At 36.6% G+C, this 115,393-nt stretch overlaps 16 protein-coding genes across 17 annotated transcripts; 7 read left to right on the top strand and 9 right to left on the bottom strand.

Annotated features, from left to right (window-relative positions):
- Positions 1-408: 408 nt before the first annotated feature.
- On the bottom strand, positions 409-5,307 carry LOC6649597 (probable multidrug resistance-associated protein lethal(2)03659). The gene is made up of 6 exons (XM_002072071.4): positions 5,151-5,307; positions 4,369-4,599; positions 2,346-4,310; positions 1,821-2,287; positions 807-1,761; positions 409-746 (listed from the first exon to the last, which is right to left on the bottom strand). Exons 1-6 carry the CDS (start codon positions 5,222-5,224, stop codon positions 425-427), a joined length of 4,014 nt encoding a protein of 1,337 aa, XP_002072107.1. The 5' UTR covers positions 5,225-5,307; the 3' UTR covers positions 409-424.
- A 1,217-nt stretch (positions 5,308-6,524) lies between these two features.
- On the bottom strand, positions 6,525-13,207 carry LOC6649596 (ATP-binding cassette sub-family C member 4). The gene is made up of 6 exons (XM_002072070.4): positions 12,681-13,207; positions 11,048-11,278; positions 8,618-10,985; positions 8,405-8,555; positions 7,390-8,338; positions 6,525-7,326 (listed from the first exon to the last, which is right to left on the bottom strand). The coding sequence occupies exons 1-6, from the start codon at positions 12,758-12,760 to the stop codon at positions 7,002-7,004; spliced, it is 4,104 nt and encodes a 1,367-aa protein (XP_002072106.1). The 5' UTR covers positions 12,761-13,207; the 3' UTR covers positions 6,525-7,001.
- An 817-nt stretch (positions 13,208-14,024) lies between these two features.
- On the bottom strand, positions 14,025-17,607 carry LOC6649595 (26S proteasome non-ATPase regulatory subunit 1). Its single transcript, XM_047009234.1, has 3 exons — positions 17,528-17,607; positions 16,443-17,431; positions 14,025-16,368 (listed from the first exon to the last, which is right to left on the bottom strand). The coding sequence occupies exons 2-3, from the start codon at positions 17,386-17,388 to the stop codon at positions 14,204-14,206; spliced, it is 3,111 nt and encodes a 1,036-aa protein (XP_046865190.1). The 5' UTR covers positions 17,389-17,431; positions 17,528-17,607; the 3' UTR covers positions 14,025-14,203.
- A 2,505-nt stretch (positions 17,608-20,112) lies between these two features.
- LOC6649521 (histone RNA hairpin-binding protein) lies at positions 20,113-21,333 on the top strand. The gene is made up of 2 exons (XM_002072066.4): positions 20,113-20,403; positions 20,460-21,333. The coding sequence occupies exons 1-2, from the start codon at positions 20,245-20,247 to the stop codon at positions 21,123-21,125; spliced, it is 825 nt and encodes a 274-aa protein (XP_002072102.1). The 5' UTR covers positions 20,113-20,244; the 3' UTR covers positions 21,126-21,333.
- A 398-nt stretch (positions 21,334-21,731) lies between these two features.
- Positions 21,732-23,070, top strand: LOC6649520 (WD repeat-containing protein 61). The gene is made up of 5 exons (XM_002072065.4): positions 21,732-21,814; positions 21,870-22,164; positions 22,222-22,460; positions 22,517-22,704; positions 22,762-23,070. The coding sequence occupies exons 1-5, from the start codon at positions 21,812-21,814 to the stop codon at positions 23,033-23,035; spliced, it is 999 nt and encodes a 332-aa protein (XP_002072101.2). The 5' UTR covers positions 21,732-21,811; the 3' UTR covers positions 23,036-23,070.
- Positions 23,067-24,020, bottom strand: LOC6649519 (protein NDUFAF4 homolog). The gene is made up of 4 exons (XM_002072064.4): positions 23,782-24,020; positions 23,599-23,690; positions 23,285-23,522; positions 23,067-23,208 (listed from the first exon to the last, which is right to left on the bottom strand). Exons 1-4 carry the CDS (start codon positions 23,924-23,926, stop codon positions 23,090-23,092), a joined length of 594 nt encoding a protein of 197 aa, XP_002072100.1. The 5' UTR covers positions 23,927-24,020; the 3' UTR covers positions 23,067-23,089.
- Positions 24,021-24,074: 54 nt separating this feature from the next.
- Positions 24,075-25,642, top strand: LOC6649518 (dimethyladenosine transferase 2, mitochondrial). The gene is made up of 4 exons (XM_002072063.3): positions 24,075-24,609; positions 24,672-24,811; positions 24,870-25,186; positions 25,246-25,642. Exons 1-4 carry the CDS (start codon positions 24,144-24,146, stop codon positions 25,640-25,642), a joined length of 1,320 nt encoding a protein of 439 aa, XP_002072099.1. The 5' UTR covers positions 24,075-24,143.
- LOC6649517 lies at positions 25,640-26,681 on the bottom strand. Its single transcript, XM_002072062.4, has 3 exons — positions 26,420-26,681; positions 26,188-26,290; positions 25,640-26,113 (listed from the first exon to the last, which is right to left on the bottom strand). Exons 1-3 carry the CDS (start codon positions 26,549-26,551, stop codon positions 25,719-25,721), a joined length of 630 nt encoding a protein of 209 aa, XP_002072098.2. The 5' UTR covers positions 26,552-26,681; the 3' UTR covers positions 25,640-25,718.
- Positions 26,682-26,920: 239 nt separating this feature from the next.
- LOC6649516 (inhibitor of growth protein 1) lies at positions 26,921-29,452 on the top strand. Its single transcript, XM_002072061.4, has 3 exons — positions 26,921-27,155; positions 27,221-28,173; positions 28,237-29,452. Exons 1-3 carry the CDS (start codon positions 27,014-27,016, stop codon positions 28,441-28,443), a joined length of 1,302 nt encoding a protein of 433 aa, XP_002072097.1. The 5' UTR covers positions 26,921-27,013; the 3' UTR covers positions 28,444-29,452.
- A 178-nt stretch (positions 29,453-29,630) lies between these two features.
- Positions 29,631-30,762, bottom strand: LOC6653623. The gene is made up of 6 exons (XM_002075921.4): positions 30,580-30,762; positions 30,310-30,428; positions 30,090-30,250; positions 29,936-30,035; positions 29,826-29,876; positions 29,631-29,763 (listed from the first exon to the last, which is right to left on the bottom strand). The coding sequence occupies exons 2-6, from the start codon at positions 30,421-30,423 to the stop codon at positions 29,680-29,682; spliced, it is 510 nt and encodes a 169-aa protein (XP_002075957.2). The 5' UTR covers positions 30,424-30,428; positions 30,580-30,762; the 3' UTR covers positions 29,631-29,679.
- Positions 30,763-41,660: 10,898 nt separating this feature from the next.
- LOC6649421 (protein ABHD11) lies at positions 41,661-42,784 on the top strand. Its single transcript, XM_002072059.3, has one exon. It carries the CDS (start codon positions 41,775-41,777, stop codon positions 42,699-42,701), a length of 927 nt encoding a protein of 308 aa, XP_002072095.1. The 5' UTR covers positions 41,661-41,774; the 3' UTR covers positions 42,702-42,784.
- A 2,323-nt stretch (positions 42,785-45,107) lies between these two features.
- On the top strand, positions 45,108-62,004 carry LOC6649419 (rho guanine nucleotide exchange factor 17). Of its 2 annotated transcripts, XM_047009232.1 has the most exons (16): positions 45,108-45,161; positions 45,228-47,062; positions 48,238-50,510; positions 50,584-51,214; positions 56,843-57,103; positions 57,163-57,353; positions 57,414-57,859; positions 57,926-58,148; positions 58,207-58,298; positions 58,367-59,028; positions 59,086-59,237; positions 59,303-59,370; positions 59,435-59,577; positions 59,840-59,961; positions 60,029-60,415; positions 60,484-62,004. In XM_047009232.1, the coding sequence occupies exons 1-16, from the start codon at positions 45,152-45,154 to the stop codon at positions 60,641-60,643; spliced, it is 7,656 nt and encodes a 2,551-aa protein (XP_046865188.1). In that variant the 5' UTR covers positions 45,108-45,151; the 3' UTR covers positions 60,644-62,004. The 2 variants fall into 2 exon arrangements, with proteins under 2 accessions (XP_046865188.1, XP_046865189.1); XM_047009233.1 differs by lacking the exons at positions 45,108-45,161; positions 45,228-47,062; positions 48,238-50,510; positions 50,584-51,214 and adding an exon at positions 56,327-56,734.
- An 11,473-nt stretch (positions 62,005-73,477) lies between these two features.
- Positions 73,478-85,171, top strand: LOC6649418 (dopamine receptor 2). The gene is made up of 6 exons (XM_023179739.2): positions 73,478-73,534; positions 79,255-80,123; positions 81,269-81,371; positions 81,557-81,682; positions 81,775-81,958; positions 83,340-85,171. Exons 2-6 carry the CDS (start codon positions 79,523-79,525, stop codon positions 84,279-84,281), a joined length of 1,956 nt encoding a protein of 651 aa, XP_023035507.2. The 5' UTR covers positions 73,478-73,534; positions 79,255-79,522; the 3' UTR covers positions 84,282-85,171.
- Positions 85,172-92,570: 7,399 nt separating this feature from the next.
- On the bottom strand, positions 92,571-99,175 carry LOC6649417 (dopamine receptor 2). The gene is made up of 5 exons (XM_047009422.1): positions 98,661-99,175; positions 96,629-96,731; positions 95,810-95,935; positions 93,889-94,066; positions 92,571-93,760 (listed from the first exon to the last, which is right to left on the bottom strand). Exons 1-5 carry the CDS (start codon positions 99,172-99,174, stop codon positions 92,681-92,683), a joined length of 2,001 nt encoding a protein of 666 aa, XP_046865378.1. The 5' UTR covers position 99,175; the 3' UTR covers positions 92,571-92,680.
- Positions 99,176-106,529: 7,354 nt separating this feature from the next.
- On the bottom strand, positions 106,530-107,348 carry LOC6649416. Its single transcript, XM_002072054.4, has 3 exons — positions 107,095-107,348; positions 106,878-107,021; positions 106,530-106,792 (listed from the first exon to the last, which is right to left on the bottom strand). The coding sequence occupies exons 1-3, from the start codon at positions 107,248-107,250 to the stop codon at positions 106,727-106,729; spliced, it is 366 nt and encodes a 121-aa protein (XP_002072090.2). The 5' UTR covers positions 107,251-107,348; the 3' UTR covers positions 106,530-106,726.
- A 1,347-nt stretch (positions 107,349-108,695) lies between these two features.
- On the bottom strand, positions 108,696-114,163 carry LOC6649415 (follicle-stimulating hormone receptor). The gene is made up of 16 exons (XM_023179729.2): positions 113,711-114,163; positions 113,355-113,506; positions 113,192-113,266; positions 112,634-112,711; positions 112,009-112,083; positions 111,883-111,948; positions 111,256-111,324; positions 111,118-111,192; positions 110,938-111,055; positions 110,655-110,872; positions 110,263-110,601; positions 110,049-110,194; positions 109,732-109,960; positions 109,469-109,664; positions 109,211-109,407; positions 108,696-109,146 (listed from the first exon to the last, which is right to left on the bottom strand). The coding sequence occupies exons 1-16, from the start codon at positions 114,035-114,037 to the stop codon at positions 108,972-108,974; spliced, it is 2,535 nt and encodes an 844-aa protein (XP_023035497.1). The 5' UTR covers positions 114,038-114,163; the 3' UTR covers positions 108,696-108,971.
- Positions 114,164-115,393: the final 1,230 nt, after the last annotated feature.

Below are 115,393 nucleotides of genomic sequence, written 5' to 3'. Positions count from 1 at the left end.
TTGCATACAATACATATATATATATATGTGTATATATATGTATCTGTAGTGTAGTAAAACGATTCCGATTTCTCATGTGACTAACACAAAGACCAGGAGTTGATTGTAGCGAATAGCAAAACAAAACAAAAATCTTTTAGCAAATATATAATACAATACAAAAAATGCTTTTTCCAATCTTTAAGAAGCAGAAGGGCAACCGAACAGATGAAACAACTCTCGTATATTATATAAAGTACATATACATATATATATATATATATTAAAATATATATATATAAATTTAAAAATCAAAAATCAGTTTCAGTTCAAGTTCACTATAATAAAAACTAAAACAAAAAACAAATTACTTAATATATTATTATTTAAAAAAAAAAACAAAACAAAGGATAAAACCAAAAAAACACTCAAAATTCACAGTCTTTTATAGAGTCGTTCCCTTGTAGGTAACAATCTTTATTTCAGAGGGAGGTGACCTCTTGGCCAGGACACGTTTACGATAGCTCTGCTCGGCCACATGGCGCAAATGTTTGGCCGTGCCCACCCCCGTCTTCTCCACAAAACGATACAAATGGCCGTGACGCTGCTGGAGCAACTCATGGGGATGACCCAACTCCACAACACGTCCCACATCCATAACCATAACCCGATCATTGTCCATTACGGTATGCAGACGATGGGCAATGGTCAGCACGGTGCAATGCTTGAATTTCGTATGGATGGCCTCCTGGATAAGCTGATCCGTTCTGCAAAGTGGTTTAGTCAATTACAAATACGAATGGGGTGACTATGGGGGTGCTACTTACTCTGGATCCACATTGGCTGTGGCCTCGTCCATAATGAGTATTTGATTGTGCCGCAATATGGCACGGGCCAGACAGACCAATTGCCTCTGACCCATGCTAAAGTTGGAGCCACCATCGTGTAGCCGACAACTGAGTCCACCCTTGAGTTCACTTACAAATTGCTTCAGTTTCACCGCCTCGAGGGCCTGCCACAATTTCTCATCCGTTTGATGTTCAAACGGATCCAAATTATAGCGCAAAGTCCCGGAGAATAGAACAGGATCTTGGGGAATAATTGAGATGCGGCTGCGTATGTCATGTAGGCCCAGTTTGCCAATCTCATAGCCATCAATCTCAATGGTCCCCTCGGTGCGGGCCAAACGAAAGAGAGCGTTCACAATGGACGATTTGCCAGCTCCAGTGCGTCCCACAATCCCAATTTTCTCCTTCGGGTGTATGGTGAAATTGAGACCCTTCAGAGCATAGGGACCATGCTCAGTGTAACGTAGATGCAGATCCTGGAAATGCAATTGCCCCGAACTCGGCCAATTGGTTGGCAAATTGATCTCTTTCTCTGTTTCATATGGCGGTTCCGCTGGTATATTCACATACTCCATCACCCTTTCCACACTAGTCATTTGATTCTCCAGTTCAACCGTTTGCCTCATGCCCCACTGACACATGAGTATCAATTTCATCGATTGGGTTATGGCCAGACCAACATCTCCGCTATAATAGCCACGTTCCTTGTCGAAAAGCAGAAAACTAAATGTCACAGCCAGTATATAGAGTACACAGATCAGATCGGTCCAGAAGGCAAAGGCACGATTGCAGCTCACATAGAGATATAAAGCAGATGTGTTATCATTCTGATAACGATGAAACTCGTTCTCCAATCGTTTGGTGGCATTCAGAGCCCGAATGGTGGTCAGTCCCCGGAAAGTGGCATTTGTATGTGAGTAGATCGGACTGCGGGCTAAAGTAAGATTTAAGTACGAGTGGCTAAATATTAGTAGGTATACTAATCATACTCACAGATCGTTTCAATGCGTTTCAAACTTCGACTGGCACCGATATATAAAATGCGACAGAAATAAAGCAAAGCCATGACTATAACCGCTGGTATCAATAGCCAAATGTTGGCCGTACATACAACAGCCAGCACAGCCAAGGCATCGACCACAAATTCCAGGGAATCCATCATGGACTGCGGCACACTAACATCAATGGCCAAAATATCGCTGGAAAAGCGATTCAAAATGCGTCCCGAGGTGGCCAGGGTAAAGAACTGCATGCTGGCACGGATTATGCCGCGAAAGAGATAGTTATGGATGCGAAACGATATGCGTAGACACATCACAAAGAAGCCAAAGGTACGCAATATATAAAAGAACAGGGTGCTAATGATCAGGATGGCATATAGGGTGACCAGACGGGTACGTATGCGACGATATTCAGGCATGGGTTCATGCTGATTGGGCTCTGTTTCCTCCCATGTGGCCCTAAAACAAAAAGATTAAGTTGAAGATTTTCAGGAACTTCCTCCTTGGTGTTACTTACCATTTGGAGAGAAATATATCCATGGCTGCCTCACATGCTCGGGCTAGTATGAAGAGCAGAAAGATTACCACAACCACCGAAGGAATGCCCACAATGGCCAGGTAAGCTTTGTAGGTGGAGAATTTCACTGATCCTTGCAACTGTTGCTCCTTGTATAGCTGCTCACTGCGGTCCAGATCAAGTTGTTGTTGTTGCTGTTGTTGGTTTAAGGTCTCCCTCTCACGATCCTCACCATCCTCATAGATGCTATCAGAGCGTCCAGCACGTAATTTGACCACTTCACTGTCATTGGCCACCGACATGCGAAACCTTATGAGTTTTTTAAGTGATTCATATTGTCCCTGAACCGAGGCACGTCCCGATTCCATCAGAACCAAATGATCCACATGCTTCAGTAGCTGGACTCGATGTGTGACCAAGATGCGTATCTTATCTCTTAGAAATTCATTGACACACCGATCCAAGAGTATTTTACCCACATGGGTGTCCACAGCGGAGAAGGGATCATCCAGCAAATAGATATCCGCTTTGCGGTAAATAGCCCGAGCCAAGCTAACTCGAGCCTTTTGTCCGCCACTAAGACTGGAGCCACCCTCACCCACTATGGTGGCATCCCCAGCTGGCAATTGCTCAATGTCCTTCTCCAAGAGGCAAACGCGAAGCACTTCCTTATAGCGCTGCTCATCGTAGGCCTCCATGAAGAGTATATTCTCGCGGAGACTGCAGCGATTGAGCCAGGGCTTCTGGTCGGCATAGCTTATGATGCCATTCAACTCCACAGAACCGCTTATGATGTCCAGTTCTCCCAGCAGGGCGTGCAGGAGAGTGCTCTTGCCTGCACCCACTGTGCCAACAATGCCAATGAATTCCTCTTCTTGCGCCTGGAAACTAATGTTCTCGATGTGTAGGTGACGTTTCTCCTGACTGGAAGGATCCCAACTTGCAGTCAGCTGATGCAGAGTCACGCTTTTGCGAAGAGCACGCGGATTATGCATACGTCCATAGAAATTGCCATGCTCGACATCTTCATCCACATCCTTGAAGTTATCGACGCCACCATCGGCGGGATCCTCGTTTTGCAGCAGAAAGTCCAAGACACGTCGGGCCACCACAAATGTCTCTGCCCACGAGTTAATGGCCAATGGCCAGAGATGGAGCAGCGATTCATTGAGATTATCATAGTAACTGGACACAATGAAAACCTTCTTGGCCGTCACAATGTCTCCGGTAAAGACGTAAGTGATCAGACAAAGAAACAGCGACAACTTTGAGATCATTCTGGTGCACTGAATGGCCGCATAGATGTACATGGAACCCTTAATGGCGCCCATTTCTTTCTTTCGAACCCGCGAAATAAGCTTGGCAAATGATTTCTCCCACGCATACATTTTGATCAGCTGCATTCCCTGAATAATCTCATTCATTAGCTTCACTCGCTCATCTCCGTATTCGGCCGAGAGCCGCTTGAAACGTGCCGTGGCTTTGGCCGCCCACGCCTGGAGCGGAATGAAGAGTATTATGGTAAACATTCCCACTAAAGCTGGCCAACCGATCACTTGGTAGATAATATAACCAAATACCACACCCTCCAGCGGACCCTTCCACAGCTCATGAAAGAAATAGAAGGTCTCATTGAACTGAGGCAAGTCTGTGGCCATTATGGCAATGGCATAACCACTTATTCCGCTATTATCGGCAGCCACCGATACTCTCAGGCACTTTCTATAGACGAGACCAGCACAGGCTAGCCGAACTCGAGCCCCCACTGCGAATAGGTGGACCATAAACGGATGATAGCAGAGGGCAGCCACCAGAGAGCATAGAACTACTCCCATGGCGCACATATATGCTGCATGCTTGGATATATCCTCATCTCCATCTTCCCGATCACCATCATGGTCATCATCTATTGGACTCTCTGAGAAAAATGAGACCAATACTCCCAGAAATAAAGGCTGGACAGTGCTGAAATAGGGTTAGATTAGACTCCCCTAAAATACTCTTACTTTTCCTTACTACTCACTGCACGGAAACTTCCAGCAAGGAATAGAGTATACAGATGGGTATAAAACTCCAACCATAAGCTTTGAATATCATATGAAGGACACTTGGTTTCTTTCGCTTCAGCTCCTGCTCCCAATGGCCAAGCAGTGCATTGGACACATCGGTACTGTCCAGGCTGGGTATGTGGGCATACAGATCCGTCGGCTCTACACATTTTCGCATGCCCTTGCGTAGAATTTCGCGTGTCCAGCTGAAAGACAGGTCGGACTTAACAATGAACAGGAAAAAAAATAGCCAAGCGAAAACAAATTGTAAATTCCATTTGACGGCCAAGGTTAATCAAGACCATAAATCTGGAGAACGAAGTGTATCTTATCAGCCGGAGCAGCAGAAGTCATTTCAAAATGTTCTAAGGGCGATTAACAGAAGACGACTGCAGCATACCCTTCACCGCTTATTTTTAAACACTTTAGTCCTTTTTTTTAACAAAAGACGACTGCAGCATACCCTTCACCACTTATTTTTAAGCACTTTAGTCCTTTTTTTTTAAAGATATTTTAAAATTATTATTCACTTATGCCAAATTTTCGAATGAGCAGGCTCCACTTTTGGCTATTCTCTTAGGTTTTCTTTGAAACTCATTTACTTTTTATAATATTCCAAAATAAAAAAGATGCTTATATTTTCTGTATTTAGTTTTAAATTAAAGCACTTTTACATTCACTTGAATTGTAGTCACAAAATTTAAATTTTTATATTTTATATTTCTTTTTTTTGATTAGAATTTAGCTCTTGGCTTACATAAAGAACCATTTGGATAAAAAATTCGCCTTAAGCACCGGATTCGGTTTACGTTGCTCATTGGCAGCACTCATATGTAATGGACATATGTTTGGCCGCAGGGATCCTTGACACAATTATTCACGGAATTCCAATTCAAAATTTGCCACAACGCCAACATATAATAAGCCACCTCCTGCTCCGTTTAACTCGCAACGCGCAACTGATTTGACGAACAGCCATGGCGATTGATTTTTAACTAGAAACTACCATTTTTTTGTTTTTGTTTTTGGGTTGGGATATCATTGTTATAAATCAGTGATCCGCTTTGCTTTTTGCCACCTATCAGGGAAACATGGTTTTATCTTAATGCCCCTTGACAGCTAGACATCAGAGCAGAGGAAAGTTGATGTCAAACTTGGTGGAGTTGCAACTATATTTTGCCATTGTTTTTGTTCTTTTTGTGCAAAGTGTATTTTGATGTTGTTTTTCGCTACAGGCGAGACAGTTGGCTAAAACAGAAAAATATGTTTTGACGGATGCAGTGGGCACTAACCTCTCGCCAGCCGTATCTCTGTTGCTCTCTCGTATCCTATCTTATCGCAGTCGATAGTTAACCAGCACTGCATGAATGATTTGTACATTTTTTCTATTTTTTTGTCAGCAATTGACAAATTTAATTGACTCAACGATCAGAGTGGTTCTCCATTATCTCTGTTAGGTACTGCCCATATGAATCACATTTAGCTACTATAGTAGGTAGTTAATCATAACCATGGTTATTCCAGGTCGTTTAATGAACAGGCCATCGCTTGTTACAGATGAACGATATGCGGACGACGTTCATATATTGTCAATTCATAAGAGATAATATATGGTCTTTAAAAGAGAGATTAGCAATTGAAATGGTCACCTTAATGAAATACTTTGCTAATTAATAATAGATAGACCAATAGATATTTTTCAATACTCACTTAAGCATTTGAAAACGTTTGGAGCCATAAAGCAACCACTGAATACTATTGAAATGTGTAGAAAAATTGAGTGATGTGTTTAATATTTATGCTAATCTAAATTATTTATCGATTGGCTTAAGAGACAAAGCAAATGGCAATTCAATTAACATTAATTACAATAATCAGATCAAGTAAGATTGATTAGATCATAAAAGGTGATGGAAATATGTAAACATCAACTCAAAATGTTTCGAATAAATAAAACGCTTGAAAGTTCAATGAGAGAAGCTAACTAGTTAGTCGATAGATAACAATGAACAATCTTTAAAAAAAAATTACAAATGGAAAGCAAAGATTTTTTTAAGAAAAGTTATCATAGATTTCTTGTAGGACAGTTTAATTTGTAGGATTATAGCAAGTAATTATGATTTATATGGTGTAATGTAATAATTTTCAGGCACTTTATTAAATTTGTACATACTGAATGTATGTACAGAATTTACAATAATAATAATTATAGTCCTACATATGTATATATATATATTTACTAAACAATATAAAGGTACATATATGAAAGTAAATACTATTATTCTTTAATAGTTTCTGTCTTTGTTTTGGTTAGAGTTTCCCTATTCTTTGTGCACATAATTGGATGATTGGATGCTTTTTGAACACATTGTATATACTAATGGAACTATAACTTACATATATATAAGTACATATTTTAAGAACAAATGCAAACAAAAAATTCGCCGATAAACTTGATTTACGAGATCTATGGATAAACTAAATCTCGTAAGTACAAGGCCATAATTGGTTAATTAATTATAAGTACAATATTTCTATGTACATAATACTTTCAGTTCTAATGTCTTGACATTAAGTAGATTTTGTGCGTATTAAGTAATTGTTAGTGCTAATCCTTGTGCTCGTGTAGGGCCATTGTTAGGTTTATATCCTCGAGTTCGGTGTCATCGGGTAGATATCGTTTTCTATAGCTCTGCTCGGCAGCCTGTTGTAGGGCATATGCGGTCGCTCCACCTGTATTATCGACCAATTGTCGTAGGTAGCCACCTGGGCGCTGTAATAATTCATATGGGTGATCCAATTCTCGTGCTTCGCCTGCATCCATAACCAAAACACGATCGCTATCCATAACTGTATGCAAACGATGGGCAATTGTCAGTACAGTGCAGTGGGCAAATTTCGAACGTATCGTACGCTGAATAAGTTTATCCGTTCTGGAGAGAGATAGGTGAAAAGATTTATAAACAAAATGCAATGGAACATCTATTGTTACTTACTCTGGATCCACATTGGCAGTGGCCTCGTCCATAATTAGTATTTTATTGTGCCTCAGTATGGCTCGCGCCAAGCACACCAATTGCCTCTGACCCACACTAAAGTTTGAACCACCATCGTACATGCGGCAGTTGAGGCCTCCAATAAGAGTGGACACATAAGAGCGCAGCTCTACATCGCCCAAGGCCTTCCACATTTCGTCGTCCGAACGCTCGTCCATAGGATCGAGATTATAGCGCAATGTGCCCGAGAATAATACCGGATCCTGTGGTATAATCGATATGCGGCTACGCAAATCATGCAATCCCATTTGTTCAATATCGATGTCATCGATCCGAATCATTCCCTCGTTGCAGGCAAGGCGGAATATCGACTGTATGATCGAAGATTTACCCGCTCCAGTGCGTCCTACGATGCCAATTTTCTCCTTCGATTCGATGGTGAAGTTAAGATCTCTCAGAACGCTTTCTTCTTTGGGAGAATAGCGCAGTTTAAAGTTTATAAACTCAATCCTTCCTTTGCTTGGCCATTCCTTCTTTGGTTTGAATTTCTCAGCTGTTTCCAGAGGCGGCTCCGAAGGCTGTTCGGTATACTCCAACACACGTTCGACACTGGTCATTTGATTCTCCAATTCGGCCGTTTGCCGCATTCCCCACTGGCACATGCCAGTCATTGTGGTTGAATGCAAAATGGCCAATCCAACATCTCCACTATCGAATTCATTCTTAAGCAGCAGAAAACTGAAAGTCACAGCCGTCATGTAAACAATGCACAAAAGATCTGACCACAGCGCAAAGGCACGGGTGCATGATAGAAACAGAAACCAGGCAGAGGTATTTGCATTCTGATACTCATGAAACTCCAGTTCCAAGGCATTCTGAGCCTCCAAAGCCCGTATAGTGGTTAGACCCTGAAACGTTTGATTCGTCAACGAGAAGACAGGACTTCGTGCTGGAAATATGCATAATGAATGGTTTAATAGCATTGTCAAATGGATTTTTATTTATCTCAACTTACAAATGGACTCCAGACGCTTTACACTACGACTCGTGTTGACGTAAAGATAACGAATCAATCCCAAGAGTAGACATATAATGGCAGCCGGCACTAGTAACCAATAGTTGGCTATGGCCACAATAATGAGAACTCCAGAAACATCAATAACAAACTGCAGAAAAGAAAAAAGCATCATTAGAATCAGTAGATTTACAATGGGGCAATTAAATTTACCGCCAAACAATCCAATAGGGTGTGGGGCAAGTCAGTGTCCACAGTTCGTATATCTTTGGAGAAACGATTCAAGATTCGACCCGACGAGTTCGTATTGAAGAAATACATGGTGGCCCTTGTTATGCCACGGAAAAGTCGATCGTGTAGGCGAAGTGAGATCCTTAGACACATTTTAAAGAATCCAAAAGTGCGTATCAGGTAGACGCATAATGTGGTGCATAGCATAATGGCATAGAAGATGACCAGCTCCTGACGTATGCTCCCCTCGACGCTGTCCTGGCCAACCAGAGGCAGTGTGCCATTGTTGGTCGCTTGATTGGTCTCGGTGTCATTTGACACAGCTTTGAGAGTGCCATTGGCCGCAATCTGCTCCTCCCAGATGACCCAGCGGGAGAGGAAGTAGTCCACACCCGTTAACATTACACGAGCGCAAACAAACAGCGAAACTATCAGGCCCAAAATGAAGGTGCTTTCCAGTGCCTTGAAATATGATGCATAGACATCAAATTTAACAGAACCCATCGTTTGTTGTTCCTGGTTGACTTCTTCAACTTGCTCACCAGGACGCAGTAGAGGCTTATGATGATGTTCCATGCTCTTTTCGGAATCACTACGAGACAGATAGCTGGTTACACTGTGCGTATCGATGCCGCTCTCATCGTGTGTCTGTTCGAGAAACTGGAACTGTCGCGAACTCTGTAGTTGTTGATAGCTACCCTGGGCAACAACCTTGCCACCGCCCATCAGCAATAAGTGCTCCACATCTGATAGATATTGTACCTGATGGGTGACCAAAATGCGAATTTTTGTGCACAAAAAGTCACGAATACAGCGATCGAATATATGCTTGCCCACATGTGTATCCACCGCGGAGAGTGGATCGTCGAGAAGATATATATCTGCTTTACGGTAGACAGCACGAGCCAAACTAACTCTAGCCTTCTGGCCACCACTGAGACTGACGCCTCGTTCACCCACCATGGTGAGATCACCACGTGGCAGCAATTCCAAATCACGTTCAAGGCCGCACACTTTCACCACCTTTTGGTAGCGCTTCTCATTGTAGTCCTCCACAAAGACAATATTATCTCTAATGGTTCCCTCGAAGACCCAAGGCTCTTGGGAAGCATACGAGATCTTGCCATGCACCAGAGCTTCGCCTTGATCAATACCAACCTCACCGAGCAGAACATTGAGGAAACTTGATTTTCCTGCTCCAACTGGACCCACAACTGCTGTCAACGTATGATCGGGAATATCTGTACTGAAATTCTCAATGGCACAATTGGTATGGCCATCACTTGTATCCCACGATGCCGTCACATTTTTGAGCACCACACATTTAGTAGCTGCCTCTGGACTATAATCCCTTAGACGACTGTGTTGAGTTTGTCCATTTACTAAGAGGGTGCCGTTTAGTTCAGCATTCTTCAGTTTATCCTCCTTGCTGAGGTGGCGCCTGTTCTTAGAATGATGTTGATGTGCCTCCAGATTAATGGGTACCTCAGCTCTATCTCCGTCCAAAAGGAACTCTTTGCAACGGCGAGCCGAGACCATAGCTTCGGCTATAAATGTTAACGACATTGGCCAAAAAGTAACCATCGAATCGTTGAGCATGTTAAAGTATGAAGACACTGTATAGACTTTTTGGGCAGTCAAAGGATCACCCATATACACATAGGAACAGAGGGCCAGAAAAACTGAGAGTGGTGATATCATGGCTGTGCAACCGAGAGCGGCATGAATGAAAGCTGTACCTCGTATGGCCTTCACTTCCTTCAAACGTACATCGGCAATGATGCGGGCGAAACTCTTCTCCCACGCATACATTTTGATCACCTGTATGCCTTGAATAATCTCATTCATCAATTTCACTCGAAGATCTGTCCGTTCTGCCGTCATCTGGCGGTAATAGGCCGCCTTTTTGGCTGCCCATGCTTGCAGGGGGATAAAACTGAGCATAAACGACACTCCAATTACCGCAGATAGTCCAATTTCACGATACATTAGAAAGCCAATGAGCAGTGATTCCATTGGACCCTTCCAGGTATCATGAAGAAAGCAAAGTGCCACATCAAAACGACCCAAGTCATTGGCCAATATATTAATCGCTCTGCCACGCAATCCGTCATTGCTACTGCTTTTCGATACCTGAAGACACTTGCGATAAATGAGGCCGGAGAGCGCCAGTCGCAGCTTAGTGCCCACTTGGAAGATATAGAATATAAATGGATGGAATGATATCACTGGGATCAGCATGCAGATCACAATGCCGAGGGCATACAGATAAGCTTCCTGTTTTCCAATTGTCTCTTGATTTTTGGCAAAATAACCAACCAAACCGCCAAGAAACAAAGGCATCAAAGATCTGCAAACAAAACAGGTTTGTTGATAAGATTAATGCACAAATTTTATAAACATTACACTTACTTGCATATGGTTTCGCTTATTGAGAAAGCCAGACCCAAAGGCACAAAGACACAACCATAGGCACGTAGAATCATGCGAACCACACTGGGATTACTACGCTTCTTCTCATCCTCCCACAATTCGTTGAACTTATTCGTCACCCGCTCACTATCCAAAGTCTTTCGGTGCTGATAGAGTTCTTCGTCTGTAAGTGGACCCTTCAAGCCCCGTTTGAACAAATCTCGCATCCACCTAAAAGACAAATAAAGTATTTGCAAATGAATTAGCTGAAGGGTTTAATCACCTCTTTTTCCAAGGATTTTGGTGACCTATCTGAATAGGAAACTAATTATTTAAATTGCGAAAGTAAAAATTAATACTAAGGTCCATAACCTAATCATAATTGTAATACAAAGTAATGCCCTCGAAGTTTGTTAGTTTTTTTAACTAAACACAGATAGGGAGAATAATGTACATACAAACGAAGTGATTTATAAATGTATATGTATATATAGATAGATAGATAGATAGATGAATAGACCGATAGACGTACACATACAATATAAATGTGCATAGTAACGCAAAAACGTGTGATAAAAATAAGCAAAATTAAAAGTAAATCTTGTTGGCAGACAAAGAACAAAAGTGTAATGTAAATTTTCAATTATTGTTAATTCAAGCCACTTGGATTTTGCTTACAAAGAATCAAGGAAAAAATAATTGCTGCTTCATACTGGAATATACATATGTATGTATGTATATACATATGTTTGTAATTCAATGGGTTTTATTTGTTCAAAGCGTAATTCTAATCAAAAATAGTGTACTTTTGTTATTACTACAGTAAAAGTTTGGTAAAACAAATATCAATTTATATTACTTTAAAGTTTTAATTCCAATTAAATTTTCTTTCTTTTTTAGTTCAAGTAGATCAGTTTTCATTCTTTGGCAAATTATTCACTATTTCGCATTGGAAAATGAAATCATATAACTTTTACTATAATCAAGTATGAGAACTATGAGCACTACATATTTAGCCACTTAATCCCATTCAAAAGGAAAAAAACCTATGTTACAATTAAAAGATTCACTATCGTTTAAAACAGTCTGCCCGAAAACTAACAATGTCCGCTGTACACCAAAGAGAATTATTACTGTACATATTAATTCATATGTTTTCTTTAGCCAGCATTCACTTTGTATGATTTATATGTATGTATAACCATCAAATGTATAATAAAACTATGCCCAGATAATAACAATGTAGCCTTGCACGATTTCAGAATGTCGCATCTAATAAATTGGTTGAAGCCAATTTAATTGTTGTGTTCAATCGTCAGTCTCATCAAGCCGACACCCCCTTTCTATAGAGATCAGGGCGAAGGCAGAGAATGATGGAACCGAAAAACCTTATCATGGCCATTATTGGATGAACCATAGTAAAAAAAACATACATATTTCTAAACACTATAGGTGACAAATATGTTCATAAAGTATAGATTATCGTAAAACTTAACAATATGGTCAGCAGAACACGTGCTGCTGAGAAATTTTTCATTTAATTTACCGTAAATAATATGTGAGTTTGTCTACGTATGACTAATGCTAAACTTGTAGCGGGTGTGGGGGGATTTTTTGTTGTTTTCTTGCTTACCAGAAAGTCCAATGTGAGAAGGCATTTGCTTCTGTGTAAGGATTCTTTGGGCGTACAATCTTCCTTCTGGTACGATTCATAATATATACACTCAAGTAGTGGAGGGACCCGAACTTTGATTACCGTTACGCCACTGATTATATGAGGGCGAGATGGTAGCAAAATGTCGAAGGGGAAATCGACCCAATTCGTCGTCTGCTATGTACTATGTACTTGATTAATTTTCAATCAATGCCGGCAACACAAATGAACAACACAAAATTACTACAAATTATATACAAGTTCTTTTACGAGCGCAGAGATTGTCTAGGTCGAGGTCAACGGCAATTTTTTTTTTCTTCTTCCACCTTCCAATTGTATGGAGGAATTTACCGTTTGTTGCTTGGCCAGTCAACGACACTACCAAGAACAACAACAACAGCAATTTGTCGAAATTACCATCGGGTTATATGCTAATATATAAGTTTAGCATTTGCCGTAGCAACAATTCTATTTATGTATATTGAGATTTTTAAGTACACTTATTAATTATTATTTTACACAAAACATTACGCGAAAAATAAAACGAAAAAAATGCAACAACAACAGCGATGGGACCAGCGAACCGCCCACACAAAGAAAATGAAAAAATCTACTGAGAGAGAAAAATTCGCTCTGCGTTGCCTTTTATACTGCTAGGCGACTGGCGTTGCCACTTGGCTGCATTATAAATATGATAATATGTTTATTGACTGTTTGTTTAAGCATTTGCTTTTAAAGCCGGTTTTATTTTCAGAAACTCAGTTAGTTGATGCAATTAAATTTATTTATTAACTATCCAAGCTACACGTCAGTGGAGTACCAGAGAGAGATGCAGATGCAAAGAGCACAAAAGAGACATTGAAAGACACTGTGAGAGAGAGGGAGAGAGAAAGAGTGCAATAATTTTAAATGTTGAGCGCTCATTGCCGCGCATTGTGAAATTGTTTATTTATATTTCACAAGCACTAAACTTAAGGCTACCCGGCATCTTGCACGGCTAAAAAAGCTTCATCTTTTGTTGATAATTTTCCATAAAACATAAAAGCTTGGCGGGAATCTGGCCTATACGAGGGGAGTTTCAACAAATAGTTTAAGGGGATTTGACGATATTTATGCATTTATAACTTTAAAAAGTATTCCTTTAATTTAAAAATTTTGTTAAGTTCGTGAATTTGTTTTGAAGATGAAGCCGTTCTCAATCTTTTAAAAATAATTTGTTGAATATTTTAGGAGTTCTTGGACTAATTTTTTTAAAACCCCTTTATACCAGATTATATCCAACTGACAATAATTCTCTTTTAGATTTCACAAGTTTGGACAATATTTTATGAAGTTTATGAACTTTATTATATTTACGGATTAGCAATAATTCGGCGTAATTGTTTGTTTTTGTTTTTTTAGTACACTTTAGTGAAAAATGAGCTTAACTAAAAAGGCTTGAAGGGGGAGGACAAATTAGAAAGAAAAACTTTTGCTTAGATAATGACAAACAACATGCCCATTTAGTCTTCAATATATTCAAATGGCTCTGGTGGCTCGGGCTCCTTCTCGTCATCATTCATGGGACCGAAAGCGGCAACTGGTTCGACAAGTTCCTGCTCCTCGGCCTTGCCGGTATGCTGGAATACAATAATGCCACCAATTGTGACATCTTTAAGTGGCTCATATGACTGGCCATCGATGACGCTGAGGACCTTGAGTTGCTGACGCAGGACACGAGCGGGATTCTGTAGGATTTCGAAATTCGGTTCTGGTTCCTTTTTATCTTTCTTTTCCTCCTTCTTGTCTTTCTCTTTGTCAGCACTTGCACTGGTGCTGGCTGTTGCCTCTTTTTCTTTTTCCTTATCCTTGTCGTCGTCTTTCTTTTTGTCCTCCTTCTTTTTGGGCTTTTCTTCTGCGGCGGCTGATGGTTTCTCTTCTGTTTTGACCTCGGACTTATCGTCCTCTTTCTTAACAGCAGCTCCTCCTTCTTTGCTATCTTCATCCACATCCATTTTCTCATCCTCCTTCTTGTCGGCATTTTCACGACGCTTTTGACGTGCAGCAATGGATAGGACAGCAGTGGCTACCTTTTCCCGCTCCTCGCTCTTCTTTTCCTCTAGTGGTGCGGGATAGGCATAGAGCGATGGCTTCGCAGCCGACTTGTACTCCATTTTGGGCATCTTCAAGTCGGAATTAAGACCAATCACACATGTGGGCGTAAAGGCCAGCGACAGGGTATGAGCCAGAGGGAACCAATACCAATATTGAGTGAAAGCCAACATGCCCACCACTGCCTGCAGATTGGTGTGACCAGTGCGGGACTGAAGCGACAAGGTGGCATTGCGTCCGCCAGCATCAATGATGCCTTGAGCGAGAATGGCTCCGTATTTGGCCATAACATCTTCATGCTTGTTGCTGATAACCTCTGCATACAATTGCCGGAAGAAAGTTGTTTTGGGGCAGCTCTGATCGGTGTGCTGGATCAAGATCATGGCCGAGGCCATTAGAGCTCCCTGGCGCACAAAGTTAACAGGATCGAACTTCACCATTGGCTCCAAAAGAGCAATAGCCTCACGCAATCCGGTGCCGGCACAAGCAATACCCAAAGCCATCGCAGCACCATAGCGCACATGTGGATTATACGATTCGGCCAGCAGACTGACCACTGAAGGACACTGTTCCGGTGTGCGGAAGAGAATGAAACCAATGGCGGTAACAGCGGCCCGACGCACATCATCATTTACATCGGAAACGGCCACATGCAAGAGCTTACGAATGGCCTTGTTACTACCCGTTCCATTGTAAGCCATCGCCAGAGTGTACATGCCGGAACGGCGTAGGACAGGATCTTTGTCGCTGGAGAGGCTAGTCACCAAAGGATCAGCTTCTTCCAGGCGTGAGAACATCGTCAGTGATATACCGACGGCCAAGCCACGCAGAATCTTTTCGTGCTGAGTGTCTTGGGCATATGACACCATATCCTCAATAGCTTGGGCGTTCTTGGAGCCCAACATGACCATTCCCATGGCAATGCCTGCCGCCTCGCCAGTGACCGCATCATCCTGGTACAAATTGAATTTCAATTGTTCGTACAGATCCTGACGATGAGTGCCCATGCCAGCTAGACCCAATCCCAGGCATCCGCCGTGGCGTACATTCTCATTTTGTGCATCCTTTAGTTGTTGCAAAAGATAATCAATGATATTGGCTCCATGATTGGCATGGATCAGACCCAAAGCGTAAAGAGCTCCACCCTCTGAGTAACCCGAACTGGGACCCGCTTCCTTCGGTAAGTAGCTCTGCATCAGAGCCAAGGAATCTTTTTCATGGCCTCGGTGGATGACACCCAGCGATGCAGTGGCCGTCAATTTAGCCCAATTCGTAGCTCTGGCCAGCCAGTCGAGATTATCACGCAGGAACTGATCCGATGTTGTGCCACTATGCATAAAAGCGTTAGCAATGACAGTCGCCGTGTGGCAAATGGATACTCGAACGGCCTCCTTGGTGCCACGTAGCACCTGGAGATCGGCATGATTACTGCGAATGAGAAACTGCAACTGCAGATCAATTGACACTTCGCCCGACAATATGGAAATTAGTTTCTCAATATTTTTCTGATGGAGTTTCTCCACATCGTTCAAAGAATCAATGGTGCGCTCCACCTTGGCGGGATCTGGGGTGGCAGCTAAAACAAAGATACAAAAGGGTTGTTCAATAAAACATTCATTAGGATATTTTTATATTCCGGTTTGAACTTACTTTCCATCTTCTCCTCGCTGCTTTCCTCTTCCGTTGCCTTGTCCTTCTCCTCTTCCGTTTTGCCGTCACCGGAGTTAGTGCCTTGCGGTTTAAATGTGCTGGGAAGTGCAGTGGGAATAGGAGCAGTGTCTTTTAGTGCCTGCAGCACATTGCCCAAGAACTCTTGCGTGGCAGACTCATACAAATCGAAGGCTATTTGATAGGCCATTAGATTATTTGTCTCCACCGAGGAGCGTGTAAGTGTGTCAAGCATCTCTGCCACAGCCAGAGGATCCTCAAGGAATATCAGACATTGACACATATTTACATAGTCGGGCACACCCAAATCTCTGTACAAACTGACCAGACATCGCAACACCTGGTTGCGGAAACCACGATTCGGTATCAGGGACATTGTCACATTATAGGCATATGCCAGCATTCCACGCACATCGTCTGAATTCATAATGGCCTGCTGAAAGATATCCATCCGTCTGGTCTCCAGTGCAATGCCCAGAGCCTGTCGGAATTGATTGTCATCCAAGCAGCGCTGAATCATGCGATTTACGATTCCCTCTAGACGCTCATCCACTGGCTTGGCGTCCTTGGGATTCTCAATGGACTCAATCCGCTGGGCAATATAGAAATCAATGCACTTGGCAATTATCGTCTCGGTGTACTCGTTGCGAGCATTCACATCGAAAAGATCGCCAGCGCCCAGCGCATATGTCAAGGCATCTTCGAACGAGCCCAAGTGATAGAACACCTTTGAGGCAACCATTCCAGCCAATTTGTTCTCCGGGAATCCACGGTCTTCATGCAACATCTCAATTTTCTCAATCGACTCGGAAATCTCCGGCCAAAATTCATCCACAATGTTGTCCAGCTTCTTCAGGGCGAACACCTTCAGATCGGACATCGGCTCATCCAGTAGGGATATAATCCCTGCAGCTGATGTGAGACTCATTCCAAAGTTTTTTTTCTTAACTTTTCTCGAGTTGAATTATTTTCTGGAAATGTGTGTGTAAGTTGACATATATTTAATTTAGATTATGCCCGGACTTTTGTTTAAAATTACAAATAGTGAGTACTTGCTACGTACTTACCAATTAATTGCAACTTTTTATTTTTTTATGCCGAAAAATGCTAAATCACTCGAGAGATATCGATCAGTGTGACCAGGCCCAGGAGCCGTTAGTGATGCAAAGTTATCGACACATCTATCGAATGTAAACAATCGACTAGTAAGAATTTACGGCGAGAGGCGGTCAAATATTTACGGCGAGAGGGCAAGAATTTACGGCGAGAGGCGGTCAAAAATTTACGGCGAGAGCGAAAGTTCGATACATCGCCATCGAAAAATTTCATCGATCTATCGCACTTTATAAATTCCATCGATAATATTGATGGAGCCATCGATAGATTTCCCAGCTCTATCGGGCATCACACAATAGAGCTGGGAATCCATCGATAGTCTCCCCCCTCGGTGGATTTTGCAGCGATGGAAAAAAAAGTCGATAGTATCGATGGCTTGGACTTTTTCCATCGATGGATGAAACCATCGATATTATCGATGGTTCCATCGGATATTTAAAAGGGTTATTCGAATTATTATTCAAATAAAATACAAAATTGTTATTTATGTTTTTAAACTTATTTAATTAACATTTGAGACAAAAAAACAAAAACTTCAACTTCAAACAAAAACTTCATATTCAAACAAAAACAAAATTCATTAAGATCTTTAGTCTCAACTAGATTACTTAAAACTATACAAGTCTTTTACAGATACTTATTGTAAAGGATCCACGTCTTCTGGTGCATTGCTTTGCTCCAAGTATTGCCGAATAGTAATGATTGCGACCGCCCGTGAAGATTTGTGTTTTTCGTCGATTTTTTTCCGACACATTTTAATAAAAATGAAGTCTTAGCATTCTTTGGCGCTTCTGTTATGACAGGATCTGCAATATCCTTCAATAATGCGTTAACCTCGGACTCCAAAGCCAACGCAGCCTGTTGGGCATTAGATGGGTTCTGAAAACCATCTTTTTGTAACCGTGGATCCAGAAGTGTTCCTGGGCGTGGTCCAGATCTTCCTTCATATACAAAAAGCCTCTTTTTCACATTGTTTATCAAAAATTCGCATGTTTGGCTGCCCACATCCGTTAACATTTTTTCAGTAAGCTCTTCCAAGCTTTGAGTTAGGGCAAAAGTCGCTGGAATAATCAGGGAAATGGAAACGGACTTGGCAGCCGATACATGTTTTGTTGCTTTGTCGAATGGCTCTAAAAGCAGGCACAAATCCTGGATAATGCGAAAGTTATTCTCTGCACCCTTTGCAGCATGTAATAAGCACTGTTCCACCGCGTTGAGACCTCTTGCAGCAAGGAGTGCGGTTTTTCTGTCCCTTGTGCAATTTTAAACTTAGCATAGACTGTAGCGCTGCTCTTAAAAAACGAAACAATTCGTATAGTGGATTTTAATATACCTTGCACATTTTCTAGGGCTAACGCATCTTGCACAACTAGGTTAAGAGTGTGAGCGAAGCAAGGTAAGTGCTTTTTTTCAGAAGTTCGCAAGTCTTTATCATTGACGCCGCGTTGTCGGTCACAATAGTGTGAACTTTATCAAAAATATTCCATTCATCGCATATTTCGCGAAATGTCGTTGCGATATTTGCGCTTGAATGGTTTGTTTGATCAGTGAGTGGCTTCGTAGCCAACACTACTGACTTGAACTCGAAGTTTATAATAAAATGGCAAGTTCTAGTGAGGTAGCTTATATTGCCATGAGACGTCCACGCATCTGTCGTCACCGAACATTAACTAATTGTAGTAAGCATACCTTTTAGTTGCGATACCATTCCATCGTACATGTTCTGTACATGAATGTCCCGTAAGGTTTTTCGGCAAGGCATGGCATATCTGGGGTCTACCACTTGCATCAAATTAATAAACCCTGCGTTCTCGACAACGCTAAACGGTTGCATGTCCGTTGCAACTATTTGCGCAATGGCTTCGTCAATCTTCTTTTTTTTTTTCTCCGATGTTGAGCTATAAACATTTGTCTTTTCAAAATATTTATGTAATCCAATTGTGTTTCGTCCTTTTCTGCCTACAAGTTTTGTTATTCGGTGTATGTTGACTTTGTTTCTTGACTGTATATACACCATTTATATTATTTCTGAAGACTTTGAATCAAAATCTGGATAATAAACTATCAGGGTAAAATACTTACATACGTGACCACGCACAAATCAAGTTCGATACATCGCCATCGAAAAATTTACATCGATCTATCGCACTTTATAAATTCCATCGATACTATCGATGGAGCCATCGATGGATTTCCCAGCTCTAGCGAGAGACGTTTGTGCTCTTTCTATCTCTTGTCGTTCTCTTTTGGTTGACGGACGTACTCTTTTGTTGCATGTTCGACTCGATGGTCGGAGTCTGACTCTTTTGCTCGACTGAATGGTCGGAGTCTGACTCCTTTGCTCGAGTTCGACTCTTTTGCTCGACTCCATGGTCGGAGTTTGACTCCTTTACCTGATGTTGGTACTATTTTTCACGAATTTTACTCTTTTGTTCGAAATTTGGGACTCTTTTGCATGAACTGCGCTCTTTTGTTGCATGTTGGATGCTTCCATCGAGTTGCGAGTCCCCTTGCAACCAGTTGCCCGAACCTGTTTTGTTTGATCGACAACTAATAAAAACGCGCGAAGGTTGCGCACTCTGTTTTCGGCTTCGGAATAAATCAAAATAAGCATAACTTGTAGAGTGAATTGCAATCGTGATTGCATTTATAAAATATTGTGCCTAACATGCTCTGCGAAGATCAACTAATGTCTGTGGATAACACACCAATAAAATGCTCTGGCAGTCCGAACTCATCTGCCTCATCGACAATTTCGATGGACACAAAGCCCCTGACACGAACCTGGGCACAAGAGGTGCGAGCAGAGCTGGGCCATAGCGATGAGGTAGGTTCAGAATTCGTATTTTCTAACTATAAATTCTAACTCCAAGTCTCTTGTAGACCTCCACTTCCCTGAATAGCAGCTGTGCCAGCAATCCAGAGCAGAAGTTCATCACAGATATAAAGCAGGAGATAAAAGTAGAGCGCAAGATTAACTTTGAGTTCCTGGACGACGCGAATGAAGTGAAATTCGATCGCCTAGTCAAGGATGAGAAAATTAAGACACCTATCAAGCGTCGTCACTCGCAGACGCCACCCAGTCATGATGAGGATAACAGCCGCTCGAATAGCCCCAACAGCAGCTGCTCGAGTTCTAATCAAGCCGATGAACAGACAAATGGCCCGGCAGACGCCCGCCCACGGCGTCATCATAATCATTTCAAGGCCCACAAAGAGGAGAAACGTTTGCGTCACAACAGCTACACCTCATCCACCTCGTCGTCATCCTCGTATGTTGAAAGCGATCCTGCTATCTTGAGCCGGCGTCAGAAGCAGATCGACTATGGCAAAAATACTGCCGCCTACGAGAGATATCTGGAAATGGTACCAAGACCCCAACGGACACGCGATCATCCGCGCACTCCCAATAAACATGGCAAGTACAGCCGTCGAGCCTTCGATGGGTTGGTTAAAATCTGGCGCAAGAGTTTGCATTACTATGATCCGCCAACTGCCACTGGAAAACGAGGTGAAGACAATGATAATTCCGACTCGGACTCAGACTAGGATTCTGAATTCCGTGTTGTTTCTGGCAATGAAAAGAGAGACAAAGGGGGTCTTTTTGGGGAGGGCATTTAAATATAAATTGCATTGTACAAACATATATTTAGCAATCATGCAAACGAATAAGCGACTTAAAATTTTCTACATATTGCATATCGAATTGTTACCACTTGTGTTTTGTTGAATAAAATGGCGACGTCTTTATCTTGAATCGTTTTTTCTACCTGAGGGTTTTCTTTAAAGAAAACTGTCAAAAGGACAGTAATTACCTTTCTATGTATGTATACTATGTATGGTTTCTTAAGGAACTAAGATGCTACAGTCATGTCCACTGTTTGGAATGTCCAAGCGTTCGCTCCATATTGAGCGTTCTATGAAATCGTTTCCTTAACTGTGTGTAGCATTTAAAAACCACTTTTCCAATACCTTTTCCCAAAAGTCTTTAAAAAAAAAACAATTAATGTGCATTTAATTATATAAAATGGATTTGTTTCCTAAAATTAATGTCAGACAGACAGATGTTTAAAATCCCGCTAACTGCTGTTCCTAACTTTTCCCGCCTTTGGTAAATTGGCAACACTGAAGTAACAGTGTTGAAAATCCGTGTATTGGGATTTGTTAAACTCTGGCAACATCTCCAAAAGGGACAAAAACAACCTCCGGATTGCTAAAGTTTTTAATTCTTTATAATGGTAAGTCGTCAATTTAATTGGTATTAATTAATCCTAACAGTGTTTAACAAAATAGTTCTCCCTGCTGCACAAAGAGGAAAACGCTCACGATAATGCGTTGTGGTCATGCGCTTGGGGACGCGATCCGAAGCCGGCAGATAATCAAGACGAAAGTGCCGAACCCGAGGAAGAGAATCCTTTTGACTTCGATAAGAAAGAGCCAAAGCCAAGGGATTTTATTGTGACTGGAGGTTTGGATGATCTGGTAAAGGTATGGGATCTAGCAGATGATAATACAGTAAAACTAAGGCACAAGCTTAAGGGTCATTCACTTGGTGTAGTTTCTGTGGCAGTGAGCTCGGATGGAGAGAGTAAGTAGAGATGAAGTAAACTTTATCTAATATTAATGCCGTCATCGATCATTATAGCCATCGCGAGCAGTTCCTTGGACTCGAGCATGTGCCTGTGGGATGCCCGGACGGGTGATAAGAAACATATGCTTACCTTTGGCCCAGTTGACTTGTGGACTGTAGGATTTTCACCCTGCAATAAATATGTGATCTCTGGCCTAAATGATGGCAAAATATCCATGTACAGTGTAGAAACGGGCAAAGCCGAACAGGTTCTGGATGCCCAAAATGGAAAATACACTCTAAGCATAGCTTATGTACGTATACTAGACATCTACATATAACTAGTTTCTAACCGAGCCATTACATTTAGAGTCCTGATGGTAAATACGTGGCCAGCGGAGCTATAGATGGCATAATTACCATATTCGATGTGGCTGCCGGTAAAGTAGCTCAGACTTTGGAGGGTCATGCCATGCCTGTGCGCAGTCTGTGCTTCTCTCCAAACTCACAAATGTTGCTCACCGGCTCCGATGATGGCCATATGAAGCTTTACGATGTGTAAGAGTGAAACTCTACCAAGCAGGAGACAAATGTCTAACATATTCTCTATTTCAGCGCGCACTCAGATGTCGTGGGAACATTATCGGGTCATGCTTCTTGGGTTTTGTGCGTCTCTTTCTCGGAGGATGGAAAGCATTTTGCCAGCTCATCCAGTGATCGCAGTGTTAAAATATGGGATACATCCGAACGCAAATGCTTGCACACTTTCAATGAACATTCCGATCAGGTGTGGGGTGTGCGCTACAGCCTGGGCAATGACAAGGTCATTTCCGCATCCGAGGATAAATCTCTGAATATTTACTATTGTCCACCGAATGCCATTGTATGATCGCAACGGAATAAAAATTTACAAAACAAACTTGACATTTCATCGATAATTACTTTATTTATCACTTGATGGCTCCGAGATGATCTTCTGCTGCGACTGGGTCAGTAATCGGTCCTGGTATTTATGATCAGGTATATAGACATTAAATGTCTTGAAGTAGCGTAAGATGTCACCTAATGATTGAAAATGGTTCGTACTCAGTAAAAGCTGATCTTCAAAAGTTAAAGAAATCCTCATGCCTTTACTCACCCACGTGCGACTCTTTGAGCTTAAACTCATCGGCTATCCTTTTGATTGGCCATTTTTCAGCTTCGACTTGATGATCGTTTATGAACTGGAGAGCCTGTCGCAGGGTGCAACGACCAACTGAGATGCGACTGGGTTCGAGATAACCAAATTCAAAATCTGAAGGAGTTTGACGCTCTGCCGGTAGCGGTCGTTCACTATCTTTTGCTTCTTGGGCGTGACGATCTTGTACGCGTTGGATCTGGTTAGAACAGATATATGTAAAACAAGCATATACAAAATGTATATATACATATGTCTAACTAGTTGATACTTACGAATCGATCCTGCGAGGTTACATAAACATCTTTCAACCGTGTGTCCAAGCTGGCGTCTTTTGTATTTAATTTGTCCACGAATTTTGGATCCACTGTGGATGAAAAACGGCAAAATGTATTACTTTTGCGGCTCCAAACAATAAATAGCATCCATATGAATGTTTTATTATTCCTAGGACTTACATTCAAGAGTTCGATCCATGTCGCGCAGATTGGACTCAAATTTGGGAGCCGGTGTGGGTTTCTCTCGTTCCAGTACACGATGTGCCCGGTTTTCGGCATTGAATCGATTGACTCTACGTGCCACCATGGAAGACACTTGTCCCATATTTACTTTCAATTGACTAATTATACAAAATATATCTTTTTATTTTGATTTAAAACTGATAACAGCAGGTGATTTGCAGAGCTGCCAGACCATTCGCAAAATACATATGATGTGTGGAGCTACCAGACAAACGAAACTATTTAGTAAAGTTGGCAGCTCACTAACTAAACACCTGTTCTATGTAAACAAATTTAAAAATTTCCTTTGGCTTCGAAAAATGTTGATATTACGCCGATTTTATAGCGTTCGGGTGCGGACCAGGCGCCAAGTGGTGGAACGCTATAGTTCGGAGTTTCCAGAGAAATTGCTTAGCAAGAAGCAAAAGATACCATCTCATATGTATGTAGCCAATGCTGAAATTGCCAAAGAGATAGACTCCTGCATAGATCCTCATGTGCGTGAGTCAAAATGCGACACTATAATGGAACTAAATCCAGGAGTCGGTCACTTCACTCGGCATTTGTTAGATCGAGAGAAGCAATTTCGTAAAATCATCTTGTTGGAGAGCATGGAACATTTTATGCCTCGTCTGCACGAACTTCACGCTTTGTATCCGGAGCGGGTTAAAGTGCACCATGCCGATTTTGTGACGCTTTGGAAATTGGCCTATATGGACAAGATGGATAATGGGTCACGGGTGGCAGAGCTTTTAAATGATGTACCCCAAAGAGCCTTTGGTGAAGGTAAGTGCCTTTAGGTAGTAGAATTAATAGAGAGATTGAATAAGTTTTAAATCCCTTTTCAGATGCCAATATGCTGGTGTTTGGCGCCGTCGGTTCATATACATTCTTTAAACATCTGATCAATTCAATCATCTTCCAGACAAGTCTTTATAATTTAGGACGTTGTGAGATGATTCTAGCCGTGCCTCCACCAATTTACATAGTAAGTTATACTTTTCTAAAATAAATTATCGTCAGTTTTTTTATCTTTTGTATTTTAGCACTTGACTTGCCAGAATGATATTGGTTATTTACTGTATCGGTCCACTAGCGTACTTTTCCAAATCCTTTTCGAGCATCGTTTCATTGCCAAAGTGCCTCGCGAACACTTTTTACCCCATCAGGCGGATTATAATGTTGGCAAAAGCAGTAAATTGGGTAAAGTGCGATCAATCAATCCGGAATACTTGTATTTGGTGAAATTTGTGCCAAGACGAAATCTTCATGAATTGTGTCCTCCTGATGATTTAACCGCCCTGTGGTTCTTTATTAAACAGAATTTTGTCAGTCGTCGTAATCGCATTATACCCAATGTGGAGTGAGTTTATAGAAAAACCAATTTATGAAGTAGCAAAGTAATATTAATTATTTTTGCAGAAAATGGGTGCCCGGCTGTGGACCACGATTGATCATCAATCAATATGCATCCGAATCTATTACGCCCACTTACCCAGATGAGTCTGTTAAGAAATTACCGCCATATTCTAGGCAAAGCACTAATATTAGCACAAGGGATTATTACCCTGGCATCAATATCTATACACAATTTGGTGATCTTAGACCTAGTCAAGTGCTGACACTTTTCACACAGTTTCGTCAGTGGCCAGAGTATCAGGAGAGTTCGTTTCTCGCATCGTTAGAAAACGCTTTACTCAAACTGGAAACCGTCAACGATGAGCAGAGTCTCGATGACAGCATTAATTTGAATGAAGAAGATGATATAAGTCATGACTCTGTAGATGAAATCGATGAAATGCCGCCCAAAGTTAAGTAATTGTAAATATTTTGTAGTTATTGTTAGGTACATATATAAAATCTCTTGAAACATAAAATTCGATCCTGTTTGATCCTTATGGACAGCGTCCTTGGGCAGAAAGACGACTGCCGCGAGAACACTTTTCAGCCAAGTCAATATAATAGTCAGCAGGAGCCTGGGCCGCCGATTCCATGCCAAAGCGAGTTTCCAGTTGCGGTGACAATTTGACACAGTCGACCATCAAGGTTTGCGGATTAACTCCTAGCACATAGGTGAACTCTTTGTAGGGGCAGGGATTTTCTGCGTGCTTGTTATTGCCAAATTCATAGCAAGTCTCGCGTATCATGAACATGCCATCCTTGTGGCAAGGATTGGTTACACACTCTGGTATGACCTTTTCCTTATAGAGGACCAATATTTGACCAGTCTCGCAGGGTCCTTGTCTGTATGCAGGATAACACCCATCAGTTTCCGGGTGATACAGTGCAGCTATATGTAGATAAAAACAGGTTTTTTAGGGTAAGTCCCCCAATGTAATTATGTCATCAACAAAACTATCTTACCTGGTGCGCAATCGCAAATCCAATCATTTTGATTTTGTTGATCACCGGGATATAAAAGCTGATACTTGGGACAGCGGGCGGGGGAATACAGCGGCTTGCGGCCCTGCGCAGGAAAGAGAGACAGAGATTGAAAATTTTTAAACGGGAGAGCGTTATTCTTATCAATTTTGAGAGAAGGCCGTATTGTTAAATAAATAAAATATGTACATATACATTTTTAAGTTCTACTCACCGCCAAATTAGCTTTCTTCTTATCAATATCCGCGTCCTCCACAAAAGCTATTTGAGCCTTGGACATCCGGTCATCAAGGCCAATGATCAAGATCAAAAATATTGACAGCAGCAATAAGCGTAGTTTTATCATTTTCACTCACAATCAGTTAATTAAAAATCAATTAATCCGTATGCAAAACAGCTCGAATGCTTTCCAGATTATTAATAATTTATTATTCGTTCGCCCTCGGCAATTTTACTCTCTCTCTCTGGCCGATGTTTACATGATCAAATATCGGATGGAGGGCGCGCGGGTGATGGGTCTGCCGCTATTATCGATAGATACGATAACAAATCGACATTTGCTCCGATAACGCCGACAACGTTGCTCCGATAATGTCGATAACTTCGCTGCGATAGCACCGATAACGATAACAAGTTGACATTTGCTCCGATAAATCGTAGTGTGACCAGAAAAATATGAATCAAAATCTTAAAGTTACATACATACATACACATACACACAAATACACAGTACAGTTGCAACGCCATACAAAAAAAATTGAACGGAGAAATTGGATATATTGATTTCGATGCTGATCTGTCCACAATAATGATAAATCCAATTGCATCCGAATCGGAGGCCATCAATTCGGCCACTTATGTGGACAATTACATAGATTCTGTGGAGAATCTGCCGGACGACGTGCAGCGCCAATTGTCACGTATCCGGGACATTGATGTCCAGTATCGAGGTGAGAATTTGGAGCTCTAACTACTGGGATAAAACTAATTACTACAACATTTTGATTTTGCTTAGGGCTTATTCGCGATGTGGACCACTATTATGACCTCTATTTGTCACTGCAGAACTCTACGGATATGAATCGGCGGTCACGGAGCATGTCACGTATGCACCAGAGCCTGATACAGGCACAGGAGCTTGGCGATGAAAAAATGCAGATTGTAAATTATATGCAGGAGATTATTGATGGCAAGTTGCGGCAGCTGGACACAGATCAACACAATCTCGACTTGAAAGAGGATAGGGAGCGTTTTGGTCAGCTGGAGGATGGGCCTTCATCTAAGTTACAGAGGCTACAGAGTCCCATGAGGGATCAGGCAAACTCTGGAGTTGCTGGCCTCAATGGCCATGGAAGCAATAACGTCAACTATGGAGGCAAAGATTACGGCTTAGTGAGCGGCTATGGTTCCGCGGGGAGCGGAACAGGACTGGGAGGCGGCATCTCTGGCAATGGCGGTGGTTCAACACCGAATTCAGAGCGTTCCAGCCACGTTAGTAATGGTGGGGGCAATGGTTCCAACGGCAATGGAAGTGCCGGTGGTAGTGAACTTCAGCGGACGGGCAGCAAACGGTCACGGCGGCGAAACGAGAGCCTTGTCAACAATGGCAGCTCCCTGGAAATTGGCGGTAACGAATCCAATTCAGCCAACGAGGCCGGCGGCAGTGGAAATGGCGGGAACAGCGAACGCAAGAACTCTCTCTCAGCGGGTAGTAGTAGCCAACGAAAAGGCAATCTGCAGTCGGTTACCGGCTTGGCAAGTGGGTCATCTGGCACGGGCAATGGAGGAGGAAATGGTGGTGGCGGCGGAGGTGGAGGGGGCGCTGGTGGCAACAATTCTGGCAAGAAAAAGAAACGAAAGGTTCGCGGCGGTGCTGGCACAATAAATACAACAGCTAATGCCCGCGAGGAGACGCCGCCTCCCGAACCCATTGATCCCGATGAGCCTACATATTGTGTCTGCAATCAGGTAAATTCATCAATTAATCCCAAAAGTGTGGACAATTTCAATAGATTCGGGTTCTCTTTGCAGATATCCTTCGGCGAAATGATTCTGTGCGACAATGATTTGTGTCCCATTGAGTGGTTCCACTTCTCCTGTGTCTCGCTGGTCCTCAAGCCCAAAGGTAAATGGTTCTGTCCGAACTGCCGAGGCGAGCGTCCAAATGTGATGAAACCGAAAGCCCAATTCCTCAAGGAACTGGAACGATACAACAAAGAGAAGGAGGAGAAAACCTAAAGAATATTGCCCCATATATAAATGCAAACTCGTCACGGTTTTAAACAAACTTTTTTGAGTGTCAAACACCAGGCAGATGTAGCGATTTGTAAATTATTTGATCCTAAGATTTAACCATATTGTATAATGTAGTGATTTCAAGTCCCACCCATACGTTATCTTCCACTCCGCATTAGATTTAACAACATCCGCTTTCTCATCCCTTTTATTCTATTTGAGCTTAAGCTTTTTCATTTAGCGCGGATTGTAGTCACACCGGTTTTTTTGGCTTCAGTGGCTTCATAGGTTTTATCTTTTTTACTTTTAATTTCAATTTTCTGTACAAAATGTATAACTTTCTTCTTTACACATAAATGATTATATATATGCAATTCTTAATTCTCGTACACTGTAATTTAATATACGATAATAAACGTTGATATTTTCACTTGTAAATCTGGCATTATCTTTCAATCGGATCGATAATTGTGATTCTAGATTGAATCTTTTGTTAACATAAAATTGTAAATTATACACTTGTGTACTGGAATCAAAAAATTTTAAGCAACATTTTATCTAAGATTGTATATTCTTTATTATAGCATTCCGCTTTCATTGGAAGCATTTTTAAATTATTGAATTTAAGTTTTATTATTTAACAATTGTATCTTTTTATGTATAGAAGAATTAATCCACGATATGATGTAATCCATGAACATTTTAAAGTAGATCAAACAGTTTAGCAGTCCCACATAAATCATTAGTTTAGTTTTTTAGTTTCTGTTTAAGATAAACACTCGATCAAAATTGTATACATTAAAATATGTATTTTTATATAAAGTTTTCGTATTACAATGGTTGTGTATAAAACTTGCATTTGTAAAATGTCTATAAATTATTTTTATATGGTATAAAAAAGGCGGCTATGGAATGCATTTTGTATATACGTATCTAAATTATTACAAGCATAAAACTACGTGTGGACGGTGTCAAAGATTCAATATATTAAATATGTTTTTGATTTTAAAAATATTCGAGCAATTTAATTTTTAAATTAATCAGTTGATAAAGATTCTAAAACTACCTGTGGACGGTGTCAAAGATTCAATATATAAAATATGTTTTTGATTTTAAAAATATTCGAGCAATTTAATTTTTAAATTAGTCAGTTGATAAAAATTCTAAAACTACCTGTGGACGGTGTCAAGTATTCGAGAAATGCCAAAAGCATTTTAATTTGGAATTACTATTTCATTATTATGGCATCAAGAGTTCAATGTTTGGATTCTGTAAAGCCAAAAAGATTTGATATTGCGAGAATACAACTAGCCAGCAATAAATCTATAAAGGAATCACAAAACACTATTAGTTTTTGAATAACAAAGTTTTCATGGAATACTTACATTGTAGGCCACCCAGACAAAGTTCAAAAGCGCCGAAAATGTCTGCTCCAACTGCATTAAAAATAAAGAAATGGTAGTCATTTAAACAAAGAAGAAACCATTCTACTTACGTATATGTAATAGCCACCAATTAGCCACAAGCTCCAACAAAATTGAAATGCTATGGCCAGGCCAATCAAGAAAAGCCAAGGTAAAAGCCAGCCTCGTGTACTGAAACATATTAACATTAATATTGAAACTTGACCAAAATAACAAGTAACTTACTTAATCTTTATGCCATAGTAAACCAGATATGAAGATACGATAATTAAGGCAAAGTAGATTATAAAGAATCCTCCAGCTATGGGCATGGAGGTTCGTATATCCGTCTCAAATAATGGCGAATATAATTGACCCGATTCGCCACCAGCTAGCATATAGGAAATCTGAAATAAAAACACTTGGAATGACAATTCAACTGGGTATCGATTGATTTCATGCTTACCAATGTGATCATGACCACGGAGAGCGCAGCCGTATAGGCGGCCACAGCGTAGCTTCCAGTTCGCACATTGTTTGACCATATAATTGGGGACCAACAAGAGCTCAATACAACCATGGTTTCTACAAGTGTGTAAAAAGGTTAATTTACCATTAAAGTCAAATGTTTATTATTTGTATTACAAATTAGAGGCAACGCCCAAAAGTGTCTAATTGATGAAGAAGTTCACCGATCTCGAATAGTCCAATTAAATTGATTAGTATTTCAACTTACCAACTTGTTGTGCAATTTAAACAGTTCTTTATTTCACTATTTATTAATTGAAGGCACTTTTGATAAATAATAATTATTTACAAATTTTATAAACAAACTCGCTCAACTCTTTTTGCTTCGCTCCACATCAACTGCCAATTCGCTCGGCGAAGTGAAGTGGCGCTGCCACCCCTTTTCAAGTTTCTCTCCCACACTGGCAGCACTGTAATTTAAAGTAATTATCGATAACTATCGAAAAAAGTTAAGGCGAGTGGGCCAAAAGTTACGGCGACAAATTCTGCACTGAGAGAAAACATTTTATATTTACAATATTTTATATTTAATTGGGGGCCGGTTGGCTGCTGTTTGGCGATCTTCATTTACGGCGAGAAGGCAAAAATTTACGGCGAGAAAGGCAATCATTTACAGTTACAATTAAGCTTGGCCGTGTTCAGAGGTGTGTGCGGATCGAAAAGAAAAAACGAATTGTAACTGCCGGTAACAAAAAGTACGAAAAAGAAACTGTTATGTTTTTGAGTGAATTTCAAATTTAAATTGATAATTGTGAATCTTTGCTGTTATTGTGTTTTTTTTCTTTCGTCTTCTTAAACAAGGTGTTAACTTTGAACTTTTAAATTTTAATTACAAAGATAAAACACAAAAAGCCGAAAATCAAAAAAAAAAACGCAAAGTAAAAGAAACATGTATAACCCCCCGAATTAATGTACACAAGGTCGTGATCGAGTATGGTAGAGCATTATTTATGATTTAACCTACTTACCATCTGAATATGTTGGATATATATGTATGTATATATTTTTTGTGGAAATCATTTACATATGTACATATGGACAATTCTGGTCAGCTTCAATTTCTTTTGATTTTTTTCTGTTTCAATTGAACTGATTCAAAAATGGCATGTGGGCCTAAAGTGCACCCCAAAGATAAAAAATAAAGGTTAATAATTCGTGCCAATAATATTGCTCTCCAATCTTTTTTTTTTTGCTGTTGCTGGTGGATGCTGAGGATCTCTTAGTTGCCAATAATGTGGTGCGGTGGAAGTGGAAGTGTGTTTTGAGTTCATCGCTCATTGCTCTGCTGCCTGATGTCTGTTTGTCCGATTGTCTGTCTGTCCGTCTGTTTGTCTGTGGCAAAAGTGCGGAGGCAAAAGTGATCATCATGGGACATTGGCTCTGGCTCTCATCTCTGAGGCACTTTTTTTTTTTGGACACTCAGACCGCGCGCCGACGACCCATATTTCGATTTCATTTCATTTACAAAAAACCAAAAAAAAAAAAGGAGAAAAAAATAACCTACCAAAACAAAACACAACCAAAAAGTAAGAAGAAAGAAAAAGAGGGGAAAAAAATGCGGCTTGCCAACGAGCGCCAAAGATACTTAAGTGCGGGCAAATAAGTAAAAGATATGCCATAAAAAGACAGCATAAGTGTATTTTGAAGATACTTTTTTTTTTTCTTCTTTCGCTGTTGTTGTTGTTTTTATTCTCTCTTCCTCTCTTACCTCGCAGCGCATTGCCCTGCCGAGTTGGTCGAGTGTGGGCAGCAGTCTTATTGCTTATGGTATTATTATTGTTATTATTATTATTATATTATTATTGTTGTTGCTGCTGCTGCTGTTCCACACACACACACAGATACTTTTAATGGCCGGTGAAAAAGGACACTTTATATTCATATGCAAATAATGTTTATGTTTGCCCCAAAGTGGCGTGCGACCAATTGAGTTGGACTTGGCTTTTTGCTTTTTCCCCTGTTTTTCTTTTGATGGTGGTGTGGGCCAAACAATAGCCACGAAATTGTTGTCGTCAGCACAATTGAACAATTGCATCTGGTAGCTGGTAGTTGGCGAAAAGAAATAATAATAAAAAAGCACAACACAAAAACTGCATACATATGTGTTAAGTTCGGCGCCATAGTTGGCAATGCCCTTGCAAAACCCACAAGCAGATACAATTGTATCTTTGTAGATAGGCTTTTGTGTGTCAGTGAATTATTGCAATTTAATTGCAATATTTACACATTTAATTTGGTTATAAGACAAACCTGGCAAGCAAACAAATGGTTTTCAACCGTTCGTTTTTAAAAATTTTCAACATTCATGTCTTTATTTTTGGCGCCTTAGCCACTTTTTTGTTTGTGACTATATAAAATTACATTAATAGCAGATAAATCGAAATCACAACACGAATAGATTGTTTTTGAATGTTTGAAAGTTTTGAATTATTCAACAAATCTTAGAATCTTAACGCCTTTTTATTGGCAAGTTCCTATTCCTATTGGATGTTCCTATCTTATAATATTTCAAATTCCACAAATATATTATTCATTTAGTATCCATGCAATAATTAGGCGTACTATTAACAAAAAACTTACTAAGGACATTATTTTTCAAGTAATTAATTTATAATCCTTTATTATCGTAATCAGGCCAAATAGCAGAAATGGTCTTCAACTCGAAAATTGTATTAATTTAGTTGAATATACAAATATATATCTAAATTTTAAATATTTTACAACATTTTCGGAACATTTCTTTCTTTTTGCTCTGTATCCTTTGCTTGAACAGGAAAAGCTGTCTAAGAAAAGATTTATGGGCTACAATATCACAAATAACTTCGTTTTGAGTGCACATAAACCTCTTGGAAAGGGTATAACTTAAATGCACCAAATACTGAATACAATTGTGCCTTTCTAAGACCCAAGTACTGAGGAGAACAGATCAAAGCTGAGTCAAGTTAAAGTCACTTTGCATTTGTGCACCTTTGTTTTTATCAGACTTGGGTTAATCTTAGTCTCTCTCTCTCTCCTTCTCTCTCTCTCTATCTGTTGCACTCTCCCTGCATGCCACTTGCAGATATTTAGCTATAAATGTTATTTTTAACTTCTTCTAAAGACTTAATTCCTGCACAATTTCGATGTGCTAATCCCAATGGCAGATGATGATAATATGCCTGAGTTTCCCCCCTCCCCTGCTGCATTTACGCATCATTCGATCACTGATGCAGTGAAGCAAACTTAAGCAATCAGTTGTAAGTCTTGGAACCGCAAAGATTACTCAATTAGTAGCCAAAAAAAAAAGAAGGAAAAAAAAGAAAAGAAAAAAGAAAAAAACTTTAATATGCGGGAAGAGTATCGAAGCTTAGACAAATGACAGTTCACAGTTTCAAAACGTTGATTTATTTGTAGGCAATAACTTTTACATTTTGCATATAGAGACGCGGGCATTGATTGTGCCCATCTGTAGGATCCTGGGACAAGTTTCTAACTAACTAAATAATGACTATATTAAATAACAGTAAACGATGTTTCCTCTCTTATTGCATTGGCTTGAATAAATCTTGGCCAAAAACAAACACACACTAACAAAAATTGTTTAAGAAGAATCACACACAAAAAATGAAGAAAAAAAAAAAAAGACAACAAAAATATCTTGGACTATGTCGTTTCGTCGTAGTCGTCGTCGTCGTCGTCGTCGTTGTTCCGTTGCCTACGCCTGGCACTGGCACTGGCTTTGGCTTTGGCCTGCCATTTGAACGCTGTTGGAAATGGCAGTAATGTGACCATTTAAGACCTCTTTCTGATGTCTTATGGAGTGAAAACGTCCTGCTGTGTGAAAAAACAAATTATAGGCATGTAATGTTGCATGTTACGTCGCGACTATTGGACTTGAAGCGGGAGGGGCGGCAGTGGAGACAGATGGCGGTGGCAGGCAGGGTGGAGTGCAGCACTCAAGCATCAATGGGAGACGCGAAAGACAGACAGACAAACAGACAGACACACACAGACTCTAAGCTCAGTCAGAGAGCTCTGAGGTGGTGGAGCTGTTGCTGGTGCTGGCGGTGGGGCAGTGTGCAACACTCAAAAAAAAAAAATAAGAAAAAAGTGAGGCCCGGTCGGGCCAGTTCGGATATTTCGACTTGACTCTGACTCTGACTTTATGCTGATGCTGAACTGATGCTGGCTGGGATTCGGATTGGATGCTTGGATGCTGATGCAGTCAATGTATGTCTCTGTCTTTGTCTATGTGTCTCTCTCTCTCTCTGTGTGTGTGTGTGTGTGTGTGTGTTACTCTAATGCTCTCTAACTGCTTATCAGATTTGTGGGGATTGCGCAAAAAACGTTTGCTGTTTGTTTACGTTTATTTTTTTCCCCCAAAGTTTTTTTTTTTCTCTGCAAATAACTGTATACCCTAGGATAAAATTCGGTTATGTGACTCAAGTGGGCTAGAAGAAACGAGGTAAAACTATCTTATAGATAAACTAACTTTCTTAACTTACAATTTTCCAATTTGTTTTTAACCATTAGCACATAAGGTTTTTGGTTCAATTCAATCATTTACAACTAAAGTGGAAAGTTAATTTGAATTTATTTTTAAATTTGACTTGATAAACTTAAGCATTGAATAGAAGTGAAAAGTCGGAGCAGATTGAATTGAAATTATTGCAATATACCATAAACGATAAAGCAAGCTCTAAAAAAATATTACTTCTTTCTGAAAATTCTAATTAAAAATGTTCACTACTAATTAAATTTTTGAAAGTGGTTTTTACCCTTAAGAATTTCCGAAAATTGCGATGTTCTAACTGAATTAAATAAAGTATAGTTTATAAAATGCTAAGATGACATACATAGTTATATAAGAATTGTATATATCCAAGGAAATAGAAGATATTATGGAAGTGAAATAACCAAAAGACTTCGATATCAAACAAATTTAAGAGATATCTAAAGTTAGTTTAGGTTTGTTTAGTAATTTTAGTCCTGTCCAATTCTTTGTATTTGGATTTCATTTTCTCTCTGGGTTTTTATTTGATTGCAAATGTCCAAGTGCGGGCATTTAAGGCGAAGAGACTTGAAAGTTTTAGTCCAAAGATTGCTTTTAAAGTCATTACTTTAAAAAAGTAATGGCTTAGTAAGGCTTAAGTAAAGGCTTAACTTAAACTGCCCTCTTCGGCTGGCGCGGAGTTCTTCTACAAATGTACACACGTCGGGGTTTTCGGGAGGGGTGGGGGTGGGGGAATTGGCAAAATTTCGTTCAAGTGAGAAAGTTGTGACTTCATATTGGATCATTACCTACATACATGCACACTATGTGGTGCAACCGACTTGTCTGCCAAGAAGACTCCCCCAGACACGCCCCAAAACGGATAAATTAAAAACAAAACAAAAATGAAAATGAAAGAAAGAAAGAAAGAAAATACAACTGCCTCAGCAATTCCCCTCTTCGTTCCTCCCGCTACATAGGCTGATGATGATGATGATGATGAATATGGCAAAGCAATTTGAGTGATACTCACGACCTCGTCAGTAGTTAGTTACCGGCCACGCCCACACCAAAATGCAATCCATCTGCAGGCAAAAGCTAATGAAACTCAGTAGAAAGAAAAACACACACATTTAAGTTGGGAAATGACAATCGATCTCTCGATGAGATGATTCCCGCACTACCCTACTAAAAAAACACACAAAAGCGGACTTTTACCCAATTTAAATATGTAAATCAAAGCAAATGTTCAAATGCTATAATCTGGGTTATGCAATTGAAAAATCCCACAAAAATAAACAAAATACAAATGAGGAAAACTTTAAATGTAAAGGAAAACAGGTATACTACTATAAGCTAAAGTGATTTGAAAGCTGTAGAAGGAAATCAGATCAATAAAATAAGCTTAAAATGGCATAAACCTGGCCATTTAGCAAGTTTTCCAAACCTATCTATAAAATATTTATGATGGGACCAAAAGAATCAGAATTAGAAGTGTTAGAATGCTTATTAGCTTTCCATTTGTATTTCTCCAATTTTCATTGTATCATTCTTAAAAACCTCTAACTTTTTTTAGTCCACTAATTAAGTGAGTAAGTAGTCTTTTAAATCTGTTATTATTTCAGTCCAAATGTTGGTTTCCTAAAAGCATGAGATATTTTCAAAACACCAACAAAGAAATCATGTTCCGAAATAGTAGAAATAGTATATAATCTAGAGAAAAGTAAAGTCACTCTATTAGTCCTAGTCTTTATTCTTAAATCGAGAACGACAACATGGCAAAATAGGCAATCTTCGATAGTTATATAACATATTTTGTCCGAATGTTTCTAAACTTATTCCATACTTTTAAGAACATATAACTCACGGTTTAACAAAGAACACTTCTTGGAATATCTATGTATACTTCAAATTTTAAAAGAAGCTTTCAAAATTAAATACTAACTTTAATTTTTGTCAACATTCACATTCAATTTTTAATACATTTTGCAGCCCTTCAAAAACAATTTCCAAAAAAAAAAGGTTCCTTTCATTTATATTTCAATACGATTTAATTTTTTGTTGTTCCTTTTCGTTTTTTTTTATAACAAATTGTTCAATAAATAAAAAATCAAAGCAATCTATAGCAGATAATGCTTGTGTGTGTGTGTGTGTGAGTGTGTGCCAGTTTTCTTCTCAACTTTGACTTGACTTTGGAGTTTCTTCCTGTTGCACTTTCATAATACAATTTATCGCTGTCTGCTCATTGCTAAACGCTGCTGATACAAGGCAAAAGATACAAAAAACCAAAAAAAAAAAAAAAATACAGCTCATAAAAACTTAAATCGACTTAAGTTCCGCTTCATTGTTCAACTGTCCAAAAAAAAAAAAAAAAACAAAAATGAAAAAATGCAATAACAACAGCAACATCAACAAAGGCTAAGAAGAAAAAAAAAAGAAAGAGAAACCAACAACAACAACAACAGCAACAACATCAGGCAAACAAATTTAATATGTACTAATTGAATGTTGTGCATTCATTCGGGGATCTCGGAGCCCGTCCGCCACAGCTCCTCCAACATTCATTTGAACTTTGGGGTCAACTTACAGATAGGTCGTGAAAGTAGGCACACCGAAGTGAAGTGTGCAGCGCCCCCAAAACAGACAAAAAAAAATCGAAAATCAAAAGTGAAACGTTCGACCCAGAGTCGCACTTGAAGATCGCGTTTAAATGACTGATGAACTGAACTCGGACCACAAATCATGCCCACCGATCATGTCCAGATGCAACTTGCTCTTGGGGCGAACATCTGCTTAGTTTCTATCACCAAAATGCATCTGGTCTTACGCTCTCACTTATCTATCTAACAATTCTAACAACAACAACAACAACAACAATTCTAACGCCAGCGGCAACTTGGCAACTTGGCGAAGCGTGCGGTAAGCGATCCGCCTTTTGCCTCGAGGTGTTTTCTGTTTTGTGGTTTCAGTTTGATTATAAGAGGGAGATAGAGAGAGAGGGGCTAAGGGGCGTGGTCTATTCGCCCATATTTCATGGTCTATGTCAAATGTCTGTGTGTAAGTCTGAATGTGCGTGTGTTTTTCATTAAACAAAGTTATGTAATAATATTTAGGAAATTAATCAAATCAAGACATCAATTTTAGCCATTTCTTTGAAGATTATATAATATTAATCTTTAGAAAGAGAGAGAGAGACAGCTCAACCACCTGTCTCTTATTATATCACTGTACTTCACTATATATATATATACATATATAGTATTCTATTTTGTATTGCACTTTGTTTAGTTCTCATGTGGCTATTGTTTATCCAAGTCAAGCTGCACTTGAACTCATATATAAAATTTCATTCGATACTTAAACAGATATAGAACAATTTGCATTTGGTTTGATCCATTCATATGTGTTTGTGCGTGTGTGTGTGTGTGTGTGTGCGTGTGTGAGTTACACCAAGTGGTTGTAATGGAAATTATTGGCTCATTAGTAGTCTATTTGCCAATGAAAGTGCCCTCATTAGCAAGATAACACTTTGAGTGTTAAAGTTCTTGAAAAGTAAAAGTTTAAAAACAATAAAAATGGGATTCTAACTTTCCAATATTGAGAAAAAAAGATCAAGGTCCTTGAATCCAGTTGATCATCCTGAAAAATTAATTATTATATTTGATAAAAATAAAGGTCTTTGTCAAGATTAAGAAAAAGAGAAGGTCATGATAGGATATCATTACATGTACAGATTTATTTATTTAATAAACAATTTGGACATTTCACCAAACATTTGGATGATTGTTTATAACAGAAATCACCTTCAATAATAATAAGTGTAGTTCTTACTTAAGAATTGACTTAAAAATTACTGTTGAAATCTGAAAACATGACTCTAAATGTCATCCAAAGTGATTAAAATCAGGAGTCATCGAGAGCAGTTGTGGCTAGTGTAACATTCTCTCCCAACTTAGGAGATATTTATGATCAGAAAATAAGCTCAATAACAACTAGATTCAAAAAAGATTCGTATATTAAGGGCAACAGTTAAATATTTGAATAACCCAATTTAATTCAAGACTAAATTAAATATAATTTCCATCAAAATAATTAGGTTAAATACCACGAAAATGCATGTTAAGTTCAAGTAAAGATTGTTAAGATCCTTGAAGAAAAAGTCAAAAATGTGAAAGTTGTAAGGAAATTGTAAATAACACAAAAATTAATGCGATGAAAATAAAACTTTAATGCACTTTTCTCAAACCAAATGAAATTATTACCTTAGCTAAGGCGTCATAAATTGGCAATACAGTTAGTTATTAGCTATTTTATTTTTTGGTTAAATATTTGTTATTGCATTTAATAAATGGCAAATACCATGACCATGTGGAGGTAAAGTTCAGTTGAACCCCTCACACACACACACCTTCTCTTTCTCTCTCAATTTCAATTTTTCAGAACCTTCTCAAGCCAAATTGTGAAAAATGCCTGAAATGCTGAGTGACGCTTGAAAGCTTATGGGTATGAAAGAAAGAAGTGCTGAGATGATGATGATGATGATGATGGTATGAGTTGGTTTGTTATGGACGCTTTGGATGCATCTATGGGATGGGATGGGTTGGGATGGGTTGGGTTGGAATGGGAGACGAAGTAGGTGTTGCTGATATGCCGTTGAAACGCTGTGCAGATTAATCATAAAGGCCATAACAAAGAAGTATTTTTTTGTATTTTGCATCCATCTGCAGGAACAGCGCATGGAGCAGCGCATGGAGCTCTCTGCTGTCACTTGTCAGTCAAAATGGCACAGACATAAGGCAGCCTATAAAATAGTTTAAAAATAGGTGTTACCACCGTTGCCGCTGTCATACAAACCATATATATATATATATATATATAGGGGCTATCTGCATAGGCATAGTCAGAGTCAGCGTGAAGCATAACGCGTTGTCGTTGTCAGGCTTAATTGTCATTATTGTTGTTATAAGAAGGCCAACAGATCCAGCAACCAGCAGGCACAGCAGCAACAATCGTCGCCGTTGGTTGGCCAGAAGACGCTTCTGCAGCTGACAGCAAAATGTTCGCAACATGTCAAAACTTTTATGGCTTTTTAATGGTTGTCTATAGATTTGATTTTGAGTATAATTTTAATTGAATTTCTTTTCGTTTTGTTTTTGTTTCTGTTTATTTATGAGCAATAGTCATACAAAATGCCTATGGGTTTACCCTTGACTTTGGTTTACCATTTCATATAATAGGTGCTCTAATGTAGGGTATATTCTAGTCGTCTAGCCATTTGACTTTCCTCTTTTTAGGTTGATATTTAATTATGCTGACGTATTTTTGCCTTATTTCGTTCTTTACTTGTTGTGTGTATGAGTTTTGACTTTTAAATGAAGGTACCCACATACAAACGTTTTATCTGAGGCTTTTTATCAAAGTATTTCATAATCAAATAAGTAGTAAGTCAAGCGCAAAGAGTCAAAATATTTATTAAACATCAAGTATAAAACAAAAAAGAGAGCAGATCTAACAACAATTTCTAAGGAATTGCAAAACAAAGGAATTAACCAAAAATAAGTTTAACAAATTATCTAAAGTCTATATTGTTCAACTTTAGTTAGATTGTTTTCCTGATAAAAGTAGAAGTTAATACTTTTCTATATTCACTTGTGGTCAATATTTAATTTGTATTTTCTTAGAACATATTTGGAGAAAACCCATTCGTTGAAGGGGCAACATCTAGACAAACATGGGATATTTACAATCTAAGTTGTACTTAGAAATAGCTGCAACTGGAGATTCTTTTTCTTTCGACCTTGTATACTTTTAATTATCATTAGATGAGGGGGAAAAACAATGGCAAATTACTGGCCATGGTGGCTGGATGATATTGTATATACAAGTGTAACTGTAACTCTGATATTTGTGTGTGGCTGCTGCGTTGATAAGATGGCTTTAGATAAGCAATTCAACATGTCACTTAGACATACGTATGTACATACAAATATACTATATTATATATAGTATATTATAGTGATGGAGTTGCATTCCTATATCATTACTGTGACAAGATACCAAAAAAAAGCAAAACAATTTGAATTTAAACAGAAAATGTGAATATTTTTAAACCTTCACTGAACGCATTTTTGAGTGTTTTGTTCATGGGCGTAGTTAGCGAATTTATTGAGGGTAATTTGGAAATATTTCCTATTCAAAACAGTTTTAACCCTCTCTGTTAACAACCTAAACTGATCAATTATATCCTCCAAAAGTTACATCTATGTACTTATATCTTTCTGTGTGTCTGTGTTTATCCTACAATTCTATATATATAACCTAGGATATATTACGTTTATATCAAAGCTTAGTAAACATCTTTAACCATTTCACGATCAGAGTGGTCCAAAGGCAACACTTTGTCTAGGGCCGAGCAGGATACGTAGTTGGTTTACTCATGTCTATACGGTCCTGAAAGGGTTAAAAGATCTCTCTTTAATGGCCATGGTCTAACTTATTGCCTAGGTATTCCCCTTCTTTATGTATACTACGCTCATGCTTAAATTATACTTATATATCGTCCGTATATATTCGAGAATGCAATTGTCTTTAAGAAAATGTTCTTTTTTCGTTCAGTCCACGAGGCGTAACTGAAATCTGTGTTGCGTTTTCTTGTTTTATTTTTTTTTTATTTCAATTTTTCTTCAAGATATTTTCGGCCTGATATTTTGGCGACAGATGTGTGTTTGGGGAATTTTGTGAGTGTGAATGGCTTTTGGTTAAATGTTAAATTGTAATACATATTTTATTTATTCTGCTTTTTTTGTTCAAACATATTTTCCATTTTTCTGTGATTGTTAATAGACAGAGAGATAGATGCCAATAAGATTTTTTGCTACACATAAAGATCTGGTGATTAGGAAAGGAAATGCTTTAGGGGATCAGGAAAAGCTATGCCTCTAATGCGACATGTCACTCGTCGACTGATGCAACAACAGCGCCAATATACACAAGTAATCGAGCCGGTTAATTTGGCCTTTCGTCTGCACACGACGAAACAGCAACCCGATGATGATCCTGATGTCAGTCCACCGTTTGTCATAATGCACGGAGTCCTGGGCGTTAAGGATAATTGGCGTAGTATTAGCCAGCAATTGGCATATCAAACGGGACGTCGAGTCTTCTCGGTGGATGCCCGAAATCATGGCGATAGTCCGTACACAGATCTACATTCCACCAAGGCCATGGTAGTGGACATGGTGGAGTTTATGAAAACCCATAGATTGGCAAAGATCTGTGCTCTGGGCCATAGCATGGGTGGGCGTTGTATGATGATGTTGGCTCTCAAGCATCCCGAGCTGGTGGAAAGAGCCATCATTGTGGATATCTCACCGTTTGGTGTGCCAACACATTTTCATTTAATCAATGCCATTTTCGATGCCTTACTAAAGGTGAAATTACCTCGTCATCTAAGTCATTCGGAGGCCAGGGAAATGCTAATGCAAGAGTTACATAAACACAATAACAATGACCCAGAAGGTGCCAAAATTGTATTGAGAAATCTGCGTAAACATAAGTCTACCGGAGAATTCTATATGCCCGCCAATGTGAAGGCAGTGCATAATAATTGGATTGATTTTAGTCGTTTTCGTGATGACTTGCTTATTTTGCCACCCTACACAGGGCCAATTCTATTCATAGCTGGTAAAAAATCGAAATTTTTCAAAAAATCCAACATGAAAGATATACAAAAATGGTTTCCCAATACCCAATTGGAATGGCTAAATGCCAATCATGCTCTCCACCATGAAGATCCGAAGGGTTTCCTTGAATTGGTATTGCATTTTATGGACAAGAAGCAGCCACAGCTGAATAATTGAAATTGCTCTCACACTTGTCTCCCTGGTCACTTGTTGTTATGTTATGTAAAATAAAAACTAGGATCGGCTTGTGCGACATGTTACATGATGTGACTATCCTCTCTATCTCCTCCTCCTCCTCCCCAACTACACACAGTTTAATGTTTGTTAGACATCAATTAATAGAAGAAAAGTGAAAAAAGCTAAACAATTTGGTAAGAAAAACTCAAGCAGCAGCCTTAAACAAAAGATGGTAACAAAATACGACAAAGACAATGCTTGGCTCGAACAAAAAAAAAGGCCAAGAGGAAAACGAAGAAAAAATTGAAACAGCTAACCAGATTTAGTGACAAGCCAAGCGGACCAAGTAGCAAGAGAGTTGGACATGGTCTTGATCATGGTGGTCATGGCATGCGTTGAAACAGGAAGGCGAAACATAAATACAAACCTACAGTACATACATATGTTTAAAAGAAAAGCTTAAGCTTAGTGTAAATTTAGTTATACTAAATGAATCACATTTACTTCTTTCTTCTCAATCCATTTGCAGAGTTCATTTACACACAGCCAACTCAAACTATGCGATTGCGAATGCGGCCAACACTATAAATAAAACCCGTAGTTCCATTTCAAAAATAAACCATTGAGATTTCCCTACAATTACATATCGACATAGGGCATGATTTTGTCTCTCTGCTTACAACTTGAAGGTAAATTATCTCAATGACAAATACACAAGTGTCATAAGTAAATAATTAATAGACTTAAATAGATTCACATCATCATTATTATCGTCTTAATTATACATATAAATAGAAACAAAATGCCTGAAGCACAACATGGATACCTCAAATATGAGATACCAAATACGAATTATAATACAAAAATCAATCATGAAGGCAGCCATGAACACAGTTGGAATAGAAATAGGTGAAAATTATTCGAAATGATTCTTAAGCATGCAATTAATTACAATTATTTAATAAATAAATGCTTATATGTTTGTATATTTATTCTTATAAAAAAAGCAATGAACTGAACACAAATGTGTGAGATCTTAAAAAATATTTTGCATGCTCAAGTTTTATATTTAATTATATTAGTATTAAAGGAATAAGTTTTATAGTCAGAGTTGTTAAGCAGCGCTAATTAAGTCTACTAATTAATATATACTATCTGAATACTGAATGCTTCAAGTTCTTGTCCTGATTTATTTACATATAATCAGATGAAAAGTCACTAAATTTTTGCAAGTTTTCACTATGTATTATGGCCCAAAAAGGTTAAAGAATAAAACTTCTTGTCTAAAAATTTCCACATTTGATTATAAGTAATTTTATTGATAGATTTTTAACTGCAGGAAGCTTATAATCATAGTTAAAGCAGACGAATTACCAAAATAGTCAAGATTCTATAAATATTGCAGATTTAAATGTTATTTCAAGAAATATACTGACAAGGATAATACCCAATTTGCCAAATTTCGGCAATCTAGATAACCGACAAGTCACACTAATCTATGGGCTTCCTGTAAGAATCCCTTTTGAAGTCGCTAAAGTCATTAGCAGAAGATGAACAAGCAATTAATAATTAACCAGATTCTTTTTACCGACGATATCGATATAAAGACATTCAATATCTGTGTCAGTATAGCAAATTAATTAAAAATTGGATTGAAATGTATTGAATATAGTAGCTTTGGGATTATTTACTACCTCTTAAGATAAGTAAAATATGTTTCAAACCAAATTCCAGAACCACTACATTCAATATTTTTCAATCCAATTTATTCTTAGTTACTGTATTTTCAAGTTAGGTACTTTTAAATATGCAATAAATGTTATTGTTATCTAGTGAAGGAAAAATTAACTTCTAACAGAGGACCTAGATTACAGGGCTAACAAGAAGCTTTTGAATTTTCTTACTTTCAAACGTTTTTCTCACTGTTGACTTCAAGTTTTAAGTAATTAATTAAATAAATAAACTATTAAATAAGCTAAAATGAAAAAGAAATTATTAGATCGTAAAAAGAAAACTTGAATAATTCATTAAGCAAGTTTACTAGCTCAATATTTATTTGGCATGAATTGTAATGAAATATTTGTTTGGCATGCTTTTAGGCGATATGCAAGATATTTCCGTTGTTATTTATGCGATTGAATAGATATATGTATGACTGCTTGAAACATTTTGCACATTTTCGAATGGATATAAACAAAAAGAGAATGCTTTATTTATATATATGTGTGTGTGTGTGTACTTACAGAGGCCAACGTGTTGGCCCCTCAATCATTGGAGGCGGATTAGGCGAAAGAACGTTTAATTCGAACAATTCTAGGACAAATAATCGTTTCAAATATTGCTGTTGCATGCGAAATTCCAAAACCAAAACGAAAACGAAAACTAAAGTAGATAGCTTGAACGAAAATGAAAATCCAGCAAATTTTCTTGATGATCATCAACCGAGTTATATGAAATTTGGTAATTATACTAAAAGAAAATACAAAAATGTCATAAACATAATGATGATCGATTTCCCAATTACAGGTCAAACCAACGATAGCATCGATAGGAGCAGTATTTATATAAAATTACCCACTTCATTGCCTGGAACACCTCAGCTGAATCAACGGCGACGTGGAGCGATTCAAGTGCGTTATAAGAAACTATCATGGAACGAGGAGGATCAACGTGATCCACGAACGAGACAATTTCACTATCCAGACACGCAGTCCAAGTCAATGTTTATAAGAAATTCGCCTCAAACAGTGGCGGAGGCGGAGGTACATCATTTCTTTAGAAAAGAAGCAACCAACACCACCACAAATAACAATAACAACAACAACAACAACAATGAGGATTATGATCCAAATGACAAATATTTCATATCCAAGGCAGATAAAAACTTACGGACACATCACCAGCAGCAGCAGCAACAGGCGGAAAAGCTGCGCCGTTCTACGGCGGCAGCCGCCACAAAAAGCTCACGGATGTTCTGCGAACATTGCTGTGGTGAGAGCCAACAACAACATCATCATCAGCAACAGCAACGGCAACAAGAGCAATGCCAACAACGCCAACAACAAGTTGGCAGCTCTCAGGCGTCCGCCATGGCACAGCGGCAACAGCAGCAACAGCTGCCATTTGGGGACTACGGTGCTTTTTATCGCGAGCACACAGATTCAGTGTCCGATTTGTCGTCGTTTCGTTTTGTCTTAAATGAAGAAGAATCGAATTCTATATTCAATACGCGCGTAGTAGCCAATACTAATGATGCCCATAATGCTGATGATAATGTGAACGGTGATAATGATGATGATGATGATAATGACGTTGACATAGCTGTATCACATACGCCACCATCCCCTTCGTTGCCTCGATCGTTGATAGAAATAGAAAAACGCCAGCCAAAATCATCAAAAGCTACACCAAAAGCGACACAACAACAAGACAGTGCCTTAAAAGTGGCAAATGAAACGTCGCACGCGTCATCGCCTGTGTCATCCATAATTTGCGATGTATCACCAACGATTTGTTGTTATACAATTGACAAAATCCCACAGCCATCATCGGCAGATCCAACGCAGCAACAACAACAACATCACCACCAATTGTCAAGGTCGCCATCTCTAGTTAGTAGCGAGCCCGTCATTCCTTTGCAACATTATCAAACTAGTGCGATTGTTAGCTATCGTCCGTATATACCGAATGCCTGTCGTCGATATCCACCGCCGCCAGTTCCGCCAAAGCCGCCGCGTAGTTGTGTTGAAGTGACAGCCAGTTGTGGGTTCTATGATGCCGAGCCAGCTCTCAAGACGCGTCGATTGGGAGTTCAACCTTATCCTTTACCCTCTAATAAGGCCCATTTGCTTACCCCTTGTTCTTATGGACATGAAAGCAGCTGCTGTGACTCGACTACAGTGAAAGCTATAAAAAGCAACAACAAATCATATCATGTCTTTGAGGGTAATAACAATAATTACAATTGTAAATTTAGTGCAACAACAAAACCAAGAACAACAACAAGTGATACAACACCACGCAGTCTGATCTATGATCGGCACGGTCGTCTCAAGCAAGATAATCTTATTATTAACCCATGTGACTCAGAACCGGAAACATTACTAAGACACCGAAGACAAACAAATGAATCTGTAGTACGTAAATCGCAAAGTGAAACGCGTCTGGATGAGCCACAATTGAATCAAGTGAATCCAACGACCTATGTGAATTCTATATTATCCTTGCATAATCAGAAGTGCAATCAGAATCAAAACAGAACTCAACAGGCAACGAATTATATTGTAAATGAATCAAATTTTGTCTGCAATTGTAATCCTCATGTGTATGCCTATTCAGCTGGCCTTAATCTGGAAAAAGAGGTAAGTTTATATACATAAACCCCACCTCCCCTCCCCCAAAACATTCATCATGAAAAACTGACAACTAATGGACTTTTTCAATTGATTTGATCGTTTCATATATAAATCATTGAATTGCGAAAATCTATCAAAATTTATAGACAGCAGATCAAGAGGGAGAGTGAGAGAGAGACAGAGAGAAAGCGAGAGTGAGAGTTTTGTGTTTTTCTCTCAAGAGATAATTTACCTTACCATCAGGCACGTTCTTCTTGTTGAGAAAATTTAGTACCATGAGAGAAAAACATTTCTACATATGCAGATAGATATGGTTTGTCTGTCTGTTTGTCTGTTTGTAGCTTATTCTTCTTAGACTACTCTAATCGTATTTGTTGTTCTGGGGCGATGCTCTACTTTGTGTTATTTGTAAAGATTTTTGGTTAATATCTCTCCCTCTCTCTATCTCTCTTTCTCTAGCTCTCTGTGGGTGTGAGTTTAGTCCTCTAGCGGTGAGAATACAGATTTGAGATCTCTTTTCCTCCATATATACACACAGAGATAGAGAAACAATGTACATATATATCTGTGGCACATTTATAGGTATTTCTTTTTGGTTGTTTATACTAAAAATATCACTGTATGCGTATATATACGAAATAGCTTTATATAGCTCATCATTTCTGTTGTGTGTGTGTGTGTGTATGTGTGTCATTGTGCAGCAAAAGCAAATAATGACGCTGAGAAATGATGATGATGAGAAAGAAGGCGCCTAAATAGCATCCAGGCACGGTTAGTGCATGGTTAGCCGGAAATTCATATATGTTGCCCTTCAATAGAGACAGTATCAGGATGGTAATTACCTTATTAATTCAAATTGACATTACACATACGCCTAGTAGTCCAAACGACTAGTGAGATAGATAGATAGATAGATATGTAGTGTGTTTTGCGTACATGAATATTTTAGTATATGAAATTTCAACGCATTTGTTTGTTTTCATTTGGAGCAAAAGAGCGTGAATACACCCACATCTAGTCCATAAAAAGACCATTTAGGTGGCAGTGTGGTGCGGTGGTGTGGCGGTGGTGTGGTGGTGGTGTATAAATCGCCAAACAATTCATTAATGTGTTAACTTGAATTTCTCTTTGGCTTTACGATTTTACTTGTGTTCTTTCATTTCTTTTGTGTTTTTTTGCAGAACACAATGGAAAAACGACGTAATACCTTGGATCGTTTTCAACGCCTCGGTTTCGGGCGTAAATCATCACCGGCTGCTGCATCATCATCATCATCATCGCCAGCATCCGGTACGGAGAAACAACGCAAAACTTCCGAAAGATCGGAGCGACTCAAAGAACTGACCGAACTTTTGCGTGGTGGCAGTACTTCACGTGCCTCATCCACGCCGACACCACCGCCAGTGCCACCGCCGCGTAAACCTCGTGGCCTTCATCTGACAAATAGTTTAGAACGTCAGGATACGAACACAAGTCAAACGTCAATCGGTTCATCGTCGGCAGGCGTTCAAGATCAATTGCTCCCAACATCAGAGGCTACAAGTCGCGAGCCAAAGTCGAGCAGCGGCAGCGCCAGCGGCAGTCAATTACAAAAACAGAAAACAAATGTTGCTGGTGGTGGTAATACACCCTCAACAGCCACACGCATCTTTGCATCACTCAAACCGAACACAAGTCTCTCCAACCTGGAAGCATTTCTGTTGAGTAATCGCGAGAAGTCTAAATCACCGCCGCCGCCACCGCCTCCCCCGCTGTCAAAAGCAGCAGCAGCACGCACCACCGCTGCGTCAAGCAGTTGCGATTGGAATACACACCTATCTAGACCAGAGTCGCGCACAGTCAGCGGTTCGTACGCACAGACAAAGGGCATACCATTTCGATCGGTTTCGTTCTCTCAAATCGATTGCAAGTCCACGCTGAGTGCTCTGCGCGATCGTTTGCGTCGCGATAAGGCAGTCGAGGCGCCGAGTCCCAGTCCGACGCATTCGTTGCATATGCCCAAGGATAACGATGATCCTGGCTGGATACACATACCACTGAAGAAGACAGAATTGTGCATAAATCTGAATTACGGCCAAGAGAAATCATTGGAACACGTGCTGGAGGATGTGAATGATTCTATACAAGAGGAGGATATCTTCAATACGGATAATAGCAGTTCTTCCAATTTGATCTTACCCTTGGCGGCTACTGCAAGCAGTGTGATAGCAGCTCATGCCACAATGGAATCACTGACTGATACAATACAATCCGAAAGTGATTGCATCATCAAGGAGGAACCGTTACCTATTATTGTCCAGCCAAAATTAGAGATTACCCCACCACCAGGAGCAGCAACAGGCTCAGATTCGGTTAGCCTCAACTCGAGTGCCCCGAATCTGGCCACTCTGATGGAGGAACAAGTGACCTTGGAATCGCCGCCAGGTAACTTTCTGCAGACAGCAACCACATGTGAGATCCCAGTGCCCGTTTACGAATGTGCAGCCCAGGAGTGGCTGGAGACACCAGCCCAGGAATGGGTTGAAGTGGCTCCCGAGGAATTTGGTATTGTGCCAGAGACCATTCAACCACCGATTTCCCATGCAGCCTGTAAAATCTCTCAAACTGAGCCACTGACCACAGCTTTGCGTAGCGATCTAGTGCCCACCATATCCATATCGGTCACCCATTCCTCCGAAGAGGGCGACGAGTTGGGCAGAATTGAGCGCTCCCCATCGCCAGTGGTGGAGGTGGCCAAGACAGCTCTGAATACCAGACGACAGGCATCGGAGCCAGAGCATTGCAAGCAATACAGTCACGATGATCTCGATTTAACCAATTTGGAGCTACGCCATTCACTGGACACCATTGCCACGCCGCGGCATAGTACAGACGAGCGGCACAAGCGACACTTGGACAAGTCCACCAAACGCAAGGGCATGTATATCGATAACGCCGACTGGCATGCTCCAGCTCCGAATCGGGGACTTGCCCTTGACATATCGGTGGCCAATTTGAATGCCATTAAACCGGATTCCCCGGATGCTGCCACACAAATGTACATCAATAGTCCAGCCACCGATGAGATGCGTACACCGGGCTTCAATTCATTTGAATTGAACACACCAGAGCTGGAGAAGGGTTCACCCTCATGGAGTGGTGGCGCACGTGATAAATCGCAATTGTTGAGCAGTTTCAGCTGCCAGAGCAGTGAGGAGAAGGACGATGCCTCCAGCAATGGTGGCCATAAGAGCTATAGCTTCTCCCGAACCGATTCCATTTCGGATAACGAGTGCGAGCGTATGGCACGTGAACGAATCACCTCCAGTCCCACGCCCAGTGGTGACTACGATTACAAGCGATTCTCGAAGCGTCCGTTACGTGGTCCTTATGGACAAATGCTTGAGGCAGAAATGAAGAAACCAAATCGCATGCATTTCGAGGAGATACTCGAAGAGTTGCGCGAAACCGACAGGTGAGTAACGACAACAACTACAACCAACACAGGCAAAATGGATATTAATGAATTTTTCATCTCTTCTCGGTAGTTTTTATTCACGTCGCCAGCGTGGCGATGAGGCAACGCCCACGGGCTCAGCCGCAGGAGTTGGCAATACGCGCACCAATATGCCACAATATTCAAATTCCATGCGTGTGCGTAAGTCAAACACATATCTGCCAGTGCCGTCTCATGCACGCGCCGCCTCAACACCCTCACAAATCGAGCATATCAGTAAGAGCATGACCCCGTCGTCACCCATGTCAGCCTCGGAGAGGAATCTCAAAGAAGCAGCAGCAGCCTCATCGACCCCGGCCACCTCGACATCAACATCAGTCTCCAGTAAGCCACAGCAGTTACATCACATGAAGCGTGCTGCATCTGAGGCTCCAGCCCCCAAAGCGCATCACAATAAGCGCAGTCAATCGATGAGCAATGACAGGGGCAGCAATCAGCACCCACATCCGCATCCGCATCAACACCAGCATCATCATCATCATCATCATCATGGGGCCAAACGGAATTTGGATGCAAATGCCACAGGTGGCAGCAACAACAACAACAACAACAGCAAGTCAAAGGCCAGTGGTGATTTAAAACCCACTCCAGCACTTTTAGCCGAATTGCTAAAGGGTTCCAGCGAGAATATGATATCGGAGCAACGTCAAAAAACAATTGCGGTAAGTGGAACTATTTACAAGTAGAAACTACAGTAAGAAACCTTTTGAGTTCTATGAAATTCCATGAAGGACTTTGGTCCTGTTCAAAAGTTGTCAAAAAGCAACTTTCTTTCTGATTCTAATGAAATTTTTAGACTTTTAGACTTATGACACGAAATGTTAGATAAAATCCTTTAAATTAAACGACAACTGAAAAATGATATTTTCCAAAATAGAAATTATATATTTTCCACATTATATAGTTAGACATTTGGAGGTAAAATGTTGTACAGAATATGAACATTTTGTCAGATTGATCAACTTGAATGAAACTATGATAGGTTCATTGCCACTTTTGCAATAAGACACTTTCGATTTGCATTCGTTGAATGCATTTTCACATCTGTTCCAAATTTATGTGTTATACTTACATATGTATGTATGTATCTACCCCCCAAAGTCACCCACAACCATATATCCAAACCCCTGACTGATCGTAGAAATATATATGTATATTCATGTGCATCGTAAAGCCAAAGATTTAGCACTTTGTAAGAATTTACATGGTTTTTATTTACGTAGGAATATTTCTTTTATAAATTTTTCTCATTTTTCTCGAATTTACTTTGTTTTTTTTTCTGCAATAATTGCCATTGCAGTCATCGTCTATTAAGCGATTATTATTTTAGCACCAGAATCTGAGTATGTTCCTTTGTTTGCACAATCCAAATAGCGTTGGTCATTACTTTGCCTATTTGTGTAGCCTCGGTCGAGTCTCTGTTAAATGCACACACACACACACACACACACGACTGAGTGTGTGTGTGCCTGATTTTGTTTTGTTTGCCAAGCGATTTGACTCGATTTAGTGGAAAATGCACGGCTAAACGATAGAACGGCAAACGGTGAGGTGAACGGTGTGTGGGCGTGAGGATGGAGATGCGCATGCTCCACCAAGGAAACTCATCACCATCTCATGCGCATTGGAAATGTGTGTTAGTATGTTAACAGAAGTCTCTTTAGACCAACTATTTCAATTCCATTGTCTCACACAGTGAGCTCACAGTGGTTGCTGGAGCCACAATTCGTAGGCAAAAATAAATGCCACTAATAATTTAACTGTTAGCCGAACCGATTAAACTAATATTTATTGATGAAATTTACAACATTTTTAAGGTGAGAGTTTTGGCTGTTAAGTTCTTTATTATGGTAGCATTATACATTTTTTGAAGTTGACTCTTTAATAGGCACCGAAACGCCTTAAATACTTTGCAGTGCCCTTTTTTCTAAAGTATTTTGAAACTAAGAAGGTTTATAGTTTATTTTCGAAAATCTTCAAGTCTTAAAAAATAAATAATATAAAGAGGACAGCTTGTTCAAAAAATATTGTAAAATATTTTAAGTGATTTCTTTTAAAGTATTTTTTGAAGTGAATTGTTTGAATAATGACAATTTACAAACTGTCATTAAAAACTAAAATTGGAAAACATTGAAAAGTATCAAGAAAGCATTTGTGATACCAAATTAAAATATTTTTAAGACATTATTGTCTAAATCACAGACTTGCAGAGTATCCTGAAATCTTAGGATATTATTTGAAATGTTTTTTCCAACATTTTTATAGAAACTTCCTCGTTTTTATGGAGGCTGAATTTTGGTCAATTTTTAAACGATTCCAACAAGTTTAACCTTCTTTTAAGCATTCAAATCTTAAAAAAAGAATTATAAATCAATTTCTTTTTAAATAAATTGGTAAAAAATAAGTTTGAGAGATTTTAAAGTCAACTTAAAGCTTATATTAGCAGTAGCAAAAGAAGATATAAGATTTATCAATGGTCGAAAAATTGGTTGAGTTACAGATTCGCAAATTTGGGGTTTTTAGAAATTTTAAGAATGTTTTTTATAAGCTTGCCAATATTAAAGGGCTAAAGATAGAATAAAAGAAGCTATAAAACATTGCTCAAAAATCGCATTCTAGAATATTGAATAATATATTTGTATTAGAAGAACCTCATACAATACTTTAGTCGTGAGAGAGGCTTATTTTCCCAGGATATGGAAAGAAAAGTATCAAATTTTTGGGGGATAACAAAAGTAGCAGTAAATGTTTGGGTGAATTGATTTATAGCACACCTTCATTCGGCCACTTGTCGCATGCAAGTTCAAGTTGTTCTCTCTTTTGCCCAGAATCTCTCTGGCTTTTTTTTCTCTCTCCACTCTCTCTCTCACTCACTCTCGCTCTCTGTGTGTGTGGTGTTTTTGGGAGAGTTGCGCACGACATTGGCATTCCAATGATGTACTAACAGCTGAGACTACTTTCGGGAAGTGTGTGGGAGTACAAGGGGCAGAGCGGGGATGGGGAGGATTTGGATGGACTTGGGTGCCCATGTACGCATCATCAGAGTGTGGAACTGGTCTGTTTATTACTTAGTTTCCTGCTGCTGCCTCACAGCCAGCAGCGGCAGCGTACACATGGGATAAATAATGTTATGTTTGCTACAAAGCAGATAAAATTCAAATTCATGATGGTCTTTTTTTTTTTTGTATTTGTTTTGTTATTGTATTTTAGCCGCCTTTTTTTGTTTTTTGCTCTCTATTTCGATATACAGATGTAGATACTTATGTATCTGTAGTTGTAGCGCGTAAAATGTATTGTTTTAAACATAAGACTACGACGCATGTTGCCTTTACTTAGTTCTTTTCGGTCGGTTTGGTGGGCGGGTGGGTGGTTGGCTGGCACCTCCTCGTTGTTGTGGTTGTTGTTGCTTTTGTTCGCTTTGCTTTGCTTTTGCCTGATTGGAATATGAAAAATGGAAATTAAGTGTGTATATGGCACAATGGAATGTATTTTTTTTTTTTCCGTTGTCCGTTTTCTCCTCCTCAGAGCGTGTATGTTTTGTGAGTAGTCGTAGCGCACTCCTGTTCTAGCTGGTTGTATGTGGCACTGGCTACTGCCAACACTCACTCACATTGTATATGGATGGATGGGTGAGGAGCTGCTGCTGCTGCTGTTGCTGCTGTTATTGCTCTCCCGCGCAGCAGCAGCCGCAGCAGTAGCAGTAGCAGTAGCATTTAGCAGCCGTAAGAGGCACAGAGGCACACTCTTCGGAGGCACAGAGTATTCCACCGCCAACGTAGCCAATGTAGCCATTTGCTTCCCACTGTTTGTTGGCCCCGTGTTTTAATTCTTATTTGCTTTTCTACGACGATTGTGTAGCGAAAATTTTTCATGTTTCGCTTTTGCTTGTTTCTATTATTTTGTTGGTTTTTCCCGTGAGAAAACAAAAAGAAAACCGAAAAAAAAAGATACATTTGAACGGGCGTGTAACGACGGCAAACAAACAAATTCAAAATATATACATATACATACATCAGAAAACACAGCAAAAAAAAAAAAAATAAAAAAAGAAAAAAATATACCGAGGAAAAAATTCCTGTACAAACGCCTAAAAAAAAAATCAGAAAAATTGTCGATATATCTGTTTAAATGTATATGTATGGCATTATATATATGTACATGTATGTGCGTGCTTGAAAAACGATTCATCAAAATTTTATTTGATTACCAAAAACACAAAAAAAAACAACAAAAAATGTTAGCCATGTTAAGAACTGTTTTTTTTTTCTTTCTTTTTCCATTTAATCAAAATTCTTGTACAATTTACATATATATATTTATATAGAGAAACGAAAAGAAAACCATCCTGAGAGAAAATTTCTGTCTGCTAATGGCTGTCTCTATACATGTGTGTGTCTGTGTATGCGGCTATGCATACTTGTGTGTGTGTGTGTGTGTGTGAGTGTGTATGTGTACCTGACTGCACAAGGCCAACCTCTTGTTGCGCCGCGTTAGAGTGCAAAAACAATTTTTCCCCATTTGACTTTTTTACTTGTTTTTCTTTTAGTTACAACAACTGGAAAGTGAATATTCTATTGTAAATGGAAACTGAAATTCAATTATCCATAAAATTCAATTTGGCTATGGCCAAAACGCTGAAAAGTATGCAACAATCAAATTATACGAAAATAACCCGCAAAAAAAAAAGGCGAAAAGAGCAACAAGCTCAAAAAAAACAAAAATATATGTATACACATTAAAAAAGTTGAGTGTGGGTGCGTGTGTATGTGTGTGTGTGTGTGAGTGTGTGTGTGCTTCTGTGATAACATGTTGCTTACCTTGTTTCTTGCTGTTATTGGCAGTTAAATGACTGTTGTTATGGATTTAATCAATTAATTAAATAGCCATAAAAATACAGGCAATACAGCTGACTGACTGACTGCTTGAATGACTGATGGATCATTTCGATAAAGTTGTTTATGAATCACAGCAAAATGTCTATAAAAAACACAGCAGGCTCTCCAGTTGTTACTGCGATTTTAAAACCTAAGCCCACAACTATTACCAGGGCCGGACTAACACAAAAATAAGGATGTGGCTATTTAAATGGGTTAAGCAACTCTCCCTCTCGTTCTCTCTCTCTCGCTAATCATCAGTCCTTGTTAGTGAGACTCTTCTTGTTGATTTATGTGTCTCAGGAGTCAGACATCAGAAGTTTATGTAACAGACATGATACTTTAGTTTCAAGGTTTTCATTTCACTTTTTGCTACAAGACTAATCCGGCCCTGACAGTTACACACGCCTTGACGCTATTGTTGTTGTTCCTATTGGCCTTGGCTAGGGCCCCAGCAACAACAACAACAACAGCAACAATAACATGGTCAGTGTCATTATCAAACTACAACCACACGCAAAATCCATGGACAGGCGCACTACAACAGAATCAACATCCTCATGCCTCAAAGCAAGCAACTGACATTGTCATCATGTCCATGTGGGATGTGGTTTAGTGGTTCTCCCACTTAACTACATCTACGCATATTATGTGGATGTTGCAGCTGCCTTTTTTTTCACCTCCTTTTCGTTCTATTTTTAGTTAGTTTTTCTTTGTAGTTCACTTTGGTCATGCAATTGAATCAGACAAGTTTGTTTGTTTTCTTTTCTTAGGCTAGTTAATTTAGTTTAGTTGTCTCCGGCTCATCAGCAACTCAAACAAGTGAAACAATCAATTAAATTAAAAAAAAAAAATACAAAACAAAACAAAAGTAGTGAAAAAACAAAAACAAAAGAACAAACCATTTGAACAAACATGTCGCATAATCGTGAAAATTTACGATTAAGCTTGTTAGATTTACAAGCAACAATAACCGCACCCTCCAATACCGTTGCCGCCGCCCTCCTACCACAAGCTCATAGCCATAGCCAGGCCATGCCCTCATTGGCAGCAGCTCCACTCCTGCCCTCCACCAGCAGTAGCAACAGTAGCAGCAGTGTATCCCAAGCTGTTTCCATGGCCACCACCACAGTGGCTCGATTGAGTAAGGCTGGCTTCGGGGCCGGAGCGGCTGGCTATCAGAATGATAAATGCGATCGTCTAAAGAAAATGACTTCGATTACCTGCTCCGATTCGGAGGATGATTCGGAGCGGCGTGCACAATTTGAGATGGGTAGTAGTAAATGGAATCTGGGCGGTTACGAAGGCGTAAGTTTCAATTGGCTAGATCTAACTATACGTCACTTTCTTAAAAACCTTCCTAACTATTGCCAATCTTTGCTAATTTCTTACAATTGTTCTCTAATTCTTTTATAGGACACACGAACCTATGTGGTGCAAGAGATCTTTCGCAATGAGCAATCCTATGTCGAATCGTTGCAAACTGTAGTCCTAAAGTATATGAAAGTGTTGAAAGCTCCCGAACATGCTGGCATGATTGATACACGTACTGTGGATGAGATATTCTTTATGGTGCCCGATATTCTAGAGATACATGAAAAGTTTTTGGGTGAACTGAAGCAACGTCTCGATGACTGGGATATACAACAGAAAGTGGGCGATGCCTTTTTGGATACGGTATGCAACGCGATACTCCAAATCTCCTCTCTATCCTCTTAATAATGAATTTCTTACAGTTTTCGAAATTGGAAGTTTTGGAGGTCTACACATCGTTTGTGAACAATTGTAATCGAGCCAAAAATGCCATTCGATCCATGAAACATCAGCGACCATCATTTGCCAAATTTCTAGAGTCAACGGCACGCGAACATAAAGGCAAATTGACTTTGGATAATTTACTTATCAAACCAGTGCAAAAGTTTCCCAAGTAAGTTAAATTGAGTGTTAACTAAATTGATTGATGTTTAATAATTTGCTTTTCTTTTAGTTACGAGTTGCTCTTCCAACGCCTTATTAAACACACAGATCACGATCATCCCGATCAGAAGCATTTGCAGGATGTTCTCAAGTTAGTTCACGATATACTCGTTCACATCAATTGCAAGGAGCGTGAAATTATGGAGAATGGTCAACGGGAGGCCACGCTGCGTGAACTGGAAGGTGTCATTGAGGGCATCACTGATTTAATATCACCCGAACGACAGTTTCTCCTATTCGATTTGGTGTCAATGCCATCTGGGCAAGGGGCTCGCAAAGATCGCGGTTTCTTTCTCTTCAATGATTTGCTAGTCTTGACGAGCATTAAGAAACGTAGTGGCACCATTCGCAAACCGAATAGCTCAATTTGCCCGGGGACAGTGGCCACAACTTTGGATACGAACAAGTACAAGTTTCTTACCAAGATTAGCTTAGATTGCCTGGAAATTATCAAGTGTAAGTTGAAAAGATTTCAGTGTAAAATGATGAAATTATATTAATGGAATTTCTTGTGTTTTGCAGCTAAGGACGAGAATATCAAACGCATTGTTAACGAAATCGAGAGTCTGGCCGATGATTGTGGTAAATTGCAACAAATCACTGATATCACAGTGTCCTTGAGATATCCGCATCAGTATCTGGAGGATGCCATACGTGAACTGCATCGTGATGTTCAGCGACAGCTATCCGAACGTCAATCGAATGACACACAATTGAATATGCTGGAGCTGACTGTCAGTTCACCGTAAGTGTTAATTGTTTGTCCTTGAATTAATAACATAAATAACATTTCTCATTGTCAGAAGTGGCAATCAAAAGTTAACAGTTGTCTTCAACAAGACGGAGAAGCGCACACAATGGGAGGAGACCTTCAATGAAGCAAAACAGAAACTGGGTGAGTTTTTCTAGAGAAAAAGGTTCTGTCTCTCAATTCTTACTAAAGTTGGTTTTCTCTTTTCTCAGCCGCCACACTTGAACGTCATCCTATTCCTGAATTCCTAACATCCATACCAATACGTAAGACACGAGCTGGACTCCAATTCACGTGTGCAGCGGCCACATTGAGTGACAATCGAGATGTCTGGGTCTGCAATAGTGATGGCTATGTGGGCCAAGTGTGCATTATGTCCCTGCATCCGGAGCCAAATGTAACCAGTTGTAATGGTGTCTGTAATGCTCGTATACTCTGTGTGGCTTCGGTGCCGGCGTATAGTGCAGGAGCCTCAAATCGTCGTAGTGGCAGTGCCGGCGATCAGTCTGGTGCAGCGCATGATGACACCAAGGACACGAAAGCCAGCAAACATAGTCACAGCTATACCCAGCAGCTGCGCGACTATCGTAAGAGCATCTCTCCCAGTTTTCAACCTGCTTCAGCAACCGCAACGCCAGAGAAAAAGAAAACTCCGACGCCTGCTGCAAACGATGGAACAGAAACCTCCGCCACCAATACTAGCACCACCGCCACCAACACCACAAGTGATACTCAGTTAGAATTAAATTTAAGTTCGAGCGACGATGAGCCCGATGCTGCCGGAACAGCTGCCACGCTCAATAGTGGCAATGCTCCGGTGGAACGTGTACCCAGCCCTGCTCCCTCAATGCATGCCCCATATCACGCGCATCAGGTACGACCATTCCAATCCACCTACTCGATCTACTTATTAATTTTCATCTTATTCCAGGAATCAAATCCTGAGGAAGGCGAATGCAATCAATCAACCATGTGGATCGGTACAGAAGATGGCTGCATTCATGTCTACAATAGTACCGACAATATTCGCATCAAAAAGAATCGCATCAAGATTGAGCATCATTCAGCCGTTTATTCCATTTTGTAAGTCTCTAAAATCCATAAAAGTCTGAAATGGAATGAAATGAAACTTGTTTTCCCTTTACTAGGTACCTGGACAATCGAGTTTTTGTCTCATTAGCAAACGGTGATATCTGTGTTTATCTTCGAGATGGTGGTAAGTGTTTTTACTCTTGTGATTATTTGGCAGACTCTAAGGATTCTTTTTTGTACTTTCTTAGCCACATCATGGAATACATGCTCATCACATTGTCTATCAATTGGCACGGTTACAAGTCCGGTGACAAAACTACTAAATGTCGATGGCAAACTTTGGTGCTCCATACAAGGAATCATCAAAGTGTTAGATGTGGACACATTGACGGTAATTCAAAGCCAATATTAACTTGGATATTAGCCATTTAACAAAGATGGCAATGCGAAATCATAGGCAGATAAATTGTGTATCCTTTTTACATTTAATTGGCGATTTCTATTGTCTCTTAAATAATCTTTAATATGTACTTATTTCTTATTAACTTCTTTGTAAGACTGACCTAAAGAAGTTTAAGACCTCTCTTGTTACCTTTCATGAATTTAGTAAAATTGGCAAAAATATTAATATAAAATTTCGAATTCTCTTGCAGGTTATTAATCAAATACAGATATCATCGGATTCGAAACCGATAACAAACATGACAGTATCAAACAATTATGTGTGGATATCCATACAAAACTCAGCACATATTAAATGTTTCCATTCCAATACGTAAGTGAAATTAAAAACCCAATTCTTGAAATAAGTATAATTAATTTGCAATTGATGTTTATGTTAGCCACCAACAAATCACCGAGGTGAATCTCGCTCCCGCCGTCAATAAAATGCTGTCGAATTGCGATGAGATTATACGCCAGCATAAGGCAGCTTGTTTGCGTGTCACATCGTTACTTTGCTGCAAAGATCTCATATGGATAGGCACCAGTGCCGGAGTCCTGCTTACCATACCGGCTCAGGGCTATGAGAAAGGAGCCCTTAATGTTGTACCCACTGGCATACCGCATGGCCACACCGGACATGTTCGTTTCCTGACCTTTGTGGAGACAACTGGCCTGGAGGGTTCGGCCAATTCCTCCAGCTCCTCATCGTCGGCAGCAGCAGCAGCGGGCCGAGAGGCAGCAGGCTCTGGTTCGGGTACCACCAGCGATGAATACACCAAACAGGGGTAAGTTTTGCTACTCTTCTCACCTTCTATTTGTGATCTTACGATGTATCCTCTCTTTTGCCTTGCAGTTCCATCAAGCACTCAAAATCGAAATCGGAAACAAATAACACTCTTATCATATCTGGTGGTGATGGCTACGAAGATTTCCGTAATTCGGGTGCCAATTCATTGAGCGAAATCGCTGGACGCGAGGACAGCACCAATCATTTATTAATTTGGCAAATTTGAAGCAGAAGACGTAAAAATCGCTGGCGGTTGCTGCTTTCCAGATGGAAGAACAATAACTGATATTGATTCCCATATTGGTGGCAAAGAGTGGCAATTGAAAGATAGACTACCCACCGTAAAGAAAATCATTAAGAAAATACAATTGGGTTAAAAGTAGACTGCAGCGGTTTTTATAAGTTCACGATTTCGAATCTCCCAGAAAACAAGAAACAATTACATAATATACACCATATATGTGTATAGTAGGATGGGCCAAAAAACGAGAATTTTCGAGTCTTGAGATGGTTCAGTGTACTTTTCGAGAATTCCTACTAATTTTGGATTCTTTTTGTGTTGCTAAACTAAAACATTTAAATTTTTTTTTGCCCTTCTTTATTAAAATTATTATTGAAGATCGTAATGCTATTGATTTAGCTGGCAGATGCTGCGTATACGTAATTTTAGAGCTAGACTGGAATATAATATGAAAGTATAATTTGGGCCTTTCTAGCTAAAAACTCTTCAAGTAGTTCTTTTTTTTTGAGTCTCTTACCTTAATTTGTTTGACTTGTTAACTGTCTGTGTAAAAAACTGTAAAAAAACACAAAAATTAACTAATTGTAAGACGGTTTTTAAATTCAATTTAAAACGTTCTTCTTTCACCCAAAGACTTGTCAGCTAACAATCATGTATACGCAGTGTATGCCAGGAAATATTCCAGATAAACATAACTATATATTTTAAATATAAATTTGATATATGATGAAGGCAAGAGTTAAGGAAGCTGAAAACTCATGTATTTAAGTTAAGCCAACATTGTAAATACAAAAAACTATCAAGGAAAATGTAAAAGAGTTAAGCATTGACAGATCCACTTCACAAGATTCGAAAATTCCTCCAATTTGGTCCATGGCCTAGTGTATGTACAGTTATTTATTGGACATTTACACCAGTCGAGAATTGCAGCAAAAAAGAAGAAAAAAAAGCTGTCAAATTATTTAGTAATATAGTTGAATTCATTGCTCGAAGTTTATACATTAATAGTTATATACTACTTATATTTAACTGAATAGTTATTTACATGCGTTCAGGATCTTTTGTATTATGTAAATCCTTAGAAAAAAAAAAAAACTGAACTAGTGCCAAACAAAAACAAAAAACACACAACACAATTGTACTTATTGAGCCAAAGTCACCTTTGAGCAACTCTTTTTTTTTTTTGTTTTTTTTTCTTTGTCATGTATATATATGTACTTAGTATGTATATGGAAACAAGAAATGGAGATTTAATTGGAGGTGGAAGAATAAATAAGCTAAAGGAACAATTCTACATATATTCCATATAATCCACATGAATTCAAGTATATGTATATATATATAAAACGGAATACGTATATATATACATATTTATTATAGATATTTTTGTATTGTATAGCAAGCCGCAAGCGAACTAAATATAAATACTATTATTTAAAATTTTTGCAATTTAAGAGTTTGATTCTATATAAACAAATGCATATACATACATATACAATATTTAAATTATTATGTATGTAAATTCATGAGAATACAGGTTTAATTTGTAAAAATTGAAATTTATTTATACATTTACATACATATACATAAAAATATATATACATATATGTACGTGAATATAAGATGTATGTAAAGTTCTTCAAATGATCACGATCAACCTTCGTAAAGCGTTATATATTTACCAATTTAAGGCCTAACAAATAAATTAAAGAAATAAAAATCATATTATAGTTGTAATAATAATAATAATAAAACCAACAAAAATGCATTAATCGAATTTATTCAAAACAAAACACTCAACGGATATATATATATATATATGAAAGAGAGAGATCGATTCATGATATCAAAGCCTGTACAACAAACAACCATTAACAATATGTATTTAAACAATTAACAATTAACAAATGGTGTTTTCGAAACAACCACAAACAATTCTAGATATTGTTTTGTGAGAGACGAAAACCCATTTCATGCGAGAGAATTGAATTTGGAAGTGATATTCGAAAAGAACAAAATTATTACCATAATTTCGCCTTTTTTGTTTAGTTTCCATTTTGTTGTTTCGTTTTTTCTTTTTAGCATGTACAAATGTTATTAATATCTAGGACTAACAAACAATACATAAGTATATATATATATATATTCTATATTTTTCAATGAAAACTATTGTTAAGTGTTTAACTAATAACGACTCGGAAGATTCAAACCAAACAGATCATTCAGATTGGAGAGAGTTTTGAAAATTCCTAAGCCCTATATCTCACTCTCTCTCTATCTATCTATCTCTCTTACTAAAAGAGGATTACTAAATACAATATATACAAAATACATAAATTATTTACTAATAAAACAAATATAAATATATATATAGTTATTGTAATCAGATTTGTTGTTGACAGAAAAAATTCATTGATTAACGGTTTGATTCTATATCCTCTACATAACACCACCGATTAAGGTTTCAACTATAATTTATCTATTTTGAAATTGCATTTAGAAAATCCATTCACCCCGACTCATCAACTGAAATACCCACAATTTATTTTATCATTTTTCAATTCGATTCAAGAAAAACATCTGACAATTGTAATCCTACCTCTTTGAATGCCAAGTTGTTAATTTGATAACTTAAAATTAAACACTGAAGTTAAATTAATCGAGCTACTTTAACCAGAAGTAACTGCAAAACATGAGCTGTAATAATAGAACGTAAAACAATAAAAACAAAATGCAACTTTATATAACTCAAGAAACGGGAAACCAAGCAAAACCAACAAAAATAAATCAACAAAAAACAAATGCTTAGCAAGATTCAATAATACAAAATAAATTGTAAATGTGTTAAATTAAATAAATGTATATATGTTTGTATCCAACTAAAAATAAATTGAATTTCAATCTTCAAGACTCATTGCGAACAAAACTTTTCATTGCTAAAGTGCCGAATTAGCCATCTATTAGGATGTTAGTGCTGGATTAGCCATATAGCAGGATTAGCAAACCAAAAGGGGCCCCTTAAAAGATTGATTCATTGTTTATGTATTTACCAAAATGAAATCTGAGCGAATCATTTTAATTGACAAATAAAATTAACAAATAAAATTAATACGTAAAATTTTACAAAATTCTCAAAAAGTCGTAACTTTTCGAATCGGTATCTTTGCCAAATTTTAACAATTTTTGAATAAATTTATCTTTTTTTTAGCTTTTTAATTCTATATACTCCCGCTAATTATTAACCTTTTAAATGAGATTAAAAATATCAAACAACAGTAAAGTATTAGAATAAACCTTAATTTCATTAGGTTGTAATTTAGAATTCACTAAATACTTTGAAGTATTGAAAAAACACACGACTTCGTTTTAAAGTTAGAATATGTTCTTTCAATCTTCATTAAAAATAACGAAACTTTTTGACAGTTTACACAAAAAATTGTAATATTTACATAAATATTTCTTTTTTCAAAAAATGGTTTGAAACTATTTTTTTCCCATTTTAGAAAATGCTTAATTTCAATTCAATTTGACTTTTTGAGAGCGTTTAGAAAAACAAACTAAAGAAGAGGCAGTTTTCTTTCGTGTCTTAACTTTTACATTGAAAAGCGATTTTCCAAGTTGTAATTTTCTAATACGGCACTCCACAATGCCGTCTGGCAAGATCAGTTAAAGAATATTTCATAGAAAATTTCATATTCATTTCTGAAAGTGTAGACATGAGTATTATTTACTTGGCTCTATTTAGCTACTACTCAATCGATTACAATCGAATGGAATGTTAATTTTTATTTGCCGCTGCCCATTCAGGTGTGCATATTTAATCGCTTCTTTCATTTGTAAAAATTAATTATAAATGGATTTATACCATTTTGTTATCTAACAAAATGCATCTCATCTCGTTGCTGTGCATTTCATTTTGGTGGTCATTTTAATTGGTTTACCCCAAAAAAAAAAAACAAAAAACAGAAATGGTTGGGTGGAAAATCTATAATCCCGCAGTAATACTATTCGATAATGCTATTTTAGCACCAATATTGGACACATACACATACATACATATGTATAAGCCTGTCATTTAATAATTCATTTTAATTAGTTGCCGTTTGTCAATATTTAATAGAGCAGATCCATTTAGTTAGTTGGTTTGATTTGATGAAATGGAAAAAGGATTGTGCCATTCCATTTGTTCATTTTACGTTCCTACCTCAACATGAATTATTATGTTTAAAATGCAGAATAAATGGGTATCCTTAAATATATATGTATACTAATGTATATATTGATTATTTTTTTTTGCCGTTGCAGGTTTGCTTTTTTCTTTTCTTGTTGTTGTTGTGGTGATGCATTGAGGTGCCAGGGCATACATATGTAAGTAAAAATAAAATAAAGCAAATTATGCGTAAAACTCAATTATTTGGGACTTTTAAAACAACAACCAAAGGAAAAAACTTTTGCCGTAAGGCATTTACGTAAGTGCTTGGCCATGGTGAAGTGGTGCCAGGCAGTAGCAGGAGCAGGAGTAGGAGCAGAAGCAATAGCAAGAATAGCAGCAGCAGCAGCAGCAGCAGCAGGTCAGACAGAACGCCCTCATGCTCATCATGTGGGTTGCACGGGTCGCTTCGATACGCTTGGCCACATGTGGCAACATGCTGTGTAAATTACGTGGCACACGTTTTGCCCCTAGCCTTCTTACCTATACCCTTTCCCTGGCATTTACATATGTAAAATGTGTGGGGTCATCTATTTAGCATTAGCCCCTCAACAGATCGTTGATATGCTTAAAGGACTCCCCTTGATGTCTTTGAGTTGCTAGCCAAAGATTATCTTTTAGTTTTCAGCCAGAGTATCACAAGTTCTGCATTTCGCATTACATGTACTTAAGTTTTATTCATTTCCAACTTGTTCATATGACGGTAAACTGGCGTTGGCGTTGGCATTGCCCATTGCACAGTGTTTTTCAAAGGATCAAAAAATGCATGTGTTTTTATTTAATTTCCATTTCAGTTGCTGCAAAAAAAAAGAAAAGAGAATTCCACCAAATTTTGTTACTCTTGTTAAATGCTAACATTTATTACCCCAAACAAAAAAGTCTAGAAAAAACTATTGTTTCTCTTGAAATAAATTATTTGAAAGCAAAAAATTTTATGGTAAAAATTTAACTTAAACCATGAATAGATTGCCCTTACTTCTTCTCGTTTCCATTTTCAAATGTTTTTGGATTTGTTCTCGCTTTCTATTTTGAGACAAATTTTTTGGATTTAAATCGTTTGCCTTTCAGTCAATGGAATGAAAAGTAATTGTAAATTTTCGAATAAATTCGTGTAAATTACGTCTTTTTCATTTTGTTCTATTAATCTTTAATATGTTGAAGAGAATTCTAAGTATTAGTGGATATTTTTGTTCCAAACATTAATTTTCAGGAATTATTCTTAGCAGCCAACCAATAAGTTAACGTTTTCAATCGATGTGTTCAGGTCACTTTTTATGGTTAACAATATACTACATATAAATTCAATGCGAAATATATGATGAAAATAATAGGTACATCCTTTAAAATCTAACTTTTTGGACTTTAGATTTACACAACTTTTTTTCTATTGCATTGATCACCAAAATTTAAATGCACCTTTCTTTATTGAACATTTGTTTATAAAAATACATTAATTTGGTAAAGAAAAATAAATTTATTTAAAATTTACAACAAAAAGCATGAAATTGCAGAATATGTGTATATGTGTGAAAATCTCCCAAGTGAGACACCTAAAAAATTGTTTAAAAAGTTTCATAAAAAACTGTTTTTTTTTTTAAACCATTCACAACTGAAACCTGAGTTATTTTTTGTTAGGATTTGTCGTTGAAAAATGTATACGTAAATAATTATAAAGCTTGGCAGAATTGTTTTAAACTTAGCTTCGAAAACGGAAACGATGTCACTAGGAAATTAGAAGAGCACGCTCGAAAACGATGCAAGTTTGCTCTCGGTATACATTTGAAATTGAATCGAAATTAGGAATGATAAACAGCTATTTATGTATTTTGTGATTTAATATTGACTTTAAAAAAGTTCTGAAAATCATTATAATTTCTATGGCAAAAAGTTTCATATTTTCTTGGGTTGTTTAGCTGCACTTTTGACTGGGTCGCTTTCTTTACAAAACAAAGTTTAAAATATATCTTTATGAAGACTATTTTGCTTTAATGATGTGTTAAAAAAGCTTTATAAACTTCTCTTTTAGAATTGCTGAAGAAAGCATTAGAATTCTAGACATTTTCCCCTTCTTTGATCCATTTTCTCATTTCGATGTATTTCAAGAAGTTTGCTTTATAAGCTTTTAATAAGAAAATTAGTTTACTTAGTTCTATTAGCTTAGAATTAGACGAATTACTTTAGGACAAAAACTTTCCATTGAATATCTTTAAATTTTCTACATTTTTATGGTTTGAGGATAATAATTCGCTTCTCGCCAATGTTTAAGACAAATAATAAATAAAGTTGCCAATTATTTTATATAATTTACGATTATTTCTCTACCTACTTGACCATCGCATGGGTATTAATTTTATTTGATGACCACTGTGCCACACACATCCCGAGTGTGTGCAAGCTGCTGGTCTTCGGTGTTTTAACTCTGGAAAAGTTCTTAATAAATTTCATTATTGCATTTTAAACTTCGTGCGGCATTATTTATTATAGCAATATGCAAATTTCGCCAAGTCTCTTATGCCTGTTATGCCTGGCACAGTTTAACGGATTGCCATATTTTCGGGTAGCCTGTCATGGATTATACCTGATTACCATGGCCAATAAGGAAAGTGGCAACGATTTTCAACCGTTTTACTCAAATTGTTTGCTTATTTAAATTTTTAAATTGTAGTCCTTGGGGTGGTTCTGCTAGCAGCCAAAAACTAAACGAGACCAAAAAACATTGCATACAGATGCAATTGTAGATTTGGCCAGCTTTTCCTCTAATTTTCTATGCTAGGCTTGTTGTGTGGCCAACAACAACAACGCGCTTCTCCGCCATCTCTCTCACTCTCCGGCTCTTAACATTTATGCGGCTTTTGTGGTTTTCCAGTTTACACGTTGGACCGATTTGTTTGTCAGACTTCCGCATTTTGCCGTTACAACCGAAAATTGCCATTTTTCGTGAGGCCAGCGGGAATCTAACATGTTTAGGAAAAACAAAACGAAAAAACAAAATACACACCATAATAAATTTTTGAAAATAGAAAGTTTATAGAAAACTGCACAGACAATTGTGGTATGCCGCAAAATTTTCTAGTAAATTACATTTTTGACTAATTACTTTTATGCCCAGGATCTATATATACACACACAAACACACACACACACACATGTATATACTTAGTTACACGTACCAACTGGGAGATGCTTTAATCCTCTAACCTAAAATATGGTCAATAATGTCTTTACATTTAAAGAGCAAGGTCAGTAAAAATGAAGGCAAGAAAATCAATTCTCAATGATGCTTGCAAATGGCGTGTACCGTAACAGGAGTCCTTTCATTTTGTGTACACTGCAGGACATTAGGTTGAAATACTTCTAAGCTTTCATTTTTTATGTAGTTTTTTACTGCAATGTTAAATATATGTAATTTAATGTTACCAGAATACGTTAATACCCTAAAAAAATTTAGTTAGAAAATGATTTTAATCCAAGAGAGATAATCTTAATCTTTGTTTTGCAAAGATAACGTTGCGTATGAGTGATGCGCTTTGATTAAGGTCAACTTAAGATAGGAGATCTAAAGATGGTGAGAAATTTTAACTACAACCACATAATTTATTTATTTTTAAGCATTAAATTTCGTATTAACTTTCTATAAAATGATGAGAAAAGGAGCAAAACATTGAATCCTTTTCTCATAAGAGGTTTTGCAAATTATCCAAAAAAACATCACCAAGTTAAACTTTTTAAAGGATTATCAAACATTTGTGGCTTATAATTTTCAGTATTAACAAAGTTAAGAATATCTCAAGGGCCAGATGACGCTCAGTGTATATTATTGTTCAAGGTATGTAGTGGTAATATAATGCTTATTGATTCAATTATATTAATAGTAGGTAATCTTAGCTTTTGTCTACGTTTCACTGTAGACATTAAGGACACACACAAAAGGTTCATTCACCTAACAATTAAAATTAAATAGAACAAAGACCAACAGCAGCATCAATAGCTTTCTCTCTCTCTCTTTCTCTTTCTCCTTCTCACTCTGATGCCATGTTATGCTCTGCCTCTATTAGCCACAATATTGTTTCGATTTATTTGTGCCACCAGCAGGAAGAAAGATATGCTATACCATTTCCCCTAGGTAATTATACACAAAACGTATTATAAGTTTATGGTGCTAGAATACATATGGTGTCATAATATAAACGTATGACCACTACTAGACGCTAGGGGCGCTCTATGTGAAAAGTGTGGGAAAAATCTGTTTGCAATATTCCACAAAGAACAATTGTTTAAATTTCATTTTTGGTTTTTACTTTATGCACTTGTGGGGCAAAAAGTTGCCAGTCCCCTTCCCTTCCCCAACGGCTTTTCCTTTTTCACTTCCTCTTCCTGTCACTCTCTTCATCTCACCAGAATTGTGCACTTCAAAATGCTTTGAGAGAGAGACAGAGTCGAATAATATGTGAGGGTTGAGAAACTTTTCAAGTGGCCTTGACGCTTTTCAATCTACAAAACGAACCAAATGGAAAGGCCCAAAACTGTTTTTAGTTAGTTACATGAGATGCATTTGATAATGCAATTATATGGCAAAACTTTTCATACCAGCAAAAGTCACTGGAATATCCTTTAAATGTAGCCACTAAAGTATTGGCTACCCATGGTCGTCCCACCATGGAAAGTTTACCCATGTACAAACGCCTATCAATGCACGGGTCCTTCCTCAATTTGTGTGTGTGCCAATCTAATTATCAAACTTGCAGCACAGCCAAACAGAGTGCTCTGCCATTTCTATTGGTGGTTAGCAATCAAAAGTTATGCACAAAGAAATTCTTACTTAATAATATTGCTAAATAGATTAGAGAAGCTACAAAATTGGCAAAGACCAACAAGAAATTAACTTATCTTTTACCATGTAGACAATGAGAATATATTTTTAAACGCAATATTTATCTAAATTAAAATATAGATGAATACCTAAAATTATTCTCACATTTAAGCTTAAGGCCTAGTTGCTATAGCTAGTAATTAACAATCACTGACCAATCACATTATAAATAAATAAATAAATATATAGATATTCTCACATTATTCAAACACTCTTTAACTATTTTTCAAAGATTTTACCCTCAGCAGTGGATTGCTGACTTCATCCAAAATTATATGGTTCAAGTTCCTTTTTGACATCATAAAAATTTTTGACATAGTTAAGGTTGGATGACAATTTGAAACTTTTTGTTTAGTTGGTTTAAAATCGAAACGAAGGAAACTCCACATTAAACTGAGATCGTTTCTTGATCTAAGTTAGATTGAAATATATAAAGGCAAAACTGAAACTTGATTCTTTCGCCTTTTAAAGAAAAATAAATGTCAATAGTTTAGTTTAAAATCTTTTTCTAGTTTTCCGTTTTGCCATTCGGATTAATCTTAGCCAGTTTCATTTTAATAGTGAAAAAGAAATTCACATCTAAAAAAGAAATTCCACTTCCTGCTGAGAATATTTGAGTCCATTAACCCAGTTGAAGCAATCTTAATGCTGAGATTATATTTGGCAGTGCATATCTTAGACTATATTATTAATTCAATTGCGTTTCAAAGATTTTGCCCAAAATGATTGTAGATTGAGGTCAAAGGATTGCTTAACAATGCAAAACATTCTCCTTTTGCATTTAGCTTCTTGGAATTTTGCATAAATACCAAGCTCTTGTTCTGACTTGCAGTTGAGTAAGGAATATTTTTGTTCTTTTTTTGGGTTCTTTCATTTTGCTAGTCACGAAACGAAACGGAAAGGTGTCCGACCTGTAGAGAATTTTGCCCATTTAATCAGTCTAAGTGTTAGCCACAATAGAGTAGCTACAACAAAAATGTTAAATCAAAGCCAAATGATGAAGTTGTTTTTGCAATGAATGGGTCAACAGACAATCTATTTAAAAGCACCAAATGAACCGCAAAGGTTACTTTGAAGTTGTTTTAAAATATAAAATGTAATCTATAAATATTTAAATTTTTGGTCAATTTCGAGAAAAGTTTTAGCAAAAAGTCAAAGTCATTTAAATAAAACCCATAATAATGTAATTGTAAATCTAATTTGGCAACTACATATGATTGTTCACATATGGCAACGTGGCGTATACGTGATTGTAAAGCAACTTTTTGAGAACTATGTATAATTAAAATGGTAAAACTGGTTTTGGTTATCAAAATTTCACCAATTCAAAAGTTTTGTTTTTGTTTTGTGGGGAATGTTTTCTCCATATTCAGATTATCGGACATAGAATTTGAACTAAAGCTCATGATATTTTATAGTTTCTAATAATCAATGAGCCATGGCAGGATATACTTTAGTCTAAGTATATTATGCATAATAATAAAGCAAAGTTTTGAAATAAATAAATTAAAAGTCTGGGAAATTTCGATATTTTTCCAATTTAAGAGGTTAACCATTTTATGAAGGAGAGTTAATACGTCTGTGCACTTCAATTGTCACTCAAAGAATGTCTCTTTATATGATTTATCGCGTGGTTCAAGATTATCTCTCTCTTTGTGAGAGAGAGCTTATCCTTATCTTAAGATCTATGTATTGCACAATGGGTGTTATTGGAGTTTATCATTAGGGATACACAAATATTACTACACTATTTTGGAGTGGCCTTTTCATGATCGCCAGATTATTATATGCGGAATTGGGTCAAATGTAATGTTCATTTATAGTTTTTAATAATCAATAAGGCATGATACTTTCATCTATATTGTTCATAATAATAGAGCAAAGTTTTTAAATAAATCAATCAAAACGGAAAATAAGTCTGGGAAATTTCAATATTTTTCCAATTTAAGAGGTTGACTATTTTGGAGTAGAATTTTCTTATTATAGATTATATAGATTCTTATATTCGGAATTGGGTCAAATGTGATGATTTTTTATAGTTTTTATAATCAATAAGACACGACAGGAAATATTTTAGTCTATATTGAGCATTTATATTAATTCGATTAATTTTTCAGATCGTTTTACTCCTAGATTTTCTTAGATCTCGTTTTATTGACGACTTCATTAAAGAATTCACAGAAAAATCGATCTTACAGACACAAATACTTATCTTACTTGTCAGATACTTATCTACTATAAGCTCTTGAGTAGATTTTCCATCATTTTAGACATCTTTTACTTGTAATGAATATAAATATGAAATTAGTTACATTATTTTTGCCACTCTCCTGTATTAGAAAGCATTTTAAATACCAAAGGAATTTCTTTTAGAATATTTGCTTAAACTAACTTATTGACCGTATAATTAGTTTCATTGGCGCAACTAAATTTACTCTTCATTCAGTCAATTTGAATAATTGTGTGCCATTTCCACTTGGTTCCCTTTGATGTCTTCGACTGCGCATGTCTTGTTAGAATTTAACTGTGGAATCCATTAGAGCTATGGATCTTAATCAAATACAACAACCAGCTGTTGACTTTACTCATTATTATATTACTCGTATTCATAGTATAATATTATATTCATTATATTACGTATTACGTGTGTTGTTGTTGTAGTTTGAGTAGTATTAGTGTTTATTTGCAAAATGTTATATAGAAAGATGTGAACGTGTGTCTGCAGGTTATAAAAAGAGCAAACAAATTTTTGCATTTATATCCCATTTGTAAGTGTAAACAAATAGTCAAAAGCCATGTGTGTGTGTGTGTATATTTTGAGGGGGCTTTATAAGATTGTCATAAAAAACAGTCTTAATTTAGGTTTTCATAGTAATTTTGGTGTTTACGCACATTTGGAACAACTCGTACCTGGCATTATCCATTATGATATGCTAGACGAGACAATTTTTTAGGCTTATCACAAGCTTTAATTAAATATTATTCTGGGAATTTGTTGAAAAGAATGGTGGAATTGTTTAAATATATTTTATCATCACGAAAAAGGATTAACTGGCATCTGATTTTGAAATTAGCAAACGGCGGGCAACTTGGATTCCACATTTCATAGGAATACCTATGCTGGCTGGCTGGTTGGTTGGCTAGCTGGCTGGCTGACTGGCTGGGATAGGACAGAACCGAGACGGAGACATGAAACACTCGTGTGTGTGTTGTGTCTGTGTTATGGTTGTGTCTCAATGCGTGCGGCAATGCAAAACGCCAAACGCCAGTTCCACTGAAACACTCAAGCGAAACGGTTGTCCGGATCCGTGTCGAAAAAAATACTTTCCATTGTGTCTACGGATTTGTCGATTCGTATCGTATCGAATCGAATCGTTTCGTTGACGTCGTTTGGCAAATTCGTTCTTTGATTTTGATTGGCAAAACGGAAATACAACAATGTGTGGGTGCTCATGAAGTGCTAGTAAATTCGAATCTACATAAAATATGATTGATCAGTTGACTACGATTATGTGAGTGTGTGAGGTCGATGGATTAATTTATCGAGTATATTAAATGAAAATGCATTAACTGATAAATTTTTCGAAACGTATGAATAATTGACAAACAAAAAAATAAATGGTATAAATTAATCGCCCAAAATTTCTTATCGACATTCATTAAAACCAAAACAGAAGCAACAAAAAAAAAAAAAAAGGAAATTAATTTCCCCGAAAATATTTATTTTTAGTGCTGTGAGTGGTCCTAATTATAAATTGTTTAGCTTAGCTTGGTTTCCCGTATTCTCCCACGACTTGTAAGTACACATATTCCTTTGCCTTTGCGGCTGCCTCCAGCAGCCCCCCTCGAACACTTAATATTAATTTACATTAGTTAGAATAACAATACTAATTTGCATAGTTGGATCGCAAATACTCGTAAATTATGTAAGTATGATAAGCACTTAACTTAGAGCAAAGGAAAACCGAAACGAAGGCGACAAAACAAAAGGAAAGCGGGTGGTAAACTAAGATGTCAGAAGTTTTATAATGCCCATAAATAAATATGTCCTGTGGCTTCATCGTCGCCTCCGTCTCCGTCTAAGTCGTCGTCATCGTCGTGGTCGTGGTCTCTTCTTATGATGATGACTCTGGGTGGTCTACTGAGTACTATAAAAACATCAAGAAACCAACAAAAACACAAAAAAAGACAGAAAAAACTTATTCATAACTTAGTAAGTGGGTATAAAACTCAGATATGTGAGTGTGTGTCTGTATGAGAACACTTATTGATACACCCACAAAAAAAAAGCCAAACAAAAGGACTAAAAATACATTCCAAGACACATAACGCGTATTCAAAAGAAAACAAATTCATGCGAATATTTGGAAATGCATTACATTTGCTTTGCATATTACGCATACGTCATGTATACCACAGAGTCTAGCAAAATGCTTAGGCAAACAATGTCAGCTTGATGTTGGTGGATAGGGAGGGAGGGAGGTAGGGAGGGAGGGAAGTAGGGGGTGAGTGGTGGTGGAATAAATATGATAAATAGAATTCCACAATTTGCTTTTCCTTTCATTTTTTCTCATTTTGCATAACTCAAGTTGTTTAAGTGCACTAGGAGAAAAAGACGATCACTTTTGTATTCAAGAGTTAAGAGGAATATATATGTATACAGAAATGTCAAATATTTTGAGAGTTGTTTCAAGAAACAAAAGGTGTTGGTTTTGTAATGTTATGTGTGTTGTTTTAGTGTATATTAAAGGTATCTTATAGGTATCTTATTTCTATTGGTTTCTTTTTAATCGTTTAAATGGCAGATTCTTTTCACTTTCTTTTCTATACCTAGTGGCAATAAGTTGAAAGAGTTTCTTCAGTTTGTCCAGCTTAAGGTCTTGATTACAACTTTAAGAACTTGTAAAAGAAATTAACTTTTTTACTGCCAATTTTGTTTCATAGCTTTTTAATGTTACTCTTAAACATGTTCAAATGCTTTCGCTGTGATTTAGAAACATAATTGTTGGCCTAAATTCTTAGAACAAACTCAACTTGTTCAGCTTTTCCCATCAATTCATTAAACTTGTTTCTTATAAAAGCTTCCTTATCCTTTCCCTGTTATATGTGGCTTTGTTCCACTTCCATTTTAAATACGTTAAGTAAATTTTCTTCAAGTGTGGCTACTGCTGCACCATTCCGTTTGTTATGTAGGTGTAAAAAAATAAAATGCTATGCAGTAAAAATTCCACTTATGTAAACCAAAAGTGTTGCCGCTGACTAAAGTATTTTCGCTTGAATTGAGCGTGCGGAAGGAAGAGAAAAACTTGTAAAACTCTTGGAAAATTTAAATGTCTAAAGCGATGTAGAATGTCTGGTCAATTAATAAGAATAAGGTGAAGGTCGACAGCTGGCAAAATCTTTAAAAATTTTTGCATTGACCAGCAAACCAGCACATAAGAAATATCTACATACATATTTCAATTTATGTATCAAATATATACATATATACACAGACAAAGATAAAGATGTACATATAAGTATTTTCAATTGTTTATTTATGGCCGATGATAAGCTATTGAACTTTTAGTGTGAAATAAATCCAACATGGACAGCAAAGCAAATAGAAATACATATCATTCAATGCCCCCACCAAATTTCGACCCTAAGAAAAGAAAAAGAACGCACAAATATTTGATTAATTATACCCTTGAAAATAAGTTTGAATGAAGTTTAAGGGAAAAGAACTATAGACAATCATATATCATGATGAACGTTCATAAACATTTCATGTGCCAAAACAAATTCACCTTTTTTGTTGTTGTTGAGTTAACTTTTCAAATTCATAAAGTTATTCAACCATTCTCTAATTAAAATGAATGCAATGAATCGTTCGATTGGTTTTCGGCAAGATCAAAGATAAATTCCACTAACAGTTAATCTATCCAATCAAAATGCATCAATGAAAGTTATTTTTAAGAAAATTTATCAAAAATATAGAATTTTAGATTTTCAAATAATTCAATTCATGAGATTCATTTACTTACTTGATGGCTTAAATACATTTCTAAGAAATTGAACTTTAAATTGTGAAAATAATTAAACACATTTTCAAGGCTCTTAAAATGAAATTACTTTCATTTAAAACTCAACACAAAGCAGCTAAAAGATCTTTCTTAAAACTGATAAAATTATCTTCATTTTATGTTCATTTTCAATAAACATTAAATACTCAATCTTTAGCTTTCTTAAGTATTTTAATTACAAAGCTGCAGAGTAACATTAAACTGAAATTGCAAAATGGAAAGCAAAACAAGAGGAAAATTGATTGAAAAACAAAGAAAAGGCGACTAATATTATTTAAATAAACAACAGATAAATGAGTAAAGTTTATTTTTGTATACATAATTGACCATTAAACCAAACAATTGCATTTTCCAAGTCAACTTGTCTCTAAATGCGTCTAATGAAACAGAAAAAGGAAGAGAAAGAGAAAGAGAAAAAACTTTGCTCTTGCCATTTTCAAACTACATTCCATCAACATTCTTCTTTAATTAAGCTCCTTTCAATCAGGTTTCTTTCATTTTGTTCTTTTGCCCAATTGTTGTTAACTTGTTTCACTTGTAATTGCATGTTGTATGGCAAATTGAAGAGTCTTAAAGCCAAATTGTATCAGTTCAGACTATTTCCATTTGTGTTATTTCATATGCGAATGTGTGTGTGGACGTGTGTGTGAACGAGGAAAAAGTTTTCTCATTGCCAGCCAAAACCATAAAGGATGGAACAATAATCTGCAAACTCTTTAAATGTGAAGGTACTTTACATATCTCTCCACCATAAAGACCACGTGCCAAATGACTTTTTGTTGGCTTATCTCGGTCATGGCCAACATTTGTGAGAGGTTCGCGAACTCTCGATTAATATTTTTATTAACAATTGCCAGAACGCCAGTCGCTTCTGCTAGAAATTGTGGCAATGAGTTCATAAATCTATTTTTAAACAAAACAATGTACACGATTTTTAATGACTTCAATTGCATACTTGAAATATCTATAAAACCAATTAATTAAGTCACAAGAATTCGCACATATTTTTATGTTATCGAATGTGCTGCTGACACATTAACAATCCATATGGGCCACAAAACGCTCTGAGAGGGCCCAAAGTGTCAAACAATTGTCCGACGAATATTTTCCATTAGAAACTACAAATTTTCCCCTGAATGAAACGGGTTTTCGTATTAGGTAGGTGGAAATCTCTTTTGATTTTTATCATGTGAGCGATAAGCCGATTTATAACCTTTTGATTTATGTACACACAAACACACACACACACATAAGTCTTATATAAAACAAAGGGTACTACCTATCATCTACTTGGGGTGCTACTAAAACTTAAAAGGGTTTCTTGGCGGCATTTGAGAACTATAACCGTTAGGCATAAACTTTATACATATATGTTTATATTATGTATGGCTCACCCGCCACCTTGTCTATCGTGATATCAGTTTTAATTTGGTTATCGCACCTACACACAGAAATGTGTGTGTGTGTGTGTGTGTATACAAAAACGCAATCACAATCTGCAGCCAGCACAGTAAATATACACATACAGTTCGCACTATCAGAGGCTAAATAAATAATACTTAATGCCAAATTATTGTCAACAGAAATGCCAAGAAATGTCGAAGCTTTAGCCCTTGCCATGCGGTCTGTGGTTTCCCTCTCACTCTCACTCTCTCTCAAATACATTTTCTGTTCAGTTCAGTTCAGTTCAGTTGAGTTCAGTCAGTTAACCAGTCAGCATTGTCAGGCAGGCAGTTGGTAAGCCCAACTAAATGTAGTTGCATATTAAACTAACTAACAATTTGTGCCCATAATCTTACATTACATTTTATGTATTCAATGGAGCAGAAAATCAATTTACATACATCAACTAACTAGTGTCATAATAAGTGTATTTATTTGACAACTGAAACTACATTTGTTTAAAGTTCTGTGTTTAACTGTTGGCTTTATCTGCCTTATATATATATAAGATTGCAAACAAATTGAAGTTGAAACCAAAGTCAACCTTGGCCTTGCAAGATAAAGGCGTTAAGAAGTGGCAAAAGGGGTAAATGTAACATATGTTTCTTCTTTCAATTATGGCAAGTTTCATAAGTGTTCTAAAGCTTTGGACTTTATGCCAAAGGAATAAACAGAAAATAAAAAGAGCCTTGGTGCAGTTTGAACTTTCAAAATAGTTTTCTAAAATCTAATTCCATCTGTCTGAAGTGAAGGTCTGTTGTTGGATTTGTTATGCCCTTCCTACAGACATACGAAGGGTTAGAAATAAACTAAGAAATGCTGCATTTTTGGTCTCGATTTATTATCAGCAATCGAAACGTTTCAGTTTGTCTAGGGCAGACTTTTGGCGGCAGGTGTGGTAAACTAAAAAGAGTCAAGAATATATTAATATACAGTGGACTAGTTCATAATCTAAACTCTTAAAATATTGTAAGATACCATTCACAAACAATCTGTATTTATAACAAAGCGTGAAATAAAATTGAATTGAATTGAATATACAGTGGACAATGATTTTTAAATCTTAAATTCCTATTTTATGTGATTTTTGTCACCTTTTTTCATGACTTTTGATGCAAATTTTGAATCGGAAAAGGAATAATCCAATAAAAAAGTTTCTTAAATTGACAATTTACATTTGTTCTCTCATAAAAATTAATTCTAAGTCATGTCTTTCTTAAAACTTGATATATTTTTAAGCAAAATTATATAAAAATTAGGAAAACTTTGTCTTAAGACAAATGACTGATGACAAATTGATAAAAAAAAAACGAATAATCCAAAATTCAGTATAAAAGTCTTAAAACTATAGGAGAATTTTGGCATTGACCGATTTAGAATTTTTGTTCATAATGTGGGGTAGGAAAAATAATGAAAACTTTTGGCCTCAAATTTGATTTGTTTATTTGGTTGAAACACTGTCTATGTCATTTTTTTTTTTTTTTTTTACTCGAGAAACTACAACTTTAGGTGTCATTTTAGTTAAAAACTTCAATTTTTGACTATCTTTCTTTCTAATTACCCCGAAATAGTATTATTTGATAAACTTAAAAGTAATAGCTTTAACGAAATATGTTGAAAATAAAGCATCCATTGAATTGAAATGAATTATTTGTACAAGTAGCTAAACATCCTAATTGAGGCATATTAAATTCCTAAAAACTTAAGCACATTTTGAAATCAAACTTAACATTTAAGTAGTTTCCTAAATGATTAATGAAGTCGAAGTCAAGGATGACAATTATGAAAATGAATGGAAGAAAGAGGAGCCAAGGAATTTGGCTTAAGAGTTAAAAGTTTGCTTGAAATGCAAATCTAGAAATAAAATATTGCTAACTTGCCCTTACTTTAGTTTAGTGCTGTCTTTCTTTTTTTTTGTCTTATAAATAATAAATCTGCAAAAACTGTGTTGTATTTGGGTTAATGACTAATTGATTGACTTTTTATTTTTGCCTTTTTATAATTGCAGTTGAAATCTAACGGCCAAGACAGAAAGAGAAAACTATTCGTGGGAAAAGATGACAACTTTGGTGCTTTTAAAATTTGATGGCGTAGTTAAGTCTGCAATTTGGCATAGACTCACGCAGCTGTATCTGGAAATTGCCTTTGGCCACATGGCTTAAAGGTAATAATGTAGTAATCCAGCCAAAAGCACTCGTATACGACTACGACGACCATTGACGACAACGTGTTCCTGATTCTATTGCTGCTGCTGCTGCTGCTCCTGGTGCTCCTTCATGGCTGTCAACTTGCAGTTGAATAATTTAAGCGCCATTTATCCATCCCTAATGTATGTGGCTGCATCATCTCTTGCCACTGGAGGTGGTATAGGCCTGCACGAGAACATCTCCATAGTTTATGAGGATTTCAATGGCACTGTTAATCGTGCCTTGTTGCCGGCAACAACATCATCATCATCATCTTCATCAGCATCGTCTTCATCATCATTGGCAGTAACAACAAGCACTTTAAATGTATCAAGTGATACACAATTGTCAACGGGCCTGCAATTGGGGTCAAATGTCACACAAAACTTGGATTTCAATGATATTATACAACCGGATTCAACCAGTTTCACCTACTACAATGAATCGGCAGCTGCCGCCGAATGGTCACATTTCTATGATCTCATATTATCATGGCAGGGCATATGCCTGATTACGGTATTCTCCACATTCATAGTCCTAACCGTAATTGGCAATACGCTTGTCATATTGGCCATATTAACCACACGGCGACTCCGTACGATAACCAATTGTTTTGTGATGAGCTTGGCGGTGGCCGATTTACTTGTGGGAATATTCGTTATGCCACCGGCAGTGGCAGTCCATTTGATTGGTAAGTGTGCGAGAGACTTGTGGGCTTAAATCCCAGGGCAAAAGTAGGCAAAAGCAAAAAAAATAAAACCCCTCAAAAAAGAATTTCTGGAATATGAAAGCATCTACTACTTAAAAGACGAATCAAATTGTTGATAAAGGTTACTCTGTCCCTCACTCTCTCTCTCTCTCTTAGATGGGACAGTGGGGGTCAGACACCCACACACCCACACACACAGAGATTTATGTTGCCTCTGTGCTACTTATCATGGATTTATGGGTACTGGAATTTCTCTTTCATTTTGTTTTTCCACTTTTATGTAAACGGCAACAGAAAAAATTCCAACAAGTTCACTTAAATATTTCAACAAATTATTTGAAAGCTGCAGGTGCCAGTTGCCCACTGGCGGAGCACCCAAATAAACATTGTTATAACTTTTAAAAAGAGAGAGAGAGGGAGAGGGAGGGAGGGAGAGAGGGTCCCTACAATCAGGACCAACTGGGCAATCTCTATATAGAGCATTCTCTCTAACATTTAAAGTAGGCAAAGTTGAGTTGAGGTAGGTACTTGATTAAAAACAACAAGAAATAAAAAACTATATATATTAATCACTTGACAAACCCCCAATGTGCATACAATAGAGAATGAGAAGGGTTCAACGAGTGAGTGGGGGGGAGGGTACCTACACTTGAAAAGTCAACACACACATTTTAAAGTAGGCAGAGGGAGAGAGACCATTGGAGATGGGGGTGGACCAACAGTAGAAAAAGGCCAAAGGACCAAGCCAAACAACTTAAAAAGTAAACCACTAACGACGCTTATGTGTATAAACAGCACTCGTTGGCATTTCTGTAGATTATTTACTGGGCAAAAAAATTGAGAATGAAGTAGAGAATGAGAGGGAGAGAGAGGGAGAGAATGGGAACAGAGCAAATGGCTCAATGCTAAAGAGCAAGCCATCCCATCACCACCCACCCAGCACCCACCCAACCTCTGGGTGATGTTGCTCAAGCTTAAAACTGTTGCTAATTAAATTGGCTCTGGTCTAGAATTTTAAGTTAACTTGCCAGAATTTCTAATTTTAACAATTTCAACTTGTTGTTGTTTTTCTCTTTTTCTTTTTTCATTCTTGATGGTGTGATTCTTGTCCCCTATGTTTTTTACAGGTTCCTGGCAGTTAGGCTGGGTCCTTTGCGATATTTGGATATCCCTTGATGTGCTCCTTTGCACGGCCTCCATTCTGAGTTTATGTGCCATCAGCGTTGACAGGTAAGAAGGAAATTTACATTTTTTTTTGCTCCTTTTCTGGTTGCCATGTTTTTTTTTTTTTTAATCTCTGTCGTTAAAGTTAAAAGGCTTCAAAATCACCATACATATTTCTTGTGTTTGGTTGGCTTGGTTGGTTTTATGTCATGGTCGTGTTTTCATTTTTTGCTTTTTTGCTTTTGTTTTAGATACCTCGCTGTGACCAGGCCGCTAACGTACTCACGTAAACGTCGGTCGAAACGCTTAGCCTTAATCATGATACTAATCGTTTGGCTGTTAGCCTTGGCCATAACATGTCCACCGATGCTTGGTTGGTAAGTAGATGTCCAAATAAAAATATGATTTTCATTTTGGGTCATTACAAGCGAAATGAACCTCCTTGCTCTCTCTCTCTCTTTCTCTTCAGGTATGAGCCAGGACGACGAGATTTAAGAGAATGCCGATATAATCAAAATGAAGGCTATGTAATCTTCTCTGCAATGGGCTCATTCTTTATACCAATGGCAGTCATGATTTATGTATATGCTCGAATTTCATGTGTTATTGCATCGAGGCACGACAATATGACCGATATAAGTGTTCACAACAAGGTAAGCCAAAAGAAAACTACAACAACAACATTAAATACTAAAAGCACTAGCTGCAGCAGCAGCAGCAGCAGCAGTAAAATGCATAAACTTTTCAGTAGCATTGTGCATACGCCATGTGGGCCAGGCTCACGTCGCACACGTTCATCCATAATTCCCATACCGCTTGTGGCCTGTTGGTGGCTTACACAGATTTAGTTTGTGCTAAAGTAAAACTTCCCTTAGAATTACATACATATGTACTTGCACTCCATGGCAAATGCAACTAGCCACGAATGCTAAATATTTTTTTGGCCCACTGCATAACCCAGAATGGCCAATTTTAATATTACAAAACTTCCTTGGAGATATGAAGGCGCAAGTAACACTATAACACAAACCTAAATGAGCTCATATTGTAGGTAAAGTAGAACCAATAAAAAAAAACTCTATACAAGAAGTTTTTCAGACCCCCTAAAATATTCTTTCGTTAGCCAAAATAGATTGCCAAATGAGATAAATACCAGTGGAAGCAAAATACAGTCAACAAGTTTAGATTTTAGAGCCCTAAAGAATTTAATTGAAAAGTTTTATAGAGTTTTTAAAGAAGAAAAATAAAAAGAATCACATTGCATTCTTGGGGGTAAATTTTCTAAATGACTCATTTCTAGATGGATTGATTAATATAAAAGGCATAAAGAGATTAAACAAATTCATTAACAATTGTAAAATATAAATTGAATAAGGATTAAATAGCCTACTTAACATAATAACTATGTCCTGTAAGTCTTTAAGTAGTTATTCTCTAGGCAGTAAATTGAAATTTTGTTAAGGGTCAATAACCTAAGCATACATAAGTCAAAGTACTGAAATTGGTTTCTTTTTCCAAGTTGCTTCCTTCTATGACTTTGTGATTAAGTAAATCCTTAACATCACCTTCGCTTAATTCGTTCTCTCTTCTGAGAATTTATACCATTTAAGACTCCCTGGTGCGTTTTCGTAAGTCATTTTTGGAGGAGAGAGAAAAAAAGAGAAACGAACAGACCATTCAATTACAGTATCCTCAATTACTCCTTTATCTCCAATTACGTCGTTCCATCTCATCTCATGAAGGTAACAAGAAGAAGTTGTTTTACCAAAAAAAAAAAAGGAAAAAAAGAAAACAAACAACTTTGAGTATTGCAGGTTTTTGAGCCAAAAAAAATAAATAACTCACTGAAAAAGTAAGAGAAAACAATAACAGGATGCAGTTGAGGAAAAGGAAAATGTAGAAAAGTACAAAAAATTTTCATTTATATAATTCAAAGTTAAGTGAGGCAAATCCCAAGCAGACATTTCAGCTTATTAAATGTATATGGCTTTAATTTTCCGCCCTTTGTTGACTTGAATTCATTCATTTTTGCAGAAATTTAAACGTTATACTGCAGCCGATGTTGAGAATGAGTTTTCGGAGCAGGAGCATAGCTCCGGGCAAAAGCACAAGCATATGAATGCGGCACGTACGTTCTCCAACCAGTCCATTGCCAAGGAATTGCATGATATTATGCTAAGCGATAGCGAAGTGGGTGTGGCAGCAGCTGCTGGAGGAGGTGGAGGAGGAGGCGGTGGAGGAGCAGCATCAGCAGGTGGCATTAATGCCCATTGTCAGTCGCTGTTGGCATTGCCATCGTCCACTCATAGTGTTGGTGGAAGAAATAGCTACGAGTTGACTCGACCCTCCTCGCTAAAGCGCACATCGACCACTTCAACAACCATTACCACAATGACAAGTGGCATAGGTCCGGGCAGCAGTCTATTGGATGCACAATGGCAGCCGCAACAGCAACCGCGTACGCCCAGCTTTCGGCACTCTCACCTTGGAGTTGGAGCTGCAAGTGCCTCCCAGCAGCAGCAGGGTGATCGGCGTAGCCAACATTTACAACTTCATCATCAGCATCAGCATCATCATCATCATCATCATCAGCATTTGCAAGGAGGAGGTCAAACCACAAGCGCCGCTGCATCGAACACCAATAGCAAATCTCTATCGAATCGTATTACATCATTGAAGAAGGAAAACAAAACGACACAGACACTGAGCATTGTTGTTGGCGGCTTTATAGCCTGTTGGCTGCCGTTTTTCATTTACTATCTCATCACGCCATTTCTGGCCGAGCATCAAGTCAGCCGCATGCTGGCAAAGGCACTCACCTGGCTGGGTTGGTTCAACAGTGCCATCAATCCGTTTATCTACGCCTTTTACAGTGTTGATTTTCGTGCTGCCTTTTGGCGTTTGACCTGCAAGCGGTTTTTCAGTGCCGCCCAAAAGCCGCAGTTCCCCACCAACACCATGTCCATAAGGCGATAAAAAGGATTCAATTTCGCCCAACTCCAACTCCAACCCATCCATCCACCCACTGGATAGACATTCATATGAACTATAAAAATGAACATATTATTAACTTAATCATTAACTTTAAGCGACCTAGTCAATGACGCCGTAGTTCCCTTAGCTAGGTGTGGTTAATTGCACCGTAAGTCTTTCAACCTGACAGACAGACAGACATCGCATGTACATAGATACATTACTTTCCGTATGTAATTTTGCCTATATATCTCTTTTGTTTTGTTTTGTTTTTTTTTTTTTATTATTAGGGTTTGGTTTCCATTCTTTGGGCTTGCCAACAAGCGGCTAATCATTTTACAATTTGACATTTAGCTTTTTCCCTTTCTTTTTTCTTTGTTCTTGCTCTCTTTGCTCCCTCTGACTGTTTCTCTTTGTTAAAGAATCTAATGACTTCTCCCACTCGATTTGTCTTTTGGCATTATACATGCCAGCAAAGGCATACACATATTTATACCCTCTCGTTTTGCAAAAGGGTATATTAACTATGTGAATAAAGAGAGTAACCCAAGCAAAAGCAAATGAATTAAAACCTTTCGCCATGTCTATCCAAGGAATCAGTATTATTGGTGAAAAAAAGGAGTTGAAGTAGTCGATTGAAATATATAAACACAAATTGAAATTCAAAATTATTTTGTAGCTGTTTCAGGTACTAATATTTTATACCCTTTGATTGAAATTATACACAAGAGAATTTCTTTCTTTAGTTTTGTTGAATTTCCCTAAATTTATCATTTTAAAAGCAAAGTATTTGCAGCTGATGGAAGTAGGAAAAATCTTAACAATGTGTTAAGTGTTGAACAGTTTCAAAAAAAATACCTTAAAAAAATTTAAAAAAATTAAAAAGTCAAACATTATGATACATTTTCCTACAAAAGAACTAAATTCAGAATTCTTTTCTATATTTTCGACTTTTCATGATTTATTATTCTCAAAGCAAACAAGATATAGAAAAGCATTTCTAAAATAGGGAGAAAAATGTATAAAAGTAGATACAATTATAAATTTAGTAGATGAATTTCTCTTTGTTTTTTGTGGGGGTTAATTCTTAATTTATTAAACTTCAAACTGAAAGCCTAATGAGCTTAATGGAGCGATAATAAAATTAAGAAATAAACAATTTTATTGCATATGTATGTGGAAAAAGAATAGTCTAGTCGCGTTTCAAATGTGTATGCATTGCATTGCATATACACACAAGGACGATGACTACCTCTAGTCCTTATTTTTTTTTTTTGAAACTTGTAGAAAAATCTCATATATGACGGCGACACGTATCGATTTAGTAATTTCCGCGCGACTTTTCCGCTCCACAGGCGGCGCACTGGCAAAATGTGGGTGCCACACGTTACTATTATATAATGGATGTGAATACATATACATATACAACATCTACATCTGTATCAACATTTGTGTGTGTGTGTGTGTGTGTGTATGGCTTTTGGATAAAGACAACTCGAACCAACCTAACCCCATGAAATAGACAGTTTAGATGGATGGAAGCAACTTAGTTATATGTTATACCCAAATTGCACTTTATTCCATAGGAAGGAGGCAATAAAATATTTACCTGGACTTGGACATGTTACTACATATCGACTTGCTGACTTGGCACACGGTCTATCTGCCGTCTGAATAGTGTGGGAACCAAAAAAAAAAAAAAAACCAGAAAAGAAAAACAAAAACAAAAACGAAACAATGTCACTTAGCTAATCGACTGAGGGGGAGACTTTAGTTACAGTATTTTTTAGTTCAATACTTGACTTTGACTTAAGTCAGGCAAAGCCAACAGAAAATAAAACTGCCATTTATATAATTTTTATTTTCAGTATTATAAACATTTTTGAAATCAACCAAAAAAAGTAAAAGTAAGCACACCTTTAAGTAAGTCTGTCAGGGTATTTAAAACTTCGGCTAGCCGTTGTTAATTTTCTTAAATTATTTATTACCAAAAAAAAACAATTCTTTCCACAACATATATCGAATTTAAGTTCTATCAAAGTTTAAGCTTTAAATTTATATTAAATTTGCATACCAAAAAAAAATAAAATACAGTTAAAACATACTGTGATTTAGTTAATAAACAAGGTCAATCCATTGAAACACTATGAGTTTTCCTAACAAGTTTTCCTAGACTATAAAAAAATGAGCAAAAATAATGCTATCCAATTGTATGATCAAGCTTAGCTATATAATAATGAACTAGTAGCCAGTTTAGATTTAGATTATAAGACAAAGACAAATTAACTTAATGCCCCAAAAGAGCTAAATAAGCCGATAAGCAATTTACATTTAAAATTTTAAGTGCTATATTGTATATGTGTATCAGTGTTGTTGTTTCAGCATTTTTAAAAAACAAAAAATAAAGATAACAAAGGCAAAATCTCATACAATTACCAAATCTCACAACACCCACACACACACACACGCACAGTATACACCCACTTGTCATATCATTAAAAAACAAAAATTTTTAAGGATCCATATTGAGAGCTAAATAAACACACATGTCACTTTAGGCTGACGCTTTCAGTCTCTCCCTTATCCGGCTTCTCGAACTCCTCCTACCCTCCTCCTGTTGATGGTGGCTTCCAGTTCTCGTCCTGTTGCAAGTTGGATTTAAGAGAAACAAGTTTTACATAAACAAGTTTACATGTTAGCATAAAATAAAATGAAATCACAATGAGAAAACAAAAGAACAACAAGAGACAGCAACAAAAAAACAACAAAAATACACGTAAAACATTGACACAAACTAAAAGAGCATAGTAAAAAGGAAAAACTTTTCCAACCAACATTCAACAACAACAACAACAATGAGATTGCATTTGCTTAGCCTGTACTTAGTAGTTACATATAGAAGACAAGTAGTTACTACTTAATTTAACCAACAAAAAAGATTACAATCTATCTATATATATATATGCATAACATTAATGAATCGTATCTTTATGTGTATGTATGTATGTAATCTGTATGTGCAACATTTCTCAAACAATAAATAGATGAGTAAAAAAAGTAAAAATCCAAGAGAAAAAAAGTTATTTCGTCGAGATTTCCATCCACAGAATATCACAAGGAAATTTTGCAAAGTAAGTACTTAATAATTCTATTGGTTATGTAAATTATTGATCAAGTTCAAAATTAAATTTGCAACCAAGCACACATTATAGACACACACAAACACACATATTTAAGCACATGCATATTCAAATTATACAAAATAATACATTTCACAATCCCACACTGACAAAAATCAAAAAAAGAAAATTAAACTCTGACTACTAAACTTAAGCCACAGTTTCCTCAATGATTTAGCATTAGATCTTACCTTTGAAAAAATTGCTTTAAATCAAATCTATACTTATTTTTTTGCTGAACAAGGATAAAAGCTCCTGGCATAAATCTTAAAACAAATTGTACTTAAATTTCTGTGACATAAAAAAGGCTTGAACAAACGGACAAACAATAAAAAGAAATACGAAATGAAACTAACCCAAATGCTTCCCTTTCTCCACAAAACTAATTTTTGTTTATGTTTGTCTATATATACTAAAAAAAAAAATAAAAAGTGTGTTGTGTAAATGTGAAAACTTATCCTTTTTTTGCGGCTCTTGTGGTCATTTAAGTTTATTGTTTAGGTTTTATAATTTATTAATGATTTTAAGCATTTATTATTCATAAATTTGTTATATGTTGGCAGATTTACAACTGTTTATTAAATGAAGATAACAAAAAATGGTTAAATTTGTTTAAATTTCCAAAAAACAACTCTTAATAAATAGCTAAATTGAAGTACTTTACTCTAAGAGCTGAGGAAGCCAAGGTGGCTACATTACGTATACGCAATGTTGGCATACATATATGTTAGAGTCAAAGTCAGGGAAGTCTTCGTTGTATTATCTTTAAATTGTCTTTAATGCTCATTATAATTACAAAAATGAAGTAAATTATTACAGAATTGAAAAATATTTTTAAAATTTAATAAAGGAAAATAGTTTTTTAATAGATTTGTAGCTATTCTAGAATCTGAAGAGAAGTAAAGGCAACTAGAAAGTTTTACAATTCTCAACACACATCTTGGACTATTAAATATATATATAAAATTTCAAAAAAGTGGATTTTTAATTGATGTATATAAATTTCAGCAAATTTCAATGGGTAAGTTATAAGATGTTTGAATTTTGAAAGTATATACAGAAATTTTATGATGATTTTGATTAACTATTGTTTCAAATATGCAAAAGCTGACCCATATACCATGCACCATTAGAAATGGTATATTAAAGTTGCCAAAATAATAATAGTTCTTTCAAAACTCATAAAGTATATACATTTCCTTGATTTATCTGGTTAGATTACGACCTATTGAAATTTAAATCGAACTTAGCCGGCTTGATTTATTTCTCATTTTCGCCCAGTGTAATTTGTAGGTAGCATACGGAAACGAAATACATACAAAAATATGTGCAAAATGCTGTATGATGAAGAGATGCTTTCGATTGATGATAAATGCGTGGTCTTCCTTCCGCACAGTAAAATAAAAATGAAATTGAATATGTAGATACTTGTCTCTACTTCTCTCTGTGTGTGTGTGTGAGTGTGTGTGGATGAAAACTTCAAACCAGCTAGTTTTACAAGAGGACAAAACTTTTCATGCCCACTCTTTATATATGTAGCATTCACGTATGTATTTATGAGCCTTAGTCAGGTGTCAAACTGTAAATGAATGAATATTTCAAGCAGTGTCCTCTCTCAGCCCAAAAATTGCTACAACAATGGGTTGAGGTCTTAAACAAAGGCAAAATAAAATCACCCAAACAAAAAAAAGTAAGTATGTACATATATACCTACCAATACATATATGTATGTGTCACAAACACATGTGAATATACATATATGTCTATATACTGTATTCAAATTAAGAGCCGGAAAACTCGAATAAACAAGAAAAGCAACAACAACGAAACCCGCACGCAAAAATTGAGAGGAAAAAATATATAAAAGAAAAGTTAATGCCGAAACATTTACAAAACATTTGTCTTTGGCAGTTGTTTTGGGAAGTTCTTTTCTCTTTTTTTTTTTTTTGCTGTTCTTGTCCTTTTTTTGTTGTTGTTGTTGTTGTGTTGTTTAGGATACAGACAAATATATAGTCAATTGCATAGGTATGGTCGTGCGGAACATTTTGGTCCTGAAAAGGTAATACATATTGGGGAGACATTTCGTTTGTATTTATTTGAGGGTCCTACTTACATACGTTAAGCGATTGCCTGAAGCGTAATAATTTTTTTTTGCCAACCCATGTATTAACTGCAGAACAGAATATAGCTTAGGTAATTGAGTTCTAAATACGACTATGATATACCCTAGAAAGTTGTCTAGCAATAATAGAAATTTTAATCTTATTATCTTAATGCTCACTGAAACAAATTAGTATGTTAATATTGTGTGAATAAATGATTAATTCAATGAATCTATTTTTTTAAGGGATATCATTAAATGATTTGCCTTTATTTTAACACTTGATGGAAAGATTATAGTTGGATTTATTGTTAAACTAACAATACAACTCAAAACAACTCGAACAGATCAAATATGCATAATAATTTAGCAAATTTCATTAATCTGGCTCAGTACTTAGGGTACTACTTCCTTTAGTAAAAGACTAGATTTAAATGAAATTAGAGGTAAGTTTTTAAGAATTTTTAGAATCTCTTAATATTTGTTAAATTTTAAGCCTTAATATGACTGATAAAGGATATTTTAGTTTAACCCATTTTGGACCAGGCTTATTTTAAGTTGCAAAATGACTTTTTTAAAAAATAAAACATTCTGCCTGTTTTAGTTTGAAATAAAATCGGTTAAAAAAATGGATTTGAAGGTTTATTCAATGTAATTTTTGTGGAACTAACTATATAGTTCCCTTTGATTGAAATATAGTCAAATAAAATACAGAATCTTTGAAAACATACAAAACTTGCTGTTCGAAAAGTCGAACAGTGGTCCAAAATACCCATTTTAACCCTAAAGAAAAGAAACTTTTGATTTTCATAGAATTTTAAGCCTGAATTTTTAGGAGACAGGACTGAAAATTGTCACTTTAGTCGAGAAATGACTGTAAATTCTAAAGAAAGTTACTTTAATCTAAAAAGCAAAACATTTTGATATTTAGGACATACATATATATATACATTAATGTCACATTGTTTTATAGATAGCAAGTTGTACAAAAAAATGTGCAAAAAAGCTTTTCCAAAGAATATTTGGAGATTTTTGGATGTAGACACAACATTTCAATCCCTTCCATCCCCGGATTCTGATTTACCAATCTGTAGATCGCAGATTGAATTTAAAAGCTTCTACCAACTTGTATAGAAGAGATTAAGTACTAGATGAAGTAAAAAGGATACCAATTTTTATACCGAAAATAAACCACAACAATTATATTCTTATTATACTTTGATGCCTCTTAAAAATCTGCCCTGATCGTTGTTTCAAACCCGCAAACCTTAGCAAAAAACACATTCAAAATTCCATTACATTTCATTTGTTTGGCTCAAAAAGTGATGGATTTCAGAGGAGAATATCAGAATTTTATAATGCACTTGTCATCGCCAAAGATTCATTTAAATCTTGAAACCCCATAAACTCTGCTTATGCTGGATATATATTGAATGAGCGAGGAAGGACAACTTCTATGAGTTTGCCACTGTCTTGCCTTCTCTTATCTTTGCCTTTTAATTTGGCGCAATATGTGATATCAGTGCAGGGCGAGCAAATGAAGAGGGTTAGAGGGTGAGTTAGAGGAGGGAAGAGACACAAATACGAAGAAATGGGTGGTGGTGGGTATAAAAAAAGGCAACTCAACCGAAATTCCAAATTATGGCGGGTTTCAGGCTTGTTGACATGGCATTAAGGGAAAGACTACGTCATGGCCATTTCCGCTGAGCTCAACGTAAAAGTGAACTGTGACAGCGCACACAACGCGAAGTGTGTTGCAATTCATTAGAGACCTCCCCTCACCCAACGCCCACCACCCACCCACTCACCCACACACACACACACACACACCATAAACTTTTATAGAAATATAAGTAAATACATACTTACATACATGATATGTTTGTATGTTTGTATGTACGTAAAAACGTAATTATGATGACCGCATCCTTTTGCTTGTTGTTGTATTTTCACACCACATATAAACATTTTTATTTAGTTGTTGTAGTTGTATATTCTTTATTTTTTTGTTGTCTTCTTACCTAAATTAATGTAATTCCGCTGAAACCACTTCTGGGCGGCTGATTCAGCAGGAATTTCGGTTTCGTTTTTGTTCTTTTTTTAGTGACTTTTCCCTTGACACATTTCAAAAATTATTCTGGCAAAGCAATTTAAAAAACATAAAAAGAAAGGAGAGGAACTTAATTCAGACTTACCTATTTTTAGTCAATTGAAATTGCCAAATTGCATGACTCGAACATTTTCTCCGAATAGCTATTAATAATAATTGAACCCCAAAAAGGCAATCATTTAGTTTATTTCATTAGGTTTATTTTTATTTATATTTTTTGTTGTTTTGTCAAAGAGATCCATTTCAAAAAATGAGGTTTCAAAATTGAAATGTTTAACACTTGATTATTGGTTAACATTAAAGTTGTACATGAACTTAACCTAAAGGGTTTGTTCTGTGTGCGTTTTCTCCCCCTCCCTCCCTCCCTCACTCTCTCTCTAGCTTTCTCTCGGTCTCTCTCTCTGTAATACAGTGATGAAAATTGCTTAAATGTAACTAAATTGCATAACATTAAATGGGTTGGCCAGATTTCAGCCTGCGGTCTTTGTTACGACTTTCGAGGAGGGTCACGGACACAAAGGATACGCAGGCTCAGGCTGCGTCTCAGATGTGTGTGTTTGTGTGTGTGTGTAGATGGGTGGTTGCTTTGTGTATGTGTGTTTGTGTGTTGGGTCTGTGTTTGTTTGCGGCAGGTCCAGAGTCAGAGCCCAGTGACATTGCATAAAATTTTGGGCCGCAAACACACACAAAAACGACTGAGGCAAAAACCAAAAAAAAAGGGGCAAAAAACAAAGTCGAAAAAACAACAAAAAGGGGAATAAGAGAAACATTCAGGCCAGGCAGTCAACAGTTGCTGTCAACCCGTCATTTTGTTTGGCGACCAGAACAAAGAGTCACAATAGTAGGTACAATTTGTCTTTTTTATGTTATTGTTTTTGTTTTCTATTCTATTTCTTTCTTCATTTTGTGTGCACTTTAATATATGTATTTACCCATATACATATGTATGTAGTTAATAGATTTCAGCTCATTTGGTACATTGTTGTTGTTATTTCTGTTGTTTGCATTAATTTTAGCCACGAAACATGGCCAAATGATTCGGAGGACGTTTTGGTTTACAAATGCGACGACATGTCAAACGCCAGAAGGCAGTACGAAAATCAGGATTGTAAAATGCATATATGAATGGATTTATGGCACAATTGACCCAACCAATCCAGGTGAAGCCATACATAAGATCCTCGAGAACGGCGGCACGTGGCAGAAAGGGTATTAGTAGGTAATAGACAAAGAATGGCATCCAGCAAGCAATTAGGCCGCCCATTACAATTGTTAGGGTCTTGGCTGTTTTGGTATCACGCTTTGTGGTTGACACGCGCATCGTAACGCGATGATTATGGCCCTGCTGATGACCATGACTGCTCTGGCTATGACTGTGACCATGATGTGAATGTGAATGTGTATGTGGATGGGAATGAGAGTGGGCATGATGATGATGTTGATGATGATGATAAGTAGGTTCGTGATGGCCTGCAAATGGTCTCTTTTGAAGTTGTGTATTTGATAGTTTAGATTCCAATTCTTGCTCTTGCTCTTGCACCTGCACCTTGGCCTGTATACTATTGCATGTTGTCTCATTTGTGCACGTTGTTGTTGTTACTTGACTTGTTGTTGTTGCTGTTCCATCTGCTACTCCTCCACCACTGCTCGTTCCACCTAGACAGGTGTCACTAAAGGAGGCTTGACTACTACCATTGTAATGCAATACAGAAGATCCAATAATTGCCTCTCCAGATGGTGTCCCGTGTATACAGGGACCACCATATTTGCAGCTCATGGCCGAGCAGTGGATTAGTGACGAGAGTCGTGACACTTCCACTAACTCATAAAAGGTCGGTTGATGTTTAAATGTCAACGTTTTATCTCCGGCTGCACCTTTGTCCCCGGAGCACTTGCTACACCTGAGACTATTGCTGGCCGTGTTCTTTGGCCCTCCACTACTGGAGAGAGATGGCGTTGGCTCGTGCAACGAATTGAATCGCCAACGAGACTTGCGACTGGGCAAACACTTGGCCGGCGTACAATGATAATGCTCTGATTCCGATATATAGTGGTCACCATCTATTTCATAGTCAGCTGTGCGTTCCGAGTTCTAGATAACGTAAAACGAAAACAAAAACGAAACCCAAAAACAGATTTCAAAGTAATTTCACATTATGATAAATTTTTATTATTTTCGACAGGGTTTGAGATGGGTGTAGAAAAAAAACAAAATCTTACCGCATCGCGGACAATGCGCTGCCGTCTTGATGTCAGAACATAACCAATTTTGACATAAACATACAACATGACGGTGAGGGGTATGAAAAATGAGCCCATTGCCGAGAATACAACATATCCTTTGTTCTGATTGTAGCGGCAATCCACATAGTCCTGTTGATGGCGTCCCGGTTCATACCTGTGAGAATATAGACACATATATGTGTAGGCACACATCAGAGTGTTAGTGAGTGGGTGACTGAGTGAGTTAACCGAATGACAATAGCTTCTTTTGCTGTTGCAACGTTTCAATTTAAATCCTAAGCCACTTCGGGGAGTGATTTCCTATTTCTTTTTTTTCTCTCTCTCTCTCTCTCTCTCTCTTTGCGTTTGTTACATTTCTGTGAGGCACTGAACTGAAATGAATGTAAAGTGACAGTGAAAGAGGAACAAGTGAACTTTAAGCCAATTCCCACATCTGAAGAAGCAATATGGCTACAGTTGATATCGGAATTATGCAGCACAACAACAACAACAACTACAGAACTTCTTCTTCTACAAGTTTTCCTTTCTCTTTGTCTTTGTCTTTGTACTGAAGGTAAAGAAAGCAACTTCTTGCTTTTTACTTGGCTTCCAATTATACATATGTAAATAGAAATCGAGAGATTAGGCTCAAAAAAATATTCAACATACAGATTATGTACTCTTTGAAGAAGAGAAGAGATAATCTAAATATTACAAGATATGAATTTAGATTTAGCCTTCCTTTTAGAGGCAATTATTATTCTGATTTTTCTTAGACTTTTGGCCTGTTGCCCTTTTACTAAGTAGTTTTTTTACGAATTACAAAAGATAGTGAATTGAATTATATGTCGTATGTTATACTTTGTTTTAAGTCGGTTTAGAATTAGATCGATTTCAGCGACTTATAAAAATGGGTTATATGCAAAGTTTCATTTTTTAATGAGTGTTTTTTTCGTCTATTTCTTTAATGATAATGTTAAAATTCGTGATGGAATTAGAAGTTTGACGAAAATAGTTAATGGTGAATAGTTTTATGTCGAAATTTATTAATAATTAAAGAGTTGCATATTTGTTTCCTACTATTCCGATAGTATTCACTTTATAATAGACTGCAATGCATTTTGGCAAAGACATTTCTGCTTACAGGTTAATGAAATTCGATCACATAATTCTATTGAAATAGGATAATTATAGAATATTTTTAAAGTGTTTTAAAAATTTCTTGCCTAAGTTTTTTCTAAAGGCTGTGAAATGACTTCATAAGAATGATTAAAGTTTGGAGACCCCAAGAAATTGTTCAAGTTATAAAGATATGATTGAACTAATCTTTGGCCCGAATTTTCATAACTTACTGTAAATTCATTAAAGGCAAGACAAAGCCAAAGAATTTTTCCGCCTAGTATAGATAGAAAGAAACTTGTACTTTGGCCCAAAAAGTAATTCTCTTTAATGTCACAAAAGATGTCATAGAAGTAATACGATCTCATATTGGAAAATGATAATAGAAAGACCCTAGAGTAAACCAGTTAACAAAAAAACGTTGTCTTTGTATTCATTTGGCTTAATAGAACCCATGTCAAAGTTTTTCAGGGCTTCTCGCAGATTGGGCCCAAGAAATGAGCGCTGAAAAGTATGCAACATCATTTCGCACGCACGCCTTTACACCGGAAAGCGAGTCATTAACAACTCGTTAAAACTCACAACCCAAAAACCCAATTACGTCATGCTTCTTTGTACTGCCATTTGGCACTGTACTGAATTTCCATTAGCCAACCACATAGACCAAAATAAAATGAAGGAGAATGAGACGAAAATATGTTGTGGTGTGGTGGCCCCCCAGGAAGAAAGAATTGAAAAAATTGAAAATATAACGAACCAAAAATTTCACACCAACCGCATCCATCCGCTTCTTACTTACCAGCCCAAATATGGCGGACATGTGATTGACAGCGCCGTTATCCATACCACAAGTATCATGAGGAGAGCCAAGCGTTTCGAGCGCCTCTTTTTTGAATATGTCAAGGGTTGTGTGACTGCGAGATACCTACGAAGCAATAAAAGCAAAAGGAATGAAAACAAAAGCCAAACGACATATTGTTAATAAAGCTGTAGACCAAGTCATTTTCTTTTCCGCTGCCCTTTGCCCAATGCCCTCTCTCTCCCTCTCTCTTTTTCTTTTTGGCTCTGTTTTTACTCGGTTGGACAGAAACAGAAAACTTGGAAATGCCATTAAAATGTAATTGAAACTTCCCAACACACACACACAGCACACCCACACACACACAATAGCAATAGCAGCGCATTCTGTCCATTGTCATTGTCATACCATCGTTCTGTCTGGTGGTGGCCACGCTTAACCTGCAGGTCCTCTAGGTTACTGTTGCTCTTGCCACTGAATTTAAAGGGTACACTTCGTCATGGTGTAATAAAAATGTCAACAAATAAATTATTTTGCACTGTTTTTGCACCTTTTTTATGCGTCTATGACGCCAATGTCAACGGATTGGCTTTGCGGAGCTTGGTACGAGTCCCGGTTTTTAGGGGGGGGATTTTATGGCATAAGGATTGGTTTCGGTGGTGCTGGCATCAAGCAGCGTATGACATCAACGACATATTTACGCGTTGATACGACATTGAAAAGCCAAAGTTTAGTGTTAAACAACACTGAGGACATTAGGTTAATAAGAGTCAATTATTGTTTCCTCCTCCATCTAAGGCTTCACCTCATTTTACTTACCTGTCCAAGCTAATGGCACATAAACTCAAAATGGATCCAGTTGAAAGTAGTATGTCCAAAGATATCCAAATGTCACACAGTATCCAACCAAAACGCCAAACACCTAAGGAGTTTTAAAGGGCAAAGAATTATTTATAGTTGGTTAATATAATTACTTATCCTTGTTAACAAAACCTTTAAAATTTACATATTTTTGAGACTATACACTGAGTAAATGGCAAACGATTTAAATGCTTTTCAATTGAAGAAATTGGTTTCAGTCATTGTTTAAGATTAAACATCGTGTTCATCTGAAATGGCTTCACCAAATCAGATGCACCAAGAAATATACAAAACGAAACAAAAACATAACACAAAAATAAGTCATAAAGATCCATATGACAATTATTGCTTAAAACCAAACAAAACATGCATCCACACTCTGTGGAAAACACTTAAGATTGTAACAGTGGCGCGGTATCAAGTAGCCAACGCTGAGCATGAAATATAAACAATTTTCAAACCCCAAAAGCGTGGGTCATTAGAATAAGTATTTTTAAGAACAATTATTGCCTAGAGTCTAAGAATTCATTTATATACACAACAATTCTTTAAATAAAATCAGTTCATATTTTGAATTCAACGAATGAAGATTGGGTTATTTTCCTTCTCTCCGGGAATCCCTATTCAGTCATTATAAATAAATGAGTTCAAATAGATTTTCTCATTGCCTATCAATACTTAGACTCAAATGTTAGACTGTTAAATCTTTCTGTTGAATTTGCCAAATAATTGTAAGAAATTTAGCCTAAAACATTTCAATAAATCGAAAAATCTTTGGAATATGCAACTATATGCTTTCAATATCAATATATATATACATTTTATCAATACAAAAAAATCTAGCAAGGGAAAGTTTAGGTATGCGATCATCGGTTTTGATCAAGTTAAAATATGTTCTAGATGGACGCCTAATTTCCAGCTGTGTATAATGTTTTGACGAACTTTCCTATATTTTCCCTATAAGTCTTGTTTAAGACTATATACACTTGGCCCTCGATTAACACGGGGGTTACGTTCCTAGAAATCCTCGTGTTAAGAGAAATCGTGTTAAGCGAAACATGGGTTCAGTACAAAATAAGGGGTTACGTTCTCAAAATTCAAAATTGACAGAAAAAAAATTTGTTATTATTGAAGTTTGGCCTGTTTTTATTAAAGTTTCAAAGATTGTTTCAAAATTAACCAAAAGTTATTATGTATATGCCTTTAATAAATGCATAACATTCATATTTTCCAAATTAAAAGTTGGTATTAATTAAAAAAAGGTGCTTCATATAATTAATTAACATGTTAAACTTTACAGAAACTTAAAAATTTTAAAAAGTAAGGAGATCATATGATTCAATTCATATCAAATTTGAAATGCATTCGGTGGCAGTTATAGTTTAAGCCAGTTTGTTTCAAAAAAAGATATATATCGATATTTTGCATTCGTGTAAGAACATGGTTTTTAGCGTGCTAAAAGGGGGATGGGAGCAAATTTGTAACCGTGTAAGACCGAGTTCGTGCTAAAAGAGTCAGTGTTAAGCGAGGGCCAAGTGTATCTTGAATCACTCACAAACTAAAGGATGTAAGAGCAGCTCTCATAAGCCTAGGAATAAAGCTTTAAAAATTCTCAAAAGTCTTGGGAAATATTTATCAAGTTGACTGTTCCAAAAAGCAGTAAGGCAATAACAACTAATACAATTTCGGTAAATTTCAAGTGACATTTCTCTCTATTCCAAAAACAAAAACGTTGATAACTACGTGAGACCTAAGTCAATTGTCTAAAATAAATTCACTTACTAATCGGTGAAGCAATAAAATGTAGATACGATTTTGGAAATAGAACTTATGACTACATCGCATTGTCATTTGAATGTTTTTATGTTTGAAAAATTATTGAAAGAGGCGGAATATTCTCTCTCGCTTTTACTCTCCATGTCTCACTTAAAAAACCATAAAAAGTTTATTAACCAGTGTACTAACTGTAAGTATAATAATGTATACTCACCTGTTATGTAAAGTATCACCGATGGTGGCATCACACAGGTACCCACTAGCCAATCGGTTATGGCCAAATTCATGACAAAACAATTGGTAACGGTACGCAAACGTCGTGTTGTCAATACGGCCAATATGACCAGAGTGTTGCCAATAACCGTGATCAGTATGAGGATGAGAAAAACGGCAACAGCAATCGATTTGGGCCACGACATATTCCGTATATATGAATTGACCGATGGGACACCAATGACAGCGGCTGCAGTTGTTCTTAGTATTGTGGCAGTTGTTGTTGTTGTTGTTGTTGTTGTCATTGTGATGTTGTTGCTAATGGTACTGGAGTGTATTAGAAGCATGGCATTATCCAAATTGCTATCCTCCGGGCTCATGGATGCAGTTAGAAATCGTGTATAAAGCAACATTGTCTGCACATTATCATTGGAAATTAACGCCGTCTGATTATATGACGAGAATTGTGTTGGTGGTGCTGCTGTTGGTGGTGGCGACGACGGTGGTGCAATCATTCTATGTAGCCTGCAGCGGGCAATTGAAATACTACTTAGTAAACGAAATTGGTTGTTCTCTCGATTTCGCATGAGCAATTAGGAAAAGTGCATACACAAAATAATTGAACAATAAAATGCATTTTCAATTATGGCCTTACACAATTCGTTTTTTTGGTGCATTTCAAACAAGGCCAAAACCAAAAACGATGCGAAACCCATTACAGCCAATAAATTATGCACTCGAGCCATTTATTATCGAAATTAAAAACGATTTTCAATTAATAAAAATTACATTGCTTATTTTATCCAATTGGCAACAGGGCACAGAATTTTTGTGCCGAAATTGTTGTTTATTTGAATTCAATTTTTTTTCTCTCTTTCTCTTTGTTGTTGTTGTATGCCAATAAATAAATCAAACACATGGACCAAATGCCAAATGAGTGAGACTGAAAAATAGTTTTGGCTCACCAGAAAACAGAAAAAAATTAAGTAATCAATTTGTTTTTATGTTCGCTTTGCCGCATTGCAAGGCATTTAACCTTTGATCTGATGCAAAAACAAAAAACCAAATCCGATAACGTCATATGTAAATGTTAATCTGTCTGTCTAGTCTAGTGCAAATAACTTGGCTATCATACTCAAAACGAGTTAGAATGTTGTCTCAAACCTCTCATGTCATCTGACTGAGTGTCTCTACTTTTGTCTAGTTTTTGATGATGGGAAATAGTTACACAAAGAGAGAGAGAGAGAGAGAGAAATAGAGTCAGTGGATAACATTTCTTTGTTGATTAGTTTTGTGTCTTTTCACCATTTCATTAGTTCGAGTTACACTGCCCGCACACGGATTGTTTAGAATATTAATAATACATACTATGTATGTGTATTTGTATGTGTATGTATGTCTGTATATATACAAATTTTTGGTACGTATTCGAATAATGAAATTTTCTTATGCACACGCACAGCTGCTGTTGGCACGCGTTGATTACAAACTGACAGTTGGCTAAGTTGCTGGAGATTGCCTCTCGGACGAGGCCAGGGCGAATGGAATGAATGGACGGGCAGGCGAACGTACGGACGGACTGTCCGTCGGTTGGTTGGTTGGCTGGTTGGTTCCGTCTGTCGGTCAACGTAGCGTATGCGCAATATTTTCCTCTTCTTTTTGGCATATTGTAGGTGATGCCGTCGTCATTGTTGTTATTTTTTGTTGTTCTTTTCTTTTTTGGCGATTAAAGCACACACACACATACAAACAACCAGCAGTAGGAGCAGTCAGGTTCAAAATTCTTGAGGTTTCTTGGTGAATTTGTATACCCTTTTTGGGCATTGTTCAGCAATTGTAAGTCAAGTCATCAACAAAAGGCAGATATAGAAAGAACCTATAAATCATAGTCTTTACATTTAATCAAATTGTATATAAATGATAAATCTATTGACATTTCCTTCCGTTATTTTATATACATATATTTGCAAGGGCATCTTAAAATCGTGGTAGAAAAACAACAAAATTTGGTATTCACTTTTCTTTTCTTTTTCTTCAAGATCATGCTTTAGCATTAATGTTATTTTTATTTCTTAATTCTTTTTTGTTTTTATATCTCTCTATAATTTTTTTATTTCACACATTTGTTAATGTTGGAACCAAGAGAGAGCGAGAGTTTGCTTTTTCGAAAATATTTGAAAAATGTTTCCAAATTTTGATTAAATTGTATTTGCTTTGGCAGTGAATGAATTACGATTAATTTGGCTAATGCCAATTTTTAATGAATTGAGTATTGATGTCGTTTTAACAAGTTCTTGTCCAAAGAATATTAAAATACAAATTATGCCAATTATATGATTCATCACAAAAAATGCCATTAAACATAAAAATGATGTTTAGGCAGCAAAACATAAAACAAAAAAAGAAAAACAAGAAACATAAAAATCATGAACAGCTGTTTGCGGCACCATCAGACTCCCCCCCAAAGACCCTGATCCCAACCACCCGCCCGCCCTTTCCCCAGCTAAATCTCTTGCTACTCCTCCGCATTCCGCTTACAAAACCGCAAGCAGCATCAGTGATTAAGTTTTGCCCTCATTAATATGAATTTTTCGGTTCTTCTTTTTTTTTGGTTTTTGTTTTTGTTTTTGTCGGAAACATATTTAATATTTAACATCTTTGGAACACAGTTTGGCTAAGCTTGGCATTGTGGTTGTCTGTTTTTTTGGTTGGTTAATTAAAAAGTCAGCTCACACATACACACACACACACAGAGGAAGAACTTGTTGCACATTCACTCACACACACATAGATACTAACTAAATTCCATAGAAAGTAACTCGAACAAGCCCTTTATTTTAGTCCACTGATAACATTGGCTAAATTAATTGATAAATTTATCAGTTGATTATGACCTTATTACATGTTGGTAATACTCAGCGATCTGTTTTATTCAAATTCATTTAGTTCTGATAACGGCACAAAAACACAACACAATAAAATAGGTAAATATTGACAGATACAACAATACTATGTGAATATATATATAGAATAATTAATACTTTTCTTTTTGCACCTTTTGCTGATATATAAATCTATATATAAATAAATAGATTTCTATGGTGGATTTTTTGTTTTTTGTTTAAATTAACTAGCCGCCGTAAAATACGAAATTTTTGTTGTTGTTTTTGTTTTGTTTTGCGGCCAAACGCCAGGACGTTCCGTGAGCGACTGAAATGTTTGTGGGCCAAATAACACATTTGGCTAATTTGCCAAACGCTTTTTACTTTCCTCTGTGTGTGTGTTGTCTGTGTTGGCTTGCTTAACTTTCCGCTTGGCTTTCGTTTGCTCTGTGCCTTTGCCTGGCTCTGTGGTGTGTGTGTGTGTGCTTGGGTGGGTGTGTGCGTAGGGGGTATTCGTGTGACTCTTTATGTACATAGCATTAATCTGGCTCTACCCTTAACCAAAGAGTATCTTACTGATATTAATGATCAGACAAGCCATTCACCTTGCTTCTCATTAACAGAGAGAAATAAACTTGAAGGTTCTTAAATGTAAATTTCATTATTGCTAATTGGATTCTCATTCAAAACGCTTTTCTAGGAATCAAACTCAAATCATTTACTTGTAAAATTAAAATATCTTAATGGATTCTCTTCAAAACGCTTTTCTAGGAATCAAATTCAAATCATTTATGTACTTGAAAAATCAAAATATTCTAACCATATTTAAGTACTTTAGGCATCATTGCCCATCATTAAGACCAAGCCTTAAGACTTCTTTTTTTTCGAGACTAAATTGTGTAATTGAATAATTTTTGAAACCTTAAAAATTTTGAAAAATTTCTATGCACAGTATTCGAACAAAATTACAAAATAGAAGTAACTTACTATACCTAACTATTTCTCATAATCTTTTAAGCACTAAGTTTAGAGTAAAAGCAGAATTACCCAAAGATCCTTTTGGCTTTTATTAGCCATATCCTCTCATTTACCTCAAAAGATTGTTGCCCCCGATTGTTGAATACAAAACGAAATTTTGTAAATTATTTGTATTTGAAATAATTGCAAGTGTATTCCATATGCTTACATACATATATATTTATGTAGATTTTTATTCAGCAAAATTTGCTTTCGGTAATTCTTTTTGTTTTTCTTTTCTTGTTCTTTTTTAATGTGTGTGCTGGCTGTGGGTTGGCCCATTGGGAGATGTATTAATAATTTATTAATTACACATATCTTTTAAACATTTGAGATTATATGAGATGATTAATACTCAAAGGGGGGGCCAGCAAATCGTCTTCAAATTCACAAGTGTGTTAGTATATTAAATACAGCATACACAATCATTAATGCACAATATACATACATACAAACATACATACATAACTTTGTGTATTTGTTATATACGCAAAGCTAAAAAGTTTTAATCAAATTCGCTTCATAGAAAACATAATTCGTTGTGATTCACTTTAGATGTGCCTATATATGACAATCCAAGATACACTACACTGGTGAACATGAGTAAGAATTAAGGAATATCTTTGGAGTCTCAGTTTTTAAATTACTTTCTGCCAAATGTAGAAAAATGAATAGATGTGCACACGTTTTTATCAAAAAAATTCATTAAAGAAAAAACAATTCAAGGATTTCCTCATCAAGTATTGTTGCAAATATTCACCAACAATTTATTAGTCCTACACATTTTCCAAAGATTATTTCCAAAAAAGTTATAAATCTTTTACAATTTCATAGTTCGGAAAATATTATTTATTTATTATGTTTGTCTAGATTTCGAGCTTTTTGAATTGGCAGCACAAAAGGTGAGCAGGTTGTCTGTTTAGCTATTTCAAGAACCAGCAAGTTCTATCATCAGCAGACTTCGCTAAAGTATCCACAGATGTAATGGCCATCCCATATCTTCAACGCTAAAAGTAGTTGGAAATTCAAACTTGAAGCCGGCTGAAATCCAGTTTTGAATTAAATTGAATAGGTAAGCAAGATAAAAGTATTAATAAATTTCAACTTTGCAAACGTTTTAAAAAACGTTTTAAAACGATGACATTCTAGGTTGATTTAATTGAACAAAGACTTAAAAATCTTTCAAGAATTGATTAAAAATAGATCATGGAATGAATCAAGATTTTTCGAAAATTCGTCATGGAGTTCATCAGAGAAATCATCGGCTATCAACACGCAGAGCATTCTGAAGATTGTTTTAACAGAAATTACCTTGATGTGATTATTTTGAGACCTCTTATTGATTTAAAATTGTTTATTTTCTTACTTAATTAAAATACGACTTGAAATTGAATCGCAAATGAATCAGAATATAACTTTTAAGTGAGTCGGCCATGATCTAAAATATGTTTTTTGAATAAGGCATAAAAAACACACATATTTCTAAAACGATTAATTGATACGTTTGTGATTAAAAATATGACTTAAAAAGGAGTTCTAACGTTGTCAAGAGAAGTCGTGACTAGGATACAAATTTCTCCCGACAAATGAGTCATTTATGATCATAATTTTGGCTCATTTATGAATATTTAATTAAAAAAGATTCAGTTCAGATTCAGATGAATTAAAAAATATTCAGTTTGGATCACAAATTTTACAAAACGTTGGATTGAAATAGATTCACGAGTTCTTTTCATTCATCAGGAAAATTTGCAATAAACATATCTATTTAATAATACTATTGAAATGTTTATCATTACTATTGACTAATTGAAACTGGCGGAATTTGCCCAATTTGCATTGCATTTAATGATCTTTTGCATCCGTTTTGTTTGTAATAAATAATGTCGGCCAATTGTTTGCATATTCCTGCGTCTATACAATAAATGAAATTTATAAATTTACAATATTAAACTACCATAAAAAAAAATAAACCAAATTTATGTAACGAGGCTTATTTCCATTAACATTGTATGTATGGATATTTTTACTTTTTTGAATATTTTAAGCCTTAAATGCAACAGAAAACTCCTATAACCAAAGAAAATTGAACAAAAATCCTACACCATCTATTGAAAATTGAATGCATATGTGTGTGTGGGTGTGTGTGTGGGTGAGTGGGTGTGTGTACTGTCATTCAGAACACGGAGACGGAGACAGAGCAACGCATATTGGCTATGTGCCCATAAAGTTAAATAGATTTACTGTAATTGATAACGTCTATAATCGTTTGGACATTGCCATTCATTCGGAAAAAAAAGGCGTTTGGAGGCGGTAGCTAAGGGGGTATCACAATGGGAATGGTTGGAAATGGTTATTTTCAGCATGTTGCGCGTTAAAAAATCGATCGTACCCAGTTTTGGCGCCGTCACTCAAATTAAGTACATTAAAAAGCCCAATAGGGACTAGTCAACACCCACCCAGAGAAACGTCAAGTTAAGGCAGACATAAATACGCACACATACATACATATGTATATGCAGTTACGCACACCCCCATCTATGTGTATGTCTGTCTGCGTGTGTCTGAAACTACAGAACAAACACACAAGTTTTCGTATATCGCTTAAACAATACTAATAAATTTTCATTTTATGTGTGTTCGGCTTTTAATTACCGAAACTAAACTTAAACGCCACAAATACAAATAAACGTACATTGTACATATTTACACAAAATGCTTGACTCGGCTTGATTGATCTTCCAGGAAATGGGTACCCAAAGGAGAAGAAGGCAAAGACCTATTTTAATTGTTGTCATAGAAATGTCGTAAAGTTTACTTATACAATATATATATGTATGTATATCCGTACTGTAATTGCCATTGTCATCTTCTGGCATACTACAACACAGTAGTATATTTAAGTACAAACATAGAATCGAGCAAACACATTCGACTCCTTGCAAGGATGTTAATGCAATTCAATCAAAGTCGCATAAGGATAACTAGCTAATACTTGGCATCTAAAATTGATTACCTTTTGATCGAAATGAGATTAAAAATGCAAATTATCTCATAAATTATGTTGTTTTTAATGCTACAGGAGGAAATGAAAATAGTCAAAAGCGCCAAAATGTATGTAAAATTTTATTCTTCTTAGATTAAAGGCAAACACTGAAAGGCAAAAAAGGTCTCTAAGAAGAAGAGGCATAGAAAATTCATAGACTACACATGGTATATAAAAGTATATAGAGCTAAGCTGATCTAGCCATATATAATAATACACACAATCGTATGTATAATCTTTGTTTAAGTTGAAAATATGCGATTTTTAGATAATGCTGTATTTTTGAATGCTCATTTAAAATCGATGACTTAAATTGCTGTATTAACACTTTCTAAATGAATAAAACACCTTAATTTTTGTTGTAGCACTGTAAAATTACTTTTAAATTAAGATCTTAAGTTGATAAGAGTTTCCATTTTTCCATGTTTTATATCTTGAAACGATGAAAAATTTATTTGAAAAGCAGAATTTTAAGTGATATCTATAACTCGTAAAGAAAAGCTGCTAGAAAAAGCAAAACAAAATATATTTAAAATTACTAAAGATCAAGTGATAAAAGTACAATGATTGGAAATTTGCAATTTTCTTATTGCAGATTATTTATAAATAAATTTTTATTCGAAATTTTTGTGAATGATTTACTGTTGAAACATTATTGCATTTACTGTCAGTAATTTGCCTTTATAGAGATTATTGGAATCAAGCTTTTGCCATATGGAATTCATAAATTCTGATATAAATATCATTTTTGCCTTAATTATTCTTGGGCTCATTATTAACGATATGAGGTAAGGTAAGGTATCATTAAGATAAAAGTATATATTAATTACAAAATTCTGAAGTAATTCAAATTTGTATATTTAAAGTTTATAAAACAAACTAAAACATTAGATTCAAGTGACATAAAAATTTAATAAGATTCAGCTAAATTTGCATTACATTTATTATTATTTTTCCAAAAATTTCTTATTCTAACAGTCATAGTTAATAATTTTGAGTAAATTGCAAATACTTTCATTTTCAAACAATCGATATCCATTGACGAATATATTCAGATAGTTTCCATTGCATCTCCTGCAGATAATCGTTTAGATATAAATTCTGCAGGAGCTGTTTCTTTTGCTACAAACGCTGGATGACACATCCTTTGAATGAATTCAAACGCACATCGATTTCCCCTTCCTCGAGCTATACATATAAAACAAAGATGACATAAATTAGACATTGAATCCATTTCGCTACATATACATATGTTCAGATCACGTGACGATACCTCGTTAAAGGCGTAAATATCATGATAGCACGATGGTGATATACACCGTCTAATGCAGTTGATTTTGGAGACTCCAACTGGATTCATGTTTACGCACTTTGCATGCTGCTCACAGGCCACCTCCAGTTCATGATAGGTGATTTCCTGAAACATATCCGTTTTGTATCAAAAGAAAACACAAGGCAAAAAAAAAATCAATACAAATGATTTCACTCACATTTTTGCTGGTCTCCTTGTAGGCATATTCGGGAAAATGAAATGTTGCTGCCTTCGGTAATGTCTTGCCATCTAAACTCGGTATTTCCTTATAACATTCAGCTAATTGAAATAAAACAATTGAGAAAACTAGGCAAAAGTTGTTCACCGACAGCATTTCGAAACGTTTCTATTATTATTCTGCCATTCAAGTGTCAGCTGTTGGGATATTTTTCCGGCTAACAGGGATGATTACGAACTTTCCACCCTTTTGGTAGAGGGATATTTTGTGTTCCATTTCAGCTATTCCAAGTCGCTAGGGCGGCAGTTTTTGAAATTTATTCATTTTATTTATTATCACTTGAAAAATTGTGGTTATCTTACTTTTTTTAAATCCAAAACATTTCACAGAACATAAAAAATAAAAAACATTATTAATAACAACAAAGAGAAAATAAATTAACACATATGTATGTACATACCAGAATCATTAAAATCAGAGGGTAAAATCAACTAGTTGAATCAAACAAATAAAGCTGAGACAATGTAAAACGGGTGGAAAATGTCGGCAACCCAATGCAGCATTCACAGCAAAAAACCTAAATGAAAAAAAAATATTTGATCGAATTAAAGTTATTCACTTACCAAAAACGTAAATGAAAAAAAATATTTGATCGAATTAAAGTTATTCACTTACCAAACATGTATGTCCACGATCACTTTAGATGTAAACATGGCGGCAGTAGAAACGGATATGCAACGCACTCTTGTGTTGTAACTTCTTTTATAACCTCTGCCTCTCTCTCGCTCACACTTGCCAGCGATGAAAAAGAGAAAGTGCAAGAATCACTCTCACACTTGCACTGCCTCTCTCACCTAATCGCACTCCCTCATATACTCAGTAGGGCTCCCTCACTTAATTAACTGCGCTCTCCCACACACTTAATCGTAAACTCTCTTTCTCATTTAGTTGCGCTCTCTGGCAATCGAGAACGTTTATATGTGTGGGAGTGAGCGAGTTGCTGCTGGAGCGTAAGAAGTGAGTAGAGAAAGAGCAAGCTTTAACGCTCATTTCGGTTTATCTACGAAATCGTGAGACCATTTCTATGGGAACCGATTGGAACGATCGGTAATGATATTTTTTAATTCTAAAGCGATTATCGCCAAACTAAGTGAATTTTAGACAAACTCAATACGCCAAGCTTCTGCCAAATTTAATGACTATATTAAATATTAGTCTTAGACAAAGATTAAATATTTTCCAAAATAAAATTGAATTTAAAAAACATTCATATATTTATGCATATTCATATTAACATCAATAGATATACATTTACACATACATATATGTAAAACCGATTGACATTAAAAATGTATGTACTTTTCTTTAAATTTGTAAAAAATTTATATATATATTTATATATGTACGTTTGACGTTTTCTTCTTTTTTCAATATCAATATGAAATGGAAATGGATGGCAACATACATATACTAATATTTTCCTAGTGACTTTGTCCGTTAAGTAATAAAGACTAAACTTAAAAAATAAGAGACATTAACAATACTGACTTTGCTTAGATTATTATTATTGTTATTATTATTAATTTTGTTTTTGTTTTTGAAAAACTAATATTACAGAGAGCAGAGAATGTAAAAACTAAATATATCACAATTCGGTTATTTTTAAGGATCATCATGGTTTATCGAACAAATCATATCCACATTAACGAGAACATCTAAACTCTTCTAACTTTTCTTTTTTTTTTTTACATCGATAACTAAGTAAGAGAATCAACTCTAGTTAGGGACAGAGAAGAGTTTCAAACTCTGATTACTGATAACGGAAAGTTTGTTGTCAAGAGTCTTTAAAAGTCTTTGTTTGAATGATTTCTATAAACTTAAACATAATCTTCTTTACTCTTCAGCATGCTCTGTATTTCGCCAGGTAGAACATGCTGCACCTTGGATCCCAGCGAGCTGTGACGATGGATGGTGAAACGTGTCGTCTGTGGACCCGAGGTGGAGGTTTTATATTTCCAAGAACTACCTTTACCCTGACGACAAATGCCCAATCTGCAAAAGGCAAAAAACAACCATCGATAAGTAGATGGACATAATTTAAATTAAAGTTACTTACTTAGTCAATAGGTTAAATAGATCTTGGCGATATTGTGTGGTTAGTATGGCATAAAGATATGGATCCGCACATGAGTTGAGGGGGTAGAAGAATACTAGCAATATTTTTGATTTGGTGACATTGATCAAAGGGAAACCAGCCAATGCAGTGAGACCAAAAAACGCAATTGGCGTCCAGCAGGTGAAGTTGGTAAAGACCTGTAGTAAATGGGGGCTAAAATTAGTAAGACAAAGATTGACTTAGCCTAAATCAACTCACCAATAGGGCCATCTTTTTGGCCACACTCAGCTCTCCGCGATTATTTTGTCGAGCGTGTCTCGTTTCCTCCCCCAGGGACAGATAAATTTGGGCATAGCAAACGGCTATAATGGAAAATGCCAAACCATTGCAGCCCAGAATCGATATTAAATAGACAGTATCAAAGACATCTCGATTCTCCATGGGCAAACAAATACTAAAAATTCAACAAAATATTCAACTATTTGTGATGCAGGTGCAAGATTAGTCGGCGATTTACTCACCTGGTTGATGAGTAACTGCTAATGCCAAACAATGGCAACGAGGACATTAGAAATGAGTAGAGCCAACCGCCCAGCATGATAAGAGCCGCAGGACGTAATTTAATGCGATTGTTCAACTGCATGGCCCTTGTAATCGCCATCCAACGTTCGATGGTAATCACGGTCAATGTGAACACCGACAAATGACTGGCGAATACCGTTAGAAAGCCGGCAACTTTACATCCAACCCCTAAAGGCAAACAGACATTTGTAGTTACAAAATCAAAGCACAAAACAGACAGAGAAGGGGAGGGGGAGAGAATGGGAGGGGGACTAACCGTATTGCCAATCGTAGGCATAGTTAAAATACTCGCCCATGGAATGGGCATCAATCGAGGCCACCAGCAACAGATATAAACCCAAGCACAGGTCAGCAAATGCCAAATGGCACATTAGGAAACGCGCCACCGATGACGTCTCTGGTCTAGTTACACACAAAAAAGATAAAGATTAACTAGTGCCGTTTAAATTGCCATTACATTAGTTACTTACTTGATCGATAATATTACGGTAAGTACTGCAACATTGCCCACAACGGCCAAGGCAACAACAACCCACACAGAAATACGTAACCATTGATAGCCCATTACATCCTCACAGGGATTTAAGTCATCGGGCATGGGATAGCATTCGATATTTGGTTTACGAAATGTAAAATTGCCACAGTACACATCCAATTGATCATCTTCACGATTTATGGTAATCGAATCATGAAACACACCGATATTCATCGAAGAGTCTGACATATAATCGACCGGTTCGAATGGATTTGCCAAGACCTCGTTTTCCGTATCCTCCGTAGCATTGTAGAAATCAATGTGATCCCATTTTCTAGTGAGAACAATCAATTAAAAAATACTACTTAATGGGAATAAGTCACTTACTCATTAACATTTGTATCCTCCCAACGGCCAAGGAGCAATTCATTTGATGAACTCACTGAAGATGTCTTTACTTGACCCTTTTTACGATTTGCATTGCAATCCTCTCGCCATTTCTTGATCTCCTCCATCCGTTGGGCATGACGCTGAGGATCGTGACGCGATGGAAATTGAAAGGCACAGCAATGGAATGAATGGGTTAGATAAGCTCGCTGCAGATTCTGTCATCGAAAAAAGAGAATCCCATATTACACAATACTACAATTTATATTTAGATGATCCTCACCTGAAAGTTATATATAGATGGTATGGTCTTTAGAGTATTTGTATTTGTTATATATAATGCTTCAATCGTTTGCAGTCCAACTGACGGTAGAGATACAAGAGAAGTTCGTGAGAGATCTCTAAAAGACAAAAGATGATCTATTTAGATTCTTCAAGCACACATATTTACCATAACACTTACAATTCAGTTATATCTATAATGCCATAGAAGGCATTGGGATGCAATTTGTTCAATTTTCGATTATCTCTCAGATATCTGCAACATAATTCTTACTTAATTTTGTGTGTAGAATTAAACAAAAGCAATTAATCAACTTACAGTTTGGCAATTTTTGAACCATAAAATGCCGAATCATCAATGTAACGTATATTATTGTTTGTCAAAATTCTGAAACAAGAAAAAGAATATTTATATTCAGTTTTCATGCGTTTATAGTTCTCAAATACTTATATTTGAAGTGGAATATATCAATGACATAATTTTAGTCAGTGTCTGATCCTCGGGGAAGGAAATTTGGAAAACTTCATCCCTCAAAAGTGAGATTTACTCTCTAAAACTGAAAATGTATATTTTCAAGAACAATTTATCCCAAAAAATTAACGTTTTCACCCACTCCGAAATCTACATCTAGATAAAAAAACTGATATTGATAATGATAAAAAACTATTTTCTATTTAACGGTCTACTTTGTGTAAAATTAGCGAATTCTCGTGGGAAATAATGAGGGAAAGTTTTTGTAAAACTGCTTAAATTCCCCAATCTAGGATCGATTCACCCTAAAATCTATATCTAGATATATACACCTAAATATATCTTAAAAACTTTGCTTATTTCATGGCTTAAATTGTTTAAAAGTTTTCATTCTTTTTATATTAATATTTTCTATATTCGTGTTGAGTATTTTCTAAATTTTAAATTACTGTATAAATGATAAATTGTACTTACAATTGTCCAGTCTTTATATTTATGGATTTACTATCAATTCGAGTTATTTGATTGTTATCGAGATCTCTGTAAATATAACAATTAAGTTGAATTTAATTTTGTTTAAGTTCTTGTTCATATACTTACATCATTTGTAGTATATTGTTGGGTGGTAAATAACGCAAGTCTGGCACACTGATTAGCCCACTATTTATAATACGTCTATGGGGAAAAGAAGAGTGTATATAATAATTAGGTAAATCTTCTTTTCTGGGTCACTCGAACCTCAAAGAAAAAGCTTTGAGCTTAAACTCTTTTAAAGTTATTTACTTAGTTGCTGGTTAGTTAGTTCAATGTATCATTCTCTTGACCTCAATACAAATTCTAAATTTAAACGCAGCTAACGCCAACATGTACTTTACACCATTTACTTAGAAGTATGTTGAGGAGGGGGGAAACTTTGCCCTTAAAGTGCAGAGTCTGCATTACCGAGAAGAAGTTTTAAATGTTTTTCAAAAAATTTATAACTTTTTGTTTACTTTGAAACTTAGAAATAGTCTAAAGTCCATAGGACAGTTTAAAATGTCCTCATATGTTTCAACAAGCGAATGCTTGGTCTGCCTGTTGCATACTTTTGGGCAGAAAATTCTCCCCATTTCATATGTTGGCCTGAATTCTTGGTTTAAAGATTAAACTTTGCACTTTTACATCCCCATTTCATATGTTACCCTAAATTCTTGGTTTAATCTTTTCACTTTTACATTTTACTTACATAATTTCAATTGTGTCGGAAATGTCTTTAAATACATCTTTCGAGAGGACTGTCAATTTGGGAGCATTTGAAATGTAACTGAAATTTAATAAAAAGAAAATGTAAATATTTAAAAATGAGAGATGAGACTATAAATGGTTTGAATTGTTAATACAATGCTTTCAATGCTTTTCAAAATCTTTATAAATCTGATCAGCATCCTCCTTTATTGGCTTTATTGGCACCTGATCAATCCTTTGAACCACACTGCAAATAATTTATCAAGATAATGACCTTCTGACCTATTCTAGTTTCAATATTTCTTTAAGAGGATACAAAAAATACAGAATAAAAAGTCTAAAAATTCTACGAAATTCCTTTGAAACGAGAACGTTTTATCCCTACTCTTCGCTCAGGTATGTAACTCCTCACCCCGAGTGGATCAGGTATTCACATTTCATTTTTCCGTTTAAATGTTTATGGTTTTCCTCTAGAATATTGATTAAATAACAGTCTAGTATGTTGGTATGTGTGTATGGAAGAGTGTGTGGGTGTGCTGGTGGTTTTGTTTACACTTACATGGTGCGCAACATTGTTAAATTTGCAAAGGCTCCATCCTGTATGAGTTCCAATTGCAGACAGTCCATGAAAGCTCTGCAACGGAAGGGCGAACGGAAGGGATTATGGGAATTATTCGTTTTGTTAATTAATTCATGGAACTCATGAAGGATTATCAACTTACACATCCAACAATGTGGCCGCATAAACCTTTAGTCCTGTCGACCGTAAACGCGGCAATCCTGCTGATGCCACCGTAAGACGTTGCACAGGTAAATTCAGGGTTTGGGGTACTCGTGTTAGAGCTTCACCTTCACAGCGGCATTCCAATTCATTCTGTGAGTGGTTATAAAAAATTTTACATTTATGACATTATTGCATAGGATGCGCCATAATTTGATTTCAGACCACACTCAAAAAATTAGCTCAGTTTGTGTGTTTCTCGTGTTGAAAGGTAATATGACACAAACAAGCACATGGTTAAAGTTCATAGTCAAAGTGACATAGTCACTGGTCTATACTATCTATCTATCCACTTACTTGATTAGTTGCATTCCAACAGCAACACTTCCACATGGGACCCATCTGGGGGGGAGCAGCAACAGTTGGTTTTGATGTTGACGTTGTCGTTGTCGTTGTCATGGTTGGCTCCAATGTCAATGCCAATGTTGAGCCTTGACTTGTTGGCTGACTAGTTGTTGTTGTTGCTAGCTGGTTCTCATTGATATTGAAACCATTATGATTCTCAAAACAATTATTGGCGTTATTGTTGGTGTCATTGCCATAAGCTCCATGGGGTGCATATAACAAAACCAACAAAAGGCATGACCAGCAATATCCTTGCCACACAATTGATATGCTCTGCATGTTTATATCGTGTGGATAATACTTTTTTGTAGTTGTTGTTGTTGTTGTTGAATAGTCCTATTGAGGACAAGCAGATTCACATTCTGTCTGACATTTTTTCACAATGAAATTTTAGTAAGGGGCTTCGAGGAGCTCTGTAAAATGCAAACAATAAAAAAAAATATATCTGAATTTATCCTCAGTTCAACGAATAGCGAGACCTTTGAGCCTTTGTTAAAAATCAAGAACAATAGTTGTGATTTCGTAGTATTCTTTGATAGTGCAAAATACACATACAAATACACCTGACAGGACCTATTTTGGTGTGTAAGAGAGAAAGAGAGAGAGAATGTATGAACTTCACAATCGTGCAAGACCTTTTTACTCACTCTTAATATAGCCAAAACATTAAAAGAGGTCCTGTGAATATATAGCCTAAACATTAATCTTAACTACCTATTAGTTTATATCGATTTTAGTTTTAAATTCTCAAATGTTTTTGGCTTACTCCTCAGAAGGCATAATAACATCTGTATATTAAGTTACTTGTGAATGATTCAAGGATCAGACAATTGAGGACATGTAAAATTCGTTAGAAGGAATATGTTCGATTCTTTGACGAACTTGATGATAGCAAAACGATCATATCAAAATGACAAAGAACTTTTAAAAGTATATAACAAACATCTTTAAATCATTTGCAGTTTAGACCAAATTTCAATATCTTAGTACATTACTTGTCTTATTTAACAAGGATTCAATTGGTTAATTTAATTATAATATATATTGTGGTGTAATATTTCTATACGATTTTTATTGCAATGCAAAATGCTTTTAGATAAATTAGTTCCCAAATCAAATCAAAAACAACGAAGAGTAAGAAATCACAAATTTTCAAATAAATCGTTAAAAGTTGATTCGAAAGGCCCATTTTTCGTACATCCTATTTGGTCTTAAAGGATCATATAATTTTGTACAAGAATATATACATGTAAGGTACGATGGAGAGTTACAGAGGTTTAACAGCAACAAGCGGCGACAGATGATCATAAACAGCAGAGCTTAACAGCAGAACAACAGAGAGTACAGCAGACAGCAGAATAGAGGAGCACAGGAGAGAGAGACAGTTGAAGTTGCGGGGTCGACGAAGCAGTAGTGAGATAGAAAAGAATTAAGTAAACCCACTAAACTCACATACATTATATCACTAATTTCAACAACAAGACCACCAGATAGTTAAAGGGATTGAGCTAATGTACTTAAAGTTCTCGCAAAATTGATAAATTTTCTCTTTACACACGATTTCAAGTTATATTTTCAAACACCTTTAAAGTTAGTCTAATAGATGACCGAATCAAGAACACATCTACTCCATAT

The sequence above is a fragment of the Drosophila willistoni genome, chromosome 3R, assembly GCF_018902025.1.
Source record: "Drosophila willistoni isolate 14030-0811.24 chromosome 3R, UCI_dwil_1.1, whole genome shotgun sequence".
Lineage (NCBI taxonomy): Eukaryota > Metazoa > Arthropoda > Insecta > Diptera > Drosophilidae > Drosophila > Drosophila willistoni.
The sequence above is the reverse complement of the archived record's forward strand: the minus strand, read 5'-3'. Positions and strand labels throughout refer to the sequence as shown.

Bases quoted from the DNA above. Each gene is read 5' to 3' on its own strand.
- LOC6649597 (XM_002072071.4), bottom strand. From the start codon at position 5,224: ATGAGTGCTGCCAATGAGCAACGTAAACCGAATCCGGTGCTTAAGGCG. The intron at 4,311-4,368 runs GTGAGTAGTAAG...ACCCTATTTCAG, and splicing joins TTGCTGGAAGTTTCCGTGCA to CACTGTCCAGCCTTTATTTC. The intron at 1,762-1,820 runs GTGAGTATGATT...ATCTTACTTTAG, and splicing joins GAAACGCATTGAAACGATCT to CCCGCAGTCCGATCTACTCA.
- LOC6649596 (XM_002072070.4), bottom strand. From the start codon at position 12,760: ATGAATCGTACCAGAAGGAAGATTGTACGCCCAAAGAATCCTTACACA. The intron at 8,556-8,617 runs GTAAATTTAATT...TCTTTTCTGCAG, and splicing joins CCCTATTGGATTGTTTGGCG to TTTGTTATTGATGTTTCTGG. The intron at 7,327-7,389 runs GTAAGTAACAAT...ATCTCTCTCCAG, and splicing joins ACTGCCAATGTGGATCCAGA to AACGGATAAACTTATTCAGC.
- LOC6649595 (XM_047009234.1), bottom strand. From the start codon at position 17,388: ATGAGTCTCACATCAGCTGCAGGGATTATATCCCTACTGGATGAGCCG. The intron at 16,369-16,442 runs GTAAGTTCAAAC...TCTTTGTTTTAG, and splicing joins CAGCGAGGAGAAGATGGAAA to CTGCCACCCCAGATCCCGCC.
- LOC6649521 (XM_002072066.4), top strand. From the start codon at position 20,245: ATGCTCTGCGAAGATCAACTAATGTCTGTGGATAACACACCAATAAAA. The intron at 20,404-20,459 runs GTAGGTTCAGAA...AGTCTCTTGTAG, and splicing joins AGCTGGGCCATAGCGATGAG to ACCTCCACTTCCCTGAATAG.
- LOC6649520 (XM_002072065.4), top strand. The intron at 22,461-22,516 runs GTACGTATACTA...CATTACATTTAG, and splicing joins ACACTCTAAGCATAGCTTAT to AGTCCTGATGGTAAATACGT. The intron at 22,705-22,761 runs GTAAGAGTGAAA...TCTCTATTTCAG, and splicing joins CATATGAAGCTTTACGATGT to CGCGCACTCAGATGTCGTGG.
- LOC6649519 (XM_002072064.4), bottom strand. From the start codon at position 23,926: ATGGGACAAGTGTCTTCCATGGTGGCACGTAGAGTCAATCGATTCAAT. The intron at 23,691-23,781 runs GTAAGTCCTAGG...TTTCATCCACAG, and splicing joins CATGGATCGAACTCTTGAAT to TGGATCCAAAATTCGTGGAC. The intron at 23,523-23,598 runs GTAAGTATCAAC...TGTTCTAACCAG, and splicing joins TAACCTCGCAGGATCGATTC to ATCCAACGCGTACAAGATCG.
- LOC6649518 (XM_002072063.3), top strand. From the start codon at position 24,144: ATGTTGATATTACGCCGATTTTATAGCGTTCGGGTGCGGACCAGGCGC. The intron at 24,812-24,869 runs GTAAGTTATACT...TTTGTATTTTAG, and splicing joins TGCCTCCACCAATTTACATA to CACTTGACTTGCCAGAATGA. The intron at 25,187-25,245 runs GTGAGTTTATAG...TTATTTTTGCAG, and splicing joins CGCATTATACCCAATGTGGA to AAAATGGGTGCCCGGCTGTG.
- LOC6649517 (XM_002072062.4), bottom strand. From the start codon at position 26,551: ATGATAAAACTACGCTTATTGCTGCTGTCAATATTTTTGATCTTGATC. The intron at 26,291-26,419 runs GTGAGTAGAACT...TTTCCTGCGCAG, and splicing joins AGAAGAAAGCTAATTTGGCG to GGCCGCAAGCCGCTGTATTC. The intron at 26,114-26,187 runs GTAAGATAGTTT...ATCTACATATAG, and splicing joins GATTTGCGATTGCGCACCAG to CTGCACTGTATCACCCGGAA.
- LOC6649516 (XM_002072061.4), top strand. From the start codon at position 27,014: ATGATAAATCCAATTGCATCCGAATCGGAGGCCATCAATTCGGCCACT. The intron at 27,156-27,220 runs GTGAGAATTTGG...GATTTTGCTTAG, and splicing joins CATTGATGTCCAGTATCGAG to GGCTTATTCGCGATGTGGAC. The intron at 28,174-28,236 runs GTAAATTCATCA...TTCTCTTTGCAG, and splicing joins CATATTGTGTCTGCAATCAG to ATATCCTTCGGCGAAATGAT.
- LOC6653623 (XM_002075921.4), bottom strand. From the start codon at position 30,423: ATGGTTGTATTGAGCTCTTGTTGGTCCCCAATTATATGGTCAAACAAT. The intron at 30,251-30,309 runs GTAAGCATGAAA...TTTTTATTTCAG, and splicing joins CCGTGGTCATGATCACATTG to ATTTCCTATATGCTAGCTGG. The intron at 30,036-30,089 runs GTAAGTTACTTG...AATATGTTTCAG, and splicing joins TACTATGGCATAAAGATTAA to TACACGAGGCTGGCTTTTAC.
- LOC6649421 (XM_002072059.3), top strand. From the start codon at position 41,775: ATGCCTCTAATGCGACATGTCACTCGTCGACTGATGCAACAACAGCGC.
- LOC6649419 (XM_047009232.1), top strand. The intron at 50,511-50,583 runs GTGAGTAACGAC...TCTTCTCGGTAG, and splicing joins GAGTTGCGCGAAACCGACAG to TTTTTATTCACGTCGCCAGC. The intron at 59,371-59,434 runs GTAAGTGTTTTT...GTACTTTCTTAG, and splicing joins TGTTTATCTTCGAGATGGTG to CCACATCATGGAATACATGC.
- LOC6649418 (XM_023179739.2), top strand. From the start codon at position 79,523: ATGGCTGTCAACTTGCAGTTGAATAATTTAAGCGCCATTTATCCATCC. The intron at 80,124-81,268 runs GTAAGTGTGCGA...TGTTTTTTACAG, and splicing joins AGTGGCAGTCCATTTGATTG to GTTCCTGGCAGTTAGGCTGG. The intron at 81,959-83,339 runs GTAAGCCAAAAG...TCATTTTTGCAG, and splicing joins ATATAAGTGTTCACAACAAG to AAATTTAAACGTTATACTGC.
- LOC6649417 (XM_047009422.1), bottom strand. From the start codon at position 99,174: ATGATTGCACCACCGTCGTCGCCACCACCAACAGCAGCACCACCAACA. The intron at 95,936-96,628 runs GTAAGTAAAATG...ATTGCTTCGTAG, and splicing joins TGTGCCATTAGCTTGGACAG to GTATCTCGCAGTCACACAAC. The intron at 94,067-95,809 runs GTAAGTAAGAAG...ATATTCTCACAG, and splicing joins TGTCCGCCATATTTGGGCTG to GTATGAACCGGGACGCCATC.
- LOC6649416 (XM_002072054.4), bottom strand. From the start codon at position 107,250: ATGCTGTCGGTGAACAACTTTTGCCTAGTTTTCTCAATTGTTTTATTT. The intron at 107,022-107,094 runs GTGAGTGAAATC...GATATGTTTCAG, and splicing joins ACAAGGAGACCAGCAAAAAT to GAAATCACCTATCATGAACT. The intron at 106,793-106,877 runs GTATCGTCACGT...TTATATGTATAG, and splicing joins ATATTTACGCCTTTAACGAG to CTCGAGGAAGGGGAAATCGA.
- LOC6649415 (XM_023179729.2), bottom strand. From the start codon at position 114,037: ATGCAGAGCATATCAATTGTGTGGCAAGGATATTGCTGGTCATGCCTT. The intron at 110,195-110,262 runs GTAAGTAACTAA...GTGTGTAACTAG, and splicing joins ACCGTAATATTATCGATCAA to ACCAGAGACGTCATCGGTGG. The intron at 109,961-110,048 runs GTTAGTCCCCCT...GTTTGCCTTTAG, and splicing joins TGCCTACGATTGGCAATACG to GGGTTGGATGTAAAGTTGCC.